General features: G+C 44.2%; 3 protein-coding genes across 5 annotated transcripts; 1 reads left to right on the plus strand and 2 right to left on the minus strand.

Annotated features, from left to right (window-relative positions):
• Positions 1-6,592: 6,592 nt before the first annotated feature.
• LOC118778124 (coxsackievirus and adenovirus receptor homolog) lies at positions 6,593-14,117 on the minus strand. 2 transcript variants are annotated; one of them, XM_036529484.1, is made up of 8 exons: positions 14,014-14,117; positions 11,406-11,497; positions 9,797-9,966; positions 9,377-9,581; positions 8,566-8,718; positions 7,940-8,062; positions 7,543-7,678; positions 6,593-7,213 (listed from the first exon to the last, which is right to left on the minus strand). In XM_036529484.1, the coding sequence occupies exons 2-8, from the start codon at positions 11,494-11,496 to the stop codon at positions 7,006-7,008; spliced, it is 1,086 nt and encodes a 361-aa protein (XP_036385377.1). In that variant the 5' UTR covers position 11,497; positions 14,014-14,117; the 3' UTR covers positions 6,593-7,005. The 2 variants fall into 2 exon arrangements, with proteins under 2 accessions (XP_036385377.1, XP_036385378.1); XM_036529485.1 differs by lacking the exon at positions 14,014-14,117 and adding an exon at positions 13,578-13,770.
• Positions 14,118-15,317: 1,200 nt separating this feature from the next.
• On the plus strand, positions 15,318-32,277 carry si:ch211-127i16.2 (probable flavin-containing monoamine oxidase A). Its single transcript, XM_036528195.1, has 12 exons — positions 15,318-15,578; positions 16,018-16,105; positions 18,312-18,492; positions 19,161-19,275; positions 19,844-20,001; positions 20,503-20,592; positions 21,783-21,867; positions 23,954-24,054; positions 24,572-24,730; positions 25,808-25,894; positions 26,753-26,853; positions 31,055-32,277. Exons 1-12 carry the CDS (start codon positions 15,473-15,475, stop codon positions 31,386-31,388), a joined length of 1,605 nt encoding a protein of 534 aa, XP_036384088.1. The 5' UTR covers positions 15,318-15,472; the 3' UTR covers positions 31,389-32,277.
• An 11,426-nt stretch (positions 32,278-43,703) lies between these two features.
• On the minus strand, positions 43,704-75,233 carry LOC118777804 (leucine-rich repeat transmembrane neuronal protein 4-like). Of its 2 annotated transcripts, none has more exons than XM_036528971.1 (3): positions 75,174-75,233; positions 58,517-60,141; positions 43,704-43,899 (listed from the first exon to the last, which is right to left on the minus strand). In XM_036528971.1, the coding sequence occupies exons 1-3, from the start codon at positions 75,175-75,177 to the stop codon at positions 43,834-43,836; spliced, it is 1,695 nt and encodes a 564-aa protein (XP_036384864.1). In that variant the 5' UTR covers positions 75,178-75,233; the 3' UTR covers positions 43,704-43,833. The 2 variants fall into 2 exon arrangements, 1 of the variants encoding a protein (XP_036384864.1); XR_005004977.1 differs by having other exon boundaries at positions 43,823-43,899; positions 58,450-60,141.
• Between the last annotated feature and the right edge of the window lie 68,946 nt (positions 75,234-144,179).

The following is a 144,179-nucleotide window of genomic DNA, read 5'->3' on the forward strand; positions in this document are numbered from 1 at the left end:
AACTCATTATGTATGCTATTCAGATATTTTAAAGCAAATTCATTATTATTGTAACTTACTTCAGCATATTTAACCTTAATGTGCAGTAATGTATGCTGAAATATGTTTTTGTCAGAAATAATATAATTTAATTTCAGAATTAAACTATGAATTGTAATTATTTTACCCTTATATTATCTATTTAATTGAAATATTTAATTGTAAAACGGAGTAAAACAAATTTGAACGTTCAGTACTTCTATATAGTCCTTTATCAAATAAAACACAGTGTGACTCCTTAATTGAGAGCGTCACCGTGCAAATTTTGTACTAGTTATGAGTATCACTGCTCAAATTTGGTGGTGCTGTGGAGCCTACAATGCCATAGCACAGTAAATATCCCTAACTGAAGTCTGTTAAACATAGAATAGTGGTATGTACTTGTAATGAATTAAAAATAATGAATCGTCTTCATCATTTTTGAGTGTGTAAATGACATTTGGCCCTATGCAGTGTACAGCGCTGTAGTGTGATCGCTGTTCGTTATCAGAATTGTGTTTTGTGTTATATTGCCTCGGTCATGGCTGTCTTGCTGATATGTCTTGCTAGGTTTCTGTCTTCTTTGCTTTAATACTTTCCCATCTTAAGACTCGGAAAGGTTGAGCTTTTCATTGATGGAAAGCAATGTGTTTTTTCTTACATGCCTACTGGCATCCAAGCAAGTTGCTCTCCATTGAGTATTGTGTTACATGTGAGTCAGTCGCTAAATATTCTTATAAAAAAGACTTGATTAGAAGCAGAGTATTTAAATAGTATTAATGCAAATATGGTTCTGTCTCAGAGTATTTGATCACTGTCTGTCATGAATTCGTATGTCAATAAGTCTCATAAACGGAGTGCAGTATAAATGTATTTCTGTTGATTTCTCTTTCTGATCTCCATGGAGATCAAGGAATTCCAGAAGTTTCTCCAGCTCCCCAAGAGATGCCCTTGCTGAGGGTGAGTTCTAAAGTGATGGAAAAGGGCAGCCAAGTGGAGCTGAGCTGTGAGGCCCCGCGCTCTCTCTCAGGAGCTCAATGCAGTTTCTACACACACCCCAGCAGAGAGGTGTTCACACAGACAAACGCTAGCAGCCATAGCTGTGTGCTGTCTGTGAGCGGGACAGAGCTGCTGGGGCAGAGAGCTGTGAAGCCCAGGACGGAGTTTGGAGTCCGCTGTAATTACCGAGAGAGAGGGAGACCCCGGTCACCCATGAGCCAGAGTGTCACTGTGGTGGTGTGGGATACTGGTAAGAGTGCGTTTTAAGGCATTTATAATTGATTGTCTAAGGTCAGTGTTGACCTTAAAATACAAGCTTCAGTTATTTACTCTTTGTTTCTTCTCTTTCAGACTTGCTTGTAAAACCTGATATCAAAGTTTCTCAGTTCGAGTTTAAAGTTGGAGAGAGTGTCGGCTTGACTTGTGCCTCCGCTAGCGGGCAGCGTTGTTTGTTCTACAGAGATGAGATCCTGGTCAGAACAGCACCTCATAACAGTGAACAGAGATCCTGTAACATCAGAGTGTCTGTGAATGAGCTGCTGGGAGGCAGAAAGTTCAGTGGCACCGTGGTCCTCTCTGTGAGCTGTGCCGTGGAGCTGACAGTGGGTGGAGAACTGAACATCACTCAACACAGCAAGGCTAAGAGCATATCGGTGACTGGTAAGTGCTGGTAAAACTGTCAGTTCTCCATAAACGTTCCTCTAAAAAGCTCTCTGTGATCTCTTTGCTCTTATTGCATATATTGCATATATTGTTGCTGTTTCATCACAAATCAGTTGTGCTAAAAAGCAGAACCTTAAATTCAATTCAGGCACACTGTGTCTCAAAATGCCCAGCCTGGCCCTCCTGAACTGGGAACAATATCAGTGCTGAGAAGATGGCTTATTTTATAGCCTGAAACCATTTTAATGTATTTTTTAAATAACTTATTTTAACTGAACATATTTATGCTGTAGGCAATGTTCAGAAACCTGTGTCCCCAGATGAACCAGCCAATGGCCAACCAATAACCCGCCAACCTGGAGATGATCACTCAAAATCTGGAAACGATGGTGACCTTATTTATAAAAACTACTGACAGCATGAGTGTTTAGTATGAATTTATTTTTCCTGAATATTAAGAAAATTTATGATGCTCTTTTTTATGGATAATAACGCTGTGTTCGTGACCCACAGGTGCATTCTGGGTAGTTGCTGTTGCTGCTGCTGTTACTGTTTCTTTCATCGTGATGGCAGGAGTCGTCCTCTGCCTGATCAGACACAGACTAAGTAACCGAATCATACAGAGTTTATCCTTATGGTTATAAATCTGTATATGTACAATTCTTATCATCTTCTTCTTTTATAACTTCTTCACCTTTGTATGATTAATAAAATACTGCAAAATATTTTAAATACTACTATTCATTAAAAGGAAAAATAATAACAGTAAGTCTTACATTTGACACCAGTATGTAACCTAACATTTGCAAAGTATAGCAAAGTATGAGAAAATTATTCATCTTATCTTTTTCTAAGAAGAAAATATTTCTAGATAAATACATTTTATGAGATTTAATTACATTACATACATTGTTTACTGAAACACCTTTCTAAAATATATGAAGAAATATAAATAATTCAGTAATAGAAAGAGTATTTTGTGAGTCAGATTCACTGTATTATTACAATCATACATAAAATTTCTCCTTTTTTCAGAGTGCAATCTGCCAGCTACAACGAGGTGAGATATTTGTTTTTATTCTGAATAACTTCTTCATACCATCTGAATACATTTCCATCTGAATGTCTCGATTGTGTTGTTTTTTTTTCCCAGCAATCGGTCTCAGCAGAGTGACAATAACCTTGTCTGTGAGTAAAGCTCACACCGCAAATCCTTTATTTTGTCTGGATAAATTTTGTTTCTGTATTTTTACACTTTACATAATGACTTTATGTAGATCTTCACATGCCCCTTCCTATTTTCTCTTCTTTTACAGACAGCACCATCAGCCACAGTGCAGAGCAGAGAGAGGCAGTAAATTCAGTAAGTCACCCAAGGCAGTACGTATGTCACATCAACATCAGGTTTTATATACACATAAACACATATATGTGTGTGCATGTGTGTGTGTGTGTGTGTGTGTGTGTGTGTGTGTGTGCATGTGTGTGTGCATACGTCTGATTTTTTTCCCTCTAATCTCAGTCACAAACACAGGCGACAGAAGAACATCTATGGTACTCTACTGTGCGGTGTAACCGTGGCAACAAGGAAATGTCCTCTGGGGTCCAGGCTGATAAGGATGCGGAATACGCCGTCGTGGGGCATAACCGTGGCAACAAGAAAACGTCCTCCAGAGTCTGCATTGAGAGGGGCACAGAGTACGCCACTGTGGTCCCACGCTGAGGTGCATCTTCTGGGAACCACAGCGGAGGAAACCCTGGAGTCTTTCATATGCGGACATTGTCACAGAAAGGTCATTAGGCCTCTGACTCCATTCAGCCACTATGCACTCTCATGATTCATTAATGAGTCCAAATAGATACAGCATTTAATTTTGTTCATCAAAGATGAGGAGTGCTCTCTTTGTGTATAGATTGAATCTGGCCGTAAATGTCACTCGGTGACTGCAGTTTAGCTGTACTGTTAGAACAGGGGTGTAGATCTTACTCGAGGAGTTACAGATCCCTTGCATGTTTGTTGCATGTACTAATATACATAAATATATATACATACAAATACTATATATACATATACATATACATACATATACATGTCACACCCGCTCCCAGTCGGCCAGCTCAGCCACGCCCAGTTCAGCCTGGCTCAACCACACCCACTCAAGTGCACCTGCGATCCATTCCTTCAATCAAGCCCAGTTTCAGTTGCCTCATTGTGAGGTATTGTTTCCCTGACTCATTACCAAGTCTGCTCTTAGCCGTTTTGACCTCTCGCCTGTTTTTGGACCTTGCTTTTGTGTTTTTGGATTCTGGTTTGGAGTGCTTTTGATTCCTGTTGCCAACCTGTTTTGTCCTCGAGCGTGTTTTTGGATTCTGTCATTAAAACCCGTAACGGCATCTGGATCCCAGTCTGTTTCATTACAATACATATACATATACATATACATATACATATACATATACATATACATATACATATACATACGAGGGTGTTTAATAATGATTCATTGAAAATAAATTGATGCTAATCATTTTTCTCGAAATGACTCTGACTGACTGTTTCTGCCTGTGCCCCGCATGTTGTCAGACATCACAGACGTGACATTTAACATAAATGCTGGCCTGTAAAATGATGGTAAAATTATGGGGAATTTGTAAAATACCACCATTAGAAGTCTGACATTTCAAAATGCTCCCACAGGGACCTGGGCCTTTTACTTAGGTCACTGTTGTGTTTTATCCGTTCAAATAAAGCAACGTTGCAGCCTTTTTATGACTGCATTTGAAGTTAAAAAAAAAAAAAGTTTAGGTACTCTCAAAACAACAAACAAAACGACTCTTCATATTCCTCACACTGTATCTGAGACATGCTTGTGATTGGGTACACAGCCCTGCATGACTACATTACATTATCGGCATTGAGCAGGCCGTCTTAACCAGAGCAATTTACATAGGCTTCAGTTTTTACATGGTATCAGTTCATACAGCTGGATATTTACCAAGGCAACTGTGGGTTAAGTACCTTGCCTAAGGATACAGCAGCAGTGCCCCAGCGGGGAATCGAACCAGCGGCATTTTGGTTACCAGTACTGCTCCTTACCGCTACGCTATGCTGCCACCCCAGTGACATCATCTGACACAGGTAACAGCCAATTGGCTGGGCTGAACCTCTCTGTCACAGCTCTCATTGGCTTTGCAGAGCAGGGTTAACTGACTGCAGCAGTGGCATCAGTACAGACGCACAGTGACTGAGCGAATTAAAATCCATATAATAACAAGCACCCTGGGAAGGAAAGAAAAGACCTGACTGAGGGTCAGGCAGCTTCTGAAAGGCCACAGTCTTGATCACTGACAGGCACTAAATGCTTCATTATCAGGAAGCCCAGTACTCAGGAAGGACAGGAGAGTGTTTGTATTGACTTTCAGATCCAGTCTTTTGAGAGAAGCTCTGTTTTTTTTTACTGAGCTGTAAATCAATGTTGATAAGTGTGTCTGCCAGGTAAATAATAATTTCACACATAACACTTTTATTTTTTCTCTTTTTCAAATTTTTTTGCTTTTGGTGTTGTAAACATGTGTCATCACCATCAACAATATTGATAACCACAACAATAACCTCAGGATAATTATTGTGACACATGCAGTCATTTCTGCAACATTGTCAGTGAGTGATGGTAGTGTGGGATGTTTCTGACAGTAGGCCCAAGGACATCACAAAGAGACAGTACTGTATTATTGTTATCTTAGAATAACCTTTATCATAACTGTCCTGATATAACACTAAGCAACCCCAAGTAACCCATGTCACACAATGTGAGTCCAGCTCACATTGCGCTTTATTGAGATGTGAAGTACAAGGTACTGCCAAAGCCGGTTTACACTTGTGAAACATACAATGCAATAAAAACCAGATAATGGTGATAACAGTTGCTGATATGAATAACCCTCTGCAGCACAGCACTCACAGTAAACAACCCTCAGTGGCCAGATGCTCCGTTGTCTGGCTGTTAAAGGCAGTTCAGCTCAGGAGGCTCTGAGCCACAGTCCGACCGCAAACCCAAGTGATGAGCTGGGCTCGGCTGCTGAAGGTGCAGAGCGTTTGCGCAATATAAATAACCACGAGCTGAAGAGCTCGCATGAGCTGCGGTTCTGCCCTGGACCCGTCTCTAAATGCGACTCCTTGAAAAACCACGCTGGCATCAAAGGCGAAGAGTGAGCGACTCGCTGTGGGGGGGTGAGGTGAGGGGGGGGGGGTGGCACAAAGGTCACACCTCCAGCTCCCCCGCCTGTGTGGGGCTACAGCTGCTGAGTCACACTGAGACAGGCTGTGAGGCGTCAGGGACCTGTCTGTTAGAGCAGCACCTGCATTGTGAAACTCCTGTTTTATTATCAGCTTGTGCATGTGTGAGTTTGTGCACATGAGTGTGTGTGCGTGCGTGTGTGTGTGTGTGTGAGATCATGCATGCATAATACATTAGATTGAGGCCTCTTTCCTCTGTTTCCAGTATTGTGAAACTTGAAACTGCTGTTTTACAGTCAAAAGCATAGCGGGCATGTGCATATTTGTGTGTGTGTGTGTGTGTGTGCGTGTGCGTGTGCGTGTGCGTGTGCGTGTGCGTGTGCGTGTGTGTGTTTTGGATTATTCTTCTGTGTGTCAATAAGATGAAGGTAACCTTGATGGAACAGAAAAGAATTTAATAGAGCTTAACCTCTGTAACAAAAACATCTGTAGTGCACTGGCAGGCTTGCCACAGCCGACTGCGTGGACAGCTGAGGTGGCTCTACAGCGCCCCCTCTCTGCAGCAGCCAGCCTAGCACAGGAAGACAAAAGGAAACTACAAAAGGATCTCATGTACACACTTATTTGATCACATATAAAAAACACATTGAAAGAACATTCAACTATATGAAACTGCACAGTCCACATCAGCACATGTTAATTACAAAAAATATATATTTGCACTTATGTTCAAACAGACCACTCAAATCTACATTATTTAATATCTCTGTCTATAAACTCTCTCTGTCACACACACACACACAAACACACACACACACAGACACTCACATGCTTGTGTTGCTGAGTTTTACAATACTTTATAAACATTCTGTAAGGTTTTATAAAAAAGGTTTGTGTGATTGGTCTCTTGCATTATGCCTGATGCTCTTGGGAAAAACAGAAACCTGCAGTTAAAGCCTTCAGAACATCTGTCAGCCCTGTCATATCCAGGGCTGTCCTCAAACAGGGTGTCCTAAAACAGGGTGTCTTCAAACAGGGTGTCCTCAAACAGGGTGTCTTCAAACAGGGTGTCCTTTAACATGGAGTCTCTAAACAGGGTGTCCATACGAGGTGTCATATTTCAGCCCTGTGCTCAGGGAAGAGGCGGGCTGTGGAGGCTTGTTGGAGCTTGACAGGACGCTGCTGAACTCTGAGTCGGGCCAGGCGCCGCCCGTCCTCACCGAGCTGTAGATTACCCCCGGACGGAAGCTGGAGACCCGGCTGTGGGGGCGACTCACAGGGGGCGGGGAGTCCTCCCTGTGGGGGGGGGTGGGTGAGTCATACAGGCCTATTATACTCTTTCTTTCAGCATTTGGGTCAGTGTACAAAATAGGCTTCATCTGTGTGTGTGTGTGTGTGTGTGTACGTAAACTTGTGTGTGTTTTTGTTTGTGTGTGTATGTGTGTGTATGTAGGTAAAGTTGTCTGATTATGTCGTCTGTATGTGTTTGCGTGCTTGTGTGTGAATGTGTGTGTGTGTGTGTGTGTTTGTGTGTGTCTATTCTACCCCCTGCATTTATTAGAAAAAGACTCACTGAACTCAAAAAAACTCCTTATATGGTCACCAAAGCAGTCGGTCTCCCATACCTGATGTCATTGGCCGCTTCCTTGTTCTTTCGCCGCTTCAGTGCGCAAATCAGAAGAAAGAGCAGCAACGCCAGGATGATGACCAGCAGGAGAGCACCTATCACAGTGCCCACAACTACGCCGGCTCTGCTGGGGGCTGGAGTGGGAGGAGCACCGGGAGTGGGAGGAGTTTAGAACAGCTTTAGGCCCCTGATGTTCCATCAGTGTTCGCACGCATTTATAAAGGCGAACACTTCACAGTGCAGCTCAGGTTAACTAAAAATAACCATGGTAATCACGGCGAATTTAATGCTGATGATGCATTTGGTTTGCAGAGAGCTGCGCAGGGCTAATCTTAGCCCGGCAGCTCGGCGTGTTTCCTGGCAGAGTGGAGGGAGAGAGGGGGCAGTGCACTCACGCTTCTGTGCTCGCAGGACGAATCGGCAGCGCTCCGTCCCCACCGCGTTGCTCACCTCGCAGCGGTAGCTCCCGGAGAAGCTTTCCGAGAGGTTGCCGATCCGCAGCTCACCGGTCAGAGGGTCTGGCAGAGAGACGCAAAGACACACCCCCTTTTACACACTGCAGTCACACCCCCAGCGATGAGGGGTCAGCTACGAGGCAGTTAATGAACCCTCAAAGCCTGCACGCGTCCCCAGTCTGTGTCAGGGGGGTCAAGGCAGGCACACACTGAGTGCTGAACAGCTCATTTCCACACAGACAGTAGGGACAGGTACGACATATGGCTCCTACAAGTCTCTAGCAATTTATTCCAGGACAGCTAGACCAGGCCAAAAAGTACGAGGGGGCCAATACTGTTAACCTAAACCCCTGAAAGTGTGCACTGAACTGTGAGTGTAACCTTCTCACGAGCAGCCGTCTGTTCACTCTGAAGCGCATCATGATTTAATATTTCAGAGCGAGATACACTGAGCATGTTCAGACAGTAACCCCCCCCCCCCAACCTCTCACCTTCCCCTCACCCCCTCATCCCCCCCCCCCCCCCCCCCCCCCCCACCTCGCTCGACTACGGGGGGTCAGCCTCACCCTGTGTGGCGCTGGGGGGGACCGTCCCTCCGCTCTCTCTCGCCCATAGGTACTTCAGCGGTGTGGAACCCTGCGATGCTTTGCAGTGTAAGGAGACAGCGCCCCCTACTGAATCACTCCCTTCCATCCAGCACTTAGGCACAGAGGGCCGCTCTGACACACAGACAGAGGGAAAGAGACGGTTTGTGAATTATTCACATGATGGCACACAGTATGTAACAGTATGCAGTATACAGGCATACAGTGTATTACTGCAATGCAGAATTATCAGCACAGATTAGTCCTCTCATTCCACTACTGATACCTGGATATTCAAGTATGCACTGTGTTACTATGAAAGTGGATTCATATATATGTGGACTGTGTTCATATGAAGCTACATTCATGTACACATGCACTGTCTTCACATAAATATACACTGTGTTCATATAAACACCCATTGTGTTTATATAAACATACACTGTGGTCATATTTTGTAGCAGACCTGCTCTTTACTCATCTTTTAGGGGAAAAAGAGAGCAGCAACATTTAATTCAATTCAGTTAGCAGGGACTATACAGAGTTCCCATGAAAAGAGATGCACACAGAGATAGCAAAGAAAGGAAGAGGGAGAGAGACAGAGATGGAGAGAGTGAGACAGATAGAGAGGGAGGGACAGGGGGAGAAAGGAGAGAGACTGTGTGATTGTGTGTGTGCATGTGTATGTGCGAGTGTGTGTGTGTGTGTGTGTGTGTGTGTGTATGTGTGTGTATGTAAACTTGTGTGTGTGTGAGTGTACGTGTGTGTGTGCGATATCTGAGCTGATTCTCACCCATTACTACCACGGTAACCTTGCGCATGTCCACTCCTGGAGCTTTCTTCACCTTGCATTGGTAGGTGCCGGTGTGAGACACCTTCAGAGCCGCGATGGAGACGGAGGCGTCTCCGTGGCTGGGGTCACCTGCCCGGAACTCCAGACCCGTCGTTAAGGTGGGGTCACCATGGGTCCACTTCTTCCCGCCAGTGTAGGACATGATCTGAGGGACAGATTTGTGGTTCAACACTTCCTCAGCAGATGGTGCTAAAGAGCACACGGGAACATTTATTTCACAAACTCTAAAAGTTGACATATATTTTGTTAAATAAACCTGTCAATTCAGTGTTCAAAAAGAGCTTTCATGACATTTCAGCATCCTTACTCATTCAGAAAGTGGTGGATCCTGCAAAAACCCCTTCCCTGCTGTCCACTCACCAGGTTGTCTTTCTGGGTCATGTCAGGACTGACAACTGACCACTCGATGTCCAGCTCTCCAACGTCAGATGGAGCAGGCGTGTACATGCATTCTAGAGTCACCTTCTCCCCCTGTGCTTTCTGAATAGTCTGAGGGCCAGCAGAGGTCACCTGCATTGCCACAGTGACACCTACAGTTGTGGAGGACAAATATGCATAAACATACTGTGTATTTTGTGTGGGTGTATGTGTGTGCATGTGTAAGTGTGTTTGTTTGTGTGAATGTTTGTATGAGAGGAGATTTTTGGCAGGATAGAGCAGAACATTCTTTTGTCACCAACAACAGTGCCTCATTGAAAGATTGGTATGTTGATTTCAGTCTTGGGATGTTAGTTTCATTTTCCCATGAAATTTTACATTAGCTAAATGCAGTTTAACAAGTGCCCTCTCAGAACCCTGCAAAACTGTCAGTTTCTGGGCAGGCTGTTGGTGGTGCTTGTGTGTTTGTATTATCCAATCATGCTGTGAAAGGTGAGTAAGCCCCCCCCCGTGTCAGCCCCACACAAATGCCGATTTGTGTGTGTCTGCTTGAGGTACGCTCACTCTCTGAAAACCCCGCCCACTCACAGCTAACCCATTCGGGAGCAGTTCACACATACTTTAGAAGCAGGGGTGACATGAACAAAGATGAAAGGACTTAGATTTCGTGTTTTTCTTCTCCTATAAACTTCTCGGTGTGTGTACTGTGTTTTGATTTCCCGCATCACATAAACTCACCCACAGAATAAACACTTTCTTTATTCTCGCCAGCTGTTTGCTTTCCCAAAAGCACCTTCATCTGAAAGGACTCCTCGGCTATCCTTTTCATATTGTTGTATATCAGCGCAGCACTGTCAGTGTTGTGGACAGTTTTTGTCGCATTTCACTGTGGAAGCTGTCATTCAGTCTCTCCCTCCCTGCTCTGCTTCATTCCACTGTGGCTTCAGCATTTATTGTCTGCATTGTTTGGTCTATGTTTGCCTTCGGAGGACACCTCCACACGGAAAATAAACCCAGTGAAAGCAATTACTTGGACACAACCTTTATTGATAGAGCCTTTATTGATTGGCTTTCTAATACCTCTATCCTTGAGCGCAGCTGAGGGTGTACCCTGATTGGTCTCTCTCAGCTAAAAGTATGCTTGTTTTACCAGTTCGAACCTTGGACTAGGTTGTGTACAAAAACAGTCATCACCTCCATAAAAATGTATCTGTAATGTCAAACACAAAAATCACCACAGTGTTGATCAAAAGCATCTGGGCTGATGCATCCACACACTCATAGTTAGATGATTTAAGCATTTACATGTCACTTACATTTCAGAAACGTAAAAGCAAAGTTGTACTCCATTTCTAATACACACACACACACACACACACACACATGCAAAAGCTCTGAGGGCACAGAAACTCAGATGAGAAGATAACAGCTTCTGACATAACTTCATGCTAGCTGTACATTTTCATAAAGAATGCTTCCCTTCACTGACAATGGACATTTTTATGAGGCAAGGTGTAGCCCACATAAAAAATTCTGACACATGGCCAATCACTCTTGACAGTGCAGTAGCATTGCATGGAGGTGAACTCACCTGTGCTCAGGTACACTGCCACTGCACAGACCGCAGCCAGCAGGGTCCTGGGATATAGGCCCAGCTTTAACATGTCACTGCCTTCCAACATCCTGCAATAAAGGGCAGAACAGCAGAAACGACTGTGAACCCTAGTGTGCGTGAGCAGGCTTACTGTCGAATTATATGCAGCATGATTTGCTGCAAATAATTCGACAGAGTGGAGCACATTGCTGCTCCGACTGGATCACTCTCATTTTCACCTGCTAAAAGGGACCCATGTCACCCGGTCATTTTATTATGATTCAGGTTTCCCTGAATGACAGCTTTAAAGCATGGTGGTAATGTATGTATGAATAGATTCATATATAGATATGAAATTCTGCAAAAAAAAAAGTAAACAAAACAAAGAAACAAAGTAAACAGAGGCTTGTTTGAGTTGGAAAAAACACGGAAAAAGGTTTCACAGGAAGTGCACATCCACTGCAAGGAAGGAACAAACGTACAATACACCTTTTTGCACTCAGTTCCATAAATAGCACCACATTTCAACCAGAGGGGTCTTCCTTGAGCTTCAGTGCTCCCTGGCTGCTCTGTGTGCACTTAGTATAACGTGTCACTCTGACTCATAAGAGACTGAGGCTGTTTATTTCAGAGCTTCTTGCCCCTTCCACAGGGCTTCTAGCCCACTGATTCTCAGTCCTACTCCTGGGGCCCCCTTGTTCCGCACGTTTTCCATCTTTCCCTGCTCTACCTACCTGACGGAACTCATCAGTGGCACTTTTGATTAGCTGAGCACACCTGATTTAATCAAGAGCATCACACTAATTTCAATCAGGTGTGTTTGGAGCAAGGATAGATAAAAAATATGTAGGACAAGGGGGCTCCAGGAGCAGGACTGAGAAACACTGTTCTAGCCCTTTCCTTTTTTATCTGACCTTCTTATGTCTCTCCACTATTTTATCGTTCTGCATTGTATAAAACATGATTCTGTGTCAGGCCTTTCCCACATTGATTCCTACTTCAGCGCTGGCGGCTCTGTTACACCTCAGGGTGGATAAATGAGCTTAAATTTCAGCTTCTGTTACCTTCACATGAATCCCCCCACCCCTCCCCCGCCACCTGCTTGGCATGTTTCCTGAGTCTATGTGGTCCAACCTGACACACTGAAAGCTGGAGAATCCAGCGTGCAATAAAAATCCAGTCATCCAGACATTCTCCCCACATTGTTTCAAATAAAAATGTATATATTTAGATCAAAAGGCATCACTGCAGCACACTTCATACCCTGTGCCAGACATCAGGCACTTCATGTTTATTTTAAAATGGACGGAATCCATTCCTTTTCTCTCTGGTTCTTTGTTTTCCTTTTTAACCAGCTGGGGAAAAACCTGCCAGCAGTGTTTCCAAACTCTTTTCCTGGGGGCACAGCATGTACATTGGCTCGCCTTCCAGCTAAAATGGAATTAGGTTAGAACAAGATGCTAACTGAACACATATGCTAAAGGAATTAAGCTCAACACAGGCCTTGTAATTACTCTATTAGAGCAGCTTAATATAGGGAATATTTTTGGGCCACAATTTAAACAAATATTTTCAGCAAAATGAACTCCAGAGATATTTGTGTGATGCAGAGTCAGGCGGAAACTGTGGCACTGAAAGCAAACAGATACTGCTACCTACAACTCTCCACTATGTTTTGAGACGCAGGTGAGATTCAGATCCGAGATAACAGAGACCGGAGGCACACAGAAACCAGGGCCTGAGTTTACATTCAAAACGCAAATTACACCAGACCATAAACCAGTCCCTCCCCCCAGCCCTTGTTCCTCAGATACTACTCTATAAATTTCCAGGGAAAGCATTCCGGGGAATATATGCTCTAACGCTTTACTTTCCACATTTCGCAACATTTCATTAGATGCCAGTCATCATCGCATAAATGTCGTTCAGCAAAACAAAACTTTAACAAAACAGGATGAGCAAGAAAAAAGAAGATAAAAGTAAGAGCCTATAACTTCTGAGACATAGGATTAATGTGGCTCAATATTTCTATCCCTATAAACAGAGGTTGTCATAGCAACACCATGCTGCATGCTGAAAGAAAACACATTAATGCCTTGGAGGAAGCTGTTTATGAAGAACTGAAAGAAAGCGGAGAGAACAGAGTTATTAATGCGTGGAGCAGCTTACCAGTATCCGTAAAAGAAGAGGAGACCACTGGAGTGTTAAAGACCAGGCTTGACACGGTGCTAAATACACTCAGGACTATAAACAAAACGATGAGTCTAGCTGGGCTGAATGGCATTCAAAGAGAATAACTTTCTCATGTTCCCAGCTGAAAGATGAGTTACCGTTAAACACACCAGCTCCTATGGGTACCCACTATGAGGATGACTGCCGTGTCGATTTTCTCCTAATTCTACGAAAACCTCTCAAATAGACAGTCATTAAAGCAAATAGACAAACAGTTTGAAGGCAGTGCAAAGATCACCTGGCGTAGCATTGGGAAGCCCGAGAGTCCTAGTGTTCCAGGAATACAAAGTGAAGCACACCTGATCCTGCTCATTAAAACCGGAGTCCGCGGTGGGAGAGCACATTACAGATAAGGTCACGTTGTGTGACTTACCTGCTGGGGAACGATCCACACACCGAAACCGAGTCCGATCGACTGACAAATGACTTTAGTGTCCAGTTTGGTGCTTCCTCTCTCTCCCTCCCCACCCCCCTCTTTCTCTTTCGTTTAGCTTTTGAGTTAGTGTCGCGGCACTGGGGACATTCTCACACAACCTGTTCTCTCTGCTGTCTCCCTTGAGGAGGAAGCGGGATACACACACACACACACACACACACACACACACACACACACATCTCAGTTTGTAAACATTCTGCTGGGTGTGCCTTTTCGTAAACTGACCAGCATTAGTGAATGGAATTACCCTTTTCCAAGCACCTGTCAGAATGGGAACTGTGGACAGGTGGTTGTTAAGGAGGGAAATTAACATTGCAGCGTATGAGTAAATGCACCAAATGCTCGCACAGGCTGGTATGCACACCAGCTGCGCCCCAAACATACAATGGGTGTCATATTTCTGGTTTTGAATGCTTTGATAATTCCCAGGAGATGGATTACTATAAGGTGGTCACCACGGCAACTGATCCTGGCAGGTGAGTGGTGGTGTCAAATTACCGTAGGACAGGGTGGCATTGTGACATCATCAGGACTGGACAAACAGGTTCTGTGACTGAGCTGGCTAATCGAAGGGGAAAAAGAGGTCAAAAGAGCAGCTTCCACATACCTCTACATGCACACCTCATATACCAAAGACAGTTCTCATTTTTATCTCGTTCAACATTTGCATTTTTTTTTTTTTTTTTGCAAATCACAAATTTGCTAACTTGTGACGTTCTTACCACGTTCATGTGATGCTGTAACAGCTTTGGTGACTACGCCTGTCACACTAATATTCCTGAAAAGATAATTGCAGTGTGAAGTAGCGGTAAGGGCCTTGTCTTGTAACCGTACAGCTGTTGTACCCTTCAGCAAGGCAGTTAATATGAACTTACTTTGCTGAATATCTATCTACTAAAGGGGGGGTCTGCTCTGGGCATGAATAATGCAATACTGTGTTGCTCGGTGCGAGCTGGCAGTATGAATTTCAGCATTGTTTTATTACGCCTCCAAGCACGTGGTCGCGGATAAACAGCGCGTCAGGTGGAGGACCAGAGAGCGCTGAGGCAAAGGCGAGCGGCCCGTCAGCGCAGAACCGCTCCAAAGTCCACTTCGAGTTCATGCACTTCGAGTTCAAGCCCCGACGACTGCGCACTCAAAGGCAGAGAAAGTTCGATTTGAGCGACGTGGGAAAACTCCAACCACATACCCACGCTTGTAGTGCGGTCAATCCGTTCTTAACGTCGAGTTTCTTCGGCGTTTTCCGGTCTCACACAAGTTACTCGAATGCACTGCGTGTACATAACGGTCTACATTTCCTCCAATTATCAGAGTTGACATTCTGATACATACTTCCACTTCTCGGCGGTGAAATTAAAGCCGCAGAAACGGAACCATTTTGCGGTGAGGTGGAAGGATGTGGGACGTTGTGATTGTCGGCGCTGGACTGTCTGGGTTAAGCGCAGCCCAACAGTTGCAGAAGAGAGACGCACAGTTGAAGATTTTAGTTTTGGATGGAAAAGGTGAGATATGCAATTTCCAACGACGGATCACATATCCGGGTTCTACTTTTTACATATCCTTTTAAAATAAAGTAAATTAAAAGAACACAAAGTTATCTATATCTTTGTAGCAGACTTTTGCATACAAATGTACTAACAGTGAGACACGAGACATTCTGTAATACAATGTCGTGAGCAGATTTTTGTGTACTTACTTATTCTTTTATAGTTTTATATTTCGCTTTTTGAGAGCACAAATTATACATTTGAATGGAACCGAGTCCAATTGCAATGCTTTTTTTCTGCACGTTAAACATATCTGTGCTGTTGATACTGCTGCCTCTAAGAAAGAAACAAAAAAAAGTAAAAAAGGGTTAACCGGATATGGATCAGCCCGCTGAACGGGCAAACTGACCGGACTGAAACAGCCGTGCACATCCAGCTGTGCGTATCCTTTCAGATCGCGTGGGCGGTCGGACCCTGACCTCAAAGGTGCCCGCCGCAGGGGGGGAGGACCAATGGGATTTCGGGGGACAATGGGTGGGCAGGTAAGCCGACCAATCAGGTCTCTGTTAGAGGCGGGGTCAAAAGAACCCCTGCACGTAACATGGCTCAGAGAGCGACTTTGTTAAGCATGGATCTACATATAGGCATAGATAACATGTATTAATATGAAATTATGGCATAGGGCAGAGAGGGAGAGAGAAAAAGGGAGAGAATGTATGTATGTGTGTGTCTACATATATGTGTTTGTCAGAGCTTTGTAGCTTGAATGTATTCCTCGTATTGTAAGTCGCTTTGGATAAAAGCGCTTCTCACAAAAATGAAGAGAAAGAACAAACACTCAAACAAAAAAAAAAAAAAACAATAATTATTTTACCAACCAAACAACAAAAAACCATCCTGAGCACAAAGTCAGCTGAGAGGAGAGAGAAGAAAAAAGCCTGTATTTAATATGCCCCTAATTAGGCAGGCGTGGCTCATTAGCCAATGGGCTGGCTCACACAATAACATTACAATGAACAATTAAACAATTAACCTGTTTAATTGCATTTAATGTTTAATGAGCTCAATTGACAAGTTTGGAAATGGAAAGACAACAATCCTTATACATTTACAGATTGACAGAACAGACAGTTTTGTGGGAAAGGTGAAGTCCTCCTTCACACAGACATATCTGTGGCCCTGTTAATACAGATAACAACTGGAAGGGATTGGGAAGGAGGAGGAAGGTGGATATGTGAACCGTGTAGTTGCTATACTTTGATGCCTGTCATTAATTGCTTTGGAAATTTAGTTTAAGATGTGGGCAGAGTGTATTTGCTGTGAGTCACAAGGAGGTTGCATTCAGTTAGTGTGCTGAGTCTCTGAGCAGAGCAGACCATTCAAATACCTTCACAGGAAAGGAGAAAGCATCTAATGGAAACGCAAGAAAAATAAAGCGTCCTCTGAGAGAGAGAGAGACAGAGAGGGAGGCTCACTGTGTGCATGCCATCAAGTGAAAATCGATGCAAATGTTCCTTTATTCCACGATGGGGAGGAAGATAATTAACCAGACTGTTATCGATTCGGAACCCAGACAAAGAGAAAAGCAAACCACGCTCCCGGTATGCCACCAGCCATTCAGGTCCCGGTGGCTTGCGTGTGTCTTTGGGATTGCCGGTGTGTGTCCGTAGGAGTGGGAGTGCGTGTGGCAGTGGTGCTTTGGGGTGTCGCGTTTGTGTTAGCATGTGTGTAAGAGTGGTGTGGGGGGTTGTGTCATCATGGTGGTGGGGGGCCAGCATTTGTGTAGTAGTGGTGTGTGTGTGTGTGTGTGTGTGTGTGTGGGTGGGTGGATGGTGTGGTGCAGTGTGTGTGTGTATGTGTGTTTTGGGGAGTTAGGGGTGGTGTGTGTGGGGAGCTGGTGTGTGTGTCTTTAGGAACAGGTGTTTGTGTGTGTGTGTGTGTGTCAGGAGCGCAGGAGTGGGGTGGGGGCGTGTCTCTGCTCATCCGCCGCGGTTCTGTGACCCTGGGACTCACTCTGATTAGAGACAGATTAAGTGAGAGATAAAAGAGCCATGTCCTGGCTGTCTTGGGGGTGGGGGGTGTTCGATTCGCCCTTTGCCCTGGCATTTCCAGGCAAAGACTCCAATCCATATCGGACCGTGTGCTCGCCCCCGGGCGCGTGTTGGACCGATGGGTTTTTGGAGGGGGAGGGGGGGCGGATCAGAGCTGGGCACAGGCCCAGTCCCGCCCTCACGGCTCTTTAAATGATCTGGCAGCCTATCGACCCACATTCCCACCATGCTAAATCTGTACCCACCCACATGGCCTGGCCTCACAGCTGGCCTGAGACCCAGCCTGGGTGCCCATGCAGTGTGGGTTTTTTCATTGAGCTTCTACTTGTTGTCTTGCCAACATGGACTATTGACAGAAACTCATTACTTGCAATGAACTAATTACTTGCTGTTTACCAATACTATGATGGGAAATCCTTGACACTACAATCTAAATTTAAAAAATATGAGTTTACTACACGTAGTGTAGCCATCACGGAGATACAGTGTCTTCCATCTTTCACTGTATGTTAACAATACTGTTAACTTGCATCACAGAGACCCAAGGCTGTTATGGTGGACTACTGACAGAGCTTACATTTTTACATGTTTTTCATCAACAGCATTATTCCAGGATCTGAACCTACCACCTGCTGGTTGCCAGCTCACTTCTCTAACCATTAATGTTCTGGTTGTCGGTCTGCTCTCGATCGCACAGCACACAGACCCACGTGATGGACCTCATCCGGGAGCTTGGCCTGGAGATTTACCCACAATACACAGCAGGAAAGAAGGTGCAGCACATGGGTGGGCCGGGGGCAAAGGTCCGCACCTACACCACCAGCATCCCATCCTGCTCCCCACTGGTCCTGCTGGATATGACCCTCTTTCTTTGGAAGGCAAGAGAATTTACCCCCTTTACTCCCCAAATCTGGACCTGCTTTACCTGAATCTACCTGCTTTCTGCCTTGTGGTTGAGAGCCAAAGCTATGATGGCTAAGGGCCCATTAAGGAAAATGGACCAGTGTGTATTTACAGCAAAGAGGCCTGTTCAGTGAACTCCTAAGGCATTGCCAGTTGTGTTATGTGACATACACTCCATTTAACGTATCTTACATATTTACATTCCACACAATGTAAGTTGAATGTTACATATTTACATTCCACACAATGTAAGTTGAATGTTACATGTTTACATTCCATACACTGAATGCAATATATTTGCTTGCTGCACAACGGACACTACATATTTGTGCTGCATGTGCTGTATTGTATATTTACATTCCACCACAGTTGTGTAGGAGACGATGTGATCCGTGGAGACCTGCATGGTTTGCATTTTTACCTGTGATACGTTTATACAGCTGGATACTAAATGGAGCAATATCAGGTGAAGCACTTTCCTCCAGGGCACAAGGGCAGTGCTTCGCTTGGGAATCAAACCGGCAAACCCTTGGGGTTCAAACCCAGGTCAACGGCCGTAGCGCTACGCTGCTGGCACTGGCCTCTCCGTCAGCAGTCTCCCCGCCGCAGACTCAGAGCGGACGCTGTCTCTGCTGCCTTTCAGATTGACAGGCTGTGTAAGGCGGTATCGGTGGACGACCCCACCTCCATCCCCGACGCGCGGGAGTACGACGGAATGACCCTGCAGTCCTACATGGAGAGACACATCTGGACCCACGGTCAGGTCATGGTCAGAGAGCTGCACGTGGGATTTAACTGTGCACAGCTGATGCAGCAGCAGCACCTGTAGCTATAGTGACAGTAGGAGCAGTGCTAATGGAAGTCCTGGTAACAGTAGCAATAGCGCTAACGGTTGTAGCAGCAGCCGTAGAGTGATGGTAGTGATGATAGTAGCAGTAGTACAGCGGCGGTAACAGCAGCGATGCAAGCGTTGTGGGTGTAACAGCAGAAGTTTTACTGTAACAGCAGCATTTTTACAGTAAAAATAGTACAGCAGTTGTCACAGCAGTACAGCAGTAGTTTTACAGTAACAGTGGTACAGTACCTGTAACGGCAGTAGTTTTACAGTAACAGTGGTACAGTACCTGTAACGGCAGTAGTTTTACAGTAACAGCGGTACAGTACCTGTAACGGCAGTAGTTTTACTGTGAAAGTGGTACAGTACCTGTAACAGCAGTAGTTCTCTAGTAACTGCAGTAGTTTTACAGTAAGAGTGGTACAGTAGCTGTAACAGCAGTAGTTTTACAGTAACAGTACAGTAAGAGTGAGCCGTGTCTCTCTCCACAGAGCTGAAGCAGCAAATGGGTCTGTGCAGCAGGACGCTGTTCGGCATGGAGCCTTCCCAGCTGTCCTTTCTCTACTTCCTGATGTTTGCTGCAGCCGCCGGGGGTATCCTGCCCCTTCTGGAGGCCACGCCCGGCTCCGCCCAGGAGTTCAAAGTCAAGGTGACCCCACACACCCTCACCCTCAGAGACGGGCGGAGACCGCCGTCAGAGAACATACAAATGTCCCACGGTCTGATTTATGTATTCTTCATTCCTCATAATGCATTTTAAGGAGAGAGAGAGAGAGAGAGAGAGAGAGAGAGAGATAGAGAGAGGGAGAGAGAGGAGGTGGGGAGAGAGGGAGAAGGCGAGAGAAAGAGGAAGGCCAGAGAGCGGGATGAAGGGGGTGGTTAGAAAGAGATGGAGAATCATTTAACTGAAGACCTCAGACAGAGAACCATAAGGGTTAAACACATTAATTCAGTTGTTTTATCATATAGGCCTACTTCTCATGGAAACCAATTATTGCCATTATTTGAAGAGTTCACTGCACCCACACCTTATAATGGAATGCACTGGTTGTATAATCTCCTACTTGTGCTGTACTGATCCCTGGGAGAACACTCTCAATGGGGGAGGAAGTTTCATTTATAGAGCTGCCATTCTCCTGTTTGACCACAGGGGGGCACCCAGCAGCTGTCTGAGAGATTGGCAGAGCAGATTGGGAGAGAGAATATTCTCCTGGGTTCTGCAGTGACAGCTATTGAGCAGGTAAAATACCCAGCAGTGAGAGACAGACAAGGGACTGGGGACAGGGGGCCAGTAACATGTCCCCATCCATCAGCTCTTTTTTACTGTACAGCACAGGGTAAGGGTAGCGTGTGTGTGTGTGTGTGTGAGAGAGAGAGAGAGAGAGAGTGACTGAGTGTGTGTGAGTGTGAGTGTGTGTGACAGAGAGAGAGACTATATGTGAGTGTGTGTCTGTGAATTTGTGTGTGTGTGTGTGCGCCTGTGTGTGTGTGTGTGTGTGTATGTGTGTGTTTGTGTGTGTGCGTGTGATAGAGAGTGTGTGTGCATGTGTGTATTTGTGCGTGTCTGTGAGAGACACAGGGAGAGAGAGTGAATAAGTGAATAAGAATGTGCTTGTGTGTGAAAGGGTGAGCATATGTGTGTGTGAAATGTATGTGTGAGTGTTAGAGATGTCACAGTGAATGCGTGCTTGTGTGTGAGTGAGCATGAGTGAGTGTGTGTGTGTTTGCAGGTGTGTGTGTGACAGTGGGTGTTGTGAGTTTGAATGAGAGATGTCAACTTTGTCCACACATCTGGATAAATTAATGCTCTTGCCTTGGAGAGGTTTTCATTTTAGAAAATTATACACTGTGGTGCAAAGCACATTTATACATGGAGATGAGAAAATCACCCACATTTTTACATCAGCCCTATGTAAGTGTGTATGTGCGCGTGTGTGTGCGTGCGTGTATTAGTCTGATTGAGTGGTGTCAGCTTTATGGTAACCTTTTTGTCCCCAGCTCTGGATAAATTAATATTCTTGGCTAGAAAAGGTTTTCATTATAGAAAATTATACATTGTGCTGCAAAGCATATTTATAGACTGAGATGAAATCACTCACATTTTAACGTCAGATGTGTGTGTGTGTGTGTGTGTGTGTGCGTGTGCGTGTGTGCATGTGTGTGTGTGTGTCTGTGTCTGTGTGTGTCTGTGTGTGCGTGTGTGCGTGTGTGTCTGTGTGTGCGTGTGTGTCTGTGTGTGTCTGTGTGCGTGTGTGTGTGTGTGTGTGTGTGTGTGTGTGTGTGTGTCTGTGTGTGTCTGTGTGTGTGTGTGTGTCTGTGTGTGTGTGTGTGTGTCTGTGTGTGCGTGTGTGTCTGTGTGTGCGTGTATGTCTGTGTGTATGTCTGTGTGTGTCTGTGTGCATGTGCGTGTCTGTGTGCGTCCCTTCACAGGGCGGTGACACAGCGCAGGTGAGGACGGGCTCCAGCACGTACACCTGCAGAGCCGTCATCGTCACCTCCCCTCCACATTTAGCAGGTGAGCGCCTCTGTTCTCCCTGTGGCTTCGGTCACGAAAACAAATGGCACGGGCATTAGCTCAATCGCCGTGGCGATAGGGGCGGAGTTCATCGGTTTGCATGGAGAGAATTGGCTCCTGACCCACCTGGCTGTCCCTCTCGCTGTTTAGAGGGATGTGATGAGCTATTTCCTCCTCTCTGCAGAGACAGGGAGGATCGTGGGCCATACAGCTCTCTCCCGGGGCGGGGGCGGGGGTGTGGGGGGATGGGGGGGGCAAAGTGGAGCCCAGCCAGCTTGCTTAATTACACGAGTCTGGGGACAGAGATGAATAATGTGCCATCGATCGGAGAGGGGTGGGCTCGATCATCTCTCTCTCTCTCCATCAGGAGACCCGGGGGTGACGGTGCAGTCACATGCATGGCCGACCAGTCCATTCATACATGCATGAATAAATAAATGGCACTCAAAACTGTTGACGTGTGAAATATTCCTCTGGAAACTGCAAAGTTAAGATACGCCGGTCCCCAGAGGGAGCTTCCCGACAGAGGGACAGCAGCGATACAAACACAGACAGACACACAACACGCACACACACACACACACACACACGCGTGCACACACGCACACGCGCGCCAGTTGCTCACTTTAATCCACAGAGCCATCCATAATTCATAAAGAGTGGAGTGCATCTTTTTCCCTCCTTTTTTTCCCCCCAATTGAAAAATACATGAGCTGTTTGGCTCTTTCTCAAATTAATTGTTGTGATGGAAACAGCACAGCTCAAATATGAGAGTGTTTTAGCTGCGTGTCGCCTCTCTGGAAATGTTTATATCTCTTACTTTGCATCTGTCACAAATGGTGTCAGAGAGCTCCCACTCATGGCTGCCAAGGACAGCATTCCAGAACACTTACTCACATTTAATCATTTTTAGCAAATGTTTTCATCATGAATAAATAAACCTTCCCGCAGTGTGTTTCAGCCTCAGATGTATGTCCATAAAAAAAGTTAGTTCATGGTGCCCATCTGAGTGCGCACGTCTGTGAGCATGAGCTGACACATATTTGTGTGTCTGGACGTATATGTTTGTGTGTTTGTGTGTATGGATGCGTGTGAGTGTATGCGTGTGTATGTGCATGAATGTAAGAATGCGTGTGCATGTGTGTGGATGTGTGTGTGTGTGTGTGTGTGTGTGTGTGTGTGTGTGTGTGTGTGTGCGTGCGTGCGTGCGTGCGTGCGTGTGCGTGTGCGTGTGCATTCCTTTGTGAGTTGATGGGTGTGTGTCAGTTTGCATATGAGTTAGCATGTGTGAATGTGTGTGTGTGTGTGTGTGTATGTGTTCCTTTGTGAGTTGATGTTGTGCATACATGTCAAGAGAGCAAAGTCTACATCGCCGTCACTTCTTAAGGGACGCTCTCCCTGATTGGCCACGCTCATTGAAGGGTTCTGAGGGACCTCTCCGTGACAGTGACCTGACCTGCCCTGACTGGGAACCACGACTGGGAACCTCAGTGATCCTGGCCGGGGTTTCCAGAGGACAGTGAAAGCGGAGGACAGCACATGAATAAGAGTGTGTCAGATACGGGGGGTGTTCAGAAAGAAAGATGGAGTGCCTGTGGGAGAGCTGGGGGTGGACCCCAGTGTGGCAGGACGGCAGACTCTTAAATGGCCCCATTTTTCTTTCAGGGTGAGATGTAAAGACAAGCACTCTGCCAGATGAGAGAGGACAGCGAGCCTCTGCCTGCGAACAGCGCTCATCTTTTACAGTGATTGATAGCGGCACTCCGGCGTTGCCGGGTTTCGCCGTTTCCTTGCGGTGTGCGCCAGACGAGGCTCTCTGCTCCCATGGCATGGGCGTTTTGCATGGAATAAGTTAGAAATTGGATTTGCCTTTGAACTCTAAATCCACCATCATGTGGAACTTTAATCTCCAAAGTTAGTCGAGTTTTTCTCATGTTAGAACAGGACAGCACTGATGTGGCCTTTTTTTAAATAGATATCTATATCTCCGGTGTAAGAAATGTTGCGCCCGCCTGTCATCTTTTGCCCTTTCCAGGACTGCAAGGTTATCCCAGGCCATCTCATTACCTGTGTCTTCCTGTTTCAGCCAAGATCCTCTACACCCCTGCACTGCCAACAGAGAGAGAGAAGCTCACACAGAGCATGCCTGTGGGTCACATGATGAAGTTTATCATCACCTACCCCACTGTGAGTGACCCCCCCCACACGGGACCCTCTGCGCCAGGGGGGTGGTTGTGGGAAGAGCTGCATGCCCCTGTCTGTGCAATACATACATATCATATGCCATTACATGGCATTACATGACATTACATCACATCACATGCACACATGTCTGTGCACTACTTACTGCTTTGAACATGCATTTTAATATCCATGTACATGACACACATTACTGTTCATGAAATGTCCTTAAATATTAATGCCAAAAAGCACATTAGTGTTCCTGTATTCTGCTCTATAGGCTGCATTTGGGATGTTTCTAGAAAGTGACTTATAGTTGATATTTTATGTATGACAGTAATGTTGTTGTCCATGTATTATATACACATGACATGTGAAATGAAGCCAGTTTTGTCTGTACTGAATAGTGTATGAATCTGTGTCTGCATCTGCATGTATTGTAGAGTGTATGAATCCTCTCCCTCTCCTCCCGGCTGATTTTGGGGTGTCTCTCTCGCCCGCCGGGCATTTCCCCTGTCCGCAGGCATTCTGGCGTGAGAAGGGCTTCTCCGGGGAGATCGTGGCCCAGCCCTCTGAGGAGTGTCCCTTCAGCGTCACCTTCGACGCCACCAGCCCCGCCGGAAACCCAGCGCTGGTGGGGTTCATCGCGGGTGAGCAGGCCTTGGACTGGAGCACCAGAACGGTGAGGGGTCGCGACCCATATGCATAAAAACCACCAACACACCGGGCAGCATCAATGACAGGATGTAGACGGGGGTGGTGGGTTTGGGGACAGCAGAAGGGGTTGTTCCCAGGCATAAAGTAAGGTGGGGGAGGGGGGGGGTCCCAAATCACACCCCCTTTCTGACTGACATGTGAATGCAGACAAACCCATCTGTCATTTCCGATCCTTCAGTCAAGTCAGTGTTTTCCCCACTGGAAGTATTAACAGAGATAAGGAAAGAATTAAGCGCAGCAGGTGTCAGATTACCTGTTGGGATGGGAGCGGTTTTAAAATTCATGAAATAAGAGCAGTTCTTTACACAGTGAGGATTGTGGGGAGATTACTGTGAAGAGTGTCACATTTCTGGAAAACAAATGAACTGCTGATGATGTAAATGGTAAGCAACTGCAAAGCAAAAACAAATTAATGTTTTAATTAATGTTCAGACTTCACAGACTGCCCTGTTTGTGGGGATTAGCTTGCAGTTTGTCCCAAATGCCCATGGAGTCCCATTTAGCTCTATAGCATATGAACCGAGAGAGTTCACCTGACCTGAACAAATACCTTTTTCTGTCATAATTTGTCATAATTATGTCAGGATTAAAGAAAATTACCTTCTGTATTCGTCCTTTAATTCACCCCTGAAAATCCCATTTTTTATTAAACCTTTAAAAAAGGGGAAAGGGAAAAGGGAAAAAAAAACATCCATCTTTGGGGTGAATTCATGCAAGATTTATTGAAAAAGCATTAGTGATTAGTAAAGGAAGGTCATTTCCATCCTGAAGTACATGCCAGCCAGTCTTATCTCAACATATGAATCCTTAATTCGATAGCTGGAAAAATCCATCTTTGAATTATTACAAAGGATGCTAAAAGGTTTCTAAAATATGTCACATATCATTTTATGCAACTTTTGAAATATCTATCGTTCAAGTCGGCCTGGCCACCATCCCATAGAGCTCAGCTGCACTCAGGTCAATCGGCCAGAGGGGGTGGGACATTGCACCATTATGGGAGGAGTGCAGGTGTATCAGTGCTGGTGTCTCTCGCTTTCAGGAGGAGGAGAGGAGGGATGCTGTCATCTCCAGCCTACAGAGATATCTGGGACCCGAAGCCTTCACCTTCATACACTATGCAGAAAAGGTGAGCACTTTAGCGCCCCCAAGGGGCTGGCATGGGGGGGGCGGGGGGGGGGGGGCACCGGATTATCCGGAGTTTAAGAGCTTTGCCCAGAACAAATCACGCCTGCCCTGCTCAGACCATAAATGCCACCGACGGCGTAAATGTCACAGAGCAACGAAATTCCCCGTTCCCTAGCGACACCGGGACTAATCCCGCTCTCGCCAAAGCAAGGAGGAAGCGTCCTGAAAACCCTGAAAAGGTATGGTCGTGCGAGACATCCACAGTGGGTCTATCCCATCCAGAAGACGGTCCGCCAGTCTCCCTGGTAACAACAGGCCTGTCTCCGTGGTAACAATAGATCCCCAGAAAACCACACAGAAACGGCAAATTGCTGTGGCTGCAGATATCCTTGGAGGAATGTAGCCACATCTCAAGCCAAAAGTAAGTTCTGTTTGCCGTGGCAGGTTTACTCTGTCAAGTTTTAAATGGTCAGAGGCCAGTTTAGTAGAGGGAAGATCTATCCATTCCATTCCTTGATTTGGATCTATCAGGCATCTTGCCTTTTTAATCAGACTAATATTTTTTCCTTTTTCAATGGTGGCAAAACTGTGAGAGTGTTCAGTCTCTCTGTTATGCTTTCAACGATAACAGATTCTTGAAGGAGAAAAATCAATCAATTAAAGACAGCCTCCTTTAAGGAAACTGTAACAAAGACTTACTGTCAGGGTCGAAAAAAAGTTTAAAAAAAGAGTTTAAAGCAACTGTGTGACCAACAGAAGTATTTGACTGTGGCCTTGTGTTTGTTTGCTTAAGGTACTGGCAGCGCTCTGACTAAGAGTGCAGTGGCTGACTGAGTAACCGTTTCGGTTCTGGCTGCAGGACTGGGCGAGGGAGGACTTCAGTCAGGGGGGTCCGGTGAACATCATGGCACCAGGGATGTTAACCTACTACCATCGCAGCCTCCGCAGACCCTGTGGAAGGTAAGCTCCCCCTCATTCATTTGTGATTAATCACTTAATTGCTTAATTGATCAGTTGACAGATTGAGTGATTGGGAAATTGATTGCTGTTTTTGCATGAGACATTTCATCCACATCAGCTTGTGATGTTGTCATAGCAAAATACACGTGGTTTATGATACAAGACCAACAAGAACAAGGGCTGCAATGGAAAGATCAGCACATCTTTCATAATACATCAGGTTGAAGACGGTGCTGGGCTGTATGCATACAGCCATAACCATACTCAGAGAGCACCTGGTTCATAAACAGGGATTGTAAAAGCAGAATTATGCTGCATTTCAGCGCAGACAGAGCACCTCACAGTGATCCAGAACCATCCATCAGGCTAACACAGGCGCAGCCCCAATGCCGATCGATGAGCGTAACGCAGCGTAACACAGTGTCATGCAGTGTAATGCAGTGACATTACTGCATTACTCTGGGGGGGATACGGGGAGCTGGGAGTGACGGTGCCGAAATGCAGGGGTTCAGCCCTGAGGTTCTTCCCTGAAAGGGCAGGCCTGCAGCAGCGACACCTCGTTCCCTGTGAGTGTGTGGTGTGCGGTTCAGTCTAACATCATATTCTCAGGGGGCAGACGATCTCCGCCACCCACCCCAGGGTACGGGCAACACAGTCCTTTTGTAATGGCCTGGGAGTAGACTCACACAGCTAAAGAAATGTCAGCCAATAAGGCAATAAGGTAGATAGGGGAGATGGCAGTGTTGAATCCTGATCACTGCCAAGTTACTGCGCCTATGGAATAACACAAAAAATATAGCTGACCTGCACTTGGAGCTCTACAGCGAGAAGTATTGTTGTCAGTGCGATACTCTGCACCTTAGAGACACTTAATTATTAAATCAACCCTGATTATTATTTCACTGTAATGGATCCTGTGTTATTATTATTGTTGTTCAGCTTTGCGCAAGCAAGTAAACTACAGACTGAAGACAGAAGCATATGCAGCAGTGACTCCCACTGGTTATTAAGTAAAAGGTGTCACCTGTATCAGTGACAGGCCAGAGTTAAAAAGTGAATATGCACCTAGCACCTGCACAAACTAATAGCCGATTGCTTTTTTAAAGTAGAATTACCAGCTTTCCTTATCAAGCATGCAGCAATGTCCATTGGAACGCAATTGAGAGACCTTGAAACACTTAGTGTGGAATTTTATATTTTAAAACAAACTGACACCAAAATAAAATTTTAATCAACATGTCAGGACAAAAACAGATGGTTCATAAGAAACAAGAGTTTTGAATATTTTAATGTTTGACAGGCTCCTGAAAATATATTTTAAAAGTGACCCTGCGTCTGCCAGCTGGCATCTTCAAATTCCATTTAATATGACCTCGCACCAGCACAGCGGATAAAAACATGGAAACAGTTTTTGAAGGAATTTTAATGTTCAACATTTATTGAGCTAAGAGAATCTTCAGATAGTCCACACCTAGGCAAACCGGTCCTGTCCGGTACTATAAAAATCCCACCCACCCCTTCCTTTCTGTGCTAGCTGCTTCCTCCATCCCACTCCTCCTCCACCCCACCTCCCCCTTTCTTTCCCATGTTTATGATTTGGGATCAAGAACTTCGGCCCATGGCCAGGTGTGTTCCCTTCATGGGACTCCAAACTAAATTTATGTGCCACTACACCCACATCAGACACAACCTTCATGCCCTGACTATATGGAAATTCATATGTCATTCATTCATCGAAATAATTTTAAGGAAATAAATACGTGCATATGTCAGTAAGGCTTGTATTTAATTCAAAATTGAGGGCCAGTCGGGGTCGCACCCAGGCCTAAAATCTGTGGAAACTGCATTTGGGTAGCAGCAGGGCAGGATAGTGCTGCTTCTCATGTCTGATGTGTTGTCTGATGTCCTGGGAGTCGGTATGCCCAGGGCTTGCTTCTGAGATAATCCCCCTAAATTGGGAGTTTCATAGCCATGACCTACCAGGAGCTTTTTATTGCACCTGCAAAAAACCTCCAGCTAGATGCCGATGTCGAGTGAGTCACGGCGGAATGGCTGTATCTCCAATCGCACGGCGCGCAGCGTGGGGTAACGCGTGAAAAAGACAAAAATAAAGCCTCTGATCTCTCAACCGCGGAACATTAAACCGTGCACCTCTGTGAAAGAGTGCGTGGCGTCATACTTCTGTCTCATTATGTGCAGGGAGCTATTTGTTTAGAACTAATGCCATAACTCCTTTGATGCCGGCTTCTTTATCTGTCACAACATAAGAGCGAAACGTGCACACAGCTACTTCTAACTGCGATGCAGGTCTTAGGAATGCGTGGAGGTAGGAAATCTGTTAAGCTTTTCATGTCTTGAGTCAAGGCAGAGAGAGAGAGAGAGAGAGAGAGAGAGAGAGAGAGAGAGAGAGAGAGAGAGAGAGAGAGAAAGAAAAGGAAAGAAGTAGAGAAAAATACTTTTGCTTGCTGAGTATTTCGTCATACAAACCGGAGACAGCTCCTGATGAAGTACAGTCTCAGTGAGCAGAGCTGGGACTTTAGGGCCAGGGCAGTTAGGGTTGCTATGGGAGGACAAACTATGTGGTCTGTGTGTGGCAGTCGAGGTAGCGGTAGGAAGATGTTTCCTTGCATGCTGTGAAACATGCACAAAAATTAGGATGACATTTATTCAATAATTTGAAAACTGGATCATTGACCCTCCTCCCAGCCTACCTAATGATCTGAATCCTCACTCATCCTACACCTTTTATTATTCATCGCTGGAGTTATTCTCCTCTCTTGAGATGCTTTTGCAGTATAATTTCGGCTATTGTCATTCCAATAAAGACAATAACGGCTGGACGTAATGGGGGGAGAGAGCGAGAGGGAGAGAGAGAGAGAGAGAGAAAGAGAGAGAGAGAGAACGAGAGGGAGAGCGAGAGAGAGCGAGAGAGAGAGAGAGAGAGTGAGAGAGAGAGGGAAAGAGAGAGAGAGAGAGAGCGAGAGAGAGAGGGAAAGAGAGAGAGAGAACGAGAGGGAGAGTGAGAGAGAGAGAGCGAGAGAGAGAGAGAGAGTGAGAGAGAGAGAGGGAAAGAGAGAGAGAGAGAGAGAGAGAGCGAGAGAGAGAGGGAAAGAGAAAGGGAGAGAGAGGGAGACATAACAGGGAGAGGCCACTGAAATGGCAGCTTGGCAAAACTGACTCAAGGGGCTTATGAATAAATAAATTCATCCATACATAATGCATACATTAAAAAAAAAACAGGAATACAGAAATACACACAGATTGCGACAGATGTGAGAAGATGTGCTCCAACATGGTAAAAATGGAGATGTGTGGGGGTTGCATGTTCTTCAGCGGTGAGGACTTCTGTGCCTCCTGTTTTATTAACTTACCTTCTGGAAATAATTTTTACAGCCCCATCGTGATACTATGAGAAGACCACATGCAGATGGAAGGGTTATGCAGAATTCTACAGAGGCCCACTTCACACGTACACAGTTTTATATTAGGGTCACAGTGCTTTCTGTCAGCCTGAACACCTCATGACGTAATTGTTTCACAATGTTTCACAATCGCAACAAAACAACCTATAGCTTCTAATATTAATAGATAATTTTGTTGTCATTCCTGACCGTACAACTCAGATGCATGGCGCTGACGTGGTCACATCGGATGTGGATGTTTGCTCATGCCAGTAGGAAAGCGTTTGCGTGCCGTGGGGTTATTAGTCCTGGTGATGTATACATTTGCATTTTACCCGAGCGTTGCCGCGGTCTGTTAGGGGTGAATGCTCATGTGGGGCTGAAGAAGGGTCATGACATGACCAGAGGGGATGCAAAGCATGCTGGGAGTTGGGGGTGCTTGATTGGAGAGGGATGGCTTATGGGGTGCAGAGAGTGTAGGATGACTGTGAGAGTAGTGGGAGGGCATGACCTGTTTTGGGCATGGTATGACATGGTTTTTTTTTGGGGGGGGGCTGAAGTGAAAGAAAAGGCATGAATGTGTATGGGGGGTGGGGTGTTTAAGAAGTTTTTGATAAGTGGTGCAGGTGACTATTATCATTTTTTGGGGGGTAAGAGAAAGGATAGGGACCCATGTTGCGAGTGGTCATTTTAGCCTCTTTTTTGGGGGTGGGGATTTGCTTTGTATTGGGCTGGTGACTTGTACGAGACCAGCTGGTCATGGGCATTGGCTAATGTGTGGGTGTGGGCGTGCTCCTCAGGATCTACTGGGCCGGCACAGAGACGGCCACCCGCTGGTGTGGCTACATGAGTGGTGCCGTCCAGTCCGGTCAGCGGGCGGCTCTGGAGGTTCTGGCCCGGCTGTCACCCGACTCTCTATCCCAGGAGGAGCTGGACATCACAAGCGCTTCCCGGAACCGGCTCGGTCCATGCAGAACCTGGGTTTCAAAATCCGCGCTCCCCCTACTCCGCATGTGTGTGCTGGTGACCACGGCTACACTGGCAGTCACTTTCCTATTGGCTCATCCCCGTGCATCCCGACATCTGATTGGATGGGGGCTTACATTATTGCAGAGGACTGGCCTGAGGCAATAAACAAGCAAAAAGTCAGCCAATGTCAAATGTAGGTTGGCTGAACCCACTAGCTGTGCATGTAAAATCTTCAAGGTATTAACACATTGTGAAATGTCTTTCCACATCAGTTAGTGAGCTCTTGTTTAGAGAAAATTGTTATTGTGAACTGGGCGGAACGAGATGGGCAAATTACATTACAATGTTCTGCATTGTTTGCGGGGCCGGAAAGGTCAGCGGTTGCACACTGTCACGTCTTCTACCTCGTGATTAAGAGGTTTTTCATACGCGCTCTGCCGTGCTCAAAGCTGCGCAAAGGGCACTGTTGTCTCGGAGAAAAATCTTGTAATTTAATAGGATATGCTGCACAATGCCTGCTTACAACTGAATTCAGAGGCAACCAGTCATTCTCAGGAACAAAAAAATAAACAACAATGCAAATCTAAACTGCCAGGCATAATTGTGCATATCGGTGACCTCCTCCATGGTGGTTTTGATTCGATCCAGTTCCAGTAATATAGATAAGATTCATTGTAATACAGTTCCTGGGTTATCTATGAGGGGTTTTGTCTTTGAGTATCACTTTCCCTTTGCATGCTTTGATTGAATCCAGGGGTAAGTGCTGACACTGTAAGTGGAAGTAACACTCCACACAGTCGCAGCAGACGAAGGAAGCAAGTACATGACAAGCCTCCTCAATCAAAGTGGAACTCGAAAAGAGGAACCAAAGGCCCGACACACCTCTCTGTCCTCCTCTGCACGGACCCCTCTTGATTTACGGGTACCGCCTCTGCAGCCCGACAGGACAAACCAGCTGGCACTCAAAAAAGAGAGTGAGTTTTTGAGTTCAGAGACGCAACCCGGACGCTTCCTATCCATAAGACCTGGTGAACCGGTCCCCCTTTCCCCTCCCACCCACCCAACCTGTGACGCTCATGGCTGAAAGGAAGATGGATGGGGCCTGTCACAGAATGATAAAACATGCCATCCATGCGAGAGTAATATAATCCTGTTCAGCCGATTGAACGACTGATCGAAGGGCTTTTGTCAAAGTCAGGCAGCGTCTTGGCGGCCATTTTGTTTCTCTGAAGATGTGGGCGGTGATGGGGGCTCGGCCAGACTGTCATCCTTTTATCTTATTTGTCTTGATTACGGTTGCATGGCAATGGATCAACCGCCTGTTTTGTCATATCGCTCAAGCAGAGGACGTTAAGCTCGCTGTTTAGCCAAATTTCTGCCTCTGTGTCGATTACCGGCCCTCTTGAGACACTCAGTGAAGCACAAACTCGTGTTAGAAATCAAATGAAGATGATTTTCCATAGATGGCGTCGCCTCCTGTGAAGCGTCTTATAAAAAAGGGATAACCACCTTACAAATATCTAAGTATGGAGAGGCTGGCTGATGCTTCTCACAAAAATGAACAGAAAGAACAAGTATTAAAAAAAAAATATATATATATATATATAAATATATATATATATATATATGTGTGTGTATATGTCCCCTCCTCTCCAACCACAATTAACATGTTCAGATGCACTTGATGTGAGTGAAACAATTATTGACACGGGTGAAAATGAACACACAGCGATCCTCAAACATTTAACAAATCTGCGGTTTTGGGTGGAAAGATGAAGGTTCTGCTTCACACCGAGGCACATGTGATTGGGAAATTACGCAAAACCCTTTCATGGACAAGAAGAAAGGACTGGACCTCTGCAGCTGTTGCAGCCTTCATTAGGGGATGCTCTTTTGCCGTTTTGTTCAGTCAGTAGACATTAAGCTCACATATTCACCCCATTTCTGTCACTGTGTCAGTCAGTAGGTGTCTTGCAGCCCACAGCGTGTGTGAGTGTGCCTTTCTTTGGTCACTTTAGACATGGACAATGGAGAGAAAAACAGACTGAAAATTTCATTTAAGAAAATCTTTTCACTTCTTGTAATATGCAAGATTCGCTCTGAAATACTTTTGCTCGGCTGACCCCTCACAGCAAACCCTTAGTGTCAAAGACAGGCCTATCTATCAGAGACGTGAGGATTCAGAGACGTTGTGAGTATGTAATTATAAAGCCGTGCATCGTGTACCTCCACGCGTGGCGCGGAGCGTGGGTGTTTGACATACCTGCGGAGATCTGATGGCAAATTCATCACATCGCACTGGAAAGAGGCTTAGCTCACGAAAGCCACAGGTATTTTTATCCAGTCCATTTACTCTGGAGACTTGCCTCATTAAGAGCTATTTGAAGTACGATTCTGAGGTAATTGCTTATTAACGCTGATGAGTGCACAGGAGTGTGTAGAGATGTGCAGGAGAAGAGGCTCAAAGCGGGCGTTCTGCATGCATGGTGCATGTCCGTACACCGTTTTTTCTTATTTTTGAGGATTTCAGTGTAGGATTGGACTAATATAGATCATTTCCATGGTGAGCACTCTGCACAGTGTTGGTTAACCTCTTATACAAACAGTTCAAGTTCTTGAGGATCCAATTTCTTTTTAACTCTCATGCATATTCTATGAGTCGGTGCTTTGACTGCACGTCTGAATCCACCACGTTGGAAATCAAATAACTTCACAACACACACACACACACACACACACACACACAAAAGTATTTTTTCAAAGGAGCTGTCCATAATTAATCATTTGCATATTTAGCCAGAGTAAGACAGCCACAGAAAGAGAAAGAGAAAGAAAAAACTTCTTTCTGTTTATTTACGCACACTAACTTGTGGCCGTCCTGAGTGTCCTTAGCGAATGAGGACCTAAATGGCTTTCCTTGTGGGTTTGTCATAATTCTGTTGAATGCTCTGAATGGCAGGTCTGTTTACGCTGCTCAGTACAGTCTGTGCTGATTTACAGAAAATGCATCATTTGTACCTGTGAATGCTGGAGGCATCCAGACAGACATTAAAGCCATGCTGTCAGATGAAAGCATACGTCCCCGCTCAGGAATTGTTTGTTAGAATGCAGTGCAAGCTCCTGCAATGGAGACACTTCAGACAACCTTCACCTGACTTTGCCTCAGAGTTCAGTCAGAGGCCTATACATCCAGCCAGTTGTCATCGCCTTTACAGGTTAGTCTTGCTGTCCGCTATACCGGCAGTCCCAGAATGTGAGGTGGAAGCTATTCACCTGCTTATTTATTATAGGACCTACAAATTGTGTTCCATAAAGTGCCATCATTGAATGCTCTTCCGAGACCTCCAGGAGATTACAGTGCCCGATAGCGGAAGCTTACCTTTCCCTCTGAATGCCGCACTCGCAGTCTTATTTTCTGTTGTGTACAAGCAGCCATCCTCTGCCTGTCTTCCTCACTCTCTAAATTCTCTTCCCCTCGGCCCTCATCTGTCCTCTCCATGGCTCTCTCTGTGTGTCTCTTTCACTCTTTCCTGTTCTCCTGCCACCCTTTCTCTGCTCTCTCCCCTCTTTCTCTCTCTCACATTCTTGCTTCACTCTCCTATTCGGCCATTCTCCCTCTCAGTTCAGCTTCAATTCAGTGCTGCTGTATTTGCAAGACAAACAGAAGCCACGTTGCCAGAGCAGTAACGGACTGTAAAAAATGCAATTACAACAATGCAGAATAAAGGAAAACGTATGTATGCTTTTAAATGCATTATGTTACTGCTTCCAGGTTTCGTGTGCATGAGAATATGTGTATTCAGACAGGTAACTAGTGAATTGATTGACACCCCCCCCCCCCGGCTAGGAAAAGCAGTTGATATAAATGAGTGGGAAACAGTTGGTTGTGAGAAGACAAAGCAAAAATAGAAAAAGACACCTTCGTGTTTTCACTCCTCATTCAAACACTTTTAATGATTTATTTAGCTATTTTATCACTTTTGCCATACTTGTTTATAATGAATTCTATATTTTTTGCCCTCTCTATTCCCGTTTCAGCTACTTCTACTAGTACCCCCCCCCCCCCCCCCCCCCCCAAAAAAAAAACAAAAAAAAAAAAAACATTTTGTTCCACCTGCCATAACCTTGTCAGACAGATAAGCCCCACCCTGTGTGTGCGTTGTCTCTGATGGTGTTCCCTTTTCTCTGTGGACCTGTTTCTGTTCTCACCCTGAGCTGTGGAAATGCACAGACAGTACAATCTGAACATATAAGAGGTATAAAAAATACAAATATTAATATAAATAAATAAAACTAAATATGCATATGCACATCATACATACAATCATACATTCAATCATGCATACATACATACGTACATATACTATACTATCATATAGTTGTGACCAATCAAACAATTACATGTTCCAAAAAAAGTACTTTATTTATGGATGCTGCCAAAGATCCCATGAGAGGAAATGTAATTAAACTATTTAAAAATGCCTAAACTTGGGGGATTTGAGTTTGTCATGCAGCTCCTCAGCAGATATTGGATTGTCTAATGGGTTCTGGCTGTCTCCAGTGCCGGATTCCCAAAGCTTTCAGTTTTTCACAAATTTGATTTTTTTTTTACATGTTTTTGTTCTTCGTTATGGTATTTCTTCATAAAGGTTTTGAAAATATATTTTCTGAATGCTTTCATTTTGGATGGCTAATTCTTCAGTTTTGTTGATTTAATCTGCACCAAGTTTCAGGCATTATTTTGGTTTATAGGCTCTTGACTTTTGTGTTTTGCCTTTACATTTTTACTGTTTGGAGATGTCAGGTGTAAAACAGAATCTCTGTTTTTGTTCAGATAATTGTCTTTGACTTTTTCATAGTGATTTTAATCTTCATCAAACCATTTTTCCTTTGGATTAATCATTTCCAGATGTGTGTTACGTAAAGACTCCTACTCTCAGATATGACTTTGGTCTCTGTTGTTAGCCTGACCTTTTTGTGACCCCTGTGTAAGTCTCTCTGGTTAACAGCATCTGCTAAATGATTAAATGTAAATGTAAATGCAAATACGTTCTCTGTCATTTTGGTTTTGTGGCTAAATTTTTTTGAAAGATTTTGTTTAAATGGTTTATGGTCAAAATTACACCTGCATTTGCGAGTGGATGCCGTGTGTTTCGAAATGTGTGTTTTAACCTAAAAAAAAAAAGCAATTACTGCCAATTCCATCTCGGTATAATTGCATGCTATTTGCAGCCCAGCTGTAGAAGTGATTGAGGTTGCACCTCACACTGAGCTGCATGTGACTACCTTTGCACTGCACAGCGACAGTCCCTCAGCATGGCGGTTTGACTGTGATTTGGCAAAGGGTGTTTGGGGTCACAGAGTGAATGCGTTTATAAAGGAGGGTTCTGAGTCTGCCATGCTGTTACTGAGAGCTGAACGGTATGAATATCTTCCTCAAGGGGACCTCTCTGATGCCAGCATTCTCATACAAACCAAGGCCCCACCAGGGATCCAGCAGTCTTTTGCTATTTTTGTTACCCATTCTGTCATGGTTGCTTCTGAAGGATATTTTATGATATTTTATGTCTGCGGTGTGGAGAAATCTCACTAAATATGAAGTAGTTGCCCTGAGAGCTGTTTAGGTCGGGAAAACCTGTCCTCAATTTCAAATCCCTGCATAGTAATACTTTACCCTGGGCCTGGAAGTGGTAAATCTTTTTTGTGGAAATTTGGTGTGTATGGGTAACTAGGGGAATCAGAGGTTGGAATGTATATGGTGCGCTAGAAAATGGCAGATGGTTTTATGAGGGCCTGCAAGCTCTTCCCTGTGTCATATTATGATGCCCCCAGAGTCCCTGTCACACTGGACAGGACTGTGCTTGGATGGTATAATAATCTCTGCGTAGCCTGAGGGACAGAGAGTGGACATACCTGCATGACACCAACTCTTCTGGGAAATAATGACATCCTTGTTTTCACATCTGCAATGAATTTTGGAATCTGTGCTCTTCAGCCCAAACACCGAAGAAAACAGACCCTGAATATGCCAACAGTTGATTGCAAGTGATCTCATTATCAATGCACAAATATTGCACAGAGTGGTAGGTATGAAGGTATCATGTCTGCAAATAAAACACAAATCAACAGCCATGAACCTTGAAACAACATCTCTTTGGTTGCTTTCGAAGTGCCTGTCATTTTTTTGGAAGATGTTGTGAAGTTTCCATATCTCAGACCTGGTCTGGACTCTCCCGGGCCAGCGTGGTCTGGAAAGGTCACCTTGCTGACCTGTGTGTCTGAACATGTGCGTGTAGTCAGGATGAAACAGAAATGCGCTCAGAATGTCCATGCTGTGTAACAGCGAGCCCGTAAGGGCACCCTGAGACAGAAATAATAAAATTTCAATAGGAATGTTCTCTTGATTAAAGGATAAGGGGGATTTGTTCTGCGGGTAATCGCTTCAGCTGTCAGTGAAAGCCCGGCATATGAACCGCTAATCCAAACCCTTCCTTCCGGAGACAATGTGTTTGACATTAAGAGGTTAGACGTTAAGAGGAACCAGAGGCCAGGGAGGTCTGCCCCTTTATGTTTTTTTTTTCATTTATCCTTTGGCTCTTTAGCCATCAGATGAACGTACAGTTGTGTGGTCTTTCGCTCCGTGTTTGTTCAGTTATTGTAAAGAATGGAACGATCAATAACTGCGAATAGGACTGCCTGTGCCCCAGTACCACTGTGCTTTTGTATTAATCCTGGAATACAGCAACAGCAAGTGAATGGGGATGTAGGCGTGGGGAATGACCAATGTCTATATGTAAGACCCTTCTCTCTTATCCTTTCAGAACCCTGGATTCAATCAGCATTTGAACTAACTTTGACTTTCTACTTTCTTTATGCACAGACACAAATCAACCATCTCAGCCATTGCCATGACGAATAAAAAAACTATTTTTGTTTTTATTTTGATTTGTTTTTATTGAAAGGCAAAGATCTATTTGCCTTTATTCAGGAATGAGGAGTCCTGATTCAGTCCGAGGGGAAGCTCTTTGTTTGTCAGACACCACTATTTCCAAAAACACTATCCGTTTTTTTTTTTTTTTTTTTTTCTGGACAGAGGCTGTTTGAAAATCCTGAGCCTGCCAAATAGAACACAGTTTTTCCTTTTTTTAAAAAGAAACAGCTATTAGCAGTAAATTAAACATGATGTTTGTCTCGGTGCTGTCCTTTCCACAGGGGGGTTAGCTGCGAGGATGGCTGTGATTCCAGTGTGATGCCAGGCACTAACACCTCGGTGATAGCCATCTGCTCCACTTTGTGGGGCATGTTTTAATGAACCTAGACTCTGAGGCATACTGTAGCAGAAGATAAAAATGTCCATGGCTGTGGTCTCATCTCGCGCATTAAAGGCCCATGCATCACATTTGCATTTTATTTATATTACCAGCTCTTATCCAGAATGAATCCAGGACACTTTTTATTTGTTGCCCAGGGAAATTGGGGTTATTTAACTTGCACAAATGGTGCAATTTCATTGGCTCACTGAGAAATCAGACCAGGCCTCTTTGGGTTAAGAGCCCTGCTTTTTACCACCATACCACACTGCTGCTCTTTACTGCTACACCATACTGCTGCCCTGCTCCTTACTGCTAAACCACACTGCTGCTCCTTACCACCATACCACACTGCTGCTCTTTACTGCTACACCATACTGCTGCCCTGCTCCTTACTGCTAAACCACACTGCTGCTCCTTACCGCTACACCACACTGCGGCTCCTTACCGCTACACCACATTGCTGCTCCTTACTGCTACACCACACTGCTGCTCCTTACCGCTACACCACACTGCTGCCCTGCTCCTTACCACTACACCACACTGCTGCTCCTTACCGCTACACCACACTGCTGCTCCTTACCGCTACACCACACTGCTGCCCTGCTCCTTACCACTACACTACACTGCTGCTCCTTACCGCTACACCACACTGCTGCTCCTTACCACTCCAAAACACTCCTGCTTGCTGCTTAAGAATCGCTGTGACTTTGCCCTATGTGCAGCTCTGTGGTTAAAAAAAAAAAAAAAAAAGCTGCAAAGAGCTGAATCAGATGTGTCACAGTGCATCCTGCTGCCGAGAGAAACTGCATTTGCATTCAGCAGCAAGGAGGTGTCGCAGCCTGTACTGTCACCTTGAATGATGGGTAAGGAAAAGGGAAAATGCGTTAATTGATAGCTGGTCAGAGGTATTCTCTCAGTGGCTGCTGCTGCTGGCTGAGTGACTGTGCATGCCTTTTTCTCTTCATGATTGACCCTGGAATGACATCCTTCACCTCCAGTGTGTCAACTGTCTTTACCGTCCCCAATTTTGCTTATTTTGCTTGTTTTTTTCTGTTTTTTTTTACTTTCATGTCTTTGTGTGTCGTTGCGTATAGCTTTACAGAAGAGACCTCATTTCTAGCGTGTCCCAGGCCCACATGTACTGCGCATCCTTCATGGCCATCCTAATATGAAACAGTGAACAGTATTGCAGGTATGAAATGCTGCTGGGTTCCCATTCACATATTTCTCAATGCAACTGGAACATGCCAGGAATATTTGTGCTTGATTTTAATTTTATATAGAGTCTAAAATGAATGCACGAAAATATGTTCTTCATGTAACTGCTTTTTACATTACTTCACCATATGTCTCATATTGCATTGCACTACTCACTTGTCTGGACCTTGAAAATAGTGTCCATTTCCTCTCTTCTGTTGAACTGAAACACTTCCTGTCAGATCAATTCTCTGCTCTGGCATTACATCTTCACTGGAATGTGCAATTCACAGTGGAAGAGCTTCCTGGAGGGTGCTAAGGTAAGCCCCCTGATTATCTCTCCCTCGGTAACCTTCGTCACCTGGAATAGCATGTAGTTCTTGCAATAAAGGACACTCCTCCATGAATGTGATTGGCTGAGGCACTGCCAAGCAACAACAATAAACCATGTAATCACAAAGGGTTGAGAAAAGACATTTTTGGAGGACATGCACCTGTGCAGCAAGGGTGGTATCAAATAAATAGCTGTGTCCCTGTGAAGTACACTTTACACTCCAACATAATGGTAAGTTATTTATTGTGAAAGATGTGTGAAGGGTGCATGATGTTGTGGACAGTGTGAAATGTGTAAGGTAAAAAAGAAGAAGCAAGTTAAGTGGAAATAAAAGCAAGGTACAGCCACTAATTCAGTTAAGCCGGTTGTGTGGTCGTGACTAACCCATCAGACTCATTCACAGCTCTGTTGTGGAGCTCTGCTTTTTGGAGCCGTCCCCGATGAGGATGAAAACTCCCCGGCCTCCTTGGCGTTCACCGTCTGGTGTACAGTGACCTTCAGGGCTCCAGCCCGGGGATCTTGCTCGAGCGTGGCTGAGTAGCTGTTGAATAATTAATGCGGCATGTTGAGCTGTGGTTCCGCGGCTCTCGGGATGCCGGGTCTGTGTGTAACGCCACAGGGATCGCCCCGCAGCGTTCTCCTCGGAGCGTGTAACAGCTCACCACGAATTACAGGCACGTGGTCGCCTGGCGGGGCCTCCAGCACTGCCGGCCATTTTCCCAGGGGATTAAACCAACCAACAAGCAAATGAACAAAAAAAATTCTGAATTCTGCTACAGTCAACAGTGGCCCCTATTGCCCCCTACCACTCCGCCACTCTCAGCGCCCATCTTCCCCCCCCTCGGTTCCTCTGCTCTGCCACCGTTCAGTTTAGTTTGGTTTCTGTCACGTTCCACAGCAATTTCTACCCTACCGCTACAGAATCCCACTGCTGCTTCTTGCGTCCCGGCCCATGGGACCCAAAATCACTCGTGGTTTCATGGCACTCGTGAGCAAACACTGTGGAAAATTGCATCTGCAGCCAACCAACTTCCTCAGGCAGACTCCAGTTCAGGAGCCTGGCGAGATCCCGGGTTCGAATGGTCTGTGTTTGGAATGTCGCATCGGTACATGATATCAGTGTGGCTGGACTTAGGTGGGCAGGTACTCTAACACCAGGTGTGATGCTTTAATCAACAGAAAGGATGTGGGCTAATGAGGCTAATGGCAAGATGATCTACCTTGCTACACACTCACACACACACACACACACACACATTTGTTTCTGTTGTGCTGGTCAGTATGTACATTATTGCATACTGCATATTTCTCATCATATTAGCGCAAAAGTATATGGTATGTACCTCATTATGAACAGAAACCATGTCTCCATGAAAGAGAATGAGAACAGCCTATTTCCATGAAACCAGTTTATATTTCTTTCTATTGATTGTTTTTACAACATTTTCATTATAAAACAGGACATTTTATAACAGTGACCAATTGATACACTTTATTAAAAAATATTGACAACTTTTCAGGGGGGGAAAAACAGCAGAAATACTGTACATAAATATAAAATCTTTTTTTTTTTCTTTTTCATTTTCCTGTCATGCGCCGGAAAGCCACACTGAAGTTGAATGAGTTTCAGCCCTGCTGTTTAGAGAAGAACACTGAAAACATCAGTGTGACAGCTCGAACCCCTGACCACATACCCACACGGCTCTGCTTACAGATGAAGGAAATAAGCGGTACAAAAGGTTAGTCTCTGAACACACACCCCTCCCCATAGTAACAGGAAACACGTATACCACAAGCACACACTTGCAATACACTCGTGCAGATCGGCCATGTGTGGGGTGCTCTCCATTCACACACACACACACACACACACACACACACACACGCACACAGACCAACGGTAGTTTAACACTTCTGAGAAGCAGTGAGCGTTCTGAGGCCAGCAATTTAGTCATTTTGACTCTGTTCTGCTCACCGTTTTTTTTTTTAGTTTGAATCCCTTTAAAATTTCAGGGCCTCTTAGCTGCTCCTCCTCGTCCGTGTCTACTCTTCAGGCCCGGAGGTCGCCCGTCCTCAGCAGTACAGCGCTGAAACACCCAGAACCACTTACACAAAATCCCATCAGCATTACAGTCCCTGTCAAACTGTCATTTTGGTTTTATGTCGGGAAACGAAAATGAGAATGAAAAAAAAAAAGGTTTCACGGACTCTGAGGCTGAGTATTGTTCATCTCCAGAAGCAGAGTGCAGTGTCCCAGACCTTCACCATCACAAACACAGCTGACCGTCAGGAACAGGGATAACCTTCAAAGAGACCTGAAACTGCAGTGTGTCCGTAGAACAGGCAGAAAAACTGACAAAAGGAACCTCATGGTCACTCATGAAGTATCCATGTATGTACAAAAAAATGTGAGTTCAGATAATTATTTTGATACTTAACTTGCTAAAAGTTTCTATGAAGGGCTCCACATGAGGCCTACATACAGTAACAATTGCATATCGCCTTCATAAGCACTGAATAAATATTTATAAACACTTAAACCAACTGACAAAGACAACACTGCCCTAGCTTTTACTGCGATTGCCCTCTGTATCATAAATGATAAATTATTTTAGCGTGAGATTCTGACCCCAAACATGATGCAAACGTTCTGGTAACGTCATCCGCGATATGAATGGTGACACAGCAGACCCTACAACAATTTGGACCAGGTGGCGTAATGTCTTTATGAACGTTCACGTAGTGCTTGTGAAAAAGTAAGTGCTTATAAAGGCTTCGTGTACAGTGGCACCTTTCATAGAAAGTGGTGGCCATTCCTTCCTTAATAAGGCCAGAGATTCTTAAACCCTTTCTTTAGGCTGGGCTCGGTTTCTTTTTTTTTTGGTGAGAAAGAGAGAAGAAGGGCTGCACATTGTGCCTCACCATTATCACACACACAGATGCACAGGTCTGCTAGAAGTAACACTTTTGTTATGACCCAGGGGTTCCTTTAAATAATTATCCCTTTATGAAACAGGGCTTTAAATGGAGATATTCAGTCCTGCCCCTCTGCAATAGCCAGGAGCAGTGACAGTGTGTCTGAGGCACCTGCGAGTGCAGGTTTCTCTCGGAATCAGGGCCAGACCTTGGCCGTGCATTACCCTGACGAAAAACACCGCTGAAAAGCTGCAACAAACAAAGGATGAAAGGTATTCAGGGTTCTTCTTTTTTCCTCTCGTTGTTTGGCAGCTTGTTTTGTTTCGGTGAAACTCTCAAGGTTACTGTTGTGTTTAAAAGCTGTTTGGTGAGAAAATGCTGCCAAGGTCCTTGGTGATTGTGTTCCTGGGAAGCTCCGCTGAATGTCTCCGCCTGCCCGGAGGTGTCTCTGTGGTTTCTCTGACGCACACAGCTGCGTCCTGTCCGTGTGGTTCTGGCACATATCTCCTCAGTCTCCGGACACGCCCACAGGAGCCCAGGGAAGGAGATGTAGCTCATGACCACTCCTGTCCAACACGGGCAATCTTTTAAAGTGTACCACACCGGTCAGGACCACAGAGTGACCACTGGAATCACCAGCTCGTACCACAGGACTCAGAACAAAGAGAGAGAAAATAAAGACGTCAAGGATCTGTAGTCCATCATATCATCAGTGGGGAGGTCCTTGGAGTTTCTCCATACCAGTCTTTTTTTTTAAAAAAAGTCTTGATTTGAGACAGAGAATGGTGGAATAGCGGAAGGTGTAGATCCTTGGCCTTTGGCAAACCCACTGGGTCCACACTGTGTCTTCTCAGTGCATTGTAGGTACATCTCCAAGCCAAGTTCCTGGCAGCGGTCTAGGAAATGTGTATTCATTCTGAGGAAATACATAAAACACAAAGCAATTATAGCAATTATAATAAGTTGAAATAACTTGAAACTGCTGTAGCAGTGATTTTTTAAAAAAAAAAAAAGGTAATAGCAAGTTAAGTTAATTACAGAAATGGATTATCTGATCAGGGTACAATGAAGCCGTAAAGGAAGTGCAGAAACAAGCCGGGATAAGCAATTAAAAAGATATAAAGGCCCGGCCTGAATGTGTGACGTTTTTCAAAAGTGATGCTGACAGACCCACGAGTGGCACACAGATAAGGATGTTCCATTACGAGCGGTCCATTATGTTCCTGTGTTCTGGTATGACCCAGGCTTCTTTCCCGCTTCAGTTAAGTAAATGAGCCTTAATGAACACCAATTTGTAACGTGTGTTATGCACACTCTGTGGGACTGCTGGCTCATATGTTTTCAGGTTCAGCTAATAATAGGGATCCTCTAACGAATTCTGGGAAAGATAACACACATCCACAGGCCCTGGTTCAGGCTTCAGTCTCTGCTGTAATTAGATAATAACATCAATAATGATGGCGGGTGATAATAAATAACTTTATTTGTATAACACCTTTAAAGCAATTACTTCGCCATCAGAGTTCAGCTCAGGCGAACATAGCAGTTTAAAACCCATAAATAAAAATGAGAATAATCTAGTAAAACAGAATGATAAAAAAGAAACAATGTCAAATAAGAACAATCGATATGTGTATAAATGAATGACATCTTATTTAATACTGTGCCTTCTACAACCAGACTGTCACGACTATGTTCAATTGCTTTTTAATTAAAGTCTACTGAGAACAAACACCCTGAGAAAACTCTGAATCATCTCTGAAAAAACATCCATCCAGGGAAAGTGTTTGGTTTGCCAAAGCCAGGAATTTCTGAAAGAATATGTACCTAGCGTGTGTCTGACACATCCAAGTTTTCCCTGTGTGCCATCTTCAAAATTTAACTGTTCTCTCAGATATTTCCAGAAAGCAGTTAAAACCTTTTTTTGCTTCAGAAGACTCTTGAAGCTCTTTAAGACACTTTCACTGCAGCAGTATGCTTTTTTTGCCCTAATCACTTAAATCCTCCCATATATATAATCCTCCGATATATAACGCATATGAGCCATATAAACGAATTAACCCACAGAGGCTTAAACTCAGACTCTCTTGTATTTCACATTCAACCTCATACCGGTACTTGATTTGTTGAATCTCAGCAATTTTATATTTCACAGACAGAATATTAATTTTTAACAAAAAAAAAAAAACTAAATGGGGAAAAAAGAAAAAGTCAGTCTTATCCCACAGATTTAAAAAGCCACTTCTCTTGTTTTTTTAAAGAGTACCTCTGGATGTGACTGTCTGAGTCTAGAGCAGCAAAGTGGCTTCGGTCAGATGGCTGCACTCCGACCCCAGGGGACAGGCGGGCGTAGTCGGCTGGATGAGTGCATGGCTGAGGTTAACCTCGGGAGTTCCCCCAGTCCCAGAGGTCTGTATGCAGTGGTGAACCCCTGTTCCTCACCGCTGTTCTGATGCTAATCTGAGCTTTTCTCCAATGCACCGCTACGGTAAGCAAGCCCCCTGGCAGCGCTTTGAATCAGCTGTGACTGGAGTCCCCAGGGATCGCCCTCCTCATCCTTTCATTGTTTGGACCCCAACACGGAGGCAGCGGGGGGACCCTGATCTGGGCTTTAATCACCCCTTGACACTGTCAGAGTTGGGATACACCTGGTTTGGAAGCATGACCGAGGTCATGCCCTTGCAAGCTGCACTAAAATAGTCAGTTTAGGATAACATATCTTTGTTTCCTGCGCAATCACACTCAAACACACATGAGCAAAGTCCTCTGGCTCCCCTTGGTGAACGATGGGAAACTTTCTGTCACAGTCCAGCAATGACTCTCTTATGGATGCAAAGAGAAACAAGCAAAGTGAATGCTGAATTCTGCAAATATTAGGAATAAAGGAAGAACAGATTTTAGAGAGAGGAGGCCTAAGACCTCAGATCATTTTGGAACCCAGAGGACTCGCAAATTTGCTCGCACACACCTTCTGAGGGAGAGAAGCACTTTTTGGTGTATCCTCCCACTCGGTGAGGTGATGTTGTAGTCAGACTGAACAGTGATGTGAGTGATATGAAGAGAAGGCAATTAGATCCCTGCATGTTTGCAATACAGTACACCAGCTAACTGAGAGCAGCAGATGCTCTCCCGTGTGCTCTTAAGCTTTGCGCCTGAGGTACCAATTATTCTATTGTGCCTCCGAACAGCCCTTCCCCACTTCTCCCACAGAGTTCTGTGTTCTTTCTCAAATTCCTTCCCACATAATGGATTGTAGGGCTGACAGAATAAATCATTTGCCCGTGTTGCGGAGAAACGTTTCAATCGGAACCCCGTGCAAATAAGACGTTAAACATTAATCTTTCAACGTCAAATTATGTCGGAGGCCCCATTAAGGAGCCGGATTGGGGTACCTGCGGGGTTTTCTCTTTCTCCCTCAGTGCACGTGAAAATCACATTATGAGTATCATCGCACCGCTCTCAGTCTTTATCCCCTCAGATGCTGAACACGCCCCCCCCCCCCCCCCCCTTCCCCCACCCCCCCTAGGTGAGCGTAACTGGGAGCAGAATCCGACAGCATTGCAACTCTCACTTTTTCAGACCTACCAATGCCGGTATCACACAGGGGTGGATCACATTACTATTCACACCATCGTTTGGCGGGACGCTTGGCTAATTTTTGACAACCTGGATTAAAAAAAAAAAATGTGCTAACAGATATTAGCCGCACATAGCAAAAAAAAACGTGTCTGTTTGGGCGACAGTGTGGCAGAGTGCTGAGGAGCAGAGCTCAGAGCCCGGAGGCTGGCTGCTGATTGGGGTTCCCTGGTGGGGTACAGCTGTTGTACCCGTGGGCAAGGCGCTTGACATGATGTGCTTCGGCTAAGATCCAGCTTAAGTGAAAAAGGATTATATGTAAGTCTGGCTCTGGCTGGGGGCGTCTGTGATGCTATGCGTTAAGTTCATAGTGCTGCTTTTTATTTAACCTATTCTAATATGTTCTTATCGGTTCCTCTCCTTCGTTGCTTTCTCTCTCTCTGTCTCCATTATGTGGCAGAGCTGCACCATTTGGATCCTGAGGGGGACATTTTATTTCGATTATAGGAATGGGGTAAAAAATGCTCAGCGAGAAGTAAGGGGACTGTGAGGAAGGTGCTTTCATAACAAGTCTTACATCGAATAAGAGCCCACAAATTGATAATGAGAAAAAAAAAAAACTTTCCTATTCAATTACGAAAATATCAAAGAAAAATATTTTTCTTTTTCTTGTGTGGGCCGGACTTTTTTTGCAGTGATGTTTTTTAAAGGTTCAAAGACCTGTTCCGATGGCTGGGTCTTCAGTCTTCAAAGGCGACACGAATTTTTGGATATGAAACCTTCATAGATGTTCTCTTCAGGGGCAAACGCTGTTTACTGGTTGGTTTTTTAATGACCTCCTTTTCTAACAAATTCAAGGCTTCAGGGAAAAATGCACATTAAATTTAATTATTTTTGATCTGTCAAGGAACTGGCAAGACATAAAAACTGTGATTAATGTCATTTTCATAACAAAAATGCATATTTCATGATGTACAGTATTGTTTTACAAAACAACCTCATGGGAAACACAAAACCACAAATTATGTAACTATTTTCAAATGTTTTAAGGTGTCATCACATCCAGACCAGATCAGAGCTCTTTAATGGTTCTGCCCCTATTACACATGAATATTATTTATTTTACTTGACTTTTTATACAAGGTCTTTAAACAAACGTGTGATATCACTATCTTTTTCTATCCCGAAGTGGCCCAAACACCCCTAGTTACAGTATACATGGTGTATGTATGGCTGTGAAGGCACAGTGTAACTATACCATACAGATTAAAGCTGTTAGACCAGTGTAATCACTGCAGCCACAAACAAGTTAAGAAGGAACCTGTACGTAATGTATGCGGTATGTACTAATGTGACCCGGTGCTGTTTACCACACTGTTGAGGGAAGAGAGTAGGCACACAGCAGTTAGGGCCAGGAGGCAAAGTGGGACCCAATATTCAAATGCAAAAAGCATTAACGTGGGACGGAGCATGTGCAGTGCATTGTGGGTCGTGCTCCTCCAAAGCAGTGACTCACAGAGAGGCAGAAGCAGGCACGATGTGCACGTCGCCATGACGCTCGGCAGGGTGAGCGCAATCACTGAGGATTTTTCTCATCCTCTATTTATCCTCTATATATCCTCTATTTCCCATTAATTGGCTGCGGTGCTGCTTAAGAGAAGATATGGGAGGATAGTTTGAAGCCAGAGACAACAGATGAGTCAGAGCTTCAGACAGCAGTAACACATACTTCCTCTGTTTCTCTTCAAACCATATTGACGTAGACGCAATCCATACATGTAGGAAAACATTATTTTTTTTCCCCCACAGCAGATCGATGTGTGCTCAATCACAGTCTGGAACAGACGGGGGAGGGGGGGGTGAGTTGAGGGAGGGGTTGGGGGGTGTGGAGGGGGTGTTTGGTTCTATTCATTTGTGCAATCGCTGAGCACCGGCCAATTAAAACCAGCCGGTGCAGTCAACGAGGGGCAGCGGCCATACGCGAACACGCAGTCTGATATTCGCGTTGCTCCGCTGGTACATGACACACGAGGGGATGCGCGCTATGGGGGCAGATGCATGCGCCGCATGTGCGAGACCCATACATTAGCGTGCAGAGTGGACCGCTAATGCACGAAGGTGCTGTTGGCCCGCTCCCCCCTCTCTGAAACCTGAGTATCCCGTTTGCACTCTCCGCTAATGAACGCAGAAGCTAGGGAGATGAGGACTCCCACTTTTGGACACGCTTCAGCAGTATGCAAATGAGTATGCAAATGCGTGGGATTACATCACAAAGGATCTACGGCAATCTTCACCACAGGCCCCTGCCAGTCACTCTTTAACGCTTCAAATGTTCGCAAGAAATGGATTTTTCTTTTGGGGGGGGGGGGGGGGGGGGGGGGGGGGGGGGTGCAGATAGAAGAGGCACAACAAAACAAAAAAAGAGAAGTTTAAAGAAATTCGGTAACTGCCAAAATAAAGCCAGTAATTGTCAGATGATTTGACTGCTGTTTGCGTTTATAGGTTTCCTGTCAAAATACACTGTGCCTCTCTTTCATCACTGTGCTGCTGGGTGTGTTGAATGCTGAAATACGATAAAAATGGACTCAGAAGTCTCGAATCCACATGATTTACGAATTCACATCTCCTTTTTTCAGGGCTGAAAGCACTGGAACAGCAGGTGCCTAATTTACTTATTTATTTATTTCTTGTATGTATCTGCTATTCATTGAAGAGCCACTCAAACATACAACCTTGTAGCTTGCTTGCGTCTGAAGACCACTACATTGTAAAAAAAGTGTCCCTTTTGAATGTGTGTACAAGAAGACCTCTATATCAAACCATCAAACGCGCCTGAACAGGCACTTTGTGATGTCTATTTCAATGCAAACCCCTAACACACTGCATCAAGCAAGAATTCCTCAATGACTTATTTAGCAGTGTCTCCAGCTAAATGAAGTTGTTAAATTAAATTATCAACAGGTGCTAGCCATAATTGTATGCTTATCGCTCTGGACCATTTTTTTTTCAAATAGCCTGACAGCTGTGAATACCCAATTCATACTACTGCCAAGAAATTAAAAAAATGACTCAACAATGTATTAAATTCAAGAATACCAAAGGGATGATGATTAATGACAAATGCATGTGAGATACATGAAGTTAGACTCTGATTATGGGCAGAGCAAATGGCCTACAAGGCACAAAATGGCCACCTGAAACACTGCACTGCCTATGCCTGGTACAACCTGCAACACACTAAGAATGATAGAAGGAAAGTGTAAGTGAACAAGAGTGTACTTTAGTAAGTATAGACGAGAACAGAGAGAGGGTGGAGAGGAAGTGTGTCGTTTGGGAGTTCATTTGGGTTTACTCTGCTGTCATCCATAGAGCTCCTCGGCTCACGAGAGAACAAGAACCATTCATAAAAAAAATAAATTAAAAAAAAAAAAAACATGAAACCTTGGAAACGGCAGAAGCAGAGAGATCATAACGAATGCATACAATGTTGTGATTAAATTACTTCTGTGGCATCTGGCTCTGATGAGTCTTTGAGGTTTTTTTTTCCAGTTGTAATTATTTACATGTCATGTAATTATATGTTTTCCTAATTCATGGCAGATGCTGTCTCATAGCCAGATACCACAGTGATTCAGATTACATGCCACATGTAAAATGGACCACAATCACTGACCCCAATATAACCAGTGTCTTGCTGTGTGCGGAAAAAAAAAATATGTTCATTTGTACTGTTAAATTCATCATCCGTGGTAACATTTGTTGAAAATGTGGTATAAAAGGAATTTTGGACATACGACCAATGTGAAGTGTATATGCATGTATGCTCAACTGAGGGTAGCAATCAGGGAAAAGTGAAAGGTCCTTATCCTCAGCTGGGACACCCTTGAACACTTAACCCAGTGCTCAGGGTCAGAGAACAAAATACCATGCAAGACACAAACCAAAAAAATGATCACCGAACTCTTTAGAGATAAAAAGACAATGGCAGCTCGAGACATCACTGCATGGAGAAGGATTACATATTTAAAATGTGTGACTCACAGCTTGAACTGAAAGAAATCTATTGATAGTGTCTTTTGATAAATTTATCATTTCAATATAATTTTATTTTATATTGGGAAAAGAACTGACCGAGGATTACTGGGTATTATTAAAAAATTCTGGGTACAATACCTCCCCATTGATCAGCTGAATGTAGGCTCGTTTTTCATTATTTAACTTAAATAATGAGTAAAAGGAACGCTAGGACCTTGAAGGATTTCTTTTTTTTTAATGACGTGTTATTCTTATAACTGTAGCTAATGAGGCTGAGTTCAGAATTTTAAATGAAACTAAACCTTCTCCAACAAAAGCCACTTTAACTAATCCCTGATACCAACAGGGAGTGGAACATAATGGACCCCGCAGATGGAGAGCTTTTTAAAAAAGTGTCGACTTGAGCGGCATTAACGACAGCTTTTGTCCATCAGCCAATCACGGTGCAGATGCAGCAGATAATCATCTTGAGATTTTTATGAAGGGCCTTCCGCCCTCAGATGAGGGGAAGATCCATGGCTGGCCCCCGGATTCTCCCGCTCTGATTAGCGGGGGAAAATGTTAGAGATTTTCTGATTCAGCTCCGTCGCTTTCCTGACGAGTCCCTGTCCTCCCACCTCGGTCGCTCGGCCTGCCTGGTATAAATAGCCCTTGCCTGTGGGGCCTGTTTTAATCGCCATTTTAATCCTGGCTGGATCCGTTTGCCCATTTTAATTGACCTCCTCCTGCCAGCAGAGCAGAGCCAAAAAGTAGAGACAGGGGAGGAGAGAGCTGGTGCAATAAGGGAAATGAACTCATTTCAGCAGAACTCAGACTGCTATTGCAGCTGCAGTTAACACCACCACCACCTCCACCAGCAGTCCCTGGCACTGTAACAAGAGCATCAATCTCTGATAGGCACCAGTGTGGTGCGGTGGTAAGGAGCAGGGCTCGTAACGAAAAAGGTTGCTGGTTTGATTCTCAGCTAGGCCACTGCTGTTGTACCCTTGGGCAAAGTACTTCACCCACAATTCTCTCAGTAAATATGCAACTATATAAATGGACAAAATCGTGAACTATGTAAGTCGTTCTGGATACGAGCGTCTGCTAAATGACAATAATGCAGTGTAATGGAGAGTAACCTGCACAGCAGGGGAGACCTGTTGGAGCAACAGCAAGTCTATGATAGTCTCAAGCGGACTGGATTTGCCAAGGTGACACCGACTGCCCTAGCTAAAGATCAATTGTTTAAAAAAAGAATAAACAATGAATGATAACAATAAAATAATAATAACAAAAAAATCAAGATTATAGGCATGTTTTATCCGATGCAATGCCAATGCTCTCATTCTGAGTGGTTCAGAAGCTTCCAGCAGAAGCCAATAAGAGAGAAGATGGAGAGAGGGGAGAAGAGGACAATATAAATCATTGTCTGGGTGCTAATCCTACTTGGCTCTTACTACCGACGAGTTCTATGGTTTGTCATGAAATGTAAAGAAAAGAATGTTGTACTCGGCCATCTCTGAAACAATTCAATGAGGAAGCAGGAGGCGTACATGGAGCTGAACCATTCAGAAGAGGAAATTCCATGGAAGAAAAAATATTAAAATTACTGTTATGTTAAAATGTTAACACTGGTAGCATCATTCACTTAAGAGTGCAATGTTATCCCAAAAAAATCTCTACATTTACCTGTGAAATCTTAATTCTTAGGTAGCAATCTAGTTTAAACTGAGGCCGACACTACTGCGATCAAAGTTTTTATGTGGTTCTCTCAGAAGAGAGGCATGAAAGGAAATTTGTGGGCAATTTCTTTCTGAAAAAAATATGCTGTCATGTTAAGGTTGGCACGAATACAGAATTATGCAGGACTGCTGTGCTCATAATATGACCAGATAGATTTATGATCATTTGTCATGGCGATACCTTCTGGTTTCTTTGTTTCCAGCCAACCGGAAAAAAGCAACAGATAAAGTCTCACTCATTTTCCAGTCCACGATTAATGCACAAGAACAAAGCAAGGAAATATCTGAGTCTCTTTGACAGAATGTTTTGAATCCTCAGCCACCCACTCTACAGATCTGCTGTGTGGTGCACGCATGTTCTCTGAAATGGCGCCACCTATAGGACAGGAGTGTTATCTACAGCAGTGTGTGCTGACTAATACTGCTATCACATATCCTCAGCAAGAGCACCGTGACGCCCTTACCTGAACTTGAATTTCATGACTTTTTCAGCTCTGTCGGTTCTTATGGTGACTGACTTAAAACAGGTTTTTTTTTTTTTTTTTTTTGTCAAGGATACTTTTATACGCCGTATAAAAAATGACATGCAGCGTCACTTCTCCAGCCTGTCTTCCTGTAGGCCATCTCTCCCATCTGGTCTGAGCACAAAGCCTCGGATTCCCCCTGTCTTCTCCTCTGCTGTGAACGTTTCCGCAAGCGCTGGCTGTCCTTATCTGACTTCCCGGCAGGAGGCCCGACACCTTGCCAGCCGCGGCTATTAATAACCATCTCCATTTGCATCAGAATTGAGCTTATTGTGTCAGGGCCCATAATGGAGCCATCAGTTATGCCCCTCCTCCTGTTCCAGTAACACTGCTCTGAGGCCTGGGATCACGGCGAGCCAAAGCTCACAGCCACTGGTGCGGCTTCGCTTAGCGGCCGAATTAGCATTTTTCTGACAAGCATTAAGCAGGTTATGAGGGGGGGAGCATCGCACCCCACTCTGCGCTGAATTTGTTCCTGACTGCCACGCCTCTGTGATCACGGCATCACACAGGATCACGGGTTTTGTGCAAGCGCAGGTCTTCTCGGGCCTTGATCTGACACCCGCAGATTCTCATCAAAAAAGGCAAACGAGATCTGAGCTGTCGGTAGATCCGAGCTCTCCCTGTGTTCCTTCTTGAATTCAAATCACAGCTGTGCCATGCCCCCAAGCCAGAGAGTCAGAGAGGGAGAGCGCAAGGAGACCTGAGCTTGTCTTTTCTTGTCTTGTTTTCGAGGAGGTCACACACGCATGCTTTCTCACTTTCCATCCCAGAAAGAAGTCCAGGGTGAAAATCACCTCACCTGCATGCCAATCACAGGTACACCATGTTCTCTCTCTCTCTCTCAGTGGCAGAACTGGGACCGGAGATGTAGAACTGGACCTGAACTGCATATTCATTAAGAGCTCTCTGTGCGGTGCAGGTTTAAACATTTAATGGCTACTTGAAGCAGAAAAGTAGGGATCGGGCAGGGAAGTATAAATGGCTATTTTAAATGGCTGTTAAGTATTAATGGGATGGGGGCTGAGAGCATCTCGGGAGCCATGTGACTCACCGCCTCAGCGGGGGGGTGTACAGCGTTATGCTTCCCGTACCTTTCGTGTTTTTGGAAAAGGCTTTAACAGCAGACACAGCCTCCGGTCTTGTTTCCTTTACTTTTTTTTTTTTTTTTTTGCGATGTAGAGCAGACTGATGGACGTGGCGTATCACGTTAGGAGAGGGAGCGAACGACCCGGTTCAGCAAGTCCAAGCACTTTCAATTTCTGCCCTCTTCTGCGCGGCTCGAATTATCGGCGTCCGCACGGAACCCGCGCGGAGCACACATTACGAGGCTGAGAGAAGTGGCCTTTCAGCCTCGCTGGCAAACCGTTTTGCCGAAGTGCATTAATACTCGCTCGTACATGTGCACCGTGCTCTCCGCTGGAGTACAGCTTGAATACTGATAAGTGAACTGGAAAGGAAAAGGATGGCACAAAAGCTCAATCTAAGTGCTGTTTTAAGTGGCTATCATAATCACTGCATTTTCGTTGTGTAATCACTTCCTGTTATCATCGTTTCCTCCGGCATGGCTCTGGCGCTAACGCCTGCCCGTATGGCGATTGACTTGGCTGCAGTGGATATTAGGGTTTTCAATTCTGAGATTCTGCTTTCGCTGTGATGCTCACAGACAGTTACACTCTCTTCCCTAATCTTGTGTGCTCAGCAATGTCCCCACATCTGATGATACAGTAGTCTGTGTGTGTGTGTGTGTGTGTGTGTGTGTGGTTGGCTTACTGAGACGAAAAGGGCATATGAGAGCAGTGCATACAAAAAAAAGAGTTTAAAAGTGGTTCACATATATAGATCAAGCATGCATTAATAATTGTGTAGGTATAATTCACAACCACCACCCATAAAGCCAGATTTCAGGTGAGAAAATGGGCTTTAATATTAAATTTGTTTAAATTGCTGTATCTGTGTGAAGCATGTTTAGGCTCTGATCTAATCTCCACATAGGCAGGTCTGCTTCTGATTTTGATATTTTTCGGGCCAAACCTTGTTATAGTTGAATTGATTTGCCGCCCCCATAATGTCCCTGCGAAGGTGTTTTTTGCTCTTTCTCTGCGGCCTGTTCTGTTGATTACAGCCCTAACTAAAACTTTTCACATCTGTTCCTCCTTTCATTACTGGGCGCCCGCAGAGAAAGCCTCACATCTTCATTCGGCTCTGCGAGGAACGTCTGGGCTCGCTCGGCTGGAACGAACGGCACAGACAGGAAGCCTGCAATATAGATGCTCTCATGCCAAGCTCCACCGAGCTGATGCCTTTGTTTCCTTGATTATTAAATATTTCTTGATGTAAAAATACAAAAGGCCGGCACACCGGCCCCTGTGTGCCAATCAGGGAACTCTGCTCCCTGATTGCACCTGAATGCGGAGCCCGTGGGACCTTCTGAAGTCAGGCTGGCTGTGCGTGGGCCATGGGCGGAACCATTTCCTGTCTTATTTGTAGTCCTAAACCAATTAGGATGTGGAAATTCACGGCACCTTTAAAGAGCCTTTGTTTTAGACAGGTACAGCCAACCCATAGCAAAGTGTGATATATTCCTTTTTCAGGGAAGTGAAACTAATGAATTTATGAATATGGTCATACAATGTAATAAATCGCCTCTGAATTCCGTCCGGCAGGGGCGGCAATCCACACCCACTCTAAACTTCTAATACATTAATTCATGGTGTTCTGGATCCCTTAGGTGTTTTCTGTGCTGAGGATTCTGGGTGGACAAGAGAAGGCCAATTAGGAGAGGTCTGTGCAAAAGAAGTCTTTACTCTGAGTCATTACTCTGAGTCATTATGTAGGGTAGAGCTGTGAGTCACTGCTTCAGGTGAACTGAGGCTGCGTAAACGCTTTTGTTCAGGGACAGGTCGCCTCTGTATAGAGGTCTGACACTGAGCACAGGGCTGAAGGATTTCCCTCTCTGTCCTGTTGAGGAGGAGCCTGTCCCATTTCCCATTTACTGAAAACCTAAAAGGATCAAATTTTTATCAAATATGTTATATAAATAGTTTGAGAACACACTGTGTGAATACATTCTGAACACATGTATTCATTAAGTACAGCTTAATTTTTTTGAGTAGCTTTCAAACAAGTGGTGAGCAAGTTCTAAAAAGGAACCGTAATAAATATTCCATATGGTGGAATGTGTGAAAGCAATTAGAAAACCGTGTTTTATATATGATTCCTCTATACTCAGATGTGTTGTTTTAAATTAACCCCAATTAATGAATGTTGCTTTGAAAATTACATTTAAGGTCACTTCCTGAGAAAAAGGTTATGCCAAGCAGAACCTCATTATTGATCTACTGTCCATTTGCCTATTCATTCACTGCTTCAGAAGCAGGTCTCACTTTATAAGTAGGTAATAACACATTCATTAAGTGTATGACATTGAAGAATAACTATAGACAAGAGATTATCTACAATCCAACTTTCTAAAGGTTAAATAAAAAATAACGAATCTTCGAAGCCAATGTAAAACTGCGATTAATGTTCTAAAAGTGCATTTTCTTCAGTCACTTGAAAATAAAGGACATTCTAGTAAGAAACCAAATGGTGTACTGCAATATTATTTTTCATATTATGACATTCATAATCATATTGAAGTGACACTTCACCAGAGGCCTGATGCAGAAAAACTGAATTGTAAGCAGACCTCTGAACCTGCGGTGAATGGCAATTTCAGAAGTCACTTATTATTCTAAACCCATTTCAGACTTCTCACAGACATCTCCTTTATTGTCTTGAGCGCAGTAATGACTTTCTTGTTTTCATTCCATATAGACTGGTCACATGAAAGAGTGCTTTAATTACACCAACCAAACATTAAGGGATTTTCCTGTTGTTTTTTTTTTTACTTAATTTTATTTTTTCTTGGATTTTCATCCTTCTTTTTTTCACTCATAGGAAAAGTAAATAATCGGATTATTTCTGGGCAGGATATTCTTTTCTTTGTTCCTCAGAAGACACCATAATCTGCACGGCCAGGTGCATGCCGAATGATCATACGAAGCACATTTGCGAAAAACAAAAACGTTTTCTGAGATCAAACACGGATTCCTTAAAAACAGAATTGTCATTACCGGCTGTGTAATCTTTAAATAAATTAGCAGTTTGTCTTGGTAAAGGGGGTTCTGCGTGAAAAGGAACATCAGCAGAAGGATGCAGAATTACTATGTGAAACAGGAGGCTTCAGACGTCCTGATTTAATATGGGTATGACTATGAATAAGCGCAGATGCAACCAAGCAGACGTGATTGACAGATTTCCAATGACCTCTGCTCTGTGGCCGCGGTCGCAGAAAGCCAGCACGTTCAGTCTCCAGCTGGATCCAGCCTCCGAAGGCTCCGACTGACAGTTATATCTCCACGTCAGCCGCGGAGCCTGCTGAACTTGCGAAAAGCAGAGTAATGGGCTGTCTGGCAAAGCTGTGAAAGAGTCGGCCCTCCATAAACACGCAGCGCGCGAGGGCTGGCTCCTCTGTTGCCATGGTGCGGTGACAGCGCCACGCCCCTGGCCAAGAGGGACGTTATTAATTGATGTTAGGAATTTGAACGAAACTGGGTGAACTCTATTAGACTGCATGAGCCAGTGGGCGGAACTCTTAATTGAGCGTGCTCAACTGCATGATTAGAAAGAGAGGGAGAGGAGAGAATGAAAGAGAGAGAGAGAGAGAGAGAGAGAGAGAGAGGAAAGAGAGAGGAAGAGAGGAGAAAGAGAGAGAGATATGAAAGAAAGAGAGGAGAAAGAGACAGAAAGATAGAGAGAGAAAAACATTTTTTTCCCTGTCTGTTCCTGATTTTTGCCCAGCACCAGGCGCTGCTTTTTCTGTGCATCTCAAGGTTGTTGTATTTATCTTTTCCTGTGTACTCTGTACTATTGTACAGTATATCTTTACTGTAGAGTGTATAGGACATTTACAATAGTAAGCAGGGTCATGGCTGAATCGTGGTACAGCACAGTCTCCCTCCCCCACCTGCTCACTTCCACATCACCATCGAAATAAACTTTCTCAAACGCAATCTGGGTTAAAATCGTCAGATGATGAGTGACAGCAAACGATGACCTGGATTAGCGCGAAGCTTGTGTGAAGGTGACACTTCAAAAAAAAAAAAAAAACGCTGTTGTGCCTGTTTGTGCTCGGATTGTGGGCGGTTGTTAGTTCTGCGCACAAAAAAAAGAGAGATCAAAGCACGCATGCAGGAATGCATGTTTTTCAAACAGCGAACAAAATGCACATCTTGTAGCTTTTCAAAACACGTTTTAAAGAGAGTAAGAGGATTCCCAGCAGCAGCAGAGCAGGTGAGAAAAGGGAGTGCAGAGAGGAAGGAGATGGTATGTGTGTAAAAGATGAAGCGCCCTCTAAACCAGGACTGGGCACCGCTGACTCCTGGCCCAAATCAATGGGGAGTCAATCTCTGTTAATCTATTTTGGAGCAGATTAATTGTGATGATCAATAAGCGGATCGAACTCTAGGCCAGGGGTTTGCCAAACTGCGCAGGCCAGGAGGGTCAGGGATGCCCGGCCCTGCTCTGAAGTCTGGCGTCCGCATTCCAGGTAAGTTCATTTACCTCTCGCTTCCCGACGTGGAAACCCTTTTTTATTTTTTTTGGGCGGGGGGCTTTTGAGAGGTCATACCTCGCATTCCCTGGAGCCCGAAATGGTGCAGGTGCAAGGGGCCGAGCCTTTGACGAGAACGTCCATGGTCTCAGAGTTTGTGGCGTTGAAGCTCATGTAATACTCCTGCAGCTGCGTGGTGATGCTCTGCTCGGGCTCCTGCTCCTTTTTCCTGCGCTTGTGGCCCAGCGAGTGCTGCTGCAGCTGCCGCATGGTGTTGGGGTAGCGCTTCCACGACACGTAGATCACCAGCATGATCAGCGACACCGACAGGAAGAGTGCCACAGTGCCCACCACCACCTTGTGGAACAGCATGTGGTGGAACCCCGGCTCGGGGGTGACGGACAGGACGTTGGAGGAAGCGGGGGTGCTGGGCGGAGACTTCCGCGAGTTCCCGCCAATCAGGTTTCGGAGGGTGGGCTGGGGGCGGAGCCTGGGTTGAGGGGAAGGCGAGGGGGAGGGGTTTTGAGAGGCAGGCCGCAGAGGTGGCAGTGGGGCTCTGGTGGTGGTCGTGGTGGGCGCGGGAGTCGGTTTAGGAGTCGGAGATGGGGTTGTGGGTGGGAGTGGCATCGGCGTCTCTTCGCAGACGGCGTGGTTCTTCGTCGCCTCCATCACCTTTTCTCCCTGCAGCGACTTCGGGCTGCTGCAGATCATGGTGGTGTCCTTTGTGCCCCTGAAGTTCCTCAGCCAGACCACCAGGGGACAGATGCCGGGGCCGCAGTCCCACACGTTTCCCGCCAGGCTGATGGTGGTGAGGGAGATCCAGGCCGACACGGCCTCCTGGGAGACGTTGCTCAGCTTGTTGGACTCAAGGTTGAGGGTCTCCAGGTTGGGCAAGCACTGGAAAACGGCCGGGTCCAGGGCCTGGATCTCGTTTCCGGACAGGTCCAGCTTCTGCAGGGTGTGCCAGGTCCAGGGGAGGCCCTGGTTGACCGCCCGGATGCGGTTCCACTGCAGGTAGAGTGCCCGCAGGTTGGCCAGGCGAGGGAAGAGGAAGAAGTTGATCCTGGAGAACAGGTTGTGCTCCAGGTGGAGCTCGGCCAGCTTGGGCATCCCCAGGAAGGTGGTGCGGGTGAGGGTGCGGATCCGGTTGTAGCCCAGGTCCAGGAACTCCAGGCTGCGGCAGTCCAGGAAGGCGCGGACGGGGACGCTCGTCAGCGAGTTGGACCGCAGGTGCAGATTCTGGAGCTTGCGCAGGCCCTGGAACTGCCCCGGCTGCAGCGCCTGCAGCTTGTTGTAGGACAGGTCCAGGTTTCGCAGGTTGGGCACGGCGTGGAAGGTGGCGTTGTGGAGCTGCGTGATCTTGTTGGAGCTCAGGATCAGCTCCTTCAGCCGGCGGATGCCCCTGAAGGCTTGGGCGTCCACCACACTGATGGAGTTGTGGTCCAGGTAGAGCCAGATGAGCTGGTTGAGGTGGGCAAACTGGTAAGGGAGCAGCTCCAACAGGTCATTGTAGCGCAGCGACAGGCCCTGGCAGCCGGCTGAGATGTTCTCCGGGACGTCCTGGAAGGAGCCGGACTCGCAGTACGCCATTTTCCCCTCGCAGCGGCACCTTTCCGGGCATGTTCGCTCTCCCTGGCAGAGCAGAACCAGCGCCAAGGCCTGGAGGAGGAACCACAGCAACCTCCGCACAAACCCCGACGCTCCTGCGCAGAGAGAGACACAGCATCAGGGCGTTAGGGAGAAGGTCCATGACAAACACAGGCTAGCATATGGGCCCTAAGTACAGTACTGAGATAAACACAGGCTAGTGTAAAGGCCTTATAAAATATAACATGACAAATACAGGCTAGCATATAGGCCTAATAAAAAGTGACATGACAAGCACAAACTAGCATGTAGACCTTATGTACAAGACCATGACAAATACAAACCAGTATATAGGCCTTATAAAAAGTACCATGACAAATGCAGGCTTGCATGTAGACCTTATGTAAAGTACCACAAGTACCACTTATTATGACATGGTTTGATGTGCGCAGAAAATCTCAATCACCCTCTGAAGGCAGAAACCCAAAAAGACGGTTTTCAGATGTTTTGCCATGGAAACATGGGCAGGCAGAGACTAACACGGTGGGAAGAGCTTTGTGTGTCCGTGGCAGGAGAGAGAGCAGAGGAACGAGGCCCCGAAGCTGCTTCAATGACTACAGCAGCAGCAACACGTCTGTCATAAGATGATGGCAATCTTAAACAAATACAAATAATTTTATTCACTGTGTATATGAGTGTGTGTGCGTGTGTGTGTGTTCTTTTGCTTGGTTGTTATTACCCTTACATTGCATTAACGTGTGTGTGTGCGCATGTGTGTGTGTGTCATTATCAGAACAACAACATCAGCAATACTACTACTACTACTATTACTACTACTACTAATAATAATAATAATAATACTGATAATACCCTACAGTAATAATATAATAGCCTTTCTGAATAGTAATAGTGCTGGTGCAGCCCTGTGAGTCACTCAGACAAGCTGCCAAATCAATCCATAAATCAGTTCTGCTACCACTGCTTATTAGTGAACCGATTCTTTCGACCGGCTCGAGAAACTGAACCGGGTTTTTGAGTTCGGATTCTTTTGCACCTCCGGAATGTCTCCTCACTCGTTTTTTCAGCTCATGGCACTAGCTTTACGCTGGATGCAAAAGGCCGTGTACAAATCTAGTGTTAATAAAATGATTTCTCAAACACTACCACCGTTTTTTTTTTAAGATTTCACACATTTCAAAATGGCAAATTGGCGGCAGTGTAGCACAATGCTTAAGGAGCAGGACTCGTAACCTAAAGGTTGCCGATTTGATTCCCGCTGGGACACTGCTGCTTTACCCTTGGGCAAGGTACTTAACCCATGATTGCCTCAGCTGTATAAATGGATAACATTACAAAGAACTGTGACCTAAGTAAGTCGCTTTAGATAAAAGCATCTGCCACATGAATAAATGTAAAATAAATCAATGTATCAATAAACGTGCATAGCCTAAAACACGTCAGTTTAACGTCATACAATTACATGCATGTCCTTAAAACTGTTTATTTATTTCTTTCAAACAAACAGTGCTATTGTTTAATTGTTGAAAAGAAATGTTTCTAATACCCAACTTTTAATCAGGTAACATAAACCAATATGTCGCATTTACTAGCTATGCAAAAGTTTCTGTTTTGTCACACAAAAGTGAGCCTGTGTGTCTTTCAGCCTCTTACTTCCTCGCTTCCGAACTGTCAAAGGAAGCATCTGCTAGCTAGGCCTTATAGGATACTGGAATGGTGCAGCCACTGAATCGACAGAACGATCCAGAACATGAGTTAAGTCTTCGGGTAGAATAGTCTGCTCTGCTGCATAAACCGTCGAACTTGGGGCTTTGAACTCGAGCTGTCTGACTTCCAACTCATGGTTTCGAACTCGAGCTGTCTGAGGTCGAACTCTGGCTTTTGAACTCGGGTTTTCGAACTCGAGCTGTCCGAGGTCGAACTCGTGCTTTTGAACTCGGGTTTTCGAACTCGAGCTGTCTGAAGTCAAACTCAGGCTTTTGAACTCGGGTTTTCGAACTTGAGCTGTCTGAGGTCGAACTTGGGCTTTTGAACTCGGGTTTTAAAACTTGAGCTTCCTGGCTACAGAACTGCAAAAGCTGAGGGTCGGGACACTACAGCTGTTGAACTAAATTCAGATCCTATTGTTTGTAATACAAAGATTAAAAAAAAATTACTTCACTGGGGTAAGTTTAGTAAGATAATTAGTCTTAAGAGGCGGACATTACAGCAACGTATTTTTTGGGCACATTGGTCCACACTTTCTGGGAGCAGCTGAATTAGAAAAAAAAAATGACTCAGTTGTGCTGGTGACACTGCACACCACTACTACTGCTACTGCTAATAACAATCTTTGTACTTTGAGCTTTCTGACCTGCATTCTTCCCGCCATCCCCTCTCTCCAGTTTCTGTTTTACTAAACATGTGTTTGAATTTTTGTGCACATATTGCCTGGTGTGGTGGTGCCGTGTGCTGGTGCTGGGGTCAGCGCAGATGGTTACGGCTCGGTCCCGGTAAACGCTGACGGCTCCCGGTGCCAGGTTTCAGTGCGGAATTTTCGTGTTGGCGGATAGTTGACTAGAGGGTGTTTCCATGGTGACTCCTACCTCAGTTTTTATTTTTTTATACTGTACATCCATGCCATTTGGTCCAAGTGCTATTTTCTGTTCTGAGTGAGATGCTTGGCTGTTATTTCCCTTACATTACATTAAAAGTACATTTAAGACTTATAGCAAACATATGCACGCTTGAATGCACCTTTGTATATACATGCATATACATCTGAATAATAATAATAACAAGATCAATGTACGTACAGGTAGTGTTTTTTTTTCTAACAAATATGTTTTTGGAAAAAATATCAGTAAGTATTTTACAATAAGCCGAAGGGAAAGCGTTTAGTTAGGCGTATAGAGCTGAGCTCAAAGCAAACGTCCTTACAAAGCAGATCTGGAGATGCAACAGCTTCGCCTCAGGAGTCTTATAATTACTGTGTGAAGGAAACAGAACGCTGTGAATATACAAGACACACAGCAACTGCCACAGACGCTCATGTTTGTTACAGCGGTCTGGCTAGGAAACGCTTCAGTCAAACTACAGGCCTACATGAAAGTATAAAAAATAAAATAATAATAGATTAATAAATTGTTTCTGGAAATAAAAAGGAGTGAAGGGAAATGCATTAACTAAACTAATAATAGTTATCTGAAATGAAATGAAAAAATGCAACAAACTTCAAAACAGAGGCGTGTTTTTATGTCTTTGTCCTACGGAAGGAGAGAGCCTGAAGCTCTACTTTTTAATCAATGTATTTCCTCAAACCCATCCTGCCGAAGGTTTGATACCGAATGCAAATGGAACTACTGAACAGCATGTATATAGAAATGAAATGATCCCTCTCCACCCACAGACGCACACAGACACACACACACACACACTTTCCTTTATCAAGGGAGTGTGCATACCAGTGAAGCCATCAAGCGTGCACGCCAATTTATGGAGTCATCAATTTTGCCCAGCGACGGTCCTGCTGGTGCATTTAACCCGTTTCGCGGAGTGGCGGAGCGCGGCTCTCCCGCTAATGCGCTTGGGGTGCACCCCTGCGCAGCCGCCACCAGTGCATCTCCGACACATCGCACAGGGAACGCTAACCGAGGGGGCTCATGGAAAGCAAACCGCGGAGATAACGAATTCTCTGGACGCACATTAAATCTCATCTCAGGCAGTTTTATTTATTTATTTATTCATTTATTTATTTATTTTCGATCCGCTTGGTGCTTAACCCCCGAAGCATCCCCCAGACAGCGGAGCTAATTAGCTCTCATTGGCTTAACACCGCAGCCCACACGGGAACGGGCATTGCGCGGCCGAGCTCATCTCACGCCAGCGTATTACCAATTTGCTTGAGTGCTTTTTAAACGTTAGGCGGAGATACAGCGGCTTCTCCCCTGCGTCGCGGATTGATCCTCCAGATGCCACGAGTTGCTAATGTGACATAAAGAGGGACAGTAATCTAAATTACTCCTCCGCCGTTCTGGTGAGATTGGACGGTTTCACTGAGAATCTGTCAATATCTGCGTCCAGCATGTTTTAGGGGGGCGCGGGGTTGGGGGAGGACCCAATTAGGACCAGTTTTACAGCAGAGATACTGGTAATCCCATCTGTATGTAGGCCTAGATGTTACATTACATTACGTCATTTAGCAGACACTGTTTCTAAATAAGTGCATCAAATTGCTATGATTAGTTATCAAAAAGTACTACAAGAGGTCAGCAACATTCTGAGTTAAGTGCTAAACTAGTGTAGAGTGTTTTTTTTTTATGAAAATAGGGATATATAAGATATATAAAGAGGAAGGTAGACTAGCGATAAAGCTTGAAGAGATGAGTTTCCAGCTTTCTCTTGAAGGCACCCAGGGAGTCTATTGTATGAATCTCAGCAGGAATTTCATTCCATCAGTGTGGAGCAAGAACTGAGAAGAGGCGGGTCGGAGAGATGCTGCCCTTGTATTTCGGGACACAGAGGCGACCCGAGGTAGAAGAGCGCAGCACTCTTGCTGGCTTGTAGGCCTTGATTATGTCCTGTATGTATTGGGGGGCTGATCCAATAAGTCCCTCGTTAGGGAAACGTTAAAACGTATGACTATGCATCAGAGGAGTGCTGCAATCCTGAAGTATGGAAAGCTAAGAAACATATACTTTTGTGCGTCCATTTAAATATGGATTGCACATCTGCAACCAACTCCCTTTCGACTGCATTACCATGATAATACGTGTAATAAAAGGGACATGTTCTTCAGCTCTGACAGGAGAGCTGCTGAAGGTCTTGGTATCTGCTCCGTGCTAGATTACATGATGTCTCAGCCTCTAATTCTTTGGTGCTATTCTGTTTGGTTCCTGATAGGGTTTGAATGATTTCAGTTTATCGCATTACCTTTGTGTGCTGAAGTTAAATGGCCTTAATGAAAACAGCAATCCTGTGAGCTCCCAAGTAGCGCGGTAATTAAGACCCTGTCTTTGAGCCAAAGCTGAGCTCCGTTGCCTGGGTTCGAGCCCAGCTATGTCATCAGCCAACCGTGACTCGGAGCCCACAGCGGGGGAGCAGACTGGCTTTTTCCCGCTGGATATGTGGGCCGTGGTGTGCTCGTCTCGCCACTCTCAGGCACCTGCCGGTTGCTCGGATGATGTCGGCGGAGTAGCGCCTATTGCCCTGGCACCACAATGTGCTGCGTGACACTGCGGGGTGAAAGATAGCTGCTGGCTGGAGGATTGCCTCCGTCTCACCTCAGCGCTCCCATGTGGGTACACAGTGTGCCGCAGTGTCACGAGCCAAATTTGCACCAGGTGATTCCAAAACAGAGTTGCATAAAGGCGGAAATAAAGGAGGAAAATGAAGTGAAAAAGTTGAGAGAGAAAGAGAGAAAAAAAAGTTTTACTGTAAGCTGAACATCTCTGCTAATATGCTGAAATTGTCAGCCAGCGTTTCTGTCAGTATTCAAATGTTCGCTGAGAATGTGCGAAGGCAATGTCTCTGCACTGAGCACAGGTGCGAGAAATGGAATCAGCTGGGTGATTCATGTGTAAAATGTGCACAATCCTCCATCAGGCACAGAGATGCGGGGTTTTCAGAGCAAACAGGAGTGGTTTGGCCTGTACAGAGACGCTCCTACATCACGTTTTTTCCCTCCCTTTACTGAGAGCTCACATTCCTCCATTGCCCCGCAGCAACACCCATTAATCTACTTAGTTAAATGAAATGAATTTAATTAGTTTAATTAGCCTAATTCGGCCTTCCTGCAGCGTTGCAGCCGTGTCACCGCTCCTTCCGATCAGCCTGTAATTGTTCCGCTGCGAGTTGCTTAGCGCGTTCGCGTGCGTCACCGATTCTCCGAGCTGCGCCGGTATTTGCCTCTGCGGTGCCTCCCCGAGCCGTGTAATGACTGACGGAGACAGCGCGGTCTCTTACCAGCATTTCATCACAGCCCAGGATATCTGAATTACAGTTCCCCCCCCCCCATAAATAAACTGGAAGCCCCTCGCTAAATATAGTGGGGGGCTGACGGGGACTAAAACAAACAGATGCACTGTGGTAAATACACTAAAATAAACTGCTCTGGCTGTACCGTTGCCCCTGTTCGTGTACTGAAGGGAGGCTCAGTGCACAGCGCACACTGCCAGCACGGAGGCTGAGGGAGAGACCTCCTCCATCACACCCATAATGCTGCATTCAGGGCCACCCACACTGTTATCAATAAGAATGTGCTGCAAAATACCCAGATATTTGTTTTTTTTTTATATATTTTACAGTTGTGCCGACATGGAAAGTTCGCCTCAACAAAATGATTGGAGGGATGCAGTCAGGGATGGCAGAGATGATAACTGAAATATTGGGACTAAACCTAAAATGTTAATGGGCATGATGACACCTTAAATGCCAGAAAAGTTCATAATGTGAGTTTACTTCAGCCTGGCTCTGTGCATGCACGGGAACATGAGAAGCGCTGTTATTGTTATTAACATTATAAATAGTGTAGTTTGATAAAGATTCTAAGCAGAAATCCTGTTGATTTTGTCTGATGACTTAAGCCCTGGGTTTTTCACAGATTTTTTTTTTCCTCTTCAGCATCTTGATAAGAAGCTCCCGCCTTTCTTTCTTTCAAGTTTGTTTACTACACGTAAAGCTGTTTAAGTGGGTGTTCTTGACAGTTATCGCAGAACACAAGCACTCCAACTTTCCCTTCCCTGGCTACACAAATGCTGAGATGTAGTATCTGCCATCCGCCCAGACTGTGACTGCCGGCTAAAATAAGTAAGCCGAGCACATTGCTAAGCAACACTCAGAGTGCTTAGAGGAGAAAAGAGTAAACCGAACTCATCACCGAACTGACTGTCGCAAACAAACACCCTTACACTCAACTACAAGGCATGAATCTGCATTTTCTGTTTTCTGGGAAACATGCAATCTTACCTTGGAAATATGAAGATTTGCTAAAACTGCGGGATCTTCAGCTTCTGCATAAGGCCATAGCCTAGCCGCCAAAATGTTGACTCCTCATATGGCTTATATGGCTTTTTGCTTGTGTTGTACTCTGCCTCACTTGTAAGTCGCTTTTGGATAAAAGCGTCTGCCAAATGAGTAAATGTAAGTGTAATGTAAATGCACCTGCTAAAGCAAATCTAATGAAATCCAATCCGATGTCTGATGAAAACCGTTGAGGGGGAAGAGTGGACTTATAACAGATTGATGCCAGTAAACAAGCTCATCCAGCTGGAGCCTTGTTAAGCAGGAAGCGGCTGCTGGATCACTCTGTAGCTATAGCGCTGTAATGAAGGCTTTAGTGAGGTACAGCTTGCATGGGAGACCATTACGAGGAACAGAGGTTTCTTATGCAGCCATGTTCATAGGGAGCAACATTAGAAACCATCAGTCAAATAAAAAAAGGACTTGTAAGTTTTACTGTACAGCCACTGATAAATATTTCAGCAGTTTTGCCACGCTGTGAATTTAAGAAGTCATGTGCAATGTGTAAGCCTCATAACTTTGCTCTGCCACACCGTGGCAAACACTGGAGCTGTTCTCAAGTGGCTGCTCCCTCAATTCAGAAGTGCTACATGGCCAGACTGTAATGGGATTCTGTTTCTCCAGGAGACACACACACAAAAAAAATCAATTCAACCTCCCTGTTTTTTTTTTTAAATAAAATACACTGATGGCATATAACTCACCCAAGGTTAGTTCATTTAGAAAGGCACTCATTTAAATCCTCACCCTGAGCTAGCGCTTATTCAGAGGACTGCTGAGGTTGCCAAAGACCTTCCAGACTCAGCTGCCCCCCCCCCCCCCTCGGAGGAACGACGGGCTGATATTTCCCTTGAAAGCTCCAGTGTTCTGTCACACTGACAGTAAGGCCATTATGCCCACAGGCTCCCCAGCCATTATCACTAAGCAGGGGCTGAAACGCCCAAAGACCCAGGGAAATGAAACAGGGCCTTTTCAAAAGGAATGCATTCAGATGAGGCCTCTGACATTCGCTCGTTTATCCAGGGGGATTCACCCCTGCACACCGATGTGCACACCGACGCATTGTATATACACACGCATGTACACAGACCGGCATGGACATGTGTGCACTTGCATTTACACGCACAAACATACACAAACACGCACACACGCACACACACACACGGCCCTCCACAGCTAGAAGCCACGAGCACAACTCTAGATTTAAAACGACAGCTTCATGCTCATTTGCGGAGATTCACTTTGAAGGGTGGATAAAGTACTACATGGTGACTGCTGTGTTCTTTCACTGTCCTTTCTGTTTTAATGAGCCGAGGTTCAGGAAGGAGTGTTCTTTATTGTGGTGTAAAATCTCACAGTTATGGCTTTTAAAGGCTATTTCAGACTCTGCCCACTTTCAAAAGGGGGCACAAACAAGTTTAATCAGATGTTTTATGCACCATTATGGGTTTGAGGCAGCGAAAAGCACAATGCACCCATGCTTCAATATCATTTTATATTTCATTTTATGAGTGATAATTTAATAAGCATCCCATTTAGTATGAGGAAGCCACTGTGTTATATGTCACTAGTGCACCATTCATGAGATTTACTGTGTTGTTCAGGTGGTCTGTTACCTCCTGTCCCACAGTAGTGGCAGTGGAATTCTACTGTCTGTGTTTTACTGACAAAACATTCAAAACCCAAGGTCAAAATTCTCTTAACATGCATGCTAAGTACTCACTTAAGTATTCACTGTAGACACCCACCTGTAAGGGGATGTTTATTTAGTGAACACATGGAAAAAAGGCATCTTTTAAACAGTAAATAAATTTAAGATAATGATTTTTCAGTGAAGAGGCCCAGGTGCCAGTTAAGACGATTGAGAGATGAGCTTCCACTGAAGAAGAAGCCAGACAATAATAAGAGCTGCTTGTTCTACTTCGAAAGTGAAGAGTGATTAACTATGTGATAGAAGACGATGCGATCCAACCTGGAGGCTCAGCGTTAACTAATTTACAGCAGTGTTGGGAACTGTTGCTCCAATGATCAGTGTTCGATTTTAAGCCACTGGGTAGACAGTCTATCATTTTTTTAATGTATCCTCACACTAAATAACTGGATTTAATTTTCAGAGCACTGATGGTCCACTAGCAAGAAACAGGGAAGAATGACAACTTTGTATATAGTATGTATATAGTACATTTTGTTTGTATATAGTTTGTATATAGTACATAGTTTTAAAGGAACAGGACTTATAACGAGGAGGTTGCAGGTTTGAGTCGTAGCTGTGACACTTTACCCCGGAAGAAGGGTGTTTACCCTTAAAGACGGCTGTTAATCTGAACAGCCCTAACATCCAGCTGCAGAAAGAGGAGGATGCTGGGAGAGTATCTGAAGGGCTTCACCCACTCCACAGCACGTTCCCTGGCACCCCACAGCTTTAAGCTGTGGGAGGAGACCAGAGCACGCTCAGCAAACCCACACACACACGAGAGAACATGCCAACTCCAATCAGAAGCCGCATCGAACCCGGACCCTGGACCTCCAGCGCGGCAGCACCCAAAATGGAGCAGCTCTCCTGTTTCGCTCTCTCCCTCTGCTCGGAGGAATCACACGGAGATGTGCGCTACCCTCCTCTGCACCACAGCTGATTGCATCTGATTCTGCCCGCTTGGCACTGACACTGAATTACAGCTCGTGTATTCAGATGTGCTTCATATTGAGTGTGCACATGTTCAAGCCTCGCATTTAAGATTAGCGGAGATGTTTAACTTCGAAGATTAGCGGAGATGTATAACATCTAAGATCAGTGGAGATGTATAACATCTAAGATCAGCGGAGATTTATAGCATCCCGGTTTGCTCTGAAACACAGCTGCTGCAGAAAAGCTGTACGCTCCTCAGGTTCCTCGGGAGGTGCGGGGGAGGGGGAGTGTAGGGACTCTTTTAAATCCAAATGTTTTGGCATAACTCCCACGGAGTGGCCTTTATTAAGCCCGTAACGAACTGAGCAATGCGATTTGCGCCGTCAGTTACCCAATGCTCATCTCCAGGGCGTGTACACACACACACACACACACACACACACCCACACACACACACACACAGATGCAGAGGATTCGGTAGCGAGCGAGGGGAGAGAAAACTCTGGCTATGACCCCACACTGGGGAGCACAGGCACAGCGTGTTCAATATTTAATTAGGAAAACTAAAAGCGCGTCAGCAGCGGGGTGCTCCCTGGCTGCAATGACACATCGCCGTCTGGAGCCACAAAAACATGAGAGTCCCGCAGCGTGTGACCACTGGGAGCGCAGCGCAGTGTTGTAACCAGGGCCGCTTCCTGCTCTCACTCCTTTTATTACCATCAGGAAATAAACTCACCTCTCATCATCACTGACCGATGAGGGATGGTAATAATTTCAGAAAGAACGTTGCCAAAAGAGCTTCCATAACCATGGCCCCGTAGCTGTGGCGAATGCGTGTCTGGTCGTGTCTGACAATGGTAAAACTCAACACAGACGGGGTCGGAGCCACTCTGGCTACACTCAGACTGCAGCTAACAATGACCCAATTCTGATTTTTTCCCTTATGTGTGATCCAATTGGGATGCTTTTTAGAACCTTGTGAACAGCAAAAAAGCACATTAAATCTCATCTGTTCGGGCCATAGAAGTATGTACAAATAAATTGCATATCTAGCCATGCAACCAGCGTGGGACCTGTGTGTGGATGCTCAACTCGGAACGTTTTTAATGTGGCCCAAGTAATTTTCACATCACTCTGCATGTGACAAGTTACCCTTGTTATAATTCTGCATGGCTAGATAGGCATGACTACCATGTGGGACATTTCAGGACTGTGGTCTGTTTACAGTAATGTCAGACATGGGCCATTTTCAAAAATGAATATGAACATACAAAAATCAGACGTGAGCATTAAAGCCTGCAGTCTGAACATAGCATCTGTCTCACAGTGCACCTCTCCAGGTACTTTCTGTCCTTGAAAACAGACCTAGGATCAGCCTTCCCACCCTCAGTCTTAACAACAATGACTCAGTCTTGACGGGCCTCCTGGATCAGTGGCAAAGGGAGAAGGTGTCCACACCACTAAAACCAGCCCTCTGCTATGGACTACACGGACCACAAAGTGATGCATTTAAATGGGAAAGAAATAATGTGCTGCAAAGTAGTACACAATGCCTGTTTGCATACTTGTAATATGCAACATTCAGAAAAACATAACTCTGATCCCATTATCTGAGCTACTGTGAGGCACATGGTGAAACAAGCGATGGAGGAGGATTTCCTCTCAACGGCAAGAAAAGCTTTTGTTTTGGAAGCACTGATTGTGTAAATTGGAGGAAAGACCGTCTACTTTGCGCTTCACCTGACACGTGGCTGAGCGTGCTGGTGTTAACACAGCAACATGCAATGAAAAGATCAATGTCATCCGTAAGTCTGCAGTAACTTCAGAACTTCATCCTTCAGAGGGCGATAGTGAGTCACAGCTGTAAGCATCAGATATAATGTGAGGCTGGACCACAGCCAATCCATCACACAGACACACACACGCACACACACACACACACATACAGGGATAATTTATATAACAGACGGCAATCAGCCTAAACTGCATTCCTTTGCTCTGTGGGAGGAAACTGGGGTAGCTGTAGAAGAAACACCATGGACACAGGGAGAACTCAGACCCCTGCAGCTCTGAGAACGTGCACGCAGACAAAACGAGACTCGAAACCAGACCCCTGCAGCTCTGAGAACATGCACGCAGACAAAAGTAGGCTCCAACCCAGGCCCACCCCAGGTCTGTGAACATGCACACAGATGGAACCAGACTCAAACTCAGAAACCCACAGCTCTGAGGTTCTATCCACAACACTGGCAGTATGAGATCTGTCATTTTTCTGAAAGAATTTCCTGGTGGGACTGCATCATTACTGCGCAGCGGATCCAGCATGAATGAATGCATTTGAATTCGGGCAAACGCCTAAAAGCACATATATATATATATATATATATATATATATATATATATATATATATATATATATATATATATATATATATATATATATGTCTTGTCGAAAAGGAAAAGCTCTGAGTGAAGCCTGAATGAAGTTATATGATGTAATCATGTAGCTTGCATACTCTACACCAGTCCACTGTGTAAAATTGATTAAACTTACACTGATTGATTGGATTGATTTTGCTTGGATGTCTCCCATCCAGGTACTTAACCTGGCCTGGCCCTGCTTTGCATTTGCTATTTGTATTTGGCACCATGACCGCAAGGACAAAGCATCTACGGCCAGAGTGTTTACACTGCGAAGGAACTGCAGCAATCAGCCCCCCCGGTGCTGTGGAAGAAGGGAGCTGTCCACATCGCTGAGGTGGTAAAGCACCCGGACATTCTCCTCACATTTAAAAGGCGTGCCTCGAAGACGTTGACAATCCCAGACTGTCGCTGCTCTTTGATCCCAGTGTGTCAGAGCGTAGCTACAGTGGAGCTTTGTGATGTCACAGAGTACAGATGTGACCTTTACGGAGTACAGATGTGACCTTTACGGAGTGCTGTCACAATGTCTAATAAAACACAGAATTCCACTGCAACTGTAACATTGTTGAAAGCATCAACGCATTCTTCTCTTCTTTGGAGACGTGTACACAGCAGCAGTGTACAGCACCATGTTATCTGAGAATGATGCCTTCCTAATGTTAGCATGTCACGTAATATTTCTGTAACACTCTGGTGAATATAATGGAGCAGGAGTTTAGCGGCGGTAGGGAGCTTTGCTGCGATGGTAATTTGTCTGAACCATGTTGCATTCTTAATGCATTTTCCTCATAATGCTAATTGATGAAATGAAAACGCGCCGTAATGTGGCTTCGAGCAGAAAATCTGTTGTCAGCATAAATTCTCTGTGTAGATGAGGTGAGTAAAACCACACTGATGCCAGTTAGCACAATCATTACCATTTCCTTTGGGTTGTTGTTGTGCTGTATTTTTGTAATTAAAGCATTTTTAAGGTGATCAACACTTAGTGGGCCACTTGAAGTAAAGCCAGGTAACTGGACTGGCTTTATAATGGATGGCCTTACCCAGAGCAATGAATATATTACATTACATCACATTACTGTCATTCATCAGAAGCTCTTATCCAGAGTGACTTACATAGCTTACTATGTTCACATGTTAGACAATTATACAGCTGGATATTTACTGAGGCATCTCTGGGTTAGGTACCTCAGCCAAGGGTACAGCAGCAGTGCCCCAGGAGGGAACTGAACCAGCAACCTTCTGGTTTCAAGCCCTGCTCCTTACCACTATGCTACAGTCCCTCCCTATGCTGACATATCGTACATTAATCATGGAACCCATTCACATAGCTGGATGCTCACTGACACAATTTGGGTTAAGCACCTTCTGAAACAATGGCGCACTCCATATGAGAGCATGTGCGGATTTACTACACAATGCCCCACACACAAAGGGGAGAGAAGCCCCTCTTTTCCTTTGCCCGCACTCTGGTAAAAATCTGTCACAATCTCTTTATCCGTCAGTCAGTGAAATAGCATGGCCGTAATCCCTTTACTTCAACAAAGAGTCCGCCGCGCCTGAGACCTGCTGGCCCGCTGGGATGAACCTCCCGAGGCTCCGCAGAGAAGCCGTATCGGGCTGCATCCAGGAAGCTGAGGAATCCTTTCCTCTATGCCGGACAAAAGCACTCCAGGACCACCAGAGCACATATTCCCCCGGGTGGCACACGAGCATCAGTGTGGAATAACAAAGGGAGGTATCTGTACCTTAAACTGGGGTACGGATGTGGTGTAATGAGTAAGTACCTCGGGCAGAGGGCTGCCAGCTGAAATCCATGTGCAGCTCTTGTTCTCAGACGAGGCAATTAACCTGAGTGGCTTGAGTGAATGTCTGACTGCATATATGGGTAGTATGTCAAAAGTAAGCCATATAATTCAACCTAACCAAGGGCATCTGACATATTAATAAATAAATACAAAGACAAGAATTAACAAACCCATCATCATGACGATGATAATAATAATGATGAGGCCCATTATTATTATTTTACCATTTCTTTATCGTATATACATATAATAAATGTGTTAGTATTGGTATTTTCACTATCTCCATCATCATGTGTTGGCCATCAGTCAAACTGACAGAGCCGCACTGGTGACCCTGCGAACGCCCGCCTGCCAGTCGCAGCCCACTTCATTAGGGCTGGAGTGCGCTGGAAACGGTGCTGCCCCCCAACTGCCCGCATCGGGACAGGCGTACGCTGGGAGGTGTTGGTATCTGCTAATGAGATGAAATGACGGACAGAATCACGTCTTACATCGGTTAGCTGCCAGTATAAATCCACTGCGGTCCTCCTACGTGACGCGCGAGCCGCAGGGGCTTCGGGTCGGGTTCAGTTTAACCACAGAGCGCTTTGCCCTTAAACTCCGAAGGACAAAATTAAGCACGTGCTACTTTTGTTGTTGTTGCTCATGCATTTTTTCATCAGTTTCACCAAGCGCTTAAGCTGAATGCTGATCAACCTTTTTTTTTCTTTCTTTCTTAAGTAGAAATGTTAAATTCATCATCCACGGCTGAGGACTAAACACAAGTTGATCTGGTCGTGAAACACACCTTTGGTAAAGTCTGTTCGTATGAAAAAAGGAGCAAGACAAATACTGTGGTCCGCGAGTTGGACGTACAAAGGCAAGCGTGCATTAGTCACCACCTGCACTTGGAATAAGCCGGAGGCACACGGTACCCCCGAAAGTTGTACTGGAAGCTATGATCGATACAAGTGCCGCTGTTAAACGGCATGACGCAGATCGTATGAAGCATGCGCGTATCCGTAATTATCACCCGAAGTTTATTTATGCCACTTGTCACAAATCCCGTATCTGACTCACCGAAAAGCAACAGCTTATTAACTGTTCTAACACGCTGTAGCAGTGTTAGATTGCTTGAAGATCTGACATCTTCTATGTACATTTTCGCAGACATAAATAAACTCAAAGGAAGGTATTGTAAAGGTGATCTAAACGGATTTTTAAAAACCCAATTGCATGGCGCTTTGTTGGTTTTGCGCCAGTAGCGCTGCATATATTCCCCGCATTCGCTTACCCATTTCCGCTGGTCCAGTTCCCTCTCCGCGTGAAATAGCTCTGCAGCTGTTGAATTCAGCAAGACACTCCACCAAAGGGTCGAATTCCCGAGATGATCTGCACTAAGCCTTCAACAGTACAGCCCACTCACTGGCGCACCTGTCCGTCCTCCCGCCAAGCCAATCGAGCAAAAAATAATGCGCAAAGAACCGACCTGGCCAAAAATCGGGAGCATACAGTCTGAGACTTCACCCTCCAGCATCTGTCCTCCCAACCTTCTAGCTGCTAGTTTCCTCACAGCTTAGCGCTAAAGATAACGGTGAAGCTTTTTTTTTTTGGAATAATCATGAGCAAAACTCATCCATTTCACTGCGTTCCTCATAGCTTGGCGCTCTACGCCGACGAACATACATCTGCACAAATAAACAGGAATAATACGCCGGGAAAGTTAACCAAAAATAAATAAACGGTCCGTCTTAATACCGTTGCATTTCATTGGGTCTCAAAATACAAGAAGCACATAGTTAATCGCTGCGTTGTGGAGCGCAGTTACACCATCCTGAGAGGAGCGATTCAGGAAGTGGTCTGCGAGTGAGCGCCAGAGTGCCGCGGCGGGACTACAGCGCGCTGCCTGCAGGTGGCTCGACAAAAATGAACAGAGTGACTCGGAGAAACAGAATCAGTTAGTGATGTGATGGCATGCATCTCCCTCTCTCTCTCTCTCTCTCTCTCCCTCTCTCTCTCTCTCTCTCTCTCTCTCTCTCTCTCTCGACAATTTTCCGGTCAATTTAATGCGTCTATGACATTCTCTTCATATATCGTGAGGAGTGAAGAGATAAAAAGTCTCAGAAGGTTGTTGTACTGTGTCTTTACTTCGTGGATGATCTACAGCAGCCAAGTTTTGTAAATAATAACTATGATCCTTATTAATTCAGACCTTTCGGGAGACAAGGGCGCGTATCATCACTGAACTAACACCAGGCTTAATATTCAAGGTAAGGTATATGAAGCCACCTGTGACTTTTGTGAAGTTCAGTGTTAATTGTGCTAATTTTGAGACGAGATTCACGAAGAATCCTAACAAACCGGTACAAATGGGTTGGAAACCATGATTTGGAACAGAAAGCACCGGAGTGTTTTACAACTGAAAAAAAAAAGATTTTCACATTCACAAATACGATGCTATATTGCAATATATTCCAATATATATAATATATTCATACAAAGACAAGAAAGAATATATTTTCAAATGTATGCAACACTTTTGGACATAGACTGTGTGTGTGTGTGTGTGTGTGTGTGCGTGTGTGTGTGTGTGTGTGTGTGTGTGTGTGTGTGTGTGTGAAGGTATGAGCGGTATATTTAGTTCCTGACACTTGTGATACTACACATGGCAATACCAAACTAAGATATTGTCTACTATATATATATACAGCTGCACACATATGCACAGATATAGCTATAGATACATATATATAGATAGATCTGTTATTTGCTCAGTACCTACAGTAGCACTGGTGTGCAATATGTTATAGAATTGTATGAGACCTGAGAAGGAAACAAATCAGATAAATAAATAAATAGAATCCACATATGGCCTGGCAGGCATCAGGAACCAATTATTCCAATTTTATCTGCTGGTCAGACCTCCTGCTTTGTTTTTGGATCAGACTGTCTCTGCTGATCGGACAGCTCGTTATGTGCCTTACAAAACCGAAGATGAGAAGGTTGTTTGAGGCCTTCCTTAACAATCAGCTTCATTTTTGGCAGACTTCCTTTTCAGACACTGCTGATTCCTTCTGATGTTTATTTACTGTAAGTTGAGGGGGTTCAGAAAAAATGGTTTAAAATGGCCTTCAAATAGGAGGGATGCCGCTGAGACACATCTGTACGGTATGGTCAATATCCACACAACTCTGTGAAATTAAAGCTTAATGCTGAACCTGAGGTTAGAGTTGTGACAAAGTAAGGAGAACCAGAGCAGCCATTGATCCTGGATGTTTTCGTGAGTTACAAAGCATGGCGATTATGAAGTCACGCACCAACATTTGACTAGAAAATGCAGTGTTGAAAGTAGAGGTTTTCACATATTCCCAGTCACCATTACATTACATTATTGAAACTATTACCCAGACCATGGCATTATATCCATTTGTACAGCTGGATATTTACTGATGCAATTGTGAGATATGTACCTTGCCCAAGGATACAACAGCAGTGCCTCGGTGGGGATTCAAACCAGCGACCTTGCGGTTACAAGCCATGCTCCTTCCTACAACAGCACGCTACTCCCTGCTAGTGCTAGTCAAATACATTGACTTGTAGTTAGACTTGCAGGGTAGAGCCCTGCAATAGGTCTGAGGCTCAGTGCATTGTGGGAGAAATTCACTCCACTGTGGGCAGGTGTGGGTGGACAGAGAAGTCGGAAGGAAAGGGAAGATAGATGAGCTGCAAGTAAAATAAATGTAATAATACAGATATCAGCAAAAAAACTGTCTGGAAACGGTGCTTTCAGTCACCCAGTAACTTCAGCATGACTTAGATAACGTATTATAATTCATTCCTATATTTCAAGGAAAAATGAGATACCTTCATAAACACATTTGGGTATTTTCTTTTAATTACAGTTATTAGTTTTATTTTTTTTTACCTGTCAGGAAGTTGCTTAATTGTCAGCATGAATTAATTGAATGTCTTCTGAAAACTGGAGACATGTTGCTTGTTTATGCATCAGATCGGTGCTGGCAAACTGAAGAGCAGCATGACAGATTATTCTGGGGTGTTGCGATTCATTCTAGAGTTCTGGTTTTAATATGCGGGGATATCAGCACTGTATTGCTTTCATATGGATAGAAATATCAAATAAGGCTTTGACATTTAGTTAGGAGTGATGGAAGTCTATTGCAGTTCGCAAATGGGTTTGACGTGGGGGCTCCACTTGTAGTTCGAGCTCGACAATACAAAGACATATTAATATATATAATATTAAAGACAATCTTTAGAAACAGTATTCCCTCCCTGCCTGCAAGGGGCATCAACCCTTATATGCCACAGTGATGGCAATAATATGCTATCCCTAAAAAAAATTGGCTGTGTATATGTGTGTGTGCGTGTGCACGCATGTATATGGCACGCCACGCTTCAGTCAACCCTTATTAAACAGAATGTTTGTCATCCATCATATTTCCTAATGTCACATATTGAATAAAGGCACACAACAATATTGATTTGTTTCAAGCTGGAAGTAAATGAAAAAAAAAATGCTATACAAGTAACGGGGAAAAGAAAAGAATTCCTGCGTTAAATAAGTTACCGAAAAGTAAAACCAAACCACTTTGTGCTTTGATTGAATGAATCCCTGAGTCACGCATCCATCATTACAAAGCGGGAGGCCAGCTGAAACAATATTCCCAAATTAATTTTGAGTCAGTTGAAGGCGGGCAGCATCTGCTGGGACTACACCTGCTAATTTCAAACAGATACCCACATGGGTCTCTCCTCGATTCGGCATGGGAGTGAGTAAACAAGGCATAAAAACAGGTTCATTTTCATACATAACAATCACTGTGGCTCTCTACTGTCCTTGGAATCGGGAGGAACCAAGGTCTAAAAAAATCGTCAGTCCTTTGGTTATTTTATAGAAATGAGCCGTATGTTTGCTTGCACAAGGTTTTGCTGGGAATAATTATGAGCAAATCTTGCTGTAAAAGGTTCCGCACTCCACGTCAAAGTGATTCCAAAGAAAACCCAAGGACATGCCTAGTTGGGCCCTTGAAAGATGAGAGTGTGTCAACCCTTCAGTTCCCCTATGCAGAGCATATATAATCATATTTATCCAAGGTTTCTATTCTGATAGCAGGGCTGTGATCCAGCCATGGCAATTGCATGACTTATTCATCCGTTTTGTGATACAAAGTTAATAATGTTTGATCTCAATGGCAGTGCAATAGAGCAAAAAAAGCCAAAGGTGCCGTTAAGAGTAATACCAAACGGGGAGAAAGGGTTCCAGAGGATAAACGTGTCTCATTGAGATGGGATACTGTGTTTGGCTTGAACTCTGTGTAGGGTGTTAGCCCAGCAGCGCAGTTTGAGCCAGGGATTGTGGGTAAAATGGCTGATCTGCTTGGCGTGTCCCCCCCCCAAATGTGCAGTTTAGGGGTTCTCTGGTGCCGCAGGCTGGCGGTAGCTGATGGCTAATCCCGTCGTTCCGTCATTAATGAAGTAACTGCCGCGGCCTGGGTACCACCCACGCTTCGCCCAATCCCTCATCGATTCAGAGTCTCGGGCGCGTCGACTTCTTTTTTTTTTGGGCATGGTTTACAGAACGAAGGATCGATGGGTATTGACGGGCGGCAGGATCTAATTTTCATGTACGCGCCGCGCCCCGGCAATTTGGCCCCCAGCTAGAATGACTAATAACACAGTGGGGGGGGGGGGGGGGGGGGTCTGGATTGGAGGCGGGTGAGAGTGAGAGAGAGAGAGAGAGAGAGAGAGAGAGAGAGAGAGAGAGGGAAAGAGAAAGAGGGACGGTCCGGCACTGTTTCTGGGATCTGGCTGCAGGCCTGCCACAGGGATTGGCTGGGCACTGACCAACACAAAACAGAGCACAAATAGAGCCTTTCATTGCTCCCTTGGACCCCCCCTCCCCACCCCCCCACCTCCACAAAGCTGGTCCAGGGCTCGGCTGCTACCTCGACTGGTTGTAAGGCCCAACTGAGAAGGGACCATGATTGTGTTTTGCCATCCCTCCCTTATTCACCCTAAAATATTGTCATTTAGCAGATGCCCTTATCCAGAATAATTTACACAGGTTACCATTTTTACATTACGTCATTTAGCAGACATTTAAGCAGATCTTATTGAGGGCAACTTGCGCAGGTTACTAATGTTACATACCATCCATTTATACAGCTGGATATTTACTGAGGCAATTCTGGGTTAAGTACCTCATCCAAGAGTACAGCAGCAGCACCCCAGTGGGGAATCGAACCAGCAACCTTTTGGTTACAAGCCCTGCTCGTTAGCGCTTTGTTACACTGCTACACTATCAAGAGTTCTATCAACAGTTTGCATGAAGTCAGCTGGGGGCGGTAGGGGTTATTCAAAAAAACGGAAAAAAAAAGAAAAATTCACCCAACAGAATCACAGCTTTGAAGCAGAGAAGTGGAAGATGAAAGTAACAAATAACAGCAACAAAAACAAAAACAAAAAAAAAGACAAAATAATTTCGTCACCCCATAGACAAAACATTAATGAGACTTCATTGCGCGGCTTGAGAGAGTTACGTTGGGACATCTCCATGATTAAAAGGAGCCTCATCTGCATTCGTTCTGTAAATATGAAAGGAACGCCAGTTGCCCTGCTGGAGAAGTGATTTCATCTCCAGAGACTCCGCTGACAAACGCTGGAATTTAGTGGAGTGACACTTAAAAGTGCAGCTCTTTTGTCTGAGTCCTGGGCCTGGCAGCAAAAGCAATCGGAAAACACAAACTCAATAACAGGAACATTTTAATCAAGCTTGCAGTTCAACTAAGCCGCGACCTTTGGCGCGGGTTTCAGTCATTTGATTCTCCAGTTGGGATCAACATTGCATTGGTGCAGGTTACTCTAAAACTAATATGGAACATTTTAAAGTTGGAATGTCCCCCTAAGCATCAATGTCAGAGTTATGTTGCGTGCCCCACGATCAAATCTGTGCTGCAAGCTACAGATTATAAGCAGTAAGAACCATATTTCAGCTGTCCTGCACAGCACAATATGCTTGGCTGTTCACTGGAATTGAATTATGCATATTGCACAGGCACCAGGAGCAGCCAGTGAACTACTCCTCAACTAAAGAAGCCAAAAAAAATCTGAGCTAAAACTACCTTTAAACTGAATTTAATTACCACTAAATTCAATTTACTTACATTTAAACTGAACTCACTTACCCTTAAGCTGAATCTATCTTTAAAATTAACCTACATACCTTTAAAACGAATTTACCTTTAAACTGAACTTAATTACCCTTAAACTTGATTTACTTACATTTAAACTGATATTACTTACCTTTAAACTGAACATACTTATATTTAAACTGAACCTACCTTTACACTGAGCTAACTGACCTTTAAAGTAAACATAGTTACTTTTAAATTGAACTTTAGCTCATTGTCCCAGTGACTGTATTTGATATATGTAGCCTTGAATCACTACACCGACCTTGCGCTCAGCTTTAGCTCACTATCTGCATTGTATGACCTGCACACAGCTCGCCCTTGTGCCTGTTGTTTGCCAATATATGCACTTTTGTATGTCGCTTTGGATAAAAGCATCTGCTAAACGAATAAATATGAATGTAAATGTAAACTTACCTTTACACTAAACTTAATTTAAACTGAATTTACCTTTACACAAATCATGCTCCTGAACCAGGGGAGACAGAGACTAAGGTTATTTACTTTCAAACTTTCCTTGAGACTGAGCATGCCACTGAACCTCTTCACGGGATTAGACTGGGATGTGAAAATAAGCATCATACATCATCTGACTGCTTTTTACTTCATGAGTTTAATATGCCAAGATCGTCTGTGCACTTTATGCTAATAATCATAATTTTACCAAAGAAAGCAGACATCAGTCTTTAATGTGAAATTAGGTGTTTTTTTCATCCATCATAATAGAAATGATTTAATGTGAAGTACACCGAGGCAGAACAAATACAATCATAATCACATAATAAGAATCATGATGCTAATGGATCATTCTTATTTAAATCAGTCAGGCTTGTTAATCAGGCAACAAAGGTGCTGGATCATTATCAAATAAAGGTACCCCCCACCCCCCATAACTCACCCCGTGCCACTGATGAGTAATACAAAAAATGTGTTGCTTAAATTTTGATTACCGTTACTTACGGTTAAGGACAGAGCTCCTGGACTGAATAGAGTGAAATGCTGCACCTCTACCGCGTCTCGCTGTTGGCGATAAGGCAGAGATACGTTTAAAATTGATTTGACTTGTCAAGTGTGATCAATACTTCACGGCTGCTGTTTACGGTAAAATGAAATTTGATATGAGATTAAGCATACCCAGCTTCGTCAGCACCAGCTCACTATTCTGTCATGGTGCAGGGATGAAATCGCACTCCCAATGCATACCAGTTTGTGCCATTCTAGGTCCCACTGGAAGGAGGTTTGTATACCAAGGGGAAGCCATCAATTTTTAGTAGCATACAGTCAGCTCCATTAAAACTTGGAACAGCTCAAACCGCTACAGATGGGGGTATAATTCTCATCTCTGCTTGGCCATAATTTTGTCATATTTCTGCCATGGCCCGAAAAATCTATACATCATTATGAATAGGCAAGCAGTGTGGCTTGTACACAATGCTACACTCCGTGATTTTGCTGTAAAGACGGTGGCCTGTAACCAAACCTCAACGTTTTGCCAATGCTGCAAAGTGCCCGGGCTAGAGAGAGGTTCTCTTACGGTTTTCATCCATCATCGACGCCTGAATTGCATTCACACATTGTGCTTTTTTTTTTTTCAAACAAAATTATTTTAGTTCCCTCTTGTGACACCTCTGTAGATCATCTTTTATCTGCACGAAAGAGGAACAGCTTTGTGTGCCACAATTCCATTGTGATGTAAATGCTCAAGTCACGTTTGTCATCGGGGGTTGGACGTGACGTTCCTTTCTGCGTAACACGTTATGACATGATGAAGTGTGTCACGCATCATGCACAATGCATTATGAGTACTTAAAGCAGCCATTATGTCATGTAAGCATTGTGCGCAGAGCTGCTGTACGTAGTTGCACTCAATGCACAACGGGATCAAAAGCTCGCTGCGGTTCTGCAGCGGCATCTGTAAGTACTTGTCTTCCTGTTTAAACAGGCGAGGCTGAGCTGATGATGTGAGGATGGCAGAACGGAAGAAAGCTCTGTAAATCTGAATGTGAGACGGTGGTTTCTGACTGCGGTGGCTGTGGCCATAGCTGCCCAGCTGCACTGCACAATCTGTTCCCTGTCCCCGCCTGTAATTCCATTAGGGGAGCCGGAGGGCTCCCAAAAGTCAGTGCGGAGAACACGCTGCCGCAGAATCCGTGGGAGCAGGTGCATGCTGGCGTTTAATTCGGAGAGCGTCGGCCGAAGCTCCACACCCTGTGAGAAGTTAAAGCCGTCCTGCGCAGTCAGAGAAATGGAAACACAGCGACTGTTTACTTCAGCTGAGCGGGGTTAGGACCTCCCCTGTGTCTGTTTCCGTTTTAGGCTAATTCTCGTTTGCGCAGTTTTCGTGCTTCTACTCTCAGCAACATGGTAAAGAAGCGATCACTGTGGAACAGTATACCCAGCTGCAGGCTCCGGTAGTGTGGTCACATCACAAACAGGCACGTACCATTTTGCTAATGCTAATAGAGGTTAGGATAAGTCTTTTTCTACTTCTTCTGTGTTTTACCTTCAGATTAGTGGGGGGGGGCATTCCACTCACTCCGCATTCACTTGTCGTACCTAATTATATTTCCTTAAGCAAGTCTAAGTAAAATTCCTGTGTATATTCAGTGTTTGATGTTTCTACCCCTCTGTAGGTTCAGAAGGCATGCAGGCTCCAGAATGGGAGGGTGTGCGTGTGTGTGTGTGTGTGTGTGTGTGTGTGTGGGGGGGGGGGGGGGGGGGGTTGCTGTAGGTATGCTACCCAGAGGAGTCTCAACATCTCAAACACAAAGGTGTGTCCAATCAGGGGGCCACCGGGGGCAGCCGCGAGGTGACCAGGGTCCTTCATGAACTGGCAGAACAATAAAAGAGTCACTTGCGTTTAGCATCAAGGTCACAGCCAGTTCCTTCCCCTGGAGGAGGAGGTGAAGGGGGGGGGGGGGGGGCAGCAGGGGCATGTAGGTGTGTACAGGAGAGTGATGTAGACTACATTACCACTGAAAGCTGCTGTAAATGTCTTCATGTGCACATGCTACAATAAAGTAATTCTGAAAACCTGCATTGCTTGAATTTCTGGCTCTTCTTTCACTGACGCGCCAGGAACAGATTTTTTTTTTTTTTGCCTGATCGCAATCATATTTTAACCCGGCTCCTGTTATGCTTACAGCAACACAGCCAGCCCAAGCTGGGCTTGTAATCAGACAATTGCAGGCTTATTCGCATGGATGTTGTGGCTTTACGTGAGGTATTTCCCTTTTTTAACTTTCCTCAGTAAACGTATCCAGCTGTATAATTGGCTGCCTATGAATCGGTACAGGTCATCCCAGGTGAGGGCATTCAGCTGACAGGCACATGTGGAGCAGGTACGGGAGTCCCAGGGCGACCGCGTCTGTGTGGTGACACGGCACCGCACGCTGAGGGAAGGGACAGGCATGTTGCGATGTTATTGCAGGTCACAGCACAGGTTTTATTATTCACGCTTCTTAGAACAAACAAACATTAAATTTTAATTTGACATGATCAAACACTGTCTCCCCTCCACATGGGACTGCTGAACACACCGCGCTCTACGGCATGACCAGAAACTGGGTCTGGGGTGAGGAGAATTACTCAAACAGAATGTATGCAGTGTTGTCAATTAGTGATCCAGTTATTTGGTAATGCCGCTCTTTTTAGTGTTAATGAAAGTTTTAAGTTAATGAAAGGGATCTCTGCTTTCAAAAAGAGAAAAAATACTCCAGTTTCTTGTATTTCTAAAACACAAGATAAACACACAAAAGCATGTAATCTTACACACACACACGCGGGCATGCGTGCATGCGCACACACACGCACACACATGTACACGCACACACACACGCGCATGTGCACACGCACACACACACACACACACACACACACACACAAACAAACACACACAACAGAAAAAGTCATGCTGGAGTGAGAGGTTTTCCCTGTGTCGTTTAGAAATGCATTAATATTGAAGACAGAAGTTAAAGGTCTCCTGGTCTGGGAATGCACTTACTTGATTACATGAGTCTCATGGGCCTGGGCTGATCAAAGGCTCAAAATGAAGTCCTTCTCTTACATTAACTAGTGCAGTGCCACTGAAGTACAACACAGAGGAGTATGTGCATGTGTGCCTGTGTATGTCTGTGATTGTGTTTCTGTGTGTGTGTGTGTGTGCGCGTGTTATATTTACAATAATGCCAAAATGAAATAAAAAACAATTTTATGGAATAAGATATATATTTAAAAAAAAAAGTGGAGGGAGGAGAAGTAAATCCATTTTAGAAAAAGTCTTCACCACAGAAACATGCCATTTCTCCTTGTGCTCTATGCGGTCTCTGCCCATGAGTGCTTTCTGACCTGTCTGTTACCATTTCTGGCACTACAATGAAACTGCAGGGTGCAGGGAGAAATTGTAGGGTCCTGACCCTGGAATCCGGGGCCGCAGACGTGAAAGCTTTCAGCCTCAATCAGATAGGCAGAATTGAAGGGTAATGGCAGGAAGAGGTCACTTGCTCTGAGGCCAGTAAACACGTCCCTGCCTTCCAAGCCCACACTTCCAAGCCTGTATTTTTGTAATATGAACATATTTGCGTGACGTTAGTGTCGATTGAAAGGACATGTGCCCGCCTGCCTCTTGGAGCCCAATGACTTTTTGCCAGTGATGTGCCGGCAGTCTCCTTGGAGACGGACGTGGGACAGAACACGCACGGTTTGATTTGTCGGGCTGAGACAAACCGTCAAAGGGCACCTGTGGAGACAGCAGAGAAAAATTAAAGGTCGATACTTTACCTGGATTCAACATGAGCGTGAATTTAAGGCTGGAAATTGATCGCAGGTTCACAGCAAAAAAGAAGAAAAAAAATCAATAGCTATTTGAAAATGAAGTGCCCGGTTGAGTTTGAGTTTCCTCTTAAGGCTGGGTGCCTCACTGACCGCCTCACAGCAGAAGTGATCTCTGATCAGTTGGTGGCACATCACATCAAAGAGCCTGCCTGGTGGGGCCTGACTGGGGGTCAGTGTTATTGCAAGGACTGCTGGATTTACTTTTTCACAGAGATAAAGCCTAGATCCTCTTTGATAGCATCGGTTTTCTCTTAGACACTTCATAAATACAATATGCTGGCTTCTTGCTTGCTAGCTCACAAATTCCACCAGCATTGATTTTTAAAGTAAGTGTGTCCAGTGTCTAGACAGTATCAAAAGACGATATCTGGACATGTTCATAAATGCTTCCAGAAACAACCAAAATGTGAGGTCATTTTTTCACCATAAAGCAGGTGAAGCCTGCATGGCAACAACAGCAATCACTATGTGTACTGTATGGATTTCTGTTACCTGGTTTTCTGAGTGTAGAAAATGAGCATTCATGTCATTTCATGACCATCATGTCATTTTCTGGGCATGGCGTTTTCACCTTCCTGTTACTTTCTGGGGTTCACAGTGGATGAGCCAAAGTAGACTCGGCATACTGGAGTGGGGTATGGGGGGCGTCACGGTCTTCGGCAGTGTTTTTCAAATCTGGCTGCAGTGACCCCATCGCAAACAAGAGGTGTTGCTTTTTGTCCCAGCTGACCCCTCGGTTAATTAGGTTTGGCTGAACGGTTGGCTGAATACTGATCCAAGCATACAGAACACTGACATCAAGGCTTACATCTGCTATAAATTTGTTGTGAAAGAAATAAGTTGTTGGTCATCCTGACAGAAAGATTGGCAGTCTGTTGTTTAAAAACTTCTCTATTCATATAATATCCTTAAAATAATGTGCTAATGTTTCAATTAAATTTAATTAGTTATTGTCTTACTAATTAGTACAAATGACTCATTTATTTTAACAATCAGTTACTGCTCATTTATAAAGTTGAAAATTAAAATACTTCATATAATGATGAATTTAAAAATATCAAATAATACAATCATCTCAATCTCTTTTATAGTCAGTTTTCTGTGCCTTTCTGGTATACAGTACATGCAACATGTCAGATGGAGCTCATATACGCTGTTACCCTGTAGCCATTCAAGTTCAGATAAATCAGTACATAGTTCACAGGCTTAACCTCTGTAATGAAAAAAAAAAATTGAGAGAAAAGACAAAAATGCATATTTATTGAAGAAAAAAATATCGAAATATCAGTACAGAATTCCATTCTATACCATTTCCAGCTAGTGGAAACAAGATCCATTAATGACACAAGTCCTCTCCAGTGAAACACTGATCTCTGTGTATTGTGGCATACTCCTCTGTTGATACACCTGTTGCATGTGTATTTTTGGGCAACAAAGTACACAAGACCTGTTTGATATTGTCACCTTCTTATGTATTTACTTATTGTTTCTACTCTTTCTCTATAACTCTGTCTTGCACAGAATATCTCACAGATCTAAGTTATGTAACAGTCAGCCCAATATTAGTATAATGAGTCCTACAGTAAATGGCTTGGTACACTCTGTGATATGTTGTGAGCGAGTCATTTTGGCATTGAGAAGAATCAAGTGTTCTCTGGTGTCATCATCTAAATACGCCATAGAGCTGGCTAAAGATAGTCCTCCTCTAGTCACAATGCTCTGAAATGTCTAGTTACTAGGTAACTTGTAATTAAGTGAACAGTTACTCAGTGTTCAAGGACTGACATCCACCAAAGATGTACCCATGGGGGGGGGTGCATGAGGTCACCTGACAGTCTAGAATGGAACCAGTTGAAAGGATTCCACAAAGAGTCACATGACTCTGCTGAAAGGACAGGGTCATGTGACCCAATCCAAACACTGACAGCAGAGTCAACAGGAAGCTTTGATGGCAGAAGAAGAAGTGGGTCTTGATTAACAGCGGTCTGGAGGATGGCTTCCCTCTCTCTTCCAGATCCATTTATTACATTGCTTTGCCACAGGCCCTTGGATGTTACTGATGGAGTGGTACAGGGGTGGGGGTGGGGGTGGGGGGGTGAGTTTGGCTGGTGAGAGGCATGGGAGCACAGGCACAGGGGGCTGTCCTTCATTTCACTCCCTCTCCCTGATCGAAGACACTGCTCCATGGGAATTTTGATATGTACAGAGAAAGAAAGAAAGCTTGTTACTGTACTGTACTAAACTTTTTACTTCAAAATAATCCCCATTAAAAAATGGAATAGAAGATCCTCTCCACACTGCTATTATTAGAACAGATCAGTTTTCACAACACGTTACAAAAAAAGAGATATTTCCATATTCACTATTTTAAGTACTGCAGAACTTTTTGTTACAAGATGCCTGGAAAGTTCTTTTTAAGAAGAGGCTTAATACAGCAGCATTATAAAGAGCTTTTTTCATGATAGTGCTAAGTTCATAACGTGTGAAGGGTTTATTTCCAGGGGTGAAGACAGAGGGCTCCAACACCTCTAGCCCAGTCTGTCTATGTTCATGTAGAAAATTAGCAGTGCATAGATCTTATTATTATGGCAGATAATATATACTGTAAAAAAGTTTTTTTTTTTGAAAAGTAACAAAAAGGTTAGTGAAATTAGTGAAGCAACCCTTATTTAAACATTTGTCCAGCTGAATAACAGCAATAATGAATACATACACAATGAAATACTTTTGACTAAATGTGACAGTTACTCCTCCTCTTTAAAAAGTCCTAACCATTATATTGCAATCAAAAACATAAGCTGGTCTTCTCATTTTTCTTTAAAAACCAAGACTGTTTCGTATGACAGACATAACCATGAACAAACCCAAATAAAAGCAGTTCAAAATGTTATGCATGAGATTCGAACAACGGCAACTTTCATTCCTTGAATTCACACAAGGCCACACAACACAAACTTGAAGTGAAGCCACTATGATTTTCCAAGAGACATGAGGCTATTGTGAAATTATGATACGATACGATTCAATATACTTTACTGTCCCCTTAGGGAAATTTGTCTTGGACTCAATGCTGTACACATAAAATGCCTTCACAGTTACAATAAAATAAATTACATATAAATACAACAGCACCAGCTGTGCCAATCACAACAGTAGAACGCACATAACAAAATATTGCACACACCCCATGATAATTCCTGTGTAATCCAACAGCTAAACTAGCTAGCTACGATGTAGAAGTGTTTTTGCATTTCGGTCAGCTTGAATGGCCTTAAAAAGCCATTCAAAAAGTTTTGGTACTGAGTACAGATAATATACTAGCAGCCATTTTATGATTTATTTTCTCCCAGCAAACATTGCATATGTTGCAAAATTGGTAGGTTATCATTTTTGGAGTATTGTTAATGAAAGTTTTGTCGTCGTAGTGAAATATGTTTGGATATTTAATTCGTTGTTAATGGACACTAAGATAAAATAATTTTTAAAATTCTTTTGGATTCTTGGACAATCAGAATTATACATCCTTGCATTGTGAATGGCAGCAGGGTGGGTGTAAAACAGTGGTTCCTGGGAATGTGAGCAGCATGCAAAAAGCAGGTCAAACTCCGCTGCTGTCTGTGCTGGTGAGTTTTCGTGTATGCTCCTGGACATGCGGTGGTCATTCAGCGTGGTAATTCTGCACTGAGCTGGATAGGAAACGGCACGGTTTTGCATCTGCACACGAGCGGACAGCCGCAGGGCTTTTCAGGCGAAGTGGAGTGAAAACAAGGTGAGCCTGTACATGGGATGTGCTGGCCTGCGCCTCCTCTTTCGAGCGCTGCTGTTACCTTTGAGAATCTCCTGAGTTTCAGCGCAGATTAGTCTGCCAGGTAGGAAGGCGAGAACCCGACCACGCTGGAGCAGAGCGGGCCTGATGGATATCAGCACACCGCAGCTCCTAACCCAGATCTCTCTGCTCACAGGCGATGTTTCCTGATCTCCCTGCAGACCTGCGTCTGCATCTGAGCACCATCTTCAGACATCCTGGCCAAGCACTGTGGGGGTGAGAGCAAAGCGGTGCTGTGAGATTTGGCATTGCTTTCAGTCTTACATTGCATTACATTCATTTAGCAATGTGCTCGAAACACATATCCAGCGCTGAAACGTTGCTTTCAATGCGGACAGAATGCGAAACGCATGCAGCATACAGGTGGCTCAGTCGAAGTTTCAGCTATCACTCTCTTTTCTCGCCCGCTCCAACTCAAGCTAGATGTGAGTCCCACGTCTGTTAGGTTACCTGGCTTTCATATAGGCTTTCATATAGGCTGGCTTATTAGTTTTACACCTTTATGTGGCGTTGAGCTGAATGGTTCTGAGTTTCAAAAGCGCAGACGGACAGACGGAACCCGCGCTCAGCCTGCATGTTCTGATGGGATGGGCCAGACCGGACCGGACCGGACTCCAGGTCCTCAGAGGGAGCCTCGGCTCACGCCTCTGAGATCCCCCTTTGATGGAATGATCGCGTTTAAATAAAAAAAAAAGGGCATCACAACTTGGCCAGGTACAGGAACGGGGACTGATTTTTAACAGGGAGCGCTTGGATGCCTGCGCATATTTCATCCCTGCCCGCGCAGAGCATGCTGCAGCATCACCCCGGGGGCTGTGACCGGGCTGTGGTGGTGCTCACAGCATCACACGCACGCACGCAAACACACAGCCTGATGTTTCAGCCAAATAATTACAGCAAAAAAAAGATGCTCTCATTATGACCTCAGCATGAGCCCTTCCAATCCACGCTCAGCCGGAGCCCCCCATCAGATTACCTTACATTATTGTCATTTAGCAGATGTTCTTATGCAGGGTGTCTATCCATTTTTACAGCTGGATATTCACTGTTAATTACCTCGTCCAAGGGTACAACAGCAGTACCCCGGTGGGGAATCGAACAAGCAACCACTCGGTTATGAGTCCTGCTCCTTATCACTGTGCTACACTGCTGCCCCCTGTTACATGACCCCTGTGGAATGTTCATCTCTTCGGGCTCTGCCGCCGGGATCACTGCTTGGTATCCGCCTGTTGCGGGTAAACGATTCAGATGGCCTTGCGGGAGCGGGAGAGAAGAGCAACCAGGTATTACAGCAGTGTCACTGACACACAAAGCTCACGTGAGGAGAGCCTGGCTGCACACGATTCGCACGCTTCACACGCTTCACACGCCGCACACGCTTCAGGCTTCGCAGGGAGTCATTGCATCGCAGGTGGCGGAGAGACCGTGCGTAGTGGCAGGATCAGCGGACAGGAGTGTGAAATCAATGGCTGCGGGTCCTTGAGGGTGAACAAGAGACACAGTTGTCGTCTGCTGTCCCCTTGTGCCGAGTGGCAGACATCGATGTATGGCCCGACACTTGGGTTTATGCTCTTGTTTGCGCTCATTGTAATGTTTTGTGCTCTTGACTGCGGCCACTCAGCCCTGGGCCTGGAGAGACAAAGTGTCTGCAGGGTATCAAAGTATCAACCCTGGGTCCAGGAGGCTTTTGTTCCAACAAAGCACTCAAACTTCTCCTTAAACTCTTTGTCAAGGCTGAAGTGGTTTAACTTCCCTTCCCAGCTCTTGGCGAGTTAGACGTTTAAAGAGAGCCCGGCAAACCTTACAACAGCTTTCTGCTTTTAAACTCAGAAAAAAAGGCCAATGAGTTAAGGGTAGTGAGATAATGTGTCAGAATGAAAAAAATAAAGTTCATTTATGGCCAAATTGTGGGTGTTTACAATACAGACACATTCATTAGCTTGCTTTTATACCCTGGAGCTACGTGTGTGTGTGTGTGTGCGTGTGTGTGTGTGTGTGTGTGCATGAGTGTTTGCTCCCATGTGTGCATTTCTGTGTGTGTGAGGGAGTGTGTGCAGACTGCATAGCGCTGTAAAAATCTCCCAGAATTTCCCTTTGTCGTTCCTTTGCCTCTGAACATTACCTCAGCCTCAGGTGGAAGGGTTTGCACCAGGTCCTGCACTGTAAGCTCACCACTCTCAAGTACCACATATCTAGCTGCCAGCCCTTGGTGGCACTGAAATTATAATGAAAACAATCAGAGGTTTCACAGCGTCCACAGACCTATCCAAGGGTCTTGTCAGTGCTCCGCCTCCTTAGCTGTTGTGTTTTTGTTTTCCTTGCCCATGTGCTTTTGTTTTCCCTTGTATCTTAGTCCTGCCCCGCTCACCGCCCGGTCTCCGCCCGCCTGATTGCCTGCACACCTGCTTCCCATCCCCTCGTCAGCCCTGCCCTATATCTTCCCTGCTTTTCCCTGTCCCGTTGCTAGTTCGTCACAGTGTGTTTCTCCTGTTTTGTCCCCGCAGTTTGCTTTTTGCTTCTGTCTGTGTGTTCTTCGTTTTTCGACCCTGCTCGTACCCTGACCTCGTTTTTGCCTGCCGCCTTGCCACATTCGCCTGATTGCCTGCCTGTCCAGTTCCCGACCCTGCCTGCTCCGGTTTCCGATCCTCGTTCTGTCCACGGACTGCCTTCCGGTTTTCGACCCTGCCCATTTCTGTTTTGCGATCTGCCAGACGATTTCATTTAAGACGCTTGGAACCCGAAACTCCCGTGGTCCTTGCCTGAGTCCTTGCCTGAGCCTTGACAGGTCTTTAAAGAACAGACTGATTCCTTTGAGATGAAGAGTGATTTGTTCCCTCTTCTTGTGTCTGTTCAATTCACCGGAGGAAAGTGAACGAGCTGTGAACGTTACTGCCGAAGACCACGTGATGCTGTGTGGGAAACATCAGCGGACCTTGCTTATTGGTGCCATGTGGCCTGCGAAGGTCATGCCATTGTTGAACGATAGCAACTGAACATAAAAGGAATGGGAAAAATAGGTTGAAAAGAAAAATCAATTTGAAGGATGACTAATACTTTATTTAAAAAAAATGTTTTAAACAGCAATAAACAACATGTCATTTATTTATCCATCGTTCATCATCTTACCATAAATCCCCTGCATAATAAAGAACAGTTTAACCGATTTTACTATGTGAAAGCATTGATCCTACAGGGTCACATGTGATGGGAGTCATTGTGTTTGGAGTTATCTTTATTCTCATACTCGCCTCCCCATCCCAAATTCTCCATCCGGCTTCTGAGGACCATCTCGCTTGTGTTTCAGTGCCTTTGGCTTTGTGAGAGTGCCTGGCGCACGCTTCGTTATCTCCAAAGAGACTGGGCAATGAGGTGGAGTTTTCACTCCCTTCCTTAGGGAGTGTGTCCGCAGCTTTACTTTGGGCTGTCTTCAGAGCGTCCAGAGATTGGCATACACACCTCCAACCCCCCCCCCCCTCCCCTTGCCCACTCCCCAGCACTGGCTCTCAGGGTTAAAGACTCACAGAATCATTTGCAGCTCAAAGCAGTGCCGCACTTTTTGGGGTTTATGAAGCCTGGCTGTGGCACCAGCTACAGCAAGGATTAGACTCTGTCTCCAACTGCATACATGCTTTCGCCTGGACCAGGAGGGGGCAGGATTCAGAAATTCAGGAATGTCAGTAAAACTGTACCTATAAGTGTATCATATCGGGTGGACCCAGTGATCCAGTGGTAAAGATGAGTTTTAAGGAGATGGATGCAATGTATTTCTGCCTTCACAGTGCTGGCATTGTAGTAATATCAGTATCGACTGACTTTAATAAAAAGGTAGAATCAATTTGCCTGGCTGACACTGCAATGAATTGGAGGTGGATACTACAAAAGAGCCCTCTATAAGGAGACTGGGGGTTTGGGTGACATATTTTCCTCAAACATTTTAGTTGCAATCATTATCTGGTTTAAGTACATTTCTTCTCCAGTGTACTGTACCACTAATTTTGTCTTGTGCAAAATTCTTCTTCTGATATCAGCAAACCAATTCAATAAAGATTAATGAGGGCTACAGTAAATCTATTTTGAAAAAGTATATTCATTATTTCATTTGGATATGGTGTTAATATTTAATAACACATAGAACAGTGATTTACAGCATCTAACGCTGGATAAATAAGCTAAAATGTAACTTGTAAATATTGGTCTACCATGGCAATTTCCTTTTCATTTCACCTGAGAAGGGAGAGCAGAATATACGTTCTTATTTCTTTTCCTACATGTTAAATGTACCTTTAATTCATGCAGCTTAGACGCAGAGATAATGACGAAGAGAGAGCAGACCTTTCTGAATGCTTTCCTCCCTCCTCTAATAATAGTGAATGGGGTTGTGACTGATAAGACCCTCAGACTGTCACCCATATGGAAAGCAGGATCGTGCCTCTCATTACGTACACAGAGCCAGGCAAGCAGGAGAAAACTCGAGCCTGTAATTACACCATATGGAGATCGCTTTACCTAACAGCCCTAATGCTGTAATGGCAGCCCTAAGGTGTGTATAGGGGACATCTTTTGGTGTTCCCCCTAATTACAAGCAACATACATCAGCTCGACACCTCGCGTTCTCTGATGTGGGAAAATAAAGCCTTTGGTTGCTTGTCCCATCCCCTCTCTCTCCCTTTCCTTTCCTTTGGTCTGTACCTTTTTTCTCTCCTTTTTCTTCTTTGAGCTCTTTCTTTACATCTCCATACACTGCTACCTCTCTGTCTCACTCTCTCAATCTTTCCTCACCCTCCATTGCTCTTTCTTTCTCAATCTCCCTCTCTGTCTTTCTCTCCCTCTCTCTTTCTCCATAGTTATTCCTTCTCCTTTCTTTCTCTATCTCCCTCCCTCAGTTTCTGCTCATCCTCTCACTGCAGCTACTGCTACACCCACGCACCGAGCTGAGGAAGGTGTTTCAGATGCCTGCCTCTCTCTCTCTGTCCCTCTCTTTCTCTCTCTCCCTCTCTCTCTTTCTCTCTCTCCCTCTCTCTGCCTCTCCCTCTGTCCCTCTCTGTCTTTCTCTCTCTCTGTCTCTCTCTCTCTCTGTCTCTTTCTCTGTCTCTCTCTCTCTCTCTCCCTCTCTCTGCCTCTCCCTCTGTCCCTCTCTGTCTTTCTCTCTCTCTGTCTTTCTATCTCTCTCTCTCTGTCTCTCTCTCTCTGTCCCTCTCTCCGTCCCTCTCTCTCTCTCTCTCTCTCTCTCTGTCCCTCTCTCTCTCTCTCTCTCTCTGTCTCTCTCTCTCTCTCTCTCTCTCTCTCTCTCTCTCTCCCTCCATCTCTCCCTCTGCCAGCACAGAGTTTGTGGGCAGCGTTTCTTTTTTGCTCCCCCACTGTCCAGCCTCCACAAGCACGCGCGAGCGTGTGTGTATGTGTGTGTGTGTGTGTGTGTGTGTGTGTGTGTGTGTGTGTGTGTGCGTCCATGTGTGTGCGTCCATGTGTGTGTGTATTTGTGTGTGTGTGTGTGTGTGTGTGTATTTGTGTGTGTGTGTGTGTGTGTGTGTGTGCATGCAGAGATCCTCTTTATCTCTCCCTCCCTCTCACACATCCATCTATCCAGCAGCCCGAGCTCTGGAAGAGGCGGCATTGACAGCCTATTTTTCGCCCGGATTATTTGATTTTATTTTTGGTTTGTGCCATGTAGAAAGCCCTGGCATGGCTGTGTTATTTTCAGAGAAGCTGTCCCCGCTCCCAGTTGGGAGCACCATGCTGGCAGTGATGTGTGTTCGTGTGTGTTTTGGGGGGGGGGGGGGTGTGTGGGGGGGGGGCGTAATGATTGTTTCAGACGTGTGGCAGAGTGTGGAGAGCGTGCCTTGCTCCCTTACAGGGGAGAAAGAGAAAAAAGTCAACGCTCACCCGTGACACAATAAATCAGCGGGAAGAGCGCTCCTCTCACACTGGGCCTGCGGGGATCCGGCTCGTTACAGCAGCACCGAGCGATGCCCCCCTGCTGCCGCGGATCAATCCGCTTCAATCGTGTCCCCGTCACGTGTCACCCCGACTGGTTATCGCCCAGATAAATCACGGCGTGATCATTGAGACTCTTTTAATCACTTAAAGGCATGTAAGTTATAGAGAAGAAGGGGTTTTCTGTGTGTATTTCAGGAAAACCGTGTGTTTTCCCTGCAGATTGACTCCTCATTGTAGCTTATCATCTCTTTCCTGTTATCTTTCTTTTTTTGGTGGGGTGGTGAGTGATTTTCTCTGGATGGATACAACCTATGAAGCTTACTACTAAAATGAAAGTTTAATAAAGTTGAATTAATGAAGTTTAGAAGGACAGGAAATTCCTGTATCCACACCTACTCTCCCCAAACCAATCTAAAAGAGCAAATGATACATATAAACTGCCGACTAACCTCTCCTTCCCTATACATCAGTGTCTGATGAGAGGGGGTGGGATTCAGTCTGTGAATCCCACCCCCTCTCCTCTCTCCTCCTTTTGCCCCTTTCCTCCTACCTGCAGGTCTCCATCCTGGGAAGTGTTCATGGGTCTTCCACCTGGACTTTTGACCGTCTTCCCGGCTAGATCCAGGGTTCTGCTGCCCTCACCTACAGCCAGAACTAGCCCCCTCTGCGTTAGAAGGTCCAAAGGGGGCTTCTCAGTGCTGTCACATGGCTGCTTGGCTGATGTGCTTCAACATTTATTTTGAACGTATAATAAAGAAGTATGGGGTCTGATGACTGCTTCCTGTGCTGTGATTGGCTCCCTGGAGGACTGGGTTCCAAGTCAAGCCAAAGGTGCCCATCCATTTTACACCGTACCCTTTCACTAATAAGTACCCTCAAATTCATGTCAGTCATTCAGTAATTTTGAGTCCTAGTGCACAGAGTGATTTGGAGAAGAGCTGGTGTGGCGTGGAGATTTCTGCCTCCCCCTGGTTTTACAGAAAATTATGCAACACATAAGCCTTGTTCAGTCTGATCCATGTATTTTTTAGCTTTTAACAGCTACGAAAATCATAACCACTGATAATGGAAATAATGACAACAAAATCTTTTTAGCTGCACGTCATTGTGATAGACACTACTGTAAAAGCACTTATAAACTGTAAATATTTTTGCTTAGGTATGTTAAAATATCTGGGACTGGGTAAAATCTACTCTACCTATCTATCTTCTTTTTTTCTCCATAATCCAACAAAAGTATTATTATGTATGATATTAACTCCCCACATGCACAATCAATATTTATGAATATGAATAGGTCTTTGCCCCGTGGCACTTTTTCAAACTGGAATTACTTACTGTCCTCTTGAAGAAAAGGAATATGCCATGTTGTGCGCTCTGGGTTTTTTTTTCTCTTTTATAAACACTTGTGCTGTCAGAGACCTCAGGAAGATTCCCACCTGTCTGCACTGAAGTGGCGGTTCTCAGATCCATCACTGGCTGGCCCTGTAATTATGCAATTATGTCCTGCGGTAGGTGGACGTGATATCACACAATTCCAGGTACGATCACTGGGGTAATTATGAACATTTTGAAAAGTGGACATGCTGGTCCAGCCTGCCTTATGTTCTGTTAGTGAATTGTTGCTTGTGGCTCCAGAGAGTGCCGGTGCATGGTGCTGGAGTGGAGCACCGGTTTCATTTGGCTGTACCTCCCTGTATGTGTAGGCGCAATGTGGGTTTTCCTCTTATTATTCTGACACTCACCTCTCTCTTTTGATAGGGAAAGGTGTGACACACTGGTTAAGACATTGCACCTCTGACCTGCTAGATTCCCCATAGCTTGTATGACCTCTGAAAAAGTCCTGCTCTGCAAATGGATACCATGTATTACCCATGATGATTATTATTACTACTACTACTAATTCTTCCTCTTCTTCTTCTTATTATTATTATTTTTATTATTATTATACAGTTTCTGTTAACAGTAATCATCTTCTGCAAGGAGACTTATAATATTAAGAAAATGGCCGAGAAGAAACAAAAGAGGAAGTTGGTTTACAAGTGGTGGTTAGGACTCAGGAAGCTATTTGTAATTATGGCAAATTATTTCCCTGGGCTACATTCAGACCTCAGCTAAAACATGACCCAATGCCATTTTTTTTCCGATATGCAATCCAGTTTGGATGTTTTTAGAACAGCAAAAAACACATGGAGCCGCATCTATTTAGCTCCAGTTTGGACCACATTGATATGTGGAAATAAATTGCACATCCAGCCATGTGGTTTGCAGGCAACCTGTGTGTGGACTGGACATAAACGTGGTTAATGTGGCCCGGGTGATTTCTACATCTTTCTACATGCGACAGGTTGTAATTCTGCCTGACTAGACTGTCGTGCTGTCTTCTGTAGTTGTTGATTATATGCACATGTGGGACATTTCAGGACAGAGATCCATTCACTCTGATGTTGGATATGAGCTACTTTTTTTAAAAAATGAATATGAACAGTTAGAAAAAAAAATCAAAATTAAGCATTAAAGACTGCAGTCTGACTATAGTCTTGCTGAGACTGTATACAGGATGCTGAAAGGCTCACCAGTGAACACCAGTGGCAGGGGAAGGCCCCGCCCCTCCTGCTGAGCCCTCTCTGCTGAAAGCCTGAAATCATGGTGGGAGGGGCCTATCCCAGGGAGGAGCTGCTCTGACACACGTAGCTCCTCCCACGTGGAAATATCACTATTTCCTAATTCTCTGATGTGTGAAATAGTTGTTAAGGGCTGACATTTATGCTGGGGTCGCCCAGGCATCCACAGGGAAGCCGACGGAACCGCTGCAGTAACACTTTAAAAGTGAGACCTTCTCAGTGTAAAAATGAACAAATAAATGAAAGAGGATTAAAAAAGAGTGATACAAAAGTGGTGATGAATTTCAGTGAAGTGAAAGGGACCCTCATGGCACAGTCATCTCCATGTCATTGGACATTCAAATACACATTCAGATATAGGTACTTATGATTCTTCCTTTTTTTAATTACAATACAGTTCAGCACAGGATGTGTTGATCACATAAACAGTATGTAGTGAGGTTTAGCACGGTGACCTTTAATTGAAGGCTACGGCTGAGATAGCAGGCCTTCACTGTATGCACTTGAAGGAAATACAGTGTTTGTAGCCCTGAAAAAAAAAGAAAAGAAACCATTACGCACGTTTTTTCTTCTTCTTCTTCCTCAAAAAGAGATGGGGAAAAAAGCAAGACAAGAAATTGTTTGTTCTCTCAATTGTTAAAAGCAAACTTTTCTTTTTTCAGGTCCCCTAGCTCTTCCTTGAGCTCCTTCACCCTACCTGCCTCCATCTGTAAACAAACGGCTCCTGTATCCACGGAGTCTGAAGGAAAGTTCCCAAGAAGCAGAACATTTTTAAAGACCAGAAACGAGCAGGGAATGTAAAGCATACAAAAATCACGCATGATTTTCAACGGAACCTTAATTAAAGAAGGGCTGGTTTCAGCTCATTATAGTGCCAATCATACGATACGCGGTGCAGGTTATAATGGAGGGAAATCTGACAGAGAGAGAGTGTAGGGTTTAAATGCAACGGAGACAGAACCTCCGCCCGCGTCACGGTTGGAAGCGCATGCTGACACTGTTGAAGTTCAGGCTGCAAAGGAGTGCTTTGAGGAACACTATCAAGGTATGGAAATGTAAAATTATAGACCAGCGCTGCCTGGTCTATAATGAGCCGGGGCTCCCTGTCAGAGCACTGATATGCCTGTGAGAGGCATTTAACCTGAACCACTTCAGTCAGTGTCCAGCTGTCTAAGTGGATTATATGCAATGCACGGGCTATGCTATCCCAGGTGAAGCAGCCAGCAAAGGAAACAGACGGTTCTTTTCCATAAGAAAACTGAATGTATAAGTCCTTTCACTCTCTTTCAGCTTCAGTGAAAGTATAGCCATGGTGAGTGGCAATAATGAGTACCTGGGTGGGTTCACCACAGAAGGCGGCATCGCATCCTTGTGGCAGGACAAGAATACTGTTGGTTCCCAAGTTTTTTTTTTTTTTTTTCAAATTCACATGTAAACGAGACCCTTCATGCTGATTGCATTTTTGTAAGGCAGTATGTGGCTGTATGTACCAACTGCCAAAACAGTTAGGTCAAACCCTTTCTTCCTATTGGTCAATTTGCATTCCAGCCATGATAACATTCATCATCAATCATCAAACACTCTTCAAGCGCTCTTCTGGTCATCTGTGTAGCCCTTCATATTTTTTACAAAATCTGGCAGGTGTGTGACAGAGAGTGCAACCTTCTGTTGTGTTATGGTCAGAATTATGTTTGTTGGAGAGTTTTGGCGAGAAGGGTTAGGGTTACGGTTAGGGTTAGGTTAGGGTTAGGGTTAGGGTTGCGGTTAGATGTTATCCAAGAGGCATAAATCAGTTTTATGAGAGTGAATAAGAGTTGGTTACCGAAGTGACATCATTACAACAAAGGGTGGCATTACAACAAAGCCTGATGTTAGGTCATCTTAGTTTAATGGGGAAGCACATTCAGTAGGCGGTGTTGCAAGACTCAATTTCAGGGTTCTCTTTTCCGCGACAGTCAGACTGCAAAGGAAGCTACCTGTCCGTTGGTAATGTGTGATCTGGACTGCAGGCAGTTGCCAGGGGAGGTGAAAGGAGGAGAAGGATTCTATCAGCCTGAGGACCCATAGCAGCAGCTCTGTGTGAATCAGGTCTGATTGGACGGCTGGTTCGTATCTGCTTTGCTTCTGCCTTTGAAAAGATATCAGCAATCCAGGGAGAGACATGAGAGATGCGCTTCTTAAGGTCATTCACCTGCGCTGAGTCATCTTTCAAGATGTTCACCTGCATTCTATGGTACACCATGTCCTCAGTGTAATTACCTGTTAGTGCTGTTACCGATTACCAGGACTTGAGTTTTTCTAACTTGGTGTTGTGTCTTTATGCATTTTTTTCCTCTGTAAAAATAGCAAGAGGAAATCTTTGCTTCTGTTTTGGGATCCTGAATTGGAATTAAATATTAATGATTATGTTGCTGTATGTGGCCTGTTCATTACAGATTATAAAGCAGTGGAGTTTCTCTATTTCTCTGTCTCTCTCTGTCTCTCTCTCTCTCTCTAACACATACACATACACATACACACAAGAACCATTATCCTTTTTCACTATAGAGGTATTTCTTGTCTTTGAATTTTTGACCATTTTTGGTTTCCATCACTTTTCTTCAGACTAGGACTGAGCAGTCTGGAGGTACAGCATGTCGTTTTCATCGAGTGATTTTTTTTTAATTTGCTCTGATCCAGCACAGTAAATCTAAAGCAATGTATCCCATTCTTTTCATATCACTCTGTTGCTGTCTAATCCTCATGAGACAACACGATATTGAAATGAATATTGAAATTGCTTCAATATGGTGGCCTTGGACTTGTGGACTGCTTTAATGCCTCAGTGATAAAACACACACACACACACACACACACACACACACAGACACACACACACACACACACACACACACACACGCACGCACGCACGCACGCACACACACACACACATACACACACATACACACACACACACACACACACACACACACGCACGCACGCACACACACGCACACACACACATGCACACACACACACACACAGACATTGTAAACATATTAATTACTTCATGTGGAGTGTGACAGTAAAGTTATGGCCAGTACACTGTCATGCATCAGCCCTCAAAGATGTTGCCAAAATATTGCCGAAGCCTCACCAGCCCCCAGGGCTTCTCTTTTCTGCCACTTCCAGGCTCACACTAAATTCTTTAGCACTGAATTCCCTTCCCTCTCACAGCCACGGCATGTTAGAGGCACTGAGAGTGTGCCATGACTCCTGCCCATACTCCTGCCAATGTTCAATATTTATTCAAGAACTTAATAATCGATCTGACCTGCTCTCAAATAAGCAACATGTACGCTTCCTGTATATACACACTGGCGAAAAATTTGTAAGCGGTGTTATGTTACATATAATTACCTGTTTGATTTATGCTGAATATCTGCCAGTATTAAAAAAGAGTCCATGACCCTTTTATTTAAAGACACAGGTAATCATGACTTTTTTTTTTACATGAGACGATGAAGAGTTTTGTCAGAGCAAAATAACAATGGGTGATGGTAAGGACAGAAGTGTGGGTGGGGATGGCTGGGGTGGGGCCAGTTTTGGGAGGCGTGCAGAGAGCGTATGATGTTTTAAAAGACTACGAGCAGCGCACACAGCTTTTCCAGTATTAGACACACTGGCATCCTGTGGAAGTGTGACCGGGCTCTGTGAATGCTGCTGCCTCTTCCCTGCAGAGTGGAGCCCCTGTTTGCTCTGAGGGTGCGGGGTGACTCTTTCCGAAACTCACATGGCTTGGGTACGACTGGACCCCACGGCGGTTAGGACAGCGGAATCACTGGCCATCTTCCAACCCAGACTGAAGACCCACCTCTTCAGACAGCATCTCGGTTACACTTCTATCCCCACCCCCTAACACCTGCTACTTCTTGCATTTGGTGTTACTTGTATGTGTAGTATTACAATGTATTATAACTTGTGTTCTAGGGACTGTTGTATTGTAGTATATTTGGGTTTCGTCAGAGTGAACAAGTTAACTTGTGGTAGGGCTTGAATAGTGTTACGCTCACTCTCACTGGTCTGGGAATGTTAACTTGGTCTGACAATGTTGCTTGTTTAAATGGAATGGATACACTTCTGTTCTATTGTGATAGAAGTCACTCTGGATAAGAGCGTCTGCTAAATAAATGTAATGTAATGGAGGCTGGAGGTAGGCCACGCGTGTGGATTAACGCAACGCAGTGACACGATTAAAGAAAAAAAAACATGCTTTGGAACAGGGAATAGCGCAGAGCCAGATGAGTTTCATTTTCTGTTCTCCCTCCTCCCATGGTTGAATTGATGTGAAGTACAAAAGTGTTTGATGGGATTTAATTCAATGCTTTTCTTGTAGTGTTACAGCATGCACTTGCTGACACTGGCACACACACAATATCCTACAATTTTGTTAATCAATAATCTTTGCTTAGTGCTTAAGGCGGATGTGGAGATCTGTCTGGATATATATATATATATCCATATATATATATATATATATATATATATATATATATATATATATATATATATATATATATATATGTATTTATATATAAATATATATATATATATATATATATATATATATATATATATATATATATATATATATATATATATAAATATATGCGCGCACACACATATACGGCCAGTCTCCAGGTTACATATTCATCAATGTATATAAAATGTATGTGAAACATACATAAATGCAACTTTATGTAAGCCCCCTTAAAAAGTATTTATAAAAAATAAATGATGTTATAAAAATCTGAGATGCATGGAAGTGCTGCTTGTAAGATAGTTGGAATAAAAAAAAAAACAATAAAACGATGCCATGTGAACCAACCACAGACTTACATAAGGGTGGAAAGGCATGGTTGCATAAAAGTATGGCTATGGAATAAAAAAGATAGATAGAGAGATAGATAGATAGATAGATAACTAGACCTTCAAATTTATTCATGCCCTTGAAAGTGTATGACTAACTTTAACAGAGGGAATGTGAGCATACAATCTTTTTTTCACTGAATTAAATGAAAATGTTTTAATACTAAAACTCTGAGCAGCACAGGCTTTACAGATTGCTGTATGCTTAAAAATGAATAAATAAATGGAGCGGAGGGCATTGGATCGCTGCTCAGAGATGCCGCGTGAGTCGCGGCAGAAGAAGAGTGCACGTGTTAACCTGTAAGCGCAGTGCGAGCCGTTATACGTGTGCGTAATTAAAGCCACATAACGATTTCATTAGCATCTTCCTGCACAGCTATGCAGACCTTTAACAGCTCGTTATACTGCTCCTCTTTGGCAGCATCAAGGTGCATCCTGAAACACTCTCCCCTTTCTCCTTAAGCCTCAGCTAATTCAGCCTGACTGATAACCCTCAGTAAATCCAGAGCCATTAATCATCATTATCAAGTTAAACTGACACTTTCCCACACCTGTGGGCTTTGTATTTATTTTTCCCAGAGAAGCTTTACCTGTGCAGCATTACCTACTCCTTAAGTATGCAGGTATACCTCAGTTAGGTTAGGTTTCAGGATTAATGATGCTCTATTTCTTTCTCCTCACAGAAATCAAAGCGAGGAGTTCAAAACAGTGCTGACGCCATTGGTTTTTTAGAACCAAACAAACGCTTTTTGTTTGTATTACCAAAAGGAAGCAGGTCGAGAGGTTAACAAGTTTTCCTATTAAATAAAACTTAACGATTCCCATCTCTCTTCTTCTCTCGTCTTTCACTGACACATACGCATTGAAACAGGCTTTGAATGTGACCGAGTGTGTGACCGTGCTGAAGAGAAGATGAAATGCAAAATGAAATATTAAAAGGCAGATCATAAGGAGAGTAGAACTGAGAGAAATGGAAGGTAAAGAGGCATGCTCATTCAACCCAGCACAGCCAACGCTGAAAACCATTTTAAATCAGGTATGAAAGGTGACGACTCCTGACCAGCATGCTATTGCCATTAACAGCTGAAGCAACAGCAGTTACAGCACTAGCTCTGAGTGAAATGTGTTATAATACTGTAAATAATGTATGCTCAATATACATTTATAAAATGAATACAGGTCATGTTTATTTGATGTTATTTGATGTTAAGTCATCAGTAGTTTACAATATTTTCCTAAATACACCCACCCAAAGCCCTGGAACGCACCCATATGTAATGGCTATTTACGTTACTTATAAATGTTTCAGTCGTTAAGGTTATATATGCCCATGAGAGTGAAAAGCAGCTGGTGTTGGCCAGCTGGGTGAGGGAGATTAACAAGGACAGCCCGCAACCTTTCAGAATGAAGTGATACATTACAGTATGTGATGCGTTTATGTAAAGTGATATATTACAGTATGTGATGCGTTTGATGCGTTTATGTAAAAACACACCAGTGATGCATGAGTGCCAAAACATCAGTATCAGAAGCCTTTTTTCAACATTTTGAGAAAAAAGTAAAAATGATCGAGTACAAGTAAAGACGATTTTAATTACCTGTATGAAAATTCATATCATAATAAATTGCATTCACTTAATTTAAAGTATATCAATACCAAGCAGAAATATATTGCAATATACCAAAAAGGTTATAATTTGCATACTTGCAATGTATTGATTATGCTAAATGTATTGATATATACAGTCTTTAAAATATATTCTTAATATTTTTGCATGGGTAAGTACTTTTTAAATGTTTCATTGCGGTGTGGTAATCTTTATGTCAAACAACCACTGCCATAATTCTGCTTTACTTGAGATGAGAATGTTCACGCTGTCATTAATCAGACAACCAACATCTTGGTTAAACATATCAGGCCTTGAAAGACCAATAAAAATGCTTCACTCAAACAAGGAGATGGCGTGTGAAATGTTCAGTTGCTCTGCATTTTAAACAATTTGCAGTTGCCATTGTGAATATTTACTTTCAGCAGCAGGAGCAGGAAATAAGCGCGCGGGAGAGAGTGAGCTGGCAGGATCGTGCGTGCGTTGCACGATCGCGGCACACAGCTGCACACGCGTGCCGCGTGTGTCCGGCGTCACGTGAACATGACGTGCACCAGCAGCGTAATTAAGCTTTCAAGCGAAACTACGCGTTCACCTGCAAGACCGCGGGGCAGACATGAATAAGCCATAGCCCAATAATTAAGTTTTCTTTGAGTGCACCTTCATGAAATAACCATACGTGATACGTGCACACATGTACATTTGTATGGTATTTTAAGAGTTATGCGGTCAGGTCATGAATATGAAAAACCTAAGCAGGCTTCCTTTTAATGCGTATAGTAACTGCCTCTGCATTAGAGGGGGTTTTTGATAGGTGGGTGTATGGTATAATGGTGTTCATTCATAATTTAATGTAGTTAAATAAGACTGAGGGTGGCGTAGCCCTATTAACACACACACACACACACACACACACACACACGCTGCAGAGCTTTCCGTGTCGTTCGGCAGCTGGCCGATGATCTTGCGTGTCACAGCTCTGACCTGTCCGTGCTGAGAGAGCCGTACCGTGGCTGCGCCGCGATTAGCCTCATGTTACTGATCCCATGTGTGCACAATCCTTGCAGTTTGCCGCTTGATAACACAAGCCATGTCAGATGCCCAAGGACAGAGCATCTGTTCAACAAATTCATGTAAACATAAAAAAAGGATATATATATATATATATATATATATATATATATATATATATATGAACATTGAACATGTATTTATTTTTCAAATACATACCAGAGACAATAACCAATCATGAGCTGATATACTTGAACGATACTAATACCATTTGATATACAGACCCTGCATATACCTTCTTCATGTGATGATGACTGTAGGAAAGGGCCCCATATAAATTCAACATCATGGCTTTTATTTCAGAGAGAATAGGGCACTCTCTCATAGCTCGGTCCCTGAGAGGAATTCTCCTGGTGGACGCTCTTGCCAGACAGATCTGGCCAATGCTGAAATGAGATTTCAGTGAATGAGTGCACTGTGGGGCCCATCATAACATGAGTGATGCTGTTCCACCAGTCTGTTACTGAGTGATATGACTACAGAGGGTCCATTATTGAGTCCAGCAGTTCTGCCCATCCGGCATCTATGATCAGGTGAGGTTTTCATTCTGCATAGTTATCTGGGGTCCATCATTTGGCCTAGAAGGAAGTGGTAAATCCAGCAGGGCTCATACCCGTCCTGCCAGCTTGTTCAAACAGAAGCTGACGAGCAGATGGGCCAGGCCATTTGGATAGGGAGCTTTGCGACTGTATGTGCCTCCAGTACTGACACTGTGGAAAGCTGTATTTCCCTGACAACTGTTCATAACACATTACTCACTGCCTAAAATATATTGGCTTGCCCCCAGTTAAAATATTTGTGTTCTGCCATTGAGGGACATTAGGGAGAGCTTTTTGAAAGTTCTAATGCCCGACTGGACGTAAGTTTGCCCAGGCTTCATGAATGGATAGACTGTGAGATGCAACTGTGTTTGGGTGGCTTTTCACATAGATTATGTTATACACAATGCAAGCATCACACAGCTACTACAAATAATGTCAAATATTAACATTCAAAATTCATACAAGACTTATAAATCACTAGCTGTGGATTTGTTTTGCATGCCATGGGTGGCTTACAAAAATAAATGTCATCAAGCTGTTGCTCATTCAACTCGAATGGATACACTTCTGTTCGTCTGTGCTGGAAGTCACTCTGGATAAGAGTGTCTGCTAAATGCATGTAATGTAATGCAATATAATGTAATGTAATAAAGCTGTCCCTGGTGGTTCCTGGAGCAAAAATTGTTAGCTTTTAATCACCCTGGTCATGAACATCCTTGTGCAAAGCTACACATCTTCCTGGGTGAGTATCCGCCACTGTGCCTTTTCCTATGGTATGATCTGGGGATACAATCAGCTCAAATCCCACCTCAAAGTAATAATGAGCATGCACAGCAAATTGCAGTGGTGCCAACAAACTGGTGCACAAGGTTGCAGGTTCAAATCTGAAAAGGAGCACTGCCGTTTCCCTATGAGGGATAGCACTTAACCTGAATTGTGTCAGTAAAAATAACATAAATAACATGCGTAAGATGTACAAAACATGAGCTGTATCTCTTCCGATATTACATTGTATTGCAGACACTCTTAATAAGAACACCCAAGGAGTAAATAAACAGTCACACAAGTCTCTGAGGAATAAAATTAGGTCAGTAGTGTTTTCACCTGGCATTACCCTGTCTGCTGAAAATGCACATTAACAAGGCTAGGGCTGAAAAATGAATGCAAACGTTAACGAGACAGCATGACATTTTTTTTAAATAATTAATTATTATTCTCTGGCTCATGCTGGCAGTTATTGACAAAGAGAAATATTCATGGACAAGACGTATTCACCATGCCCTAAGCACGCTTTGACGAGGTATATCTGCACCCAGTTTGGTGTCTAAAGCAATCTTCACACTGAAGAAAGCAGATCAGCTCGGCACAGCCCATCCTCACCTGACTCACTAAGAGCTGTCTCTGTTACAGTGACATTATCAGCGGTCAGGAGGGAGGGGATATAGGGCTCTAGGCTAGCTGCATTATACTCCACTTTAGAGGCAACATTCACTTGCCAATGTAATACATTAACACATAGCATTTGCTGTTGTTAGGGATCGCAGTATGGTATAGTGGTAAGGAACGGGGGTTTGAAACCAAAAGGTTGCTGGTTCAAGTCCCAACTTAGACACTACTGTTGTACCCTTGGGCAAGATACTTAACCCACAACTGCCTTAGTTAATATCCAGCTGTATAAATGGATATCACTGTAACCTACTGCATGTAAGTCACTCTGGATAAGACCATCTGCTAAGTGGCACTAATGTAATGTAATTATACACACATATTACAAACAAGGCTTTGACCAGAGTTCCAGACTTCAGCGCTGTCCAACCAGGATTTGAGCCTGCACCATTCTGGTTACAAAGTCATTCATTTAAACACTGTACCACACTGCTGCTGCAGCACCTCATTACCATCCGAGGCATCGTTCTGTAACATTATGGAAGCAACCGGGGTGACCAGCCAGTCTGGAGTGCATTTAGAGACTGAGTGTTCGAAGATTCCAATGGATCTCTTTTGTTGGTTGAGAAAAAAAATGGCTGTGGTTTTTTTTCTTTGCCAGTTCAGTTCAGTTGATCTCCTTGTGAGTGTGGCACAGAGGTGACATCAGTGGTGCTTTTGGCAGACAGCACCCGCTGTAACCCGCTGAAACACTGCTGAGCTCCCTTCCTCTCCTGGCTGTGTGCCTCCCTCTGAACACCCTTATTTCTCGTGACTTTAGCCAGGCTGCTAAAAGGCTGTTAGGGACATTCTCTAGGACTGGGGCTGAGCTGACAGGGAGCCCATCCAATAAGAACTGACCATGAAAATGATGTCAGCCATAAACGGTGTGACAGATAACAATGGTGGTGTTGCCCAGGTAAGAGCCCTGGACTGAAGGGGCCAATCAAAAGAAGCGTAATTACACCTATGAAGAGCATTGGGAGCAGTGTGGCTAACTGCTGCAGCAATGCTGGCTGCTGCAGCAATGCTAACTGCTGCAGCAATGCTAACTGCTGCAGCAATGCTAGCTGCTGCAGCAATGCTAACTGCTGCAGCAATGCTGGCTGTTGAGAATGCAGGATGAGAATGCTGGAGGAGATTGCTACTGTGTATATATATAGATATATATGTGACCTTAAAGGTACTTGGTAGCTGCAATTAGTAGCTAGCAGTTGTTTGTTTCAAGACTTCTAAATTAACGCCAATAACTTGTACCTTGGTACTGGGCTGTTCCCTATGACCTGGAACAAATTTGCTGTCTGAAAGTGTTTCGTTTTCCCAAATCAGAAGCGCAGCGTGACATTAACCTTATTTACATTTCTGCAAAGGAATGCTTCAGTGAGCTTTAATTCTCAGGTGAAAGGCATGAGAGTCACGGTAATTGTGGAAAGATTTTCACCTGTTTATTGGCCTGCAAACACACACAATGTTTGTGTCTGACCAACAGTGACGGTAAATTAGTTCACTTATGCCTGAGGTGGAATTTCTAACTGAATAAATAATAATACATTTAGGCTGGTCAGCAGATCTGGTATTGATGAATTTGGACAGTGTGTAAATTTTTTTGCATGCATCTCATTTGTTTTTCTTTGGGTAGGCTCAAGAAGTCCAAACTTGTCATTTTGTCATTAGCTACCTAGGCAGCGATCCCCATTTAAAATGGCACACTGGAAGTTAACTGGGAACAGAGTAAGTGGTGCATGTGGCCTTGCAATAATTGCTTTGGTCATTGTGTGTGTTTCTTACAGCAATTACTTACTGGTGCATTTGTGTAGATTAATAACTCATCTACAATGAGTAAATCTTGTTTTTTATTTATGTTTTTTTTAGAATAGAATAACATAGAGAAAACTGTACAGTCTATGAAGGAAAACTTGTCCTGAACATACAATCAAGTGCTACCTTTTCCAGAAATAATCACATCCAATAAAATAAAAAATAATAAAAAAAATATATATATGCAACCAGTGAGATAATTAGCCATGCATGTAATGGTCAATAGGTCACATAATGCAGATTAAAAAGCACACGCATACACACATACACTCACAGACAGACACATACATGTGCAGACACACCTACACTCACAGACAGACACATACATGTGCAGACACACCTACACTCACAGACAGACACATACATGTGCAGACACACATACACTCACAGACAGACACATACATGTGCAGACACACCTACACTCACAGACAGACACATACATGTGCAGACACACCTACACTCACAGACAGACACATACATGTGCAGACACACATACACTCACAGACAGACACATACATGTGCAGACACACCTACACTCACAGACAGACACATACATGTGCAGACACACATACATGCATACACACATGCATGCAGCACACAGGCATTCAATGAGTTTTCTTTTCCTCTGTGCTTGCTACTTATCAGTTTGATTGACAGAAAAAAAAAAAAATTAATTAAATCTGCAGTTAGACTGCCTGTAGAGTCTCCTTGATGGCATAAGCTAGTGTTTGGACTTCAGGGCATGAGAAGGGTCAGATATTATGTTGAGAAGTGTCTGTGGGCAGTCTCCTCAAATATGTCCTGGGGGGAAGATAGAGATGGCAAAGCTATAATCTTCCCTGCTGTGTTGATCAGTTGCTGGATCTGTGCTTCGAGCTGCACGTTCAGGTTGCCAAACCAGGCTGAGACGGAGCAGCGTAAAATTGACTTGATGGCTGCTCTATAGAAAAGGAGTGTGATTCCCTTATCGACTCCATAGTCCCTGAGTCTACGTAGGAAAGTGAGAGCTGCTGAAAGCATATACATTCCCCGCATGGGTGAGCCAACCTAAGCTACTGTCAGTGTGGGCCCCTAGTTTGAGTGAGCTTACTGGGTCTATGCGCTTGCCGTATATCATAATAGGACTGTGATCCCTGATAGACTTTTGGTCAAAAATAATCTTGTCTGTATTTTCTCATGTCTAGAAACTACACAAACCACTGGATCTCTGGCTTGTTGTAGGATGTATCTGAGCCGTCATCGAGCTAACTGAGAACAGCAGTGTCGTCTGAAAATTTAATCATGTAGGTGTTTGGATGACTGCTGGCACAATCGTTCATGTATAATGTAAAAAAGGATCTGTGAGCTCATGGCAACTCTACGGGATTCCTGTACTCATTGTCTGAATGTCAGCATGAGTCTTTCTTCAATGTCTTTTTCCATTTGCCTCATGCTTGCAAACTCCTTAATATTCAACATAGCATTTCTTTTTATGCTCTTTTTTCCCTTTAAGCGGCCCTTTCTAGAATCACCAAGTGCACATTTAGCTCATCTTCACCATAACGGTCATATGCCTCTGATGGCTTTTTATTATACTACAAGTCCCATAGTGCACCACAATGAAGCTGATGCTAATAGGAGGGTGGGCGCTACTCCGCTGACATCTCTCAAGCAACTCGCAGGTGCTTGACGACTTGTAAGGTGCTGAAATCTGTTGAAAGCCCCCTGGTGGGGATGAGCCAGGCCGATGCAACTTTGTGCCTGCAGCTCCATCATTGCGCAGCCTTAGTGACTGCCGCCCTGAGGTGAACACGAAGAAAGACCATTATCCCCCACTCATCTCCTCCAGCATGAAGAACCAGATCCGAGGGGCCTAAACAAGGAGTTCAGATTTCCTGTCATCTGCCTCACCTTAAAGGAACCACGGAAAAGGAAAATTACATTCCTATAAGTGAAGGAGAGCCAAGGGCATCTGCTTTAACCACAGTATAATTGAATCTTATGGCTTTGGATTATTAAGTGATGTTATATTTTAGAGAGGTCAGCGATCAGGGGCAGAACAAATTGTTTGCATTCATTATGACAGCATAGGGCTACGTCTCCAATTCTCAGATGGTGGGTTATGACTAATGTGTCAAATTATGACTGTAAAACAGCGCTCTTGAAGGTGAGATTTCTTCTCTACATGAAATTCTCAATATGTGATTAAATGCTACAGACAGCATGCTATTGCTACAGTGCTGTAACATTAACTGCTAACTAACCTGAATGATAATAAGAAAATTTCTTGTTAGTATTACCTTTAGTATTCGTTATGTTAAAAGTGGTAGAAGTGGTTGTTATTTATTCTTATATTTTTAGTAGAGGAAGCTGAAGAAGACTCAGTGAAATGCTTCCTTCTTCATCTAAAATGACAGCTTCCCTGCTGAATTTTTAATTGCAATTACAATAATTCAGCGTCAGATGACCGATTTCATATCTGGCGCACCCGATAGATTCCTAAAGCATAATAACTTCTCAATTTCTTCTTGACAAACTCCCTCGCAGAAGATTTAAGCCGTTCCAAATCTCAGATGGCCGTAGTCAATTCCCAGCTGGTGACTGTGCTTGTCAGACTTATATTTTTTACTTATTCATTAAGCCCCAACTTCTGTGACAACCACTTCAGTTTTTGAAAACTGTAGAGAGACAACTGCCCTCAGTTTCCACTTAAGTGTGAGTGAAATTACAGTGTTTTCAAAGCTTCCGCTGCTGCCATGTGAGCTTTAGGTTTTTGACAGGTTATAAGTTGTCTTCGTTAAAATAAAGCTCCTCTTTGTCCCACGAGTCTCCTTTGCTTGTGTGAAAGATGTGCATATTTCACAATTCCCAATCAGCCTCCTTAAGCTGCTGTAGCCAAATTGATAATAAATCCAGCAAGCCACTCTGGACTGCAGCATTCATTTCCCTGAGGTCACATTTATGAATTATACACTAATTCTGTTTTTTTTTTTTTTTTTTGCTCCATCATCTTTTTTCTTTTCTTTTTTTAGGATGAAAAATGTGGAGATCTGACATCTCAGAATATTTTTTTTTTTTCTGAGAAGAAAATGATTAGACGTTCTCTCTTTTACAGCATTCTAATTAAAACTTTCATCTCATTTCACCCATTAAGGAGACATTTAAGGCTGTTCCCTCTTAACGTGGTGGTTTACATCACAGTAATTGATTAACATGTAAATTTGCATAAACATTTTCAGGAAACAATCAATACGGGGTCATGACTGACAGTGTAACAGCATTAAAAACAACAATCGACATTGTGAACTTCGCAAAAATGACACAGAAATGCTGCCAAAACAGCAATTTGCACATTTTTAAAGGAGTTTTAATTTAATTAACTTTTAAAGGAGCGATTATGAATGTGCACTGACAGCATTTTGACCCTGATGCAGCATGCCTTTCAGTGTGGCACAGGTCTGCAGCAGAAGGCTACTCTGTGCTGTAGTATAATCTCTGAACAAGCGGCAAGTGCCACTAATAGGCAACCGTGCAGGGCATTCTGATTGGCCTGTTCATCTGTCACTCCTTGTGTCCAGGCCCGTCTTTTCTGTATAACAATTATGATTTCAAAAATTCAAAATATGCATGAGTAAAATTAAATAAAATCCTTTTTCAGTCCTTTTTCCACAACAAAATAAATATCGTAATGGAAAAAATAAGTGCTGCAGTGTGATACAGCACACATGTAAGATGGCTCAGACTGCAAATTTTAAAAGTGTCAATAAATAGACAAAGAAATCTTAATTTTGGTCAGCATGTCAAACCTTTTGTAGAGACAGTTTGAAACATTTTGTAAGTTTTAGCTGACAATGTAAGAAAACTAAATAGAGAAAAGAAAAATGTGTGTGTGTGTGTGTGTGTGTGTGTGAGTTTTGTGGGGAAACCAGTTAAGCCCTGAAGGCTGACACCACACATCACTGTGTGACCCTTGAGATGATACTGAATGATAATCGTCTCTTCTGCTTATGCGTGATGAAGCGTGTGCACGCAATTTCCCGAGAGCGCAATCTCTTTTCCGGCTCCCTGCTCTCGTAAAGATTCAAATTTCCTTGCTTTTGTTTTTCTACCTGTTATCCTCAGAACCCGTTCATCTCTCCATTTTGCATTCTTTTTGCATGAGCCACTCACAGCCAGTGTCCTTGTTTGCTTTGATTTATGGACGCTGAATATGAGATAGCAGAATCTGAAGAGAGGACAAAGGACAAGATCAAGTGCTGGGTACAGGAATTTCAACCACTGATTGCCTGTAAGAAAAAAGTTGGATACAATGCACACTTTTTTCCTGCTTTTTTTTTTTTTTTAAATATTTTGTGACATTATAGCTAGACCTTAGTAATATTTTAAAAGGTAAACTCGGAATGTCATATTAAATGTTGTTTAAAACAGAAACAAAAACAACAAGCATATAATAAAAGAATAAAAATGAAAATAATAATAAATCATCCAGTCCCTTCTGTAAAGCACATCAATATTAAATAAAAAAAATGTACATGAGGAGTCCAGGTGTAGAGAACACTGAATTAGGCCTGAGTCTTCAAAGGCATCAGAATAAGTAACAATTAAAATGCATTCATGATTATTTTCACATTCCCTGATATTTCAGGTTGAATGTCTTGTCTTATCTGCATTCTGCAAGTAGTACAGCTTTCACTTTGTCTCCTGGCTTGGAGCCAAAGCCAAAGGTTTCAGGCCAGAATCTGATAAGATGAGCCACGAGTGACCATCCAGGAGAAACAAATCTTGATTAACAGCAGCTGATCTTGTCTCTAAGACAGTGAGAGAGTGTGCTTAGTTCTGCATTAGGCTCTGAGACAGTGTGTTAGGCTCTGAGACACTGTGTTGGGATCTGAGACAGTGTGTGTGTTGCTCTAAGACAGTGTGTTGGACTCTGAGGCAGTGTGTCGGGCTCTGAGACAGTGTGCTGGTTTCTGAGACAGTGTGTCAGGCTCTGAGACAGTGTGTGTGATGCTCTAAGACAGTGTGTCAGGCTCTGAAACAGTGTGTTGGACTCTAAGGCAGTGTGTTTGTCTCTGAGACTGTCTTGATTTTTGAGACAGTGTGTCAGGCTCTGAGACAGTGTGTTGGGCTCTAAGACAGTGTGTGTGATGCTCTAAGACAGTGTGCTGGTTTCTGAGACAGTGTGTTATGCTCTAAGACACTGTGTCAGGCTCTGAGACAGTGTGTTGGGCTCTGAGACAGTGAGTTGAACTCTGAGACAGTGTGGTGGGCTGTCAGACAATATGCTGGGCTCTGAGACAGTGGGGGGGTGTTTCATAGCAGTGAGCAGCACTGTAGCAGATACTGTCTGGTACAGAACGCTTTTTGTTAAGAATACAGAGATAAAAACCCCCACAGCGTTTAGGCTATTTTGGGCAGGAACAGACTCACTTTCCCTCCACCTGAGCTAGGATGAAAATAATAGTTTGTGAAAATGATGCAACGCCTTGCTTTAAGTTGCCAGCAAGTGTTTCCTTGAGAAATGCACCAGAGAAATGGAGGCTGAGACAGACTCACTGTGAGGGCACAGCGTAAGTCACGGTGACGAGGAATCCACAGCCGTGTAGAGGAACCTGCAGGAGGTTAGGAACAGGAGCAGAAACCAGAGGAAAAAAGCCCTCCTGGCTGAGCTCAGATTCAGCTTCTGAGGGAGGAGACACATCAGCCTCACGTACAGAAGAGGCAAATTTACACAGCACTGTGAATTCCTAGTTTGTGTGAAAAAACAACCATGCTGAAAGGAAAAAGCACAATAATCACTTGAAGTTTTCATTCAGTTTAAAGAAAAGGCATATTGCAGATTGACTGAGGAGATGCTCTAAACTTAAAGACTCAGGGCTCATCACTGTAAAGACTACAACTACACAAAGACAAAACAAGCCACCTAGATGCATCAGAATCTTTGTATCCTCATCACTGATTGGTTAGTTATTGTGGAGTAAACAGCCCAACAGCCAGCTGCTTGGCCTCTGCCTCTGCCTCTGCTCCTTTCCTGCTTTCCTGACACTGTGGCAACACCACAATGACACTGTGAGCACTTTCTGTACGTGATGGTCTTCACAGAGGTGTAAGCCCCTGCAGCCGTAACGCTGTCACAATGTTCCCGCAACGTTGCAGCGGTGTCACGGCGTTGTTAGAATGTGATGTGCCGGCTGCTTCGCTGTTCCTTTGCACAATCGCCTGAACAATGTCACTCTGTGCGTGCTGACATCTGAATTGTACATCGTGTCAAACGAGCGGCGCAGCTGCGGTGGCACCTGATGACTAATTAAAGAGAGCATGACTGCGCCTTTGTCTCGCGTCACTCACATCTATTCACCTGCCACCTGTCCTGCGTCCTCCACACCGGCGTTCCGAGCTCAGGTGTCTCACAGTCAGGTGTGCGGGCCCTCAAAGGAACGCAGCCAGCCTGACAGGTGAGAGCCCGCTGCCTGTTGCTGTGGCAACGTGGGCCTTTTCTTTATTTGGTGGAGTGATCCGGGCATTCTTGCCAGGCGAGGCGGGGGGGTGGGGGGGGGGGGGGTTGGCGGGAGGGGCGGGTGGTGTTTGGGGGGGAAGACAAATCAGGAAAGAAAGAGACCAGTCTGGCATCATTACGGCCTGCAAGGCACTGAGGCTGAATGTTCCACTGATCCCTCCCTGTAGCTAACTGCATCATTAGCGCAGGCTGAGGAGTCCACAAAGCCATCGTGTTTCAGCCCTAAACAGCCCTGAGGCACTGCACTCTGTCTGCTCCATAATCTTTCAAGAGAGGTATAAACATTATAAATGAATAATAATTATTATATCCTGCTTTATAATGATGACATTACTCCAGAATAAAAATACTATGATAATGATATTTATTATTATAATAATAATTATTATTATTATTAGTAGTAGTAGTCGTACCAGTAGTGTTTTCGTGGCATATTAGTAAAATTACATGGTACGTATATTGTATTGGTTGATGGTTTTTGCTGTTGTATTGCTTTGGAAATCAGATTGACCACGATGCATGGTCTGCAATAAGAGCAGTCCTGATTATCAAAGAATAAAATAAAATGGAATGTAAAGGAACGTGTCTCAGAGGACAGCAGCATCTGAAGGCCTGGCGTCCCTTTTAATGCATTTCCACATTTTGCTACCCTGTTGTGGAATCACAGATTTTACACCACAGTAGGCTCGTCTAACTGGAGCACTGAAGGGAGACAAATGCAATCCGCCAATACACCTGCACGCTGCAGACGGCTGTTTTTCACAGTACAAGTCACACTGTGCACTACAGCGGAGCACACACCCATTGGAGGAGAGCTGCTACTCTGGTGACAAAATCACCAGACAATTTTCTGACAATTCAGATAATTTTGACTACACACATTTAATGTCTCACTTTTAGATATTTTTTAAATATCACTTTGACCATATGCATTTTATACAGTTGAATGGATAGGGAGAAGAGCCGCTAGCTATGATGTGTGTATTAAATTTCAATTTAAATAAATTAGTAAAGATCATAATAAAAAGCAGCAGGGATTTCATTTATTATTTTTGAACTCATTTTAACGAACAAGAAGTCAGGGTTTTTTTTCCTGCATGCTTCAGGAAAGTTAAGATTTGCTAGATTGATAATTAATGGCAGAAATGCAGTAAATTTAGATAATTAATTTTTTTTTCTCACTTATCTTGCAAACAAAATTGAAAAGGTCTTGCCAACTAATCACATCTTGCTGAGACACAAAAATCAAACTACTTCATTTCCTACCTTCGATTGACTCACAATGACTTTTAGTCCAGTGGAATGTCACCAGACCTGATCAGTGCTGTGCTTCATCAGTCTTAAAGTGGATATGTTGGCAAGGACACTGGACGAGGATTAAATTTATCTGACTAACAATGAAATGTGTGAAATAATTACTGTGTTATTTTCAGCATTTTCCTCATCACTGTGATACTTTTTAATTTGACACGATTTACCAATACGACACATTGAGTTAAATTTAATAAAGCTGTTTTCTGTAACAGTTATATAGTTATGCAGCCAACTCTCTATAATCTGATGCCCAAATTTTCATTTTAGCTAACTAACTGTTTTTAGTTACCGAGCAGGCTATGATGCATATACAGACAGACACAGAATGAGAGGTTTGCGTGCCATTGGTGAACTGCTGCAATGAGACGCTACTCTGAGGACTGATATTATAAAGTTATCACCTGTGTGATTTTTTAAAAAAAAATCCTCTTTGCCAGCTGTTGTGTCATTGTTAGTAAGCAAGAAAAGGTGTCACTTCATGGCAGGAGCAGAATTATCTCTTATAGAATTACTTTGATGCACAGCCTGATTTTCAGAAGGGGCCCAAGGGCTGTTGATATGTTAGCTAAATGTTAGCTAGAGTGTGTGGGGGGGATTCAGACACAGCCCTTCAGTACTGTAGTCAAGTCTGAATGAACTTCATACTTCTCTCTTACAGGAACATACAAGGGGGGGGCTGACAAAAAAGAAAGCTTTCACTGAAAGCTAAAAAAAAAACAGGCCAAAGGGAAAGAAACCCATTGCAACATAACAAAGTGAAGCAGGTATGTTAAAAGCAAAGTGCACAGAAAGCTAACACAGTTCAATACAAAAACGCCAGGATAGAGGGCCACTGAGGAAAAAACTGTTTTTGCGCTAATCATTCACACATTTCCCCGGTCTAGAGGAGCCATTGTCTGCAGTTTTTTGTTTTCATAAATCACACAGAAAACGGTAAAATGGAAAGCAACACTAGTATAGCTATCTGGAAAAAAAATAAATAAAAGCACACAGTAAGGCTCTCAAAACCATTATTATAACCAGTTGTAATAATCATTTAATGGAGGTTAATGGACTAAGTTAAAGGGACTTTTGCACTAAAATATGATTCACAATGTATGCTGTGAAAATTGATGGGCTTAGATGGGTCCAGGCAGACATGCTCTTAGGGAGACTGGAATCCTCTCATTGGAACTAATCATCCACAGTGTACTAGCTGTTTATAAAAATATAAACAAATAAAAAAAGGAAATAAAAATGAATGAAATCTCATACCCAGATTTCCACAGCATGTGCTGTAAAGGGCAAAGCAAACTGTATATATATTTATGAAAATATTTACTTTAGATAGTTTAAAGAATCACCTGTGCTAATTAGGGAATATTAGGCTGCTACAACTGAAAGAAATATCCATCAAAATTCTCCAGATATTTTAATAATTAAGTTATTGAATGCCTCTTATTTATTAGACTGGTAGCAGTTTAATATAGTATCTTATAAATGCACAATAAAATATTATTAACTATGCTATACACTATTAAGAAATGTATGGTTTTTATTCCACCATTAATAAATGTAATTTGATGTGTTATTAAGGACATGGCCAGCCGAGAAAAAAAAGTACACCCACACATTACAGATGCTCTTATCCAGAGCCATCTCCAATGAAAAGGTGCATAAATACATAAAATAATGCCACATGAAAAACAGTGTATACAGGAAATGCCAGCTCACATCAGAGTAGGTGTCAACCTGTCACACACAAAAAAGCCAAAAAAAAAAACAAAAAACCACATGAATTCCCTAGAGTAATACACAAAAAAAGAAACACTCATAACTGCGTAGGAAAGGCAAAATGCAGTCTGAAGAGGTGAGTCTTCAGTCTGTGGTGGAAGGTGGTGCTGTCCTCACTGCTGCGGGAATCCCCTTTCCCTGTACGGAGGCCAGACAGGGAGCACACCTGGGACAGGTGACCCTGTGACAGAGGGATGGCCAGGTATGCTGAGGCTGCAGAGTGGAGTGCTGTTTCTGCAAGGCAAGCTCACACGACTGCCTGCCGATACACAGCTCTTCTCCACCATGCATAAGCCAACATCAGTGGATGTTACAGTAATCTCAGAAATGTATTTATAAATGATTCATAATGCATTTGTAAGGGGTTTGTAGTCTTGTAGTCTGTAAGTGTTACTGGGGTACGAACAGGTTTATAATTTTCCTTAAAAAGATGCTCCTTCATAGAGCTACAGAAGTTTATAGGACTGAATTGCTGGAAGTAATGATGCTTAGTTATGTAATTCACTAGATAAAGCACCATTTGCTTTGGAAAAAAGAGATGAAAAGGAAAGATGTAATTACAAAAAAAAAAAAAAAAACACTGACCTGGAAGTGAGGCTGTCTGCTACGTGATGAACAGCAACTTTACATCTTGTACAAGATCAACGAAACATAAAAACAGCTGCTGATGGTGCAATTTCTGCTGTTCCGTTTGATGTATATATTTACACACACACACACACACACACACACACACACCCTCCCACCCCCCCCCCCCCCCACACACACACACACACACACACACACACACACACACGCACCCCACACACACACACACACACCCCCACACACCACACACACACACACACAGTGTATGTTCCGTTTTGTTTTCCATTAACAGCTTTTCGCACAATGGCTCCTGTTTTCTGTCTGAATGCAGGATTTGCAGGATTGTGTGCGGGTTTGCAGTGAGGCAGCTTTTGTAGATAGTATCAGTGTGTTTTAGCTTTACTCCTGGTCTACGAGATTCTTTCAAAGAGCCCTCTCTGAGTAAACTGCACACTGGGGGGAGACTAATTGGACCTGCAGTGACTGCCGTTTCCTGAAGTTGGTTTATGCTGATCCTTAAAGCACAAAGGTGATTGTGTTTCGATATGTACTCATGAGATGCAATAAATTCATTAACAGTTTAGTGCAGTATTCACCAATTACACTAAACATAGGTGACAAAATATCAAAATATGATGTCTAATAACATGTATAATGAAAACAAAGGCCTGGGTATACACGTATCAACTGAATGCACAAGCCAACCACATTTCCCAGTGCTTGTTAGACAAATATAATTCACAAAAAAACAAAAAAGAATGCTAATGCGTCTATTTTTTCTGTTACAGAGTGCAGTAATGCCCACAATGTTCACCACACAGGTTAATGAGGAAAGGTGCATTAGAAACCTAACAAGTTAGTCCATATACAGTTATGAAATCTGGGACTTTTAGGTTTACATGAGATTTCCAAAATAAATATGATGTCACAGTAAGAGGCCACTGATGTTGATCTGAAGGTGAGACAAGCCCCTTCCTGAGGGTCCTGTCGCTAATTAGACTGTATATAAATGAGTCGCCATGCCAACAAAACAGCCTTTAGTCTTTTTCGCTGAAGCTTACTGCTCACCACCAGTGGCTAAAATTTGGACTCCACAATTCACCACCACAGGCAAACATATATGTGGTGTCTGCTTATTTATTTAAACATTTTATCTGACTTTTTCCAGGTTATCCAGTCAAAGATTCAGTGCAGCTTATGCAATCTGTGTCAGTTAAATTTAGCTCTCCTATACACTAACACATGTTATACTGTCTGGTACCAGCAGATTAAAATATTTATCAGCATTCCAGCTTCAAGACTTGTCTACCTCACCCCCTGTTTAAAGTAAAAAGAAAATTGTTATATTCTTTCCTGGCACTGATAAGTTTTTTTTTTTTTTTTTTTTTTTTTAGTAAGAGCAGGATACAGTAGGTTACCAATGAAAGTAAAACTTTATTGAGGTGCGCAAATTCATCTCATCACTGACTGTCTGGCTGCATTGGGGTTGATATCAAAGCTAGGGGCATTTCGTAGTTCATCACCAGACTCGGTTAAGCATATTCCCACTATGCCACAACATGGCCAAAAATTGGTCCAAAAATTGGAAAGCAGTAGGGGTGTCATGCACGACAGATGTTTATTTTAGGTGGGAACTCTTTAATGTCCAAACAAAGCCTTCAGAGATTCCTCGTCATGGATTCTCTGCAGAAAACAGGCTGAAGTACTGAAGAGAATACAGTATATGCTCCCGTTGCCCATTGTCCCAAGGTGAGGACAGCACTTGAATGTCAGCATGTCTCTGCCAATCACTCGCTGTTCTGTTTTTGCCTGTCACTTCGTTACTGGGGTAACTGGGCGTCAGTTCCAGGACACACCCTTGGGGATCTATTTTGACATCAGAATCTTGAAGGTTAATATTTTAAGCTATAAGCAGCTTTTCATGGTCTGTAATGTACTATTTATTGTCAAGAACCCATAAATTGCTTCCAGACGAGTTCCATTCCAGTATTTTGACCCCAAAGACAAGGTTAAAATCTCTCGTATTAAATACAGATTGTGGAAAACCTTTTTCCAGGTAAAAGTTGGTGAGCAACTGGTGAGCATTGCTCTCTCTGTTTCCAGCCAGTATAAATAAGACCCCCAGGCAGTCCATAATTTTGTAATGTTACAGTTATTTCAAGTAGTAATCTGTTACATTTTCCTTTTTAAGACACCCCATACACTTTCGCAAGTCACAGGGCACTGGTAAATTTTTAATACCACTGCTAATGTAATGCATCCATAGTGATTCCAATTACATTTGTGTGGAAATATTACTATTATTATTATTTAACTGGTTGAAATGATGGCTAATTCAGTCCACTGTGCATTTTTAACACAGGTGACGTAGGAGAGGGTGTGATGAAAGAGACCAATGCCTGATTTTTATCAGACTTGTTGTTTCTCCTGGGTTCTGAAAGAGTAATGAAGGCCAAGTGCATTGTCTTGTTTTCGTGGAGCTGTGTGGCTAAAGGATTATTTTTGTCCACCCTTGTTTTTCTTTCCTTTTTCGTTCTGTGTTCATTTCCAGGAACCACAATTTTCTGACGCTGCCGCACTGACCTCATCTCTGACCTCCACCTCGAGAAGGAGCCGAATGTGATCAGCGTGAATAAGGAACCCATAGGAGTACATTATTCTGAAGCAAAGGGAAGCTGGTACAACAGATGGTCAGAGATTGTGCATTAAGTACAACTTCAATAAAACCTTCATAAGCATGGTATAAGAGCCACGTTAAGCATTCACAACACACTGTGCATGACACCTAATACATTTTATCACATATTGTAACATGTTTTATGCAGAAATGAAATGTCTCATCCAACACGTGTGTGTGTGCGTGCGTATGCAGGCATATGCAAGTGTGTGGTATTTGTTAGCATTATGTTTGGTATAGTCCTTCAGTCATAAAAATTACTTTGCATTTGCTTGTTAATCTAGGCACACATCTCAACACTATGTTTGGCACTGACAGTTGTTCATGTGTCTTTCAATTTAACAATACTAATAATAATAACAACAATAATAATAATAATAATAATAATTGCTATTACTGATACTGCATGATTACTGATAATCATTATTATTTCCTCCTGATGACATCTTAATGAACACACCCTCACACACTGTACTCCATTTTGAGCAAGCAGAAATGTATTTTTTAGTTAATGAGCATGTAGCTTTGGATAAGAAACGCAAAAGAGTTTTCATTGGCTTTCATTTGTTTTTTGATTGATAACTAATTAGTGGCAGGGAATTGGCTAATTATATGACAGCTGAAAGCATGGGGTCGGTGTGATGGATCACACTGAGGCTTGGGTCTAATTATCAGACATATGGTTCAATAAAAATAACATTTCCTGCACAGTTGATAGGCACAAGCCGTCATTTTATTCTGAATCGTTTCTGTAGCTTTTTTGTTATTTGACTATTGAGGGTGTGCACATGTATGTGTGTGTGTGTTCCTTTGTGTGTGTGTGTGTGTGTGTGTATGTGTGCCTGTGTGCACGGATGCATTCATGTGTTACTGTGTGCATACATTTTCCAACCAAAAGAAAATTGTTGTCAAAAGCACAGTACATGACGGATTACCCAAGGCAAAAGAGAAGGTCTCAGAAACTGACCAATCAGGCCCAGGTTTTGGGACAGCCGAGGCAAAAGCATGCTTTGTGGTCTCTATTTAGAGCTTTAACTGTCCCAGCCAAGGGTAGTTGCACTTGGAGAAGTGGTATAGCTGTATAGTGTGGCATTCCCCTTGAGAAAACCTTTGGAGAGAGTGAATAGCACCATCTCTCTAAGCTGTCACATTGCTTGTTTGAATCGATAGTAGATTTGTTCGGAGCAGTGGCAAATTCATCAGAGCTAGTGGAGAAGGTCAGGATTAAGGACGATTCCTAGCGCTCCCAAATGCCAGTTCTCTCGTGTCCAGGTACCAGTAGTGTGTCCAACCCCTCCTCTTTAATTCCTCACACCTTCTCACCACTCTGACAGCCCACTGTGTGAGCTCTTTATGCGGGTGTACCTGTTTCATGTGTGAAGAAGTTGGCAGGGGTGATGGGGAGGGGTTTGTGGTGTAGTGTGTGTGCTTGTGTGCGTGTGTGGACATGTGTGTGTGTGTGTGGGTGGGGGTGGATTTGGGTTGGGGCTGAGGGGACCAGTGATGGGTTGAGCAATTGGAATCAGTTGTGGGGGTGTGGGGTTAGGCAGTGGGTTCAGTTAGTGATGGGGTGGGATGGTTGCGGTTGGTGAGGTGGTTGGGTAATTTCGGTGGATGGGGCTGGGTTGTGAGTTGGATCAATTGGGTGAGTGGTGGGGGGTGGAGTTGAGGTGGCTGATCTGGTGATTTGGGGGAGGGGGGGAGGGGGTTGGGCAGGTTGGTTTGTGGGTTGGATCAGTTGGGTGAGTTGTATATATATATATATATATATATATATATATATATATATATATATATATATATATATACTAAGCCCTGGCTTTGGTTCCTCTGGCAGTGAAATCTGTGAAAGCCTGGCTGAGATGGTAGATGACCACAGAGCCTGAGAATAAATCAGGTAGAAGGGAGCCCTCCCCCACACAGCTCCTTATGCATGCATTTCTGTGTTGTTGAATATTAACTGTTCACGGCGAAAAATGCCCGCTCAGTTGTTATTCTGAATACCATTAGGATTGCTGTGAGCCTCGCCGATGAATAATGAACGCGCGCCCCACTCGGCTGTCAGCGGCTTTTACAAACGCACTGGGAAAGCGACTTGAGGTTTTGCCAGCGAATGTGACGCGGCAGAGTGCAATAAATCATTGGAATCCAGATATTGCTCCTCATGTGACGCTATCCTGCGAGAAACAAAAGTGCCTAGTTAACTATGTCAGTAATGTAGTCAGGTTATGTGTTTCCAGTAAATTCTCTTCTGCTGCCACTGTGACACATATACTGCGCATTACAATCCATCAAAACTGTCCCTCTGAAGGGAACGTCAACCAATCCACGCTACCGTCAAAACTGTGCCCCTCTCAATGCTGAAGGGAGCGTCGACCAATCCCCACACTCATTCATCACTGTATGCGTTTATGTATGCATAGATGTAGGAACATCTGTGTGTGTGTGTGTGTGTGTGTGTGTGTGTGTGTGTGCGTGCACGCTAAGAATTTCATTACTGGTAATGAGGTTGCATTGTTATCAAGTACATGACAATAAACTTGAAACTTGAAGCTAGAGATATGCATCTCCATCACTGAGGCCGATGTGATACACATCTCGATGCATTGCCAACGGTCCGATTAAAGATACATATGAAGCAACTACTAATGCGATATGATTCAACCTTATTGCGATGCAGTGCGATTCGACGTGATTTGATTCAACACAATGCGATTCAGCGCGATACGATGCGATGCAAAAGAATATGATGCTATGTAATTCAGATAGTTCGATTTTATTTCTTTGGTTCTTCTTAAGCAGACAGTGCTGCCTGTGTACTTTATAGCAGCATGGCATATTTAGCAAATTTCATACGTCTTATCAAATTGTCCGTCTCTCTTGAAAAATCCGAAGTGTCATCAAACATTTGATGTGTAGCAATTCGGTGGAACGTGTCGCTCTTCCTCCTCCATGATAATCTGTGACTCGCCTGGACACCCTCCAACTCACGTGAGACTTGGCCGAGAGACAACTAGAATTGGCCACTGACAGCAGTGGAGATGAGAAAGTGCGCTTGAGAAACAGTTTAGAGAGGAGGAATCAATCCAAATGTAAAATTTTTGGTCACAAATTATTGGTCACATTTCTAAATAATAAAGGTATAGGGCCTCTACTAATAATTATATATAAATAAATTGGATTTTACCGATGCAAAGATGTTAGAAACGATGCGTCCCGGGTTCATTCCGAATTGTATCCGGTGCACACCTTTTTATTCGGGGCAATTACATCGTACATACAACTTTTGCACCAGTGCACTGATGCGGATCGGTGAATCTTCCCAGTCGTAGCGCACGCACGGTATCTGCAGACATTGAACTGCAGCGTGTGGCATGAGGGTTATCCCATTTTCTCACTTCATATCTGGACAAACACTATTATCAGCACAAAGACGCAGTTGGTAAGCTCTGTATGGAAGTGGGGGGAGAAGAGGGGTCCTGGCAGTAGTTGACAAGGTGTGATTAACTCTGTAATGTGCAGGTATTGAACTTAATGATGATCGTGGATGATGTCAGGCTGTGTGGGTGGAAGCTTTTTCTTACCTTATTTTGAGTGTGTTTGTGTTTGTATGTGAATATATGCGTTGTTTCATCTGTGTGAGCGCATCTGTACATTGTGTGTGTGAGAGAGTGTATGTGTTTAGGTGTGATTATGTGCCATATACGCAGGAGAGTGTTTACACACGTGTTCATGTGCGTGTGTGTTTGCGTGCGTGTGTGCGCGCGTGTGTGTGTGTATGTGTGTACGTGAGCGTGTGTGTTGGCATGTGTACTCAGGTGTATATTGTAGGTGCATATGTAGATGTATGCATGTATTTATGTTAATGGCCATCTAATTAAAGTCGTATACTTCATATGAACTGGAATTCATGAACTAGATGACCGTGATCCACTTAAAATCAGTTATAATCCACTCATAGATCATGCTCATAACCAACTACAGTTGTTTGAAGTGAAAGAAAAGTTACATTTTATGAAAAACACATGCTATTTGCAAAGCATTTTCACAAATACATCAATAACAGTAATAATAATTCAGCTGATGGTTTGAGGGGTGGTGTGAAATATTCATGTCAAATTTCATGTGAAAAAGAATTGCCACGGTCTGGTTCTGTGCATTTGTTATAACTGCTGGGTGCAGTTATAAATCACTGCATTTTACATTACATTATTGGAATTCAGCAGATGTTCTTATTCAGAGGAAGTTACATCAGTTTTTGCAATGCTATCCATGTATACAGCTGGATATTTACTGAGGTAATTGTGGGTTAAGCACCTTGCCCAAGGGTACAGCAGCAATGCCCAGAGGAGAACTGAACCGGCAACTTTCCAGTTACGACTCCTGCTTCTTAACCGCTGTGCTACACTGCTGCCTAATCAAAGGGTCTTCTGTGACACAGAACAAAAACATATTTTTAATTAAAAAAATATATATTTTGGAAAGCATAACTGAAGGTGCAGATAGTTCTTTCCTGAAGGGAAATGCATTGTAGAACCAATCAAAAAAACGACCTGTGAGGAGTACCAACTACAATACCCATAATGCTCAACTTAGACATATGTGTTAGCTGTGCTGGGGGGTGTTGAGGGGGTGGAGGTCGAGAGGGCAGAAGCAGGGAGTGAGTGTGGATAAAAATGTTTTACTTTTCTGTCCACATGGCATGTGCGTCCCAGAGTCGAAGCAGAGACCAAACAGAACCTACACATTCTGTAATTTTTTGCATCCATGGCTGCCTTAGAGCAATAAGATGTAATCCTAGTGATATCTCCTGGTCCAGCAACAGCAAATAAGCCACTGTGATTTCATTCGCTTGTTGGTATTGCCAGGCGCTCACTCCTGACCATAAATAACCCTTGTGCTCTGTGTTTGAGAAGAAGGGAAAATGCAAGGTTTTCAGGTGGGCTTTGTGTCAGAGTGCAGTAAAGTGGTCTGTGGATCTCCACTCAGAGCTTTGTAACTCCGCACTGAATCCCCTCTGCTTCAGAGGAAGAAAAGAACTTCCAGGTGAGGAAGCAATAGCGGAAAGAGCAAGACAATCTCTCCCCAGCAGGCACCATTCAGCCTGAGGGTTTTTCTTCTGTGCCGTTACTGCACAGACAGAGCATTTATTGTATGTCTCATTCTTTCTTTTCATACACCAAAGTCTAGGCATCCTCTATAAACACCTGGTTTAATACAAACAACTGTCCTTTTTATACACGTAAACAGAATTACTTTTCTATGAGGAGAAAATGTGCAAAGCCACCAAATTCAATCGTGCCAGGATTCAAGGGAAGGGAAATGATTTTTACATCTGCAGTACTGCAATATAACTGGACAATGTAAAAATAAATTAATATACCGTATACATAAAATATTTCATTACATTTAAGCGATTCATTCTCAAAATGGAAATCACCGGTGAGCGCAGAATCTTCTATCAAGTTTTGGCAACGAGGCACAGCGCAGAGAAAAATCTCATCTCCCTAAAGAGAGCAGAGGTTATGGGGTGAGCAAACCCGGAGCTTCACTTTGTTATATTACCAGTCAGAGTATCAGTATCGACCTGGAGTGGAGCACAATATGGGTGAGAGCTGTGGTAAGGGCTAATTTTTTTTTTTTTTTGTATTTTTATCCTCTTCACAAAATTGCTTGTGTGGATTTTCCCGTTCCTCCCTTCTTCCAGTCCTCTCTAAGTGCACCTTGCAGTTTCACAATGTCTATTTTCAGCACCGCGGGATCCGGGGAGCCTTGAAAGGATGCCAGGTAATTCACTGTGGCACAGGGCAGCATGGACCTCCTGCACCACTTTCATTCAAGCATATTTTGTCTTTTTTTTTGTCCCCAGGTTTCCAACATGGCCCTTGAATTATGCATCCCTTGTAAACCAGGCATTTCTTGATTCTTCCCTCACAGTGTCTCCCGATGCGAGAGCAGGGAGATGCAATATTAATAAACAGTGGATGTTTTGTGAAAAAAATGACATGGTGTGTGATGTTTTTTTTTTGCTTTTTTGTTGTTGTTTTGTCTTTTTTGGAATTCCCAGACCACAAGGAGAAACCAGACATTGGCAGGCTTGAATGTTTTGCAGCCTTAGATCACACTGTATGGCTGGGTGGGAGATGGCTACATTACGGTGTGAAACAAGACCCAACATCATGTCTCAGGTGTCAATGAAGACAGAATGAAAAGATCCAGCGTTCACAAAAAAAGCTGGAATAGAGTCAGGGAAACTGACATATAAAAAATATACAAACCATATACAAAAATATCATCATTGCATCAGTGACCAACCAGGGTCTATTCTGTCCCCAAGAGGCCCTGGGTTCAAGCTGGTGGTGTCTTTGAGAGAGAAACATAGGTGGCACAAAACTTACCTGTAAACTGATATTCTTCTTGCAGTTGTTCTTGATCACATTCCCTGAATAGTAACTGCATCATTGTAACTAATGATGAACTAATCTGAAGCTCCAAACAAAGATTTGGCAAGATAAATACACAGACAATCCCTACGCAATTAACTAAACCCAGACAAACCATTTCCATTCACAGCGATAAAAATCCTTTTCACAACTTCCTTTCTGCATCAGCCGTTCACAGCATCCCTCCTCCACCCCATCTCCCCTTTTTTTTCCCTGTTTATGATGCCCACACGGAGGGTCAACAACCTTGGCCCATGGCCAGGTACGATCCCTTCACTGGAGTCCAAGCCAAATAAAAAAATAAAAGTACTATAATCAAATGATACCTTCACGGTTTTGATTTCATGGAAATTCATACATTTTCTGTCGCATGAAACCATCTTGATAATAACAAAGAGAGCAGAGATTGTTTTTAAATCAAAACAAACTTATTTTTAAGCACAGTGAAAAAAGATAGCAACACTGCATCAGACTCCACTAATCAAGCTATTTCAGACTGCAGAAATAGCAGGCTAATCTCTCACCCTGTGAGATACACAGACCCACATGCAGCTAACTGAATAATTAAGCCTTCTGGTGGAATACCTCTACTCTGAGAAAGAGACCAGGTACCTGTTTATGCAGTTGTGATTGAAATGCAATTACCGTGCAGATTTTATCATTAGAAAACATGTCACTGATAGAACAGAACCATTAGCTTAGAGTAATTGCACAGATCTTTGTCCACAAGTCACACTGTTGTCTGTAATCAGTGGATTCTGTTTGTGGTTCTTTTACTTCTCTCTAATATCTGTTAAGACAGCTCAACTTTGGAATCGGATGCATTGAAATGGTGTAATAAAATCCTACTGCAAACAGCAAACATGGCCCTCTGTTATTTTCGGAGGAGTAAGACAGTGTACAGCATAAATCAAAATTCATCCCTCGCCATGCACTTACGAAGAAATGGTGCAGCTACCTGAAGCAAAGTGACCTTTTACAAGTCTACATTGCGTGGAATGGTTTCTATCCAAGTGGGCTTCCAGCAGTATTTAAAGATGCCAATCTGTTTAAACATGCACTGCATGAAGGATGGAGTTTGAAGGCCGTTCTCCAAATAATGATCAGTTATCATTTAATTGGAAAAAGTTCTAATGGGAAGTCCTGCGTTTTCTGAAAGAACTGAGTACGCACTTGAAAATAAACCCATGGGGAATGCGTTTGATTGGACTTGCAAATAGCTCACGAACAGAAAGGCGGATTTATACGCCTCAGGCAGAAGTTACCCGTAAGCACTGATCCAGGGTCAGTTTTGCTGTTTATCTTATAAGTATTAGAATTGAGGTTAGGAAATCTGGTCATAGATCAACACTTATGGGCAGCTTTTGCCTCAGGCGATTCGTACATGCTCGGCCTGCTGAGCTGTCAGGGTTCTACTTTTATCTTCTTGTTGTCTGATGTCTTTCTGTTCGCTGTGCTGCCAGTCACTGAGCTGGGTAATTATCATAAATGAAAGCTCCTCAATGACCCTTCCTGGTTACATAAATGCTTAATTAAATATACAGCTATAATTCTGTGCTGTTAAAGCTCCGGTTCCTTTTTTCAGGAATGAAGTGCAGAAGGACAGAAGGGGTAAAGTTAAGTTTGCAAAAACGCAAAATGAAAATGCGGCCATTAGCTCACAGCGCAGACAGCGGCGTGCGGGATGCCTGGGACAGCGTGCTGATTGGTGCTGCTCTGTGTCTCTGCGCTGAGGTGATGTAATCAGTACACAGATGTCCTTACCTGTTCAGAGCAGGGGGCAGCAGTGCCTTAATGAGGCTCAGGAACGGACTCCACTGGGCCTCTGGAGAGGCAGGACAGATGAGCTTGCAGCGCTGTGAGCAGATGCCTACACGCACCCAGAGTTAGAGAGTGCAGAATCGGGCTAATGTGCAATGCAGCAGGGATACTGCAGCAAAAATACGCTACTCAGAGAGATGCACATTCCGGATAATTAACCCTAACACACACAGAAACACAAACACGCACTCTCATAAACACATGCACGCACGCAAATGTACACATTCAGAGATAAATACACACAGGCACACACACACGTACACACACACATACACACATACACACACACACACACACACACACACACACACACACACACACGTACACACGTACACACACACACACTCTTTCAGCAGGGGTGAAAGGCCTCCTTTGTCTCTGCGCACGCACCGGCCACCACACTGAGGATGACTTCACTCGGTGGCGAGGGAGGCTGCCACACTCTGACGTACCCGTCTGTTTGCTTTATTTTATTTTTAGTTTTGCGTGACTGGATCTCCGTCCCTGCCTGACTCTTACCCCGTCTAAGCCTGGCTGCTGCTGCTTCAGCTCACCACAGCAAGCCGGGCTTGACGCACCCTTCCCGCCCTTTGTTACCAGAGAGCTTTTACTACACTGCTTTACCCTGATCACAGGGGGTGTTCACAGTGGAGCCGCCATTATTATATTAATGTACCAGGTGCCATTCATTTAGTGCCACACAGAGAATAAGAAAGTGGATGTTTACTTTTGTTTTAGCTAACGCTTTATATGCAGTTACCTTAAACTCATTTATTAACTTGTAATTTTATAATTCATTGCGATGTCTGTCCTGACATAAAGGTCATGCACCACTAACAAATCGCAGTTGTATCAGTTGTATTATATTACAGAGTTAATTGATGTTCAATGAACTTTAACAAGCCATCTATAAGGGGTTAGTAGTATGCACAGCACTTTAGGACAGGCACTTTCAAACAAAGTCAGTACATGAATGGAGTTGTAATATAAACTGTAACCTTATTTAACTGAATCTATTTTATTGCCTTTTATTTAGTATGTTGGCTGACTCATATCTGTATCTTTTCTACAGGAGAAAGTGGAATAGATCCGAGATATACGTTTGTCTGTTCTGCCAGATGGCTTCATGAGACTGCGAGACCCTTTGATGGTATGTTTCTCATGGAGTGAGGTCACGATGAAATGAAGCATTTCGGCGATTACCTCTGGTTTCATGAATGACCCCTGCTGTGTGGCCAGCATCACTGCCTGACCTATATCCTAAAACAGTTCATTATTTAGTTTAGGATTGAGTTCATAAGGGATAAATAACGTCAAGCATCCTGTTTTTCCAAAGGATTTTTCCTCATCTACAGGCACAGAAGCCTCTCTGAGACAGACATCTCCGACTAGCTGTTACAGCAGATGGTGCTAACTTGTTTAGGCGTTAGAATGACGTGGACGAAGACCTTTTCTGGATACGAGATGACTACGATTTCACCAGTATCTCCATTTTTTTTCTGTAATCAACAGATGGCAGGCACCCAGTGCTGTGTGACACACTCACCCTGAAGTCACCCAGAGCTGAAGATGGCATACAAACTTCACCTTGTGTGAGAGCGAAGATTCTGAGTGCATGGCAGAGAGGCGAATTACACAAACACCGCCCAAAACAAGCCGTCACTCGCCAAGGGCTTCATTTGTTTGTTTGCTTGTTTTTCCAACTGAATAAGCCTATTAGACTATATGAGAATATCTGAACTGAACACACACACACACACACACACACATAAACAAATGAGTAATAATATCAATAATATAATAACAATTTTGCATGCATGTACATACTGACACACTGACACACACACACACACAGACACTCCACAGGTTGACCATAAGTGTCTCGGCTACCTGGACAGATTAGCACATAGACACACAGTATCTGATCATACAGTACTTTATGCAAGATCCCTAGGGATGTCATTCAACGTTGTGTGAAATCTATGTATTTTATGTGACAGCTGCTGACATACAGCTATATCTACATATCAGCCTATCATTTTCCCTGAGGAAGAAAAAATGTGTTTTTCATGAAAGAATGAAAAATAAGAGACCTTCCAGAGCACAGGGCCATCTGCTGCTGTTTATGTATGTATTATGTATTATGTATGTATATACATACATATTTGCCAGCTCGAGACGAAATGCAACATGATTCGATATCCACACGATTCAGTGTGACATCACTGAGGGGCAGTGTGTGCTTTGTGGCTGAGCATCACGCAAACGGCCCGTAATGAGACAGATGGTAGGCGTTCTTTCAGACGGCGGCCGCTTCCACCTCGTTAAACTAGATTACTGTGAAGGAAAGGATCCTGTAAATGTGACCACCATCCTCCCTGCAACCCCCACCCCTCCACGCAATTCACCTGCTGAAGAAATGAACTCATTTAATCGTTTCAGTGAAGTTTTTGCTTCATAATTCATTGATATGGTGGTCCACGAGTGGCTTACCTTTCCACGCATGGAGATTTTAATTGGTTGTCATGCATTTTTCAGGAATCGCATGACATCCAGCATGCATGTCTTAATTGCCAGCATGTTCTGGCAAATGCTGCTCAATGCACGAACGATTTTATTTTTGTCATTGCTCCTGTTTGCAACTTTCGAAGAACAACACGTTCAACTTAAAATGTACGAACTTGATAATTTGTGCTTCTGAATAATTCTGACTTGCACTAACAGGCACTTGTCATTGCTGTAAATTAGCTGCAGTTTTAGAGAGAGGAGTCAGGAATCATTCTGCACCTTTCGGTCTTTTTAACTAACAGCGCTCCTTTTAAGCTCATTCAAAATCTACAGATATTGATAAAAATAAACTAAACAAACAAAACAACAATCAAATCTGTTTTTCTCCAGCTGAGATATAAATTCTGGGTTTTTGTGATCTTCTTTGACAGAGAAAGACGTGGGAGACTATTAACGGAGAGAGAGAAACAGGACACTTAAAGATGTAGACGTTCGAACTTGAATTACACTGGGGTTCTGTTAGCTTTAATATACAGGCACAACGGTTGCCAGATTTAGACAGCACCTCCTAAAAATAAATGATGGTGATTCATTCCTTTGCAGTGTGGGAACACGGAGGTGTAGAGAATGTGCTGCTGGGAACCAGGAGCAAATCGGGTAATCGAAGCACAGTGGTTACCCCAAAACCCCGAAGCAGGAGTTCTTACGGCTCAGCACAAACCGTGTGGGGGGATTCCTATATCCGCGACCCCGTAAACGATTCCTGTTGCCACCGAGCTTGCGGCTTTTTACAGTCACAAGGAAGTTCTCATCAGAACAACGTCTCGGTTAAATTCCCAACTTGATATTTTAAAGACCAAAAAGATTTAGACTGTTGATCACCAATATCAGAAGAATTGCAGCAGCCCTGCCTGTAATTTAGGAAGGGGCCCGGTGACTAACGCAAGACCAGGAAAAAAAGCAAAGGCGATCAAGGTGAAAGCCAGCTTTCTGAAGGCCTTTTTTCCGGTTAATTAGGAGCAGGTTTTAATTTAGGTGAAACGTTGATCAAAGTGCCGAGATTTTCCTGCGTCTCGGTTCTTCAGCGGAGCCGAAGCACAATTAATCAGCCAGTCCTCCCAACTACTTGAGACGGACTACTGCAGGGCAGAGATCGTGCTTAAGCGCTGGATAATTATATATCTAAACCTTTTTTTTCTGAATACTTATGCCTCTCCGTCATGCAGAGTGAGGTGGAGTGTATTCCAGTGCGCTGTGAATTGAGGAGTATCTCACACACCCAGCTGTCCCATGGGACTGGAGCCGTGGCGCTTCACATGCTGTTCCCCTATCAGCACAACAACAACAACTTTCCTGAATCAACATGCCTCTTCACGAACACAGCGAGAGAAAATAAATAAATAAATAAAAAAAAAACATTATAAAAACAACTTAAGTCTTTCTTGAGTACTGCAAAGCAATGCTCTCAGATTGGATACTTATAAGCAGACGACATCATGATGGTTTTGGATTGAAGGACGAAAGAAAGCTAGAGAGGAAAGTCTAAGGACAAAACTTTAAGTTGGCAGAAAAGTTGGTTTGTTCTTTTTTTAAGCCAGTTTAATGATATCTTTTTTTAAAACGGTGACACTTGATGAGAAGTGCAGGTGATAATCATTTCAATAAGCATGCATAAAAATTTCAGACGGAACATTTTACCATGTTCATTGTGAATTCCTGTGGACTTGCTTTGCAGATAGGCTTATCATGGCTCTTTTCCTCTCACCCTTCAGTCCATTTAACCAGCTGAATATCTGCAAAGTCAATTCAGATGGAGTGCCTTGCTCAAGGATACAACAAGAGCACCTGACTTGGGACTTGAACCCGCAACCCCCCTGGAAATGTCTCCGTTGTCCGGATTCCCGCCGAGGTGATTGTCACGACTGAGAGCACCATCTGCAGCTTGGAGAGAGCCCCCATGCACGGCGGATCCCTCCTCAATGTGTTGCCGTGGCAATGTGTCGAGCCGCCGCGTCGCCGACCCCTGCCGAGGCGTGTAGCTGACGAGATGGGATGGGATGAGGAGCTCACGCCTCCCAGAGCCAGAAGGAGGTCGGATCCCTCTGAGGGCAGCACTCCGCAGTCTGGCAGGAGGAAACTCCTAGAGGGCCTTGCGCATGAGCCTGCCGTTTCACGCTACCCATCAATTCACACTGCCACACTGGGCACAGAGGGCCCCTGACCTCTCGATTAAACTTGTGCTGTAACGTTATGTTACACATGGATAACATTACACTATGTTACATCGTTTCATTTTACAGCAAAATCTGGAAGAGCTGCCATGTTGCTACTGTTATTACTCCATCAATTACCCATCAATTCATGCTACCGGTTTGAGAGAGCAGCAGCAGCTACATTCTCTCAGATTATTTTTGCAGTGTAGAAATGGTGCATTGCTTTTCGAATCATTACAGCATATCAATATTCATGCTATACGGAGTGACATGCATTGGTATTAAATTATGCTCTCTGTTGCCATGTTCACAAAACTGAACAAGTGAGCCAATAACTGACAGCATGCTTGAAAAGTGATTCTCCCGCCCTGAGACGAAAGCTTTCGGGCTCTTTGCTTTACAGAAGTCTCTCTGTGAGACAGCACAGCCTGGGACTCCAGCAGCTGAGCTGTACTGCGATGAATAATAATAATAATAATAATAATAATAATAATAATAATAATTCAAATGAAGATTCTACAGACTTTTACAGGTTTTACAGACAATCCCTAGGACATTACTCAAACCTAGATAAACCCGTCCAGTAAATCCCACTCACTACTAACCCTCTGCGTCACCTGCTCCCTCCATCCCATCCCTCCTGCACCCCATACGCCCCCTTTCTTTTCCCTGTTTATGATGTCCACACTGGAGGTCAACACAGCCTCGGCCCAGGGCCTTCATTGGACCCCAAGGCAAATAAAATGCTGCTGTAACCATTGCAAACACCACCTTCACACTTTGACTGTATAGTAGTCTACCAAATATTATTATTTTTATTGATAATAATAATAATAAGAAGAAGAAGAACAAGAACAAGAAAAGCAGGACTCGTAACCGAAAGGTTGCCGGTTCGATCGCCGCTGGGGCACTGCTGCTGTACCCTTGGGCAAGGTACTTAACCCACAATTGCCCCAGTAAATATCCAGCTGTATAAATGGATAACATTGTAAAGAACTGTAACCTATGTAAGTCGCTTCGGATAAAAGCGTCTGCTAAATGAATAAATGTAAATGTAAATGTAAAAAAGAAGAAGAGGAGGTTCTCTGCTTATAAATGGATGCCTTGGACATACAGGGAATGGCAGACTGATCTGATGATGTCACCTGACACTGTCACATGACAGTCCTGGTTTGTCTTCTGGTCTCCTCACTCTGTCTTCCTGAAAAGTGGCCTGAAAAAAAGTGGAATCAAGACAAGACAAACTTTTCAGTGGATCCAGTGGGAAGACAAGCCTTCACCCCCAGGCCTTCATTTGTACTCCCAAACTATGAATGACGGTTTTTCTTTCTTTCCTTTTTTTTTGTGAAGCGAACAGCCAGGGGGTATCGTGGGAGGTGAAGCCTCTCAGTGGAAATCTCCCCTCTCCAAAGCGACACGGGCCTCCCACCAGCTGTTGCTTCCCCCTCTCTGCGATCCAGCGGCACTGACAGGAGCCGGGGTGAATAATTCCACTCGTCAGGGATGCCAAAACGACAGCGTTCCCTCTCCACCGCGGATCGTGGCGCTATTTTTAGAGCCAAACTGCACTTTCTCCACCCAGAATAGAGAGCTGGCTGCCTAACCCACAGAGAGTGATAGGAAACGGAAGGACACCAGCGACAGCCATACACCCACACACACACACGCACACGCACACGCACACACACACGCGCACACACACACACGCACACACGCACACACACACACACACACGCACACACACGCACGCGCACGCACGCACACAGACACGCACACACACGCGCACACACACGCGCACACACACGCGCACACACATGCACACGCACACATGCGCACACACACACGCACACACGCGAAAAAACAAACTGGTGGGATTGTTGTCATTGATTCTGGGGGAATTATTGTCTCTCAGAGCTGCCTGTCAGTCAACACCCCCCAGCATGAGTGGGGTACAAAGCCCTGATCACCCACGTCTCTCCTCCTCTTCTACCGCTCCCCAGAGCAGAAAGAGGGATGAAGGCCCGCTGTCCGAGGGACAGAGGCAGAGGACAATGAGGAAAAGCACGTTTCTGCCCTCACAGAGAGCTCACGTCTGTGATCTCTGTGCCTTCTGCTTCAGCTGCAGGCGATACACTCTGAAACACCTGACTGTCATAATCAGAGAAGACTGTTCACCCCTCGTCTTATATCAAACTGAATAACTGGGTACCCCGGATTAATTAGCTAAGCACATCCTTGTCTGTCCACCTAAGCTGATGTATAATTACAGCTTTGCTGTGCAATGGCTGCAATGTCTCCTGGTTGGGCGCCATGCATTAGGAGTTCAGCTCGCTTTTCAGTGGAGTGCTTTCCAGTCTAATGAAAGGCCTACAGAATGTGCTGTGAGGTCACTGAAGAAATCAGAGGTGATTCATCTCCTCGGCACCACAGCCAGCACAAAGTTAGACCAGCCCAATCAACTTTGTCACATGGGTCACAGACACAAGGGTGTGAAAGCAGGGGGAGTTAGTGACCTCTTCAATATAGCAAGGGCGCTGATGTAGAGCACAGCATCGAAGCTGACCTGGGATCTGTGGCTGAATGAGTCTGCACCGGAACTCTGCAGCATCCCAGCTGACCTGGGATCTGTGGCTGAATGAGTCTGCACAGGGACTCAGCCATCAGCAGGGAGAGGATGCAATTACTGCCTTATCCAGCTCAGTAACCTCCAGCAGGAACATGACAGCGGTGCTCGGCAGCAGAACTTCCTCTGGAGAAAGTGCTGCTGAAACTGGGTCTGTCTCTCCTCTCGTTTCTCCGCACTTCCTGTAATGTCGTTTCCGTGTCAGTGGCCGCCGGGATCCTCGGCTCCGGCTCTCTCCTGGTCTCCAGAGCCAGACCCTGCTGATCTATTTACAGGCCTCCCGTCTGATGTGGGGGATCGCTTTTGGGAAGGCAGCTCGAAGAGTTCACAGGAACATTACCAACCCCCCCCCCCCCCCCAGGGTACGGGGTGATGAAAGTCAGGCAAGCTGTAGCCAAACCAACCCAAAACCTTCGCCCGTGGGGTTCAGGGCGGGGGCGCCAGTCGCTGTGGTGATTAGTGGCCTGGGCCGAACGTTCCACAGATGCTGCCATGTGCAAAGAGCTGCACGCTTCCTCCGCCCTCCGCCGGGGTCTGGAGGGACCGCCCCGGCGTCGCTCTGTTCGAGAGCCGTTAGCAGCACAGACAGCGTGAGGGAAGATGAGAGGAGCAGCCTCTGAGGGCTGCCGACGCCCGCGCCGACGCCTCCCGATTGATCTCGCCCCTCCGTGTGCTGCTCCTACCCCCCTGTCGCTCTGTGAGGCCCTGATCCGATCGGCTCTGAAGCGATCGGCTCGTCGCCTCGCATTTGAGGATCCTAACCTCAGATTAATTACAAGCGCGTCTCTGCGGGTGTCCCCGGCTCTGCGACGCCTTCAGAGGAAAGAGAAACACGCTTTATTGGAGTTTTGTACAAAGGGATCCAGGGAAACAACGTGCACATTTTCCTCTCCATGGCTCTATTCCTAACTTCCTTCATGTTAGGGGGAGCTTGGTGTGTGTGTGTGTGTGTGCGCGTATGTGTGTGCGTGTGTGTGTGCGTGTGGGTGTTTGTGTGCGTGTGTGTGTATGTAGGTGCACTGGGGGGGTTGGGATAGGACTGTCCTTCAGGCCCGGTGAGATCACCCGATTATGAATTACCTGGACAGCTGAACAGCTGGAAGGCCAAGTTGAAATGTATTGGAAGGAAAGCACTACATTTATCATTGTTCCAAACGTTCAAATGTATTTGTGTTTGTGAATAGTTTCTCTTGAATAGAAAGAAAAATGCACCAACAGATGCACACAGATGTACACACACAGACATCATACTCGTACACGCTCATATCATAGCCCCCCTATGTCCCAGCCCTACCCCCCCAACATCAGGCATGCCACCCCCCCCCAGGTTTATTAGGATCTTTAGTATGGGACTCTGACTCCTGCTCTCTCACGCACCTCAAAGGAGCTCTGCTGTTACCTGGACCTGTCAAGAAACCTCCACACACCTGCACAGTGTACACTCATGTGGATGTATACCTGTTCTCCACTGGGGCACTGCTGCTGTTCCCTTGGGAATGGTGCTTAACCCAGAATTGTCTCAGTAAATATCCAGCTGTATAAATAGACTATATATAGTTGCTCTGGGTAAGAGCAACTATAAATTCCATATTCTCCATAATTCCTATAATCCTTGTGTTATCAGCTAAAATAGAAGAAAATGTATGAAATGCCCGGGTGCTTGTTATGGCTAAATTTTTCAAATTGCACTGAGCTGCACTTCAGCTGAGGCACAAACACTGTGAAACACTTCCCCTTTTCAAATATAGCTGTGAGAAAGTGTAATTACTGTAACAGCAGTGGGTTACAATAGGGCCTCCTGCTGCACCACCGTCACTGTATCGAGCTCATGCTCTCCACCCAGGTACAGACCCCTGCTGAGGCGACCACCTGGAATCCACAGGTTCCTGGGCTACACTCTGCATCAGGTGTTGGTGACCCATTTGGATCAGAAAAGAACTTGATGCTCCTGATGACAGTCCGTAACCATCTGTAAAATCATTAGGACCAGGAGTGGGGACATTAACCTTAGTATTAGTCTGTCAATCAAACTTGTGGAAGAGTAAAGTGAGTCACTTGCTTGAGAGCAAGTTCATTTTATGATGTTGTGATTTTAGAACATCTTAGAACATTTTAGAACACCTAAGAGCAGGCCATCAGAAGGTTGCCACAGGGCAGGGGTGTGCCCTGACTGGACCGCGGCTGTGGTTTGGGGGAGCTGTCCTGCACCCAGGCTGGGAGCTGCAGTTGCTGTGACACAGTCATTTATATCCTGAGACTGAGTGCCGCACGGCCCCATTCCCCCTCACGCACCCATTCTGCGGTCCTCCCTCCCCCCGAGCCGTCGGGTCAGAACACGACGTGCGGGCTGCCGTGGAAACGGAGAGCAACCGGTGCTGACGGATCACCCCATAGTTTGGCCGCTCCTGGCAGCTCTGTGGAAAGACTGGAGGAGACCCAAGCGAGGTCCAACACAGGGCGCTTTGGCAGGAGGGGGAAGAGAGGTGCAGGACGGGGAAACTGGGACAGTGAAAGATGGAGGGAAGGAGAGAGGGAGGGAAGGAAGACAGAGACAGGAGCTATGTTCTTGTGCAGGAAGATTGTGCATGTGTAAATATGTAAGTCCATGCATGCACAATGTGTATACATTGTTTGTGTGTGTGTGTGTGTGTGTGTGTGTGTGTGTGTGTGTGTGTGTATGTGTATGAGTGTGCGTGTATGTGTGTATGAATGTGTGCGTGTGTGCATGAATGTGCGTGTGTGTGTGAGTGAGTGTGTGTGTGTGTGTGAGTGAGTGTGTATGAATGTATGTGTGCATGTGTGAGTGTGTGTGTGTGTGAGTAAGTGTGTATGAATGTATGTGTGCGTGTGTGTGTGTGTGTGTGTGAGTGAGTGAGAGAGATTCTCTCGGCAGGGCAGGCGGAGTAAGGCTCAGAGCTTCAGATGGATTGCCGGCTTGGTGCAGACAGGCTGTCCCCTGTGGCTGGGGTGAGATGGAGTGATAGCCTGTGTGAAAGAGGCCAAAGGCTCCACACAGACCCATTACTCACCACAGCCCGGGGCACCGCTGACCGTCCCAGGGACCTCTGCTGATTGGCAGATTAGTGCGAGGGCCCCAGGGCCACAGCAGATGGCTGAGGACAGGACAGTGGAGAGCCGACTTCCTCATGAGTGGCACTTCACTTACAGCTGTGGACAGCAGGGGTGCAGGGGGTGAGAGCCAGGGGCAGGGTGAGGCACTGCAGCACCCCGATCTCTCCCTGTGGAAACAGAGAGGGAACCCGGTGTGTGTGTGTATGCGTGTGTGTGTGTGCGTGTGTGTGTGTGTGAGTGTCTGTATATTTACATGTATATATTGCTTGCATGGTTATGTGGATGTATTTACATGTGTATGTTAGTGTATGGGTATGTGAATGTGAATTGAGTGTGTGTATATATTTATATGTAATGTGTGTATATGTATATGTACTGTATACTGTGTGTGTATGAGTGTCTGTATATTTACATGTATATATGTGCTTGCATGGTTATGTGGATGTATTCACATGCGTATGTTAGTGTATAGGTATGTGAATGTGAATTGAGTGTGTGTATATATTTATATGTAATGTGTGTATATGTATATGTACTGTATACTCTGTGTGTGTGTGTGTGTGTGTGTATGTATACAGGTACGTATGTATGTGAGTGAGTGTGTGTGCATGTATATACACATGCATGCGCACAGGTGAGTGTGTGCATGCAAACACGCATGTATGAGAGTGGGTGAGTGTGTGTGTATATGTATGTGTGTACGTAAGCGTGGTGGTGAGTGTGCGTGTGTGTATGTGTGTGTGTATGTGTGTATGTATGTGTGTGGGAGTGTTTCTCTCAGGTATATGGCAGTCCTCTCCTGTCTCCCGCCCTGTCCATCTCAGTCCTGATTAACGAGCCCTGTCTCCTTGCTGCTGCTGGCAGGTAATGAAGGAGGCTGTGCCCTTCCTGTTTACTGCGTGCCGCAATCCGCCTTCTTCTCCACACTCACAAACCCCTCACCACCTGGCCGTTAAAGACGAGACGCCGAGGTGTGTGTGTGTGTGTGTGTGTGTTTGTGTGTAAAGTCCGCATCTGTGTGTGAGAGAGTTTGTATCTATGCTCAGGGTTTAAGAGTGTGTGTGTGTTTGTGTGTGTTTGCAAGAGAGATAGAGTGAGAGAGAAAGTTTACGTCTTTATGAGAATTTTAGTCTGTGTGTATGTGTGTGTGGAGAGAATAGGTGTCTCCTTGACATGATTCACAGATACACACAGCCTTGTACTTTGTTGGTGTTGTACACCTGCTTGACCGCCAATAGTTTAAAGACATAGCGTGTGCTCTCTTCTGTTCAAAAGATTACACTGAACATAGACAAAACACCTCAAGCACAAGTCCTTTGCAGCTCCTTCTCAGAGCTTTATGGTTTTCACTGAAAACTTTCAGAATGAAACTGACTGGCTTAAGGCACCGACAGCCCTCCACGCATTCCTCTGAAGCCATCCAGCGGTATGTGGAAATGGCTGACCAGCAGGTAACGGAATTTTAAGCAATCTGTTTATGATCGCTTATGATCGCTTGCTGCGTGCACGCCTTTACGCGCAAGGCTGTTTCATTTTCAAAGTAGCAGCGGCCCCTAGTGGAACAAATAAAAACAGCATGCTGAATCTTGAAACAACATTCACGTTCACATGTTCACGTACACACCTAACCCTAATATAACATCTACAACATATATAACGAGTATGATTGGACTGGTAAATCATATTGTACAAAGGATATTGCAAAATATATCACTCTGTTGTGGATTGCCTGTGGGTTCGTTATTTTTAGTAGTAGTAGTCGTTGAAGCAGTAGTAGAACTTTAACTTGGTTGCCAGACACATTTTGAATTAAGCCTGCTGTATGATTATTTACACATCTGATCTGTATGCAATCCATTTATGCATCTGAGAATTGGCTGAAGCTATGCAGTGTAACATAGTGGTGAGGAGCAGGGCTCGTAACTGAAAGGTTTCTGGCTCGATTCCGAGCCGGGGCACTGCTGTTGCACCCTTGGGCAAGGTACTTAACCCAAAACTGCCTCACTAAATGTCCAGCTGTATAAATGGATAAATGTAAAAGTTGTGACCTGTGTAGGTTGTTCTGAATAAGAATGTCTGCTAAGTGACAATAATGTAACATAGCACAATGTAATACAAGCTCCAAAGTGTACAGTATACTACATGGGATTCACACTGATAACCTTCCGTTTACAAGCCTGGTTCTAACCACCACTCCACACTTTCACACTTTTTAGTGCACCATATCTCCTGTATACTTTTGTATTTGTTTATAATCCAGCAGTTGAGTCAGATCCTGAAAATATGACTAATCTCTGAAAATGTTTGAGGTGAGTGATGACAATGACCAATATCTGGGTCTGAGTTTGACTGAGAATGTGCCACACACGTATTGATACTTCCAGGGCTTTTAATGGTATTGCATACTTTTCACTTCAGGGTGTCGTCTTCAGTGTTTCTCAGTAATTATTCTGATTTGTCTACTTGTCTGTAGGCAAACAGGAGAGCTGATGGCAGGTTCTCCAGTACTTGCCAATACATTGACTCTGTAATTGTTACTTACACAAAACACAGTGCTTCACCCAATGTTCTCAGAGTTTCGCCTCCTCTTCTGTAACCCTGTTATGGAATGGCCAATTACTCAGCCGCAGGCTTCCCGCACCACAACACCCTCTGCGGTCAGGCAGGAGCACTGAGGCGAGACGAAGACAATCCTCCGATACGCTCGCACGGAGAAATTCCAGCAGTCAGAGGCCCTGAATCACAAAGTGAGCCACAGTTTAAAGGGCGCAAGTTTCAGGATAGAGGTGACTCTGCTCACATCATCTGTGCAAACACAGGGGCAGATGAAAGTGCAGAGTGGTGAGACGAGGAAGCCCTCCAAACCCACAGAGCTGTATTTATGCACTGTAAATCACTCTGAATAAGAGCATCTGCTAAATGGCAAAATGTAAATGTAAATGAATGTTAATACAAGCGTGTGACTCTGCCATG

Source organism: Megalops cyprinoides, chromosome 5, assembly GCF_013368585.1.
Source record: "Megalops cyprinoides isolate fMegCyp1 chromosome 5, fMegCyp1.pri, whole genome shotgun sequence".
Lineage (NCBI taxonomy): Eukaryota > Metazoa > Chordata > Actinopteri > Elopiformes > Megalopidae > Megalops > Megalops cyprinoides.

Excerpts from the sequence above, each read along its gene's own strand:
- LOC118778124 (XM_036529484.1), bottom strand. The coding sequence starts at position 11,496 with ATGTTGGAAGGCAGTGACATGTTAAAGCTGGGCCTATATCCCAGGACC. Across the intron at positions 8,719-9,376 it reads GGTTACCGTGGTAGTAATGG|AGCGGCCCTCTGTGCCTAAG; the intron begins GTGAGAATCAGC and ends TCTGTGTGTCAG. Across the intron at positions 7,679-7,939 it reads CGTCCTGCGAGCACAGAAGC|CCCCCAGCAGAGCCGGCGTA; the intron begins GTGAGTGCACTG and ends CTCCCACTCCAG.
- si:ch211-127i16.2 (XM_036528195.1), top strand. The coding sequence starts at position 15,473 with ATGTGGGACGTTGTGATTGTCGGCGCTGGACTGTCTGGGTTAAGCGCA. Across the intron at positions 15,579-16,017 it reads TTTAGTTTTGGATGGAAAAG|ATCGCGTGGGCGGTCGGACC; the intron begins GTGAGATATGCA and ends GTATCCTTTCAG. Across the intron at positions 21,868-23,953 it reads CTCCCCTCCACATTTAGCAG|CCAAGATCCTCTACACCCCT; the intron begins GTGAGCGCCTCT and ends TTCCTGTTTCAG.
- LOC118777804 (XM_036528971.1), bottom strand. Across the intron at positions 43,900-58,516 it reads CGGGCTCCAGGGAATGCGAG|AATGAATACACATTTCCTAG; the intron begins GTATGACCTCTC and ends GTATTTCCTCAG.